The sequence below is a fragment of the Xenopus tropicalis genome, chromosome 3 (genome assembly GCF_000004195.4).
Source record: "Xenopus tropicalis strain Nigerian chromosome 3, UCB_Xtro_10.0, whole genome shotgun sequence".
Taxonomy (NCBI): Eukaryota; Metazoa; Chordata; class Amphibia; order Anura; family Pipidae; genus Xenopus; species Xenopus tropicalis.
Genome location: NC_030679.2, coordinates 90,538,916 through 90,683,094, shown reverse-complemented (window position 1 = coordinate 90,683,094; position 144,179 = coordinate 90,538,916). Strand labels below are relative to the sequence as shown.

At 39.3% G+C, this 144,179-nt stretch overlaps 5 protein-coding genes across 6 annotated transcripts; 2 read left to right on the top strand and 3 right to left on the bottom strand.

Annotated features, from left to right (window-relative positions):
- Nucleotides 1-8,147: 8,147 nt before the first annotated feature.
- Nucleotides 8,148-16,024, bottom strand: nmb (neuromedin B). 2 transcript variants are annotated; one of them, XM_004915976.4, is made up of 3 exons: nt 15,726-16,024; nt 11,753-11,913; nt 8,148-8,476 (listed from the first exon to the last, which is right to left on the bottom strand). In XM_004915976.4, the coding sequence occupies exons 1-3, from the start codon at nt 15,886-15,888 to the stop codon at nt 8,429-8,431; spliced, it is 372 nt and encodes a 123-aa protein (XP_004916033.2). In that variant the 5' UTR covers nt 15,889-16,024; the 3' UTR covers nt 8,148-8,428. The 2 variants fall into 2 exon arrangements, with proteins under 2 accessions (XP_004916033.2, XP_002934601.2); XM_002934555.5 differs by having other exon boundaries at nt 8,148-8,479; nt 15,726-16,020.
- A 26,526-nt stretch (nt 16,025-42,550) lies between these two features.
- sec11a (SEC11 homolog A, signal peptidase complex subunit) lies at nt 42,551-59,644 on the bottom strand. Its single transcript, NM_203804.1, has 6 exons — nt 59,548-59,644; nt 56,307-56,416; nt 53,815-53,964; nt 53,453-53,572; nt 46,523-46,580; nt 42,551-43,069 (listed from the first exon to the last, which is right to left on the bottom strand). The coding sequence occupies exons 1-6, from the start codon at nt 59,596-59,598 to the stop codon at nt 43,019-43,021; spliced, it is 540 nt and encodes a 179-aa protein (NP_989135.1). The 5' UTR covers nt 59,599-59,644; the 3' UTR covers nt 42,551-43,018.
- An 11,921-nt stretch (nt 59,645-71,565) lies between these two features.
- Nucleotides 71,566-95,773, bottom strand: znf592 (zinc finger protein 592). The gene is given in 9 exon segments (NM_001078692.1): nt 71,566-72,131; nt 72,213-72,366; nt 74,247-74,356; nt 76,342-76,605; nt 79,676-79,835; nt 80,690-80,866; nt 82,892-83,070; nt 86,560-88,840; nt 95,526-95,773. Coding segments are annotated over 8 exon segments (3,750 nt in total). The 5' UTR covers nt 88,807-88,840; nt 95,526-95,773; the 3' UTR covers nt 71,566-71,672.
- A 60-nt stretch (nt 95,774-95,833) lies between these two features.
- Nucleotides 95,834-130,782, top strand: LOC100145576. Its single transcript, XM_002934556.5, has 13 exons — nt 95,834-95,935; nt 99,166-99,836; nt 102,471-102,530; nt 106,193-106,245; nt 106,680-106,824; nt 115,566-115,927; nt 116,006-116,234; nt 116,548-116,665; nt 121,575-121,698; nt 122,324-122,435; nt 123,069-123,181; nt 125,492-125,588; nt 129,293-130,782. Exons 2-12 carry the CDS (start codon nt 99,171-99,173, stop codon nt 125,556-125,558), a joined length of 2,049 nt encoding a protein of 682 aa, XP_002934602.3. The 5' UTR covers nt 95,834-95,935; nt 99,166-99,170; the 3' UTR covers nt 125,559-125,588; nt 129,293-130,782.
- Nucleotides 130,783-136,293: 5,511 nt separating this feature from the next.
- Nucleotides 136,294-141,836, top strand: LOC100497262 (cholesterol 25-hydroxylase-like protein 1, member 1). The gene has a single exon (XM_012967353.3). The coding sequence runs from the start codon at nt 137,064-137,066 to the stop codon at nt 137,988-137,990; it is 927 nt and encodes a 308-aa protein (XP_012822807.1). The 5' UTR covers nt 136,294-137,063; the 3' UTR covers nt 137,991-141,836.
- Nucleotides 141,837-144,179: the final 2,343 nt, after the last annotated feature.

Here is a 144,179-nt window from a genome sequence, read left to right as displayed (position 1 = left end):
GGTGTTATGTTTTGCTCCCCCAACATCCTCCCCAACATACTTCAGCCCCCCCAACATCCTCCAGCTCCCCCCAACATCCTCCCCAATATCCTTCAGCTCCCCCCAACATCCTTCAGCCCCCCCAACATCCTCCCCAACATCCTTCAGCTCCCCCAACATCCTTCAGCTCCCCCAACATCCTCCCCAACATCCTTCAGCTCCCCCAACATCCTCCCCAACATCCTTCAGCTCCCCCAACATCGTCCCCAACATCCTTCAGCTCCCCCAACATCCTTCAGCTCCCCCAACATCCTTCAGCTCCCCCCAACATTCTTCAGCTCCCCCCAACATTCTTCAGCTCCCCCAACATCCTTCAGCTCCCCCAACATCCTTCAGTTTCCCCCAACATCCTTCAGTTTCCCCCAACATCCTTCAGTTTCCCCCAACATCCTTCAGCTCCCCCCAACATCCTTCAGCTTCCCCAACATCCTCCCCAACATCCTTCAGTTTCCCCAACATCCTTCAGTTTCCCCCAACATCCTCCCCAACATCCTTCAGCTCCCCCCAACATCCTTCAGCTCCCCCAACATCCTTCAGCTCCCCCAACATCCTTCAGTTTCCCCCAACATCCTTCAGTTTCCCCCAACATCCTTCAGCTCCCCCAACATCCTTCAGCTCCCCAACATCCTTCAGCTCCCCCAACATCCTTCAGTTTCCCCCAACATCCTTCAGTTTCCCCCAACATCCTTCAGCTCCCCCAACATCCTTCAGCCCCCCCAACATCCTCCAGCTCCCCCAACATCCTCCCCAATATCCTTCAGCTCCCCCAACATCCTTCAGCCCCCCCAACATCCTTCAGCTCCCCCAACATCCTCCCCAACATCCTTCAGTTTCCCCAACATCCTTCAGTTTCCCCAACATCCTTCAGTTTCCCCCAACATCCTTCAGTTTCCCCCAACATCCTTCAGCTCCCCCAACATCCTTCAGTTTCCCCCAACATCCTTCAGTTTCCCCCAACATCCTCCCCAACATCCTTCAGTTTCCCCAACATCCTTCAGTTTCCCCCAACATCCTTCAGCTTCCCCAACATCCTTCAGCTCCCCCAACATCCTTCAGTTTCCCCCAACATCCTTCAGTTTCCCCCAACATCCTTCAGTTTCCCCCAACATCCTTCAGCTCCCCCAACATCCTCCCCAACATACTTCAGCCCCCCTAACATCCTCCAGCTCCCCCCAACATCCTCCCCAATATCCTTCAGCTCCCCCAACATCCTTCAGCCCCCCCAACATCCTTCAGCCCCCCCAACATCCTCCCCAACATCCTCCAGCTGCCCTTACCTTCCTCCAGTGTCCTCCCCAGCGTCCCCCTGCTCCTACCACCACCAGCTTCCTCGGCCCCAGGGCTCTTCTTCTCATCCTCGTGACGTCACACGCACATCTCCCCTTAGCGCCGCAGCTTCTGCACTGTGAATGCCTTTATGTTAAAACTGAAGTGAGCGGCGCAGAAGCTGCGGCGCTAAGGGGAGACGTGCGTGTGACGTCACGGGAGCGGAGCCCTTTAAAAGCGGGACAGATCGGCGCCTATCCGGGACAGCGGGACAGGGTGGCAAAAGCGGGACTGTCCCGCGTAAAGCGGGACAGTTGGGAGGTATGGTATACACCTTTATTTTGCACAGCTCTGGAGCATATGCTGGGGCCTTATAAATACAAGATAATAATAACATCCACATGATATAAGTGTATGCTGTATAGGGGTTCCCCTTAAAAAGTGACAGCAACTGTGCAGGGCAGAATCCACTATGCGACGATTGATTGATCGATCCTAGCCTTCCTTCTGTATAGGAAGGAGTCAGGCTAGGCTCGATCAATCGATCGTGGCATAGTGATTCTGCTTCTACATCGCCGTATCGTCCTATTTCAAATGACCGGAAGCCAAGTTTTAGCAGGTATTTTCTAATAAAGCATTCAAAATAATAAATGGTGTGCAGGATAGGGCTATTATTGGGGCAAGGTAGAATAGATTTTTTACTTAAAAAATTTTAGTGTTACTTTTCCTTTAAAGTAAGGAGTAATATTTGGTTGGGAAAAGGCCTCAAGGAAAAGTAGCAGGGGAGCATGCTCACAAGATCAAATGGGCAAGAGGTATGTCAGAAGACTCTAGGGAAAGTGCTTTGTTTTAGTTATCTAGTTCTTACTAGATACTGTTTACATAGCAAATAATTCACTCTACCATTTTAAATTTTATTCTTGAACCAACAAATATATATTTTTTAGTTGTAATATTGGTGTGTAAGCAGCCATCTCAGTGCATTGTGTGAGTCTGAACTTTCAGAAGGGGCCAGCACTACACATTAGAACTGCTTTCAGATAGCTATTGTTTCTCTTACTCCTATGTAACTGGAGGAGTCCCAAGCTGGACTTGGATTTCTTAACTATTGAGTGTGATTCTGATATCTACTGGAAGCTGCTATCTTGCTACATTCCCATTGTTCTGCTGATGGGAGGGGGTAATATCATTTCCCAGGGGCTGTGGCAGGGCTGTGGAGTCGGTAGATAAATTCTACGACTCCGACTCCTCAGTTTCTGATACTTCCGACTCCACGACTCCGACTCCTCTGTTTTTAATATGCTAATGCATTGCTGTCCAACTGGCGGCCCGGCCCGCAACCCCCCTTCTGTGTGGCTGCTTTGATGGTTTACCCTTGTGTAAACTTTAAATGGTATCAGTACTGAGATTAACTGCATAATTCTCACCTCAGATTCAGGCTGTAATCCCTCTGTATTGTTTAAACATGTAATCCCCTGTACTGTTCACACATTTTAATCTATGCATTGTTCACCCCCTGCATTGTTCACACCTCCTATTCAGGCTGTAATCACCCACATTGTTCGTCTGTTCACACCTCAGACATTGTATGTACTGCCTGGCCTATGCTGCCTGTGTGTAGGCAGCATAGGGTAGGCAGAGTATGGCACATGGGCAGCATAGGGCAGGTAGGGTATGGCACAAACAGGCAGCATAGGACAGGGAGGGTATTGAACACACAGGCAGCATAGGGCAGGGAGAGTATATGGCACACACAGGCAGCATATGGCAGGCAGAGTATGGCGCACACACAGGCAGGGCAGGTAGAGTATGGCACACACAGGCAGCATATGGCAGGCAGAGTATGGCACACACAGGCAGGGCAGGCAGAGTATGGCACACACAGGCAGCATATGGCAGGGAGAGTATGGCACACACAGGCAGGGTAGGGCAGAGTATGGCACACAGAGGCAGCATATGGCAGGTAGAGTATGGCACACACAGGCAGAATATGGCAGGGAGAGTATGGCACACACAGGCAGGGTAGGGCAGAGTATGGTACACAGGCAGCATATGGCAGGGAGAGTATGGCACGCAGAGGCAGGGTAGGGCAGAGTATGGCACACACAGGCAGCATATGGCAGACAGGCATCATAGGGCAGGCAGAGTATGGCAGACACAGGCAGCATATGGCAGACACAGGCATCATAGGGCAGGCAGAGTATGGCACACACTGGTAGCATAGGGCAGGCATAGTGCTGCCTGTGTGTGCCATATACTGTTTCTACCCTATGCTGCCTGTGGGAGGTGAACCTGGCAGGGGTTTGTTCTGGGAGTTTGTTAGCAGTTGGAAATAGCCATTATATGGTCCCTAAGGTGTGTAATTATATGCTGGGGGTTGCTGTGCTATCCACAGGGGAGGAGGAGTCATATGGATTTTAGGGTGTGTCTTAATATGACATAATATAATTTTTTCACATATGAATGATGGTTGATATCCCTGCAGTGAGGACCAAGCCTTTGGGTTTTTGCTGCACTACCACCATTGTGATAAAATGGGTGTGGTTTAAAAGGGGGAGTGGTCAAAACTGGCTTCCATTAGCGGCCCTCCACCATGTATGCGCGAGAAATTCTGGCCCTCGGCACCGCAGAAGTTGGACAGCACTGTGCTAATGTATTTTATACATCCAGGAAGGGGCACATAAAACACAACTGAACTGATAATAAACTGATAGACAATTTTATCTATACTCCTACTTCTAATGATTTCCCTAGAATCCCATAGTCATGTTTAAAGTTTAAGCTAACATTACAGCTGAATTACAGTCTTTAACTATTGACTATCCATTCCCTTCACGTATACAAGTATTTCTAGTCCTGCAAATTTTTTTTACTTAATTAGTTATCAGTGAGAGTTAGGCTAGGTTCACAGTGGGCATTGGGTTCCCTGTAACAGAGGAACACGATGCAGTGGAGCTGCCACACCGTAACTGTGCGTTACGTCCCATTTAGTGAAGCATACAGTCAATGAAATGCATGCTTCATGGTCACTCAACGTGTTCGTTTATGCACTGCATGCATTGGGCTTTATTCTTATAGCAGAGAAGTAATTAATTATGACTGTTTGTGAATTGGGACATTTAAACTTGCTTTATTTTTTTTTTATTCCCATTTAAATTTAGTAGGAGTCGGAGTTGGTTCATTTTTTGCCAACTCCGACTCCAGGTACCCAAAATTGCCTCCGACTCCTCGACTCCAAATCCACAGCCCTGGGCTGTGGCACCCTGGGAAGTGAAGAATATGGCCAGCCCTATGTGACATTTTAAAATTAAATATAAAAATTTCTGTTTGCGCTTATAAAAAAAACATGTTTTCCAATGACAGTATTCCTTTAATACCAGCTCACTCAGGCCATTGTTAGCAGGATTTTCTGGTAAGGGTCCCATTTAGGGCTACTTTCAGATTTAACTGAATTCTGCTGGCTAAAACCATAAACAGACGTGTCAGTAGTAGACTAGTGCAGCAAGCTCTTGGAGTGCTTGGCAGTTGGAAAAATGACCAGTGAGATAATTCTGCCACTAGTGATGAGTAGGGATGGGTAAAATGAAAAATTTGCCGCTCATCACTTCTTTTGACACGGGGGTCGCTTTCTATGATGCGCGTGTCGGCTTTTGGCGCATGCATAGTTTTTTTTTTACGCGTGCGTCATTCTGTTGATGCGTCATTCTGTTTTACGTGTGCGTCATAGAAAGTGTCACCCACATCAAAAAAAGTGACGCGTGGCAAATTTTACTGTGAAGTGGCAACTTTTTTCGCCCATCCCTAGTGATGAGTGAATCAATTACTTCAGATTCATGCATTTTGAGAATGTACTGTACATCAGAAGAAAGCATTATTCTAGTATGCATAATAGTGTATGAGGAGAGATCTATTATGCTAAATTGAATTACTTTTTAGAGGAAACTGTTATCTTATACACTTGCAGATCTTGCCTTATATTTTCATTATTTTCTTTTATGAGATGTTAAAATCCTTTGCTTAAAGACCAGGATTACAATCCTGATATAAATGTCAGATATATTTGTTGCATTTGTAAACTGTACTTCTTTACCCTTTATCATCTAGCAGGATTTAATAACTGAATTATTACAATTTACTCAGTTGCAACTCTATTTGTTGTTTTTTCTGTTTTCCATAAAAACATTTGCAGTAATATCCCACTAATAATTAAGTAGCTATCGACAAGGCAAATAAAGTCAGTGAAAGGACATGTTGGAAGCGTAAGTGGTTATGTAATAAAACATGTAAAGTTTGCTACAGGCCTAGTCACCAACAGCAATCAATCACTAGATAGCGTTGATTTGTCAATAATTATAGTCTTATTGGTTTCTCTGGGTTACATAGTTACATAGGGTTGAAAAAAGACCAGTGTCCATCAAGTTCAACCCTTCCAAGTAAACCCAACACCTAACCCACACCTACCAATCTATACACTCACATACATAAACTATAAATACAACCACTAGTACTAACTGTAGATATTAGTATCACAATAGCCTTGGATATTCTGATTGTTCAAGAACTCATCTAGGCCCCTCTTAAAGGCATTAACAGAATCTGCCATTACCACATCACTAGGAAGGGCATTCCACAACCTCACTGCCCTCACCGTGAAAAACCACCTACACTGCTTCAAATGGAAGCTCCGTTCCTCTAATCTAAAGGGGTGACCTCTGGTGCGTTGATTGTTTTTATGGGAAAAAAGAACATCCCCCATCTGCCTATAATCCCCTCTAATGTACTTGTACAGAGTAATCATGTCCCCTCGCAAGCGACTCTTTTCCAGAGAAAACAACCTCGACAGTCTCACCTCATAGTTTAAATCTTCCATCCCCTTTACCAGTTTAGTTGCACGTCTCTGCACTCTCTCCAGCTCATTAATATCCCTCTTAAGGACTGGAGCCTAAAACTGCACCGCATACTCAAGGTGAGGCCTTACCAGGGACCTATAAAGGGGCAAAATTATGTTCTCATCCCTTGAGTCAATGCCCTTTTTTATACAAGACAGCACTTTGCTTTAGTAGCCACAGAATGACACTGCCTGGAATTAGACAACTTGTTATCAACAAAAACCCCTAGATCCTTCTCCATTAAGGATACCCCCAACACACTACCATTCAGTAGATAGTTCGCATTTATATTATTCCTACCAAAATGCATAACTTTGCACTTATCAACATTGAACCTCATTTTCCAGTTTGCTGCCCAGTTTTCCAATTTTGTCAAATCGCTCTGCAAAGCGGCAGCATCCTGCATGGAACTTATAGTTTTGCATAATTTTGTGTCATCAGCAAAAATAGAAACAGTACTCTCTATGCCCACCTCCAGGTCATTAATAAACAAGTTAAAAAGCAAAGGACCAAGGGTTATTGCAGCTTCTTGTGCTGTCAGTACAAATATACTTGTAAAAAAGCAGTCATATTGTGGTCACTCTTAATCAGCCAGTTCGGCCTTTTCAGACTGTTTTGGCAGCTTATCTGCCCGTGTATGGGGCCCTCTTACAGGCCTATCCGACGAAATTCGTCTAGATGTCCATAAGGCTGGTTTGATTTTTATGTTGGATGGAGGATCACAACAGATCATTGATGTGGTCCTCACTCTGAAGGCTTGTATTTCAGTTGTAATACGATATCACCCACCTTAGGTATATATATTGAGGGAGAGATCGGCTCATTTGGCTACCTTGCCAAACTAGCGGATCTTGTTGAGGCAGATTGACTAAAACTCAAATTTTTCTTATTTTTTTCATAAAAATTAAAAAAAATTGATGTATGACATTTATCACAACATCTGAACTGAAAAAGTATGCATGGAAAAAAGTCACAAAAACTGTGACTTTTTTAAATTGTCCCACAAAAACCAGCCTCCAAACTTCAAAAACTGACTTCTGGTGGGTGGGCCAAGAAGATGGCCCTATTTTAGCCAGGTTTCCTCCTAACTTATCCTACTTGCCAGCCATCAGTATGCAACAAACCATTTCTTAGGGCGACTGAAAACCTGCTCACCACAGTGCAGACTACAAACTCAAAGATGGTGCCCAAGTACACTATTAAACCACAGAAACCCATTGCATGCAAATATATTGTGTGAGCTACAAAGACTGGGGCTCACCATCTTCAGCCTGCTAATGTCTCTACACCACAAGTGAGTAGCCACCAACTCTAGGTGAAATGCTCAGCCGGCATGCTACAACAGCTCTGAGAAGTGAGGTATACGCATTCCTGACCCATCACATTCACAGTATTGAACCGACTTCCAAATAAAGAGAACAGGGCCCTAACCCGGTGGGAGGAGAGATATTGCAGCAACATACTTGACTACAGACTGCAGTTAGTATAACTCCCACACACAAAACAGAGAAAAGGAGCGTAAAAGCAGAAAGAAAGGGTAAAGGGGAAGTAAAGAGGATCATTGGGCCAGGTTAAGAAGTAAGGAACTACAGTCACTGCTAGGGTGCTAAACAGGGGCACTATCGAGGGGGTACTGCTGGCCTAGGCCTGGTAAAATCTTTCTTCTTAGGGGCCCAGGAGTGCTGGCACAGGGTAGAAAGCATATGAGTTCTTTAGTTTTCTTAAGATTTTTTTGTAACATTATAAAAAATAAATATAATTTTGTGTTTTGCCCACTCTGCAGGGCAGAGACCTTTCTTCCTTTTTCTTTGTCTGATATTTATGTTTTATATATATTTGTGTTTGTTTCCCCTCTCTGTACAATTAATGTATTGCAGAAATGTACCGAGCTGGTTATACAAGTAAATGCATACATTCATGAATACCATTCATACAGAAAGAGCAATCTTTCAATTTATGAGCAAAGAATGGCTTTTATTTACAGTTTTCTTAGAACACTAGGTCAAATGGCAGAAAAAATATTCAGAACATATTCTAGAGATGATGCTTTTTTACTTTAACAATTTTGTAAAAAAATGAATTCCAGAATCATTGTATGAACAGAAACACTCCGATCTTTATTAGCTTTTATGATTTTATTTGTAAACAACAGCCTTTGGAATGTGTGAAATAAGTTTTATGTCTCAGGCACAAATATATATCTCTTTGTACATACAGGAGAATCAATATCTTCGCTACTTCTGAGACGTTTTAATATAATGATCCATGATCTTCTTTAATAGCTGCTAGAAAAATAAACAAAACAAACAATTCATTCTGGGACACGTACAAGTCTATAGGTTTTATTGTTCTAACAGTGTAAGAATTCAGGTTCTACTGGCTTTCACTTAATTATGTACTTAGATGGTACTGATCTGATATTCTAACAAGTTACAGTCATGGCCCAAATTGTTGGCACCCCAGAAATTGTTCCAGAAAATCAAGTAGTGCAGTAACATGTTTTGCTATACACATGTTTATTCCCTTTGTGTGTATTGGAACAGAACAAAAAAGGGAGGAAAAAAGCATATTGGACATAATGTCACACAAAACTCCAAAAATGGGCTGGACAAAATTATTGGCACCCTTAACTTAATATTTGGTTGCACACCCTTTGGAAAAAATAACTGAAATCAGTGGCTTCCTATAACCATCAATAAGCTTCTTACACCTCTCACCGGGAATTTTGGACCACTCTTCCTTTGCAAACTGCTCCAGGTCTCTATTATTGGAAGGGCGCCTTTTCCCAACAGCAATTTTAAGATCTCTCCACAGATGTTCAATCGGATTTAGATCTGGACTCATTGCTGGCCACTTCAGAACTCTCCAGCTCTTTGTTGCCATCCATTTCTGGGTGCTTTTTGATGTTTGTTTGGGGTCATTTTCCTGCTGGAAGACCCAAGATCTCGGACACAAACCCAGCTTTCTGACACTGGGTTCTACAATCCGACCCAAAATCCTTTGGTAATCCTCAGATTTCATGATGCTTTGCACACATTTAAGGCACCCAGTGCCAGAGGCAGCAAAACAACCCCAAAACATCATTGAACCTCCATCATATTTCACTGTAGGTACTGTGTTCTTTTCTTTGTAGGCCTCATTCTGTTTTCAGTAAACAGTAGAATGATGTACTTTACCAAAAAGCTCTATCTTGGTCTCATCTGTCCACAAGACGTTTTCCCAGAAGGATTGTGGCTTACTCAAGTACATTTTGGTAAACTGTAGTCTTGCTTTTTTATGTCTCTGTGTCAGTAGTGGGGTCCTCCTGGTTCTCCTGCCATAGCGTTTCATTTCATTTAAATTTTGACAGATAGTTTGCTCTGACACTGATGCTCCCTGAGCCTGCAGGACAGCTTGAATTTCTTTGGAACTTGTTTGGGGCTGCTTATCCACCATCCGGACTATCCTGCGTTGCAACCTTTCATCAATTTTTCTCTTCCGTCCACGCCCAGGAAGATTAGCTACAGTGCCTTGGGTTGCAAACTTCTTGATAATGTTGCACACTGTGGACAAAGGCAAATCTAGATCTCTGGAGATGGACTTGTAACCTTGAGATTGTTGATAGTTTTCCACAATTTTGGTTCTCAATTCCTCAGACAAATCTCTTCTCTTTCTGTTGTCCATGCTTAGTGTGGCACACACATACACACAATGCAAAGACTAAGTGAACTTCTCTCCTTTTTATCTGCTTTCAGGTGTGATTTTTTATACTGCCCACACCTGTTACTTGCCCCAGGTGAGTTTAAAGGAGCATCACATGTTTGAAACAATCTTATTTATCCACAATTTTGAAAGGGTGCCAATAATTTTGTCCAGCCCATTTTTGGAGTTTTGTGTGACATGTCCAATTTGCTTTTTTTCCTCCCTTTTTTGTTTTGTTTCAATACACACAAAGGGAATAAACGTGTGTATAGCAAAACATGTGTTACTGCAATACTTTTCTGTGAGAAATACTTGATTTTCTGGAAAAAATTCTGGGGTGCCAACAATTTGGGCCTAATTATTACTGTACTGTTATGTATTATAGATATTCTAAAAATCCAGTTGCTAGGGAGGGATTTCAATATATGCTTGCATTTTTAAATGCAATCAAAATATCTCCTGTAGCTCTCTTGTTATAATCCTTTGCAAAACATCATAAGGTATGTGGCCTAGCAGACAAGGGGAGCTTGGTCATCCAAAATTTCCTGGTAATCTTAAACCCCCAGGCCCCGGGTTAGCAGTAGCAGGATGAAAACACAGTGCTTGTATAAGCTACCATAAGCCTTGCTACACAGGTCTTCCTATACACTATAAACTAGTTTAATCTCTCTAACCATATCTTATTAGTGCTTTCTTCTTAGTGCACTGTGACTGTGTGTCGAATAGAGAATAAAATGGAGAAAAGATAGTATCAAATGTTAAGGGGCAAAATGAGGGCAGTGATTTTTGATGTCAAGTTTTTTGTCTGGGGGAAACACAGGTGCTGTGGTTCAAGGTCTGTTCACACTTAAGGCTGATGTCAGACATGGTGTATGGCGTTTATTTTCGGAAAGCGTTTTTCCGCTTGCCAAAAATATCGCCATACGCCTCCTACCTGCGCCTGCACCCGAATGAATGAGATATGCTCGGATGCAGGCACATGCAGCCGAAATACGCATTAAAAATGCAAGACTTTGCATTCTCTCAAGCGTTCCACTTGCCGAAAATATACGTCATACGCCACGTCTGACATTAGCCTTATATAAATATATCATACTAAGATGAAATATAAACCCTCAAAACAAATTCATGTAAAATTCAGAGAACTCTACTTTTTTCAGCCAGTTGACTGACCATGAATTTGTTGAGAAAATGTCTTGTGATGTCCTGTGGTGTTGCTGTGCTTAACAAATTAAGTTAGAGAACAGAGAAGTCATTTGACATTTTTCTGGTTAGTTCTAACAAAGCTGCATTATATAACATGTTCCTTTTTCTCAGAAAATTAATTCTCTGCTGACTGTAGCCAGTTGGCCAAATTGACCAGCAGGTGTCGCTGTTTTTTCAAATTCATTATTGATGAAGTTCAAAAACTGCTAATGTCTTGGAAACTAATAGGAAAAATAATAACATTAGCAAAATTGTTTTGAAGAGAAACACATTTTACATGTATTTGTTTTTATTGTTTATATTTCCTTTAAAACTGAATGAACCACATGGGGGGGGGGGGGCAAAGAATAAATTACATAACATGTCAGGAGGTAATCAGGCACAGGGCCTCTATAAATAGGGTAAACATTTTACCACCAATTTTATGGTGACTTCAGTAGTTCTTTAAATTGCCTGATAATGCAGTTTGTATTACTGTTTGTATGTCTATAAGAATAACCAGACCATGCCATTTAGCATTTTAAAATAATGTTTCCTATAGATAGATATGTTGACATCCTACTTAAGTGTACAGTAGTGTGAACATATATACAGTGCTGCGTACATAAGTAGTGCTTTATAAATAAAGATATACATACATATATACTTTATAGGCAAGGTCAAATTTATACCTGTGCTTCCTCTCTCTGGCTGGGCAACAGTGATCTAAGTGGCTCTCGAAAGAAGGTGCCTCTCATACTTTCCATGGTCTTTGGATGAAAGTCTTCTGATTCCATGTCCTGTTTACCTAAATTGTATGTGTCTCGCAGGCTCTTTTTACCCATGAAATGCCCTATAGAAAATTATAATATTTCAGAATAAATGAAAACCACAGAACACAATTTTTTTAGCTGTAATATAGGTGTGTAGGCAGCCATCTCAGTGCATTGTGCCCGAGTCTGAGCTTTCAGAAGGAGCCAGCGCTACACATTAGAACTGCTTTCAGGTAACCTATTGTTTCTCCTACTCCAATGTAACCGGAAGAGTCCCAAGCTGGACTTGGATTTCTTACTATTAAGTGCAAAACTCTTGCAAAAAGTGCAATTACTTACTATTAAGTGCAGTATCTACTGGGAGCTGCTATCTCTCTACCTTTGTTCTGCTGATCGGCTGCTGGGTGGAGGGAAAGGGAGGGAGTGATATCACTCCAACTTGCAGCTCAGCAGTAAAGTGTGACTGAAGTTTATCAGCGCACAGGTCACCCTGGGAAATGAAAAATATGGGTATCCCCATATGAAATTCAATTTTAAAAAATGTATTTCAGTGCAGGATTCTGTTGGAGAAGCGATGTTAATGTATGCGTTTTGGAAAAACAAGACTGTATTCCTTCAATAAATCACTTGACATTCGTGGTTTTAAAAAAAATTGTTTTAGAAATGTCTAAAACAAAGAGATTTAGTACCTCTCCACCAATTCACATTATTGGCATTTAAAAATAGCAGTGATTTGCCCAAAACACGTAGACCCCAGCTTCTAACAGCAGACATGGATTGCTGCTGTTATTAGTATACTAGTGCTGCCCCCACCCAGTCATGCCAGAGATGGCTGGGTATAGGTATATAAGTGGGAAGTTCAGGTCAGGCTCTGGTTAGTTTTGTGTGGGGTTGTAGTGGGTGGAAGAAATTCAGCTTGTCCATCACTAATACATAGGGGCCTGGCTGCCTCCACAGGCTCAGCTACACATCTGCCAAACTTTGACTCTTTAGTTGATAATGAATTAGAATGAGCTAAAAGGTTTCTCTCCAGATATCTCTGTACCATGGACATTGAACATAACCACACATTTTCTTACTAACCTAATTTTCGGGACTTGTTTATAAAAATATGTTAAACTTTGAAGCATTCAAGATCATTCTGGAGCATTCTGAAGCTTTAACCAAAAATATTCGGTCAAAAGACAACTTTTTTCATTTATGTAGGATTTTATGTTTATAGTGTAACAGCAACCACATAATCTACAAACATCATTGCACTGGCATTCTGCCCCAGTGCACATCTATACACACAATCATACCAACCTGTCTATACACTCACATACATAACTATACTTCCGTCTGTTACCCAGTACTAGCTGCCTCCTTACTACCTACTGTCAGATCCCGACAGTCTTGCAGCCTTTACAAATAGGGGCCCTTTTACTAACCATACTTTTTTTTTAAGCTTGAATTGAATTTTTAGGGCAAAGTGTCAAAGAAAAAACATTGCGACTTTTACAAGATTTACTATGAGTCTAAACAGCTAAAAATCCGAATTTGACAATTCGCCAGAAAATTTTTATGACTTTTTTGCAGCCACTTTTCTTTGCAATTTTTTTTTTTAGTAAATATTAGACATTTGGGAGTTTAGTTGAATTTCAAAAAAAAAAAAAAAAAAGAAATTATAGAGTTTTAGTAAATCTGCCCCAAAGAGTTTGCTCTATTTTGATGAATATAACTCTTAGGCGCACATTATTTTTTTAGAGTTGTCGTTGCGAAAACTCAAATTTTTCACACAAAAAAATCCAAAACCAAAGTTTTGTGACAAAAGAAGGATCTTCAAAGAAATGGAAGGGACCTCTGACACTGACTTCTACATTGTCGCTAAATGCTACTAATACAACAGATTGTCATTGTGTTATTAACTGTTTAGAATGAGACGTGCTTTCAGGTTTTTACTTTTGTCACAGTACAAATGTCTACCAAAACGATCTAGGTATTCATTTATTCAAGTAAAACCTGAGAGAGTTTTCTTCTTGTGGAACCCAGATTAGGTTTGATTCACAACCCAAATGCAGTAATATCATTGTATTAAAAGATTATCAAGTGGACCCACCCTAAGCAGCATGGGAACCCATTTTGGGGACCAGAACTATAGGTCAAGAATCCCTGCCAATATGACGAGTGCAACATTTTATGGCAATATGTAAAAGAATATATTATTTGCCATCTGATTCTTGTTAGAGGGTTAAATGGTCCAAGTGCAGTGTCACTGAATTGCATTTTGCAGTAGATATTACCATTTTTAAGGTCAACTTACTTACTGTCCCCAGAAAGTGCAAATGATTGTGATATGCTTTTATGAATTATTAAGTTGATAACAAAAAATATCAATTTTCAAAGCTCCATTAAAGTATAAGAATAGGGAAGGCTCCAAAATATGAAAAATGATGTCAGGTAAATGGAGTTTATGAAGCACTGATCATAAACACACAAAGCAGAATAGCAAATCTTTGTAGTTAAATAACAAATCTTTTTTGGAAATTGAATCAGCTTTTGCCCCTACCACTGATTCTCAGCAATATTATTGTTTACTGTGAATGAGCATAAAAGAGTAGGGCATTCACTGATACTCCAAGTAAATCAAAGAAATGCTCAATTTCAATATTATTCTCTTTGGTTCATTTTTATACTTTGCATCAAAGGGATTGTTGATTACATTTTCAATTAAAAAAAAATTAAAAGCCACTTTTTGGTTTCATTTTCCAAATTTTCTGATAGGCAATATGAACTATTTATCAAGCTGTATGTATGATGACTATATGTGTAATTTAAAGGGGGTTTTGGTCAAAAGGTATTTTTTTCCCAGCGAGTATGTGATGAAATGAATTCACAGTATTCACAGCATTTACATGCACATAGTTTGACCCCTGAGAAGTGCAAAGAATTGCCAAAAAAGCAGTTCTGGTGCTGAGAGTTTTAGTCGGACAGCAGCTGTAGGTGCATAGGATGGGTACCCATGAGAATCTAGATGCAAAAGTAAAATGATGTGTTATGTACAGAAAGCATAGTTCTACTCCACAGTCAGACATAAGGACACCATTATACTGTAAAATAACCCACACTAATCAGGTAGATGTATCTTGTAGTGGTGCTGCTGGTTATTCATCATTGCATATGACCTCTGTAGCATGTCGCATCACTATTCGTTTTCAGTGTTTTATTATTTGACCCTTTGTAGAACATATGTTAGAATGTCTGTATTATGTCACAAATGTTATCACCTTGTAGGATAAAAAAATTAGTTTGCGGCATACTTTTATTAATGTGGTAAAATAATCAAATATATCTAGATAAAAGAGAAGTTATTACAGTGAAAACAATAAGTGGCTATATCAGTGTTTGTGGCTTTACCTAATGGCTTTCACCCGTCCTTCCCCTGATGATAAGGGTTAAATGTAAGGTTGATTGAATGTGTGAGGATTGTGTAATGGTGTTTCATTTTAAATGGACAAGCCTTATTATATTATTATATGCCTACTATTTGTTTTCTTGTTCCTGTTCTAAATCAGTATTTCTGACCTGCTGTGGTTCAGCTAGACATGCCACTTTGCCCTATGACTTTGCCACCCAGTAGCCATGTCTGCTGTTTCTGAGCAGGACCCAGAAAGGTCTCTGTCACTTGGTCACTTTTTTCACCTGTTGCTGATAATCCCATAACATATGAAAAGTACGTTTTTAGACCATGTGGCAAACCAAGGGATATAGTTTTGTCCATTTAACATTTACTTACCTCTTCCCTCTTAATGCTGTAACACAGTTATTGAGTATCTGACCCTTAACACGAGTAACAATTATACAAGTCTCCATCACTAAGAAGCTGTGCTCTTACTACTGAATTTCTACTTACCAATTGCCCACTGATTTCCTCTCCTGTGGAGCAGGCTGAATTTATCTAGTTTGCCAGTATCTTCAGAAAAATCCATGCAAAAAGAGAGTGGAATGAAGGAGAAAAGCAGCAGATGAGCGAGAAACCCGAGCGGCAGCATCCTAGTAAGAGGCACAGCCGACATATCTGTGCTGTTTGCACTGTGCAATGGGTGAGTCTGGGGATGTCTGTGTTAATATCTTCTTTCTGCCTGCAGTCACTTTATATAGTATGTGCACAGGGAGGGGGGATATATACGTGTCTGCACTGTGTGCAGGCTTTAACTCTACTGTGCCCATGCTTGCAGCAGGTTTAAGCTGTGCAGGTGGATTAAAAATGCTTGATATGCATGAAGGAGTAGGGATATTGTGCTACAGGTGCAGCTGGTGACCGCCACAGCACACATGAAAGTGGTGTAACCCTTGAACTACCAAGGTGCTTGGAAAAGATTAGAAATTCTGAGAGCAACAATTATCGAATTAAAATATGACACAGAGCAATATTACAGCCACAGATCAATATAAGTACCATGTACAAATATTGCCAAGTTTTATTTGCTGAGAGATATTTGTGCCACAGCATAGCACAAATTACATTTTTTAATTTACTTGGTACAGTTGTAAATCAATTTTTCACTGTACCTCATGCATGTCCAGTATATTTTCTTGTTGTTTTTTGATACCACATTGATATTGTTATATGAGTAAACTAACATGCTACCTGTGGCAGCTTTTTGGTGCAATTGTTTTTTATCACAGTTAAAAGGAAGGTAAATGGACCTTTCCATAATTTTGGGGGGGGGGTTATTGGTATTGGAGCCATTGGTCCTTCTGCTTGATGCTTAACATTGTAGTACACACTGTTTTCATGGTCACAGATGAAAATGTGGATGACGTTACTACAAAGCAAGCATACTATTTACATGTCATGTTGATCAACGTGACACTCTGAACATTCAGCAGGAGGGCTGACTCTATTATTTTAGTGTGAAAGGGTGGTGATATCTATTTCAGTACCATCACATACACTGTATATGTCTAGGAAGCCTTCCCACATATGCAATTAATAAGGAGAGGAATTGCTGGCACTGGTAAGCAGTAGGAACTGGTCAGGATAAAGTAGAGAGTACTGCTTCTGAAATGCAAAGACAATTTACATGTAAATCCTAAGGATAGTTCAGGTATAGCACCCATTATCTAGAATGCTCGGGACCAAGGGTATTCCGGATAAGGATTAATTATATCTTAGTTGGGATCAAGTACAAGGTACTGTTTTATTACTACAGAGAAAAAGGAAAGCAGTTTTCAAATTCTGAATTATTTGATTAAAATGGAGTCTATGGGAGATGGGCTTTCCGTAATTTCTGGATAACGGGTTTCCGGATAAGGGATCCCATACCTGTACTAAAACATTTAAAGGGGTTTGTATTAAATGTTTACTTTTTTGCTATTTGCTCTGCATTTTGATTAGCATACCCTTTAAGTAGTGCTCTCTTCCTTCTGTAATCAAGATTCCTATATGGTAATACCTCTCCAAAGTGACTCATCTTTACTGGTGTGTTTTTCCCCCATTCTATCATCAGGTCAGATTGTTGGTTTATTTTTGGGATTCTACTCCTAGTTTTTTAAATTTATACTTTGATCAAGTTTTTTTCTCATTAGTGGCAAGAAAAGTTAAGTGGGGGACTCCGGGATTAAATCCCAGAGTGGAGGCAAGTAGCAGTAGAGGCAGAAAAGGTTATGTTCTTTGTGCATGCCACAATTTGTTGTGTGCTCTGACCACAAAATATGTGTATGAGTGCACAGCTTAGAGGAAACATGGATGGTAAATTCTGGCCAATCCCACCACTTTTTGCAGAATTTGGAATTGGCCAAATCCAATGTGTTCAGTTAGACCATGTGCCTCTCAAAGCTCTAGACAACTCACTATGATCATTTTTTGTCAACAATTAATTATTTTTACTAATCTAAATATATAATTGAGAGCTCAGACTTTTTAGGGTTTGGTATTCCTTTAAATCCAAAATGTATGTATCCATTGCATCCGTATGAGCAATAATTATAATAGTAACATAATAATTTTACTATTAAGGTATTTTACAAGACACAAGCTACAAAAGTACAGTTTTTTAATAAAAGAAATGTTGCTCACTTCATAGATTCACCAGTTTAATGAAATATACATATTATGTGCATTGGGGCTATTGGCAGAAGAGCAGAGTTGGGCATTATAATAAATATTGTAGTACTGGGTTACTTTACGACAGTTCTGCTGTAGGAAAGTACAGGGACATCTTTCAGGACAAGGTGCCTAAAAGGAAGAGTATGATTTACAAGCAGATTTTGAGTTGGTGGCAGGAAAGCTCAAGAGAAGAGTATTGTCCCCAGACAGCTCTATATTCTGCTGCTTGCTTCTACTGTTTTTTTTTTTTTATAAATACATACTGGAGGAATGAGTGTTAATTATAGCAATGTAGAATATTCATAGCTAAATTTTAATGTTCCATTTTCTGTGGAACTGTGAACAGTTCTTTTGTAGTGGTAGACCTTTATGCAATTGGCATCTTTAAAGTAGGGCTAAAGGGCTATAGGCAAAGTATTTATTATCAAGCCCTCTGGACTATAGTCCCGCTCATTGGTAAACTAATCCTTTTGTATTTTCCCTCAACACAGGGAAGCAATATAACATGACATTTTTATTTCCATCTGCAGGCCCGGATTTGTGGCGAGACCACAAAGACCCGGGCCTAGGGCGGCATAAACATTTTCAAATTTTGCTCCCATAAGGAGCAATGGGGACCTCTCCCCACTGCTCTATATTGGAGTTTTAACTTTGGTGCATGTGCGTTCGTACGGCGGGGGGGGGGGTAGGTGGGCGCCCCCAGTAGAAATCCGGCGCTGGCCATCTGTGGTTGTCAGTCCCCCTAAGAGCTCCAATTTTAAGTCTTAACCACTATTAGCTCATAACAAGGTTACAAACGCAGGTATGGGACCTGTTATCCAGAATGCTTGGGACCTGGGGTTTTCCAGATAAGGGATTTTTCTGTTATTTGGATCTCCATTCTTTAAGTCTACTAAAAAATCATTGAAACATTAATTAAACTCAATAGGATGGTTTTGTCTCCAACAAGAATTAATAAGTACAAGGCACTGTTTTATTATTACAGAGAAAAAGGAAATCATTTTTAAAAATGAGTTTATGGGAGATAGCCTTCCTGTTACTTTCTGGATAATGGATTCCTGGATAATGGATGCCATATCTCTCTAGCAGGGCTGTCAAACTGGCCCCCCTCTGTGCTATCCACAGGGGAAGAGGAGGCATAGGGATTTAAGGTTGTGTCTTAATATGACAAAATATAATTCTTTCACATATGAATGAAGGATGATATCCCTACAGTGAGCACCAACCATTTGGGGTTTTGTTGCTCTACTAACATTAATGTGGGTATAGTCTTAAAAGCTCTTGTGATAACATGGGTGTCGTTTTAAGTGTGTGTGGTTTAAAAGGGGGAGTGGTCAAACTGGCTTCCATTATCGGCCCTCGGTACCACAGAAGTTGGACAGCGCTGCTCTATAGTGTGATGACCCTGTGCAGGGTGTAGCAGAACTGAAAGAATCTACACCTTTCTTTGTTAAATAACTGTATGCATACTTCATCTAATGCCGCATCCTACCACTGCCTTAGGTAAATTCCTTCTGTCATAAGACCATATCTCTATGCTCTATGCTTCCTGATGAGTATATTGATTCTGGACTTATTATCGTTAGAATAACTGTATGCATACTTCATCTAATGCTGCGTCCTGCCACTGCCTTAGGTAAATTCTTTCTGTCATAAGACCATATCTCTCTCCCATGCCACCACTGTAGTTTACTATGCTTCCTGATGAGTATATTGATTCTGGACTTATTCCAGAATTAGGCTGTCTTTCTGTTACAATACGGATTTATAAATCTGGGAGGTAGAATTAAGTATACACATAATCAGTGTTCCTTATAAAGTACAAGGAACACCCTAATACTACACTACCTGCTATAAAGGTTTGCTGTCCTATCTCTATCTTCCTATTCAATCTCATTGGCAGTGGTAAGAAATTAATGTATGTTTAAAGTTAGATTGTTTGGCGAAAGTGTTACAGGTAAAGAAGGCAGTATAGACTCAGACAAACTACTGCTGGTACCCAGGCTCCAGTAGGTTTGTGGGGAAGATTTAGTAAATTGGTTGGTCAACCACAAGAAAAATTGGTTGCACTGTCAAAAGCAGGAGCTGAGAAGAGGGTTTCTGATCCCCCTGGTCAAATCAGTAAGAGAGTTCAAGACCTAAAAATGGTAGAAAGTTTAAGGAAAAAGATTAGAGAACAATTTAATCTATATCCTAAACTGAAGCCACTAGTAAGCATGCAGACAGAGAAATATGATGCTGCAAGTGCAGAGACTAGGGCTCTCATGCAGAATGCTGTTAGAGCTAGTACTAAAGGAAGAAGGGATTATTTAAAATGGTATTACATTTACAAAAGGGTGTTGCAGAAATTTAAGTTGTATCAAAAGAAGGTGGGAGAGAATGTAGAAGTTACTTCACATGACCCAGTTAACACACACACAATGTGATCTACGACCCTCCCCCGTACACAGGGTAAGGATCACAGCCTTCTGCTCCATCTAAAAATGTAATTGGTACATATCCCTTACGGACACATGCTGTATTTAAGGCTAATAATCCAATTCCAAAATACAATGTAAGCTGGTATCAACCTTGGTCTCGGACTAAGCAAATGTATAAGGATACTTTGATAACTTCCAGACTTGAAGCAAAAACTATGAAGGAAGATGAACTTGTAATTGTCTGCATGGGGATTGATGATAAAATCAGGAAAAGTAAAGAGAATAAACCGCAGAAGGTAATGCTTGTGACAGAGAACAAAAGGTATGGGGACCTCAAAAGGAGTAGGACAAACAAGTTCAAGAAAAGGGCTCCTTTTGATCTGTCACAAGTAGAATGTTTCAATTGTCACAAAAAGAGACACATGTTCAGATAATGCCCACAGCCAAAGGTTGACCAATCTCCGAATTCAAAAGGAAGAAGGCACACAGAAGATTCTGAGACTGGGGAAAATTTAGCCTAGGAAATGAGCCAACCACCCAAGCCCCTTCAGAAGCCATTGTATCCCTTTGGCTTAAGGGGGCACCATACGCTACCTTAAAGTGTCTAGTGCAGTGCTGTCCAACTTCTGTTGTACCGAGGGCCGGAATTTTTTCGACCTACGTGGTGGAGGGCCGATAATGGAAGCCAGTTTTGACCACTCCCCTTTTTGAAACCGCACCCACTTGAAACCACACCCATGTTATCACAAGACCATACCCATATTAATGGTTGTAGTACAGCAAAAACCTGCCATACTCTGCCTGCCCTACCCTGCCTGTGTGTGTGCCATACTCTGCCTGCCCTACCCTGCCTTTGTATGTGCCATACTCTGCCTTCCCTACCCTGCCTGTGTGTGCCATACTCTGCCTGCCCTACCCTGCCTGCGTGCCATACTTTCACTGTGTGTGCCATTCTTGGCTGGTTTGTGCCATACTTGGCCTGTGTGTGTCATACTCTGCCTGCCCTACCCTGCCTGTGTGTGCCATACTCTACCTTCCCTACCCTGCCTGTGTGTGCCATACTCTGCCTTCCCTACCCTGCCTGCGTGTGCCATACTTTCACTGTGTGTGCCATTCTTGGCTGGTTTGTGCCAAACTTGGCCTGTGTGTGCCATACTCTGCCTTCCCTACCCTGCCTGTGTGTGCCTACAGTGATACAATGCTGGCACTGCTCCTACAGTCTGCACAATAACTATATATTAAAAAACTTTTTAATTGCAGTACCACCTCAGTATATGTTCTTTTTGTAGTGTGCAGGGATTATTTGTGGGTTTCTACTGCTCCTGAGGTGTGAACAGGGGAACAATGGGGGTGATTACAGCCTGAGCCTGAGGTGTGAACACTGCAGGGGGGGAACAATGCAGAGATTAAAAGGTGTGAACAACACAGGGGATTACATATTTAAACAATACAGCCTGATTACAGCCTGAATCTGAGGTGAGAACCATGCAGGGGGGGGGCAGTTAATCTCAGTACTGATACTATTTAAAGCTTACACAAGAGTAAGCCATCAAAGCAGCCAGACAGGTGGGGGGCCACACAGAGGGGCAGCTAAAACAGTACTCAAAGCTGACCAGGTGCCAAACCAATTGTTAAATGACAAAGAAGTAATTGGGATGGGATTGGGTGGTAAACAAATCAGAATGAATGAAATTAAACCAGTAACATCTTTATTGGTTTCTGACACAGTACCTTTTTCTGACCACAGTAAACCTTTTAGGAGCAGACATTTTATCACAAATAAATGCATGTAGTGCTGGGCGGTATGACCAAAAATTTATATCACGGTATTTTTCAAAATTATATCGGTATCACGGTATTTGACGGTATTTTTTTTTCCCCATGCATGATCAGGTGACCACCCCAAACACCCGCCACCCGCACCCCCCCCCCGCCACCCCAAACACCCCCCCATCCGCACGCAGCCCCCCCACCCCCCCATCCGCACGCACCCCCCCACCCCACCCCAAACACCCCCCCATCCGCACGCACCCCCCCCACCCCCCCATCCGCACGCACCCCACCCCAAACACCCCCCCATCCGCACACACCCACCCCACCCCACCCCAAACACCCCCCATCCGCACATACCCCCCCACCCCACCCCACCCCAAACACCCCCCCATCCCCTTCACATAAATATATATATCGGTTTTTACCGGTATACCGCCCAGCACTAAATGCATGTATAGAGTTTACTGAAAATAGAGTACAGTTGACTTGTCCTTTCACAGATAACGTTCTGAATGATATGGCTGCTGTTTTACTAATGACAACTCCTAAGCAGTCAATCGAGGATGTAAAACATGAAATAAAATAGGTGCCTGAATCACTATGGGCCAAAGGTAAATATGATGTAGGTACACTGTCTGCTCCACCTGTACAAATAAGAATCAAGGAGGGAGCAGTATTGCCAAAATTACACTAATACCCTCTGACTGCACAACAGGTCAAATGAATTAAAGTACAAATAAATGAATATGAAAAAGCAGGGGTAATTGTAAAAATTGGGTCACCAGTAAATGGCCCTTTATTTCCAGTTCGTAAATGTACAGCAAGTGGGCAACCCCCAACTTATCCAATAGTGCGTGATCTGAGATCTAATAAGATCATAGAAGTTGATGCACCAAAAGTGTCAAATCATCACGTATTCAAATACTGCCCTCTGCTGGTTACTTCTCGGTGGTAGACTTGGCCAATGCCTACTTTTTGATAAAAAACTGAGTCCTGACAGTTATTATCTGTTTGCTTTCACATTTCAACGGGCTCAAAGATGTTTTACCCAACTTGCACAAGGGGCAGTAAACTCGTTAACATTATACAATAAAATCACACAATAAAAACACAATTTGTTAAGCAGTTGGGCACCAAAATATAAGGACACTGTGCTATTAGAATGTGTAGATAACCTACTTTTGTTGTGAATCCAGAGAAAAATGTAACAAAGATACAATAGTATTACTGTGTTTTCTGGCTCAAACCGGTAACAAGGCCAATAAAGAAAAATTACAATATTGTAAAGAACAGATAATGTTTTTCGATCATTATATTACAAAGGGTCAAAGGCATTTAGCAAGTAAAAGGATGGATATTACTCAAAACTATCCTATACCAAAAAACATTAGACAGTTGCATGCCTTCCTAGGCCTAGTGACTTATTGCAGATAATGGATTCCCAATGCATTAGAGCTCATCGGACCACTATATGCTTTAACAACTAAAGAACAATTTAATTTTAAAACATAACAATTTGAGGTGATGGAAAGCTCTAGCTCTGCCAAACTACAACAAGCCTTTCCAGCTTTTCTGTCACAAGAACAATGGTCATGCTACAGGGGTATTATGCCAAAAATATGGTGGAAAGTCAAGACCCATAGCCTATTACTCATGTCAGTTGGATTCATGAGTAATAGGCTATGGGTCTTGACTTTCCACTATGTTTTTGGCATAATACCCCTGTAGCATGACCATTGTTGAGTAGGAATAGGAATAGGAGTAGGAATCACCAAGTTGTGTCAAAGCTGTAGCAGCCTGTGTACTGTTGTTGGATAAGGTGGCAGATGTAGTACTGGACCACAAGTTGGAACTATTGGTTCCTCATTGTGTAAATGAAATTCTAAACAGAGTTCAAACATAGCATCTATCAGCAGCTCGATTAACTAAATATGAAGTGGCTTTGCTTACACACAAAGAGGGGCCAGTTAATGTTACAAATCATAACTGCTATGAGTTATTGCAAAATGAAATGCAGGGATTTGATAAGGTAAAGGATGAACCATTACATAACCCAGATTTAGAATTGTTTGTAGCTGGTTCACGCTATTGTACGGATGATGGAAAATATCATACTGGATATGCCCAAGAAGCTGAATTACAAACTCTATTCTCAGCATGCACCCCGACGGAAGGAAAGAGAGTAAACATTTGGACAGATTCCAGGTATTGCCATAAAATTGCACACGACTGCCAACCCATTTGGAAGGCTAGAAATTTTATGACATCATCAGGTAAACCAATTAAGAATGCAAATTTAGTAAACAAGCTCTTGTTAGCATTACAGCTTCCAACCGAGGTAGCCATTCTAATAGTACAAGCGCATACTAAGTTCCAGACCCCAGAGGCGAAAGGAAATGCTAAAGCAGATGAAGGAGCCAAAGCTGCTGCCCTCTTGCCTACCGTGAAAGTAATCTGCAACCAAGGTGACCACAAGGGGGTTGTGGCTCTAAAGGTCCTGGGTACTATGCAGGACCAAGACCCTGAAGCAGAAAAAGGAAAGTGGTCAAAGTTGGGAGCCACCATAGATGAACAGTGTTTCTGGCAAAATGACCTAACTTACTGTCTGCCAAAGGCAGTGTTTTTGTTAATAGTAATAAATATTGGAAGGGTCTTATTTGTGATTACTTTTGCTTCTGGAACTGGTCTCCAGGCCTTTTCCTTTCCTGCAGTTATATTGTTATAAGTAATGTTATCAGTCATTGAAATAGGGAAAGCCACCATTGGAAGACTCGTGGAATCTGATGGCCTGATTCTACAAACCCAAAAATTAGTTCTGGTAGATTCCTTGGCTATTCACTCAGCCAGACTCCTTAACAAAAATGGAATGTTGGAATTTATTTAAAATTGAGTTAGCCATAGTTGGTGCAGGTATTAATAAGTCAATCTCTAGAACAATGTTAACTGATTGTTTAATAACATTAAAGCCACCACATTATTTTGTGTGTGGAACATGGGCCTATGCCTGTTTACCTGAAAATAGTTATGGTAGTTGTACAATTGCAATTTTGGCTGCTGGCATCGCAATTGTTGAAGACAATGATATGTCTGCAAAGAAATTCTTACTACCACACTACCATAACCTATTTAAGAGGGAACTATTTGCCACCAAAAGTGTAACAAATGTGTTTATTAGTAATTAATATTAATTATTTATTAATAATTAATAAACACCCATGTTACAGTCAGGGACTCACCAAGGTTTTTTTTGTTTTAAAAAATGGAGCAATAAGTAGAGCTTGTAGAGTAGTAGATAAAGGCACAGCAGCACCAGCAAAACTTTTGTGACCCACAGCCTGAACAACACCAGCACACACAACAAATAGAACCAACATTACCGAAAGCACCTCAAGGAGCTGGAAAGAGCTGAAAACAAACGTGCAGGAAAAATCCATGAAGATCCAAAGACAGCGGCGACAGATGGTGCAGAGAAAACCCAAAGGAAGCCTAGAAGACCTGAAATTGAACCAGACACTTCAAGGCACTGTGGGACATTTCGGTAAGTATCCGGGACAGCGGGATGGTGTGCAAAAACTTGACATATGGGGGTGTGGCCACATAGTGGGAGGGACAAAAAGAGTTTTGGGGATTTTTAATGCTTTTTTTGTGCAAGTTTTTTCAGAATTTTTTGGCATTCATAGTTTGATAGAAAATTAGTTTAGTTGTAGTTTCAAAAACCTCTAAAACCACTAAAATCAGAATATTAATAAATCTGGCCCTTTAGGTCAGTTTTTGGTTGAATTCCAGCAAAACTGAATTTGAACCATAAAATGTTGTTTGACTGATGGACTGAAGAATGGAAGGCTCCAATTTTTTTCAGATATTGCAATTTGTTTTTCATCATACTTGAATATGCAAATTAGGATTTGATTATAGTTCTTTATTTGAATGGATCTTGTGGAGTATTTAGTTAAGTCTCAAAAATATGGCTTTGGTGAATCACTAACAGTTCTGGGAAATAATGCTGTACTGAGGATAAAACACATGCTGACATATTCTAAATGTTTTTCTGTTGCACCAGGTTTGTACAAGAGCCCTGGGGTGTACTACATGTGTTTATACCTTGCCCTAGCAGCTGTCCCACACTTCACTGCTGTTGGGCTGTTTTTAGCTCTTCAGGCAAATGTCTCAATGTATTCCTACGTGTTTTAGCAAACTACCCTATATTGCAACTCGGCAACTATATAATCCTTTGTTGAAATATATATATAATATAACTTTTTCCTCTCTGTGAGTTTTAAAGAGAAAATATGGTCAAATAATTAAAGTGAAACTGCTGAGCTTTTAACATTAGGACTAGGAAACAAAAAGCAGTGTAGTGTGGGTAGCTTTGCTCCAGTGATGGCTATGCATTTTGCAAAGATCCAGTTACAATAAACATTCTGCACCATATAATTATACTTAGTATCTATACATTGATAATGAATGCTCCCATCTGAAGAACATTGCTGAGTATTTTTAACCTGACAATCAATGGTCATTTTGCACAGTGTAATGAATGTGAGTATCTTTAGACTGATGAACTCACAAAAGGGTGCACTGAACAATCAACACTGATAATAGGCATGATGCACTATATAATGATATCTAATATTTATACACAGATGTCAAGCAGTTTATTCCGCATGTTGATGATGAGTGTATACACGCAAAATATGATCTTGAGGGTCCAATGGTATTTAGTATTTATATTTGATCTTATAAGGTCTGATGTTCAATGATTTGAAATATCAGGAATGTCTGGAAAATATTGCACATGACAGTATAATTATGTATGTTATGTGCTTATACTGAAAAAAAAACAGTACAGATGCACCGAATACAGAATTCGGCCAAGATTCTGCCTTTTTCGTCAGGATTCGGATTAGGTCAAATCCATGCTCCTGGCAGAACCAAATCCGAATCCTAAAAAATCATGAGACTTTTTGTCACGTAAACATGGAAGTTGAACATTTTTCACAGCATTCTGCATATGCAAGTTAGGATTCAGTTCAGTTTTCGGGGTTTGGCCGAATCCAAAAAAGTGGATTGGGTGCATCCCTAATAAACAGGTATTAAACATGTTTTGTCTCATATTAAACTCACGTCTTTGGTTACAATTCTGTCTTGTTGTTGGATCTGGAAATGTGACCACTGAACATAACATACTGCTCTGTATAAGAAGGTTTTGCATGTTAGTAGTGGAATCCTGGATATAAATGTTATTTAGCGCTCTCAAAGTAAGTTTGCATGTTTTTGTACGAGGAATTGGTAAAGCATACATTTATGGAAACTTACTGTGCTGAAAGGGATAATGACCCCACACTACTGTAGATATCTGTAGATCTAGCCTACATTAATAATGAAAGTATGCTGTAGAAAAATATATTAGTGGTCATTTACCATACCCATGCCATTTTAACTTGAGCTATTCTAAAGAACTGGGGTTCGAGTGCCGAATACAAAAAAACAGGTATAATCCACCATGTTTGTGCCCATGAATACAGTTCTGCCTGCATTTGGCAGTGATATATTCATGAGGGGTGGTGGGGGAGGGAGGCATGTAGGCATTCCCCCATCATCCCCTAACTTGTATGTCATGCATAAATACAAGTAAGGTAGTGCTTAGTGGCGCAAGGTGCATAGTGAAGTCAGACCCCAGATGCATACTTTTGCACACCTTAGTGCTCGTGCACTTGCATTAATTAAATTACCTCATTAATTAAATTACCTCAGAAACATTTCTTGAATCATTCTGCCCACCCCCTGTTTTTGGGAGTTACATTTTTCTCATCACCAGTAGGGTGAAGTCACATGGAGCTACTAGTAGCAGCTACTTGTCATGGCTACTAAAATAGACAATGCTGATCATTTACTGGTAACAGTCTCTACATGTGCTGTAACAGAGGCAATTCTCATTACTGTCTATGGCAGGGTATTCTCTGGTGTTTAGTAGCCTTGACAAGTAGCTGCTACTAGTAGTTCCATGTGTCTTCACCCTTAATGTTGTATGCTGTATGTGGCTCTGTGACATACACATTGAGCAACGAGATGAGCAAACTATGATTTGTTTCACCACATTTGGCACCATATTAAAAAACAAATTAAATTTTTATTATTGAAAGCTCTTAAAGTAGCCATATAATGGGGTATGTGGCTGACTGAACAAAGCTCAAACCAAATTAAGGCTTAGAGTGAGGTAGCCTTGCAGTTCAGCTGAATATATTTTGCTACATGTAGTTTCAAACAAATTCAGTCACGACTTTTAATTATAGAGGGAAAATCTTTTGCCCAGAATTCTCATTCCAACCCATGATCCTAAGTGTAGGACCTATAATCATCAGCTTTGGTGATCTTATTAAAAGAGGGGATTATTAAATATATGGCCACAAACATGCTGATAGTTGCTGACCAGAAGCGTCTATACATCCTTAGGTTGAAATATGATGGCCAGATTTCCTGCTTTAGGAGGGACTTTAATTTGTCCTTCTTTTTGGGGCCTGTCTATAAATAAATATATAAATTATCTTACTTATACTAAAACACTGGAAACTGAAACTGGAGACAATGATGATTGCCATATTTGTGTTATTATGCGGTTGCTGTTGGCAACACTGTGTGATATTTGACATATAAATAAATTGCCTAAGTATATTTTGCATATACAGTGCTACCAGAATAACTTGCAACTGCTGCAAATGCTACCTGCAACATAGATAAAATATAATGCTGGAATTCTGGGGAAAAATTTGCTTTATGGGAATACAACATGGCAATTTGCATCTAAAAAAGGGAACTTTTGTGCACTAAATCATGTTCATAAATAATGCTTTATGTATGTTTCCAGGCAGACTAAAAAAAGGATTGAAAAGAAAGACGTGATTTGAAACTATTACTAACGTAATCTATCACGAGTTGCCATACTGCATACAGACACAGAGAGAGAGCTGGGTGTCACATCCTCTTTATTAGCTGATTCCCTTCTGATACTGGCGGTCTGTTTGATTCACTTGTTAGAGCGTTTTCTGTGGACCCTTTTCAAAGTCACTTTTCTCCCTTTGATGATGTGTAATTTACATGCTTTTAATCAACCAAAGAACAAATGGGGGTTCGTTCCCTGCATAGAATAAGATGTGGTCACATAGTGAGCTGAGAGCGAAAGAAAAATCTACTGACATCATATTCATCACATTCCACTAAAATGTGTTTGATTTCAACTGACAGAAGCCTGCATATTACTTCCTGAAACTAAAAAGCCATCAGTGACAGGGTTCAGGCCATGCATATAAACTTCTACTTTTAACTTTCTATAAAGCCAGATAATATGTTTGCCAAAAGAAAACAACAGTAAACAATACAATGTACGCTGAAAGTAACTGCCACAACATAGTGCGAGGTAAACAAGGAGTTAACATTCCATCAGAACCCCAGGTAGGTTTAGTTGCCCTACACATTGCCTGCCATGTCTAGTGCAAGAGACCCAAATGACAAAGTGTAAGCATTAATTGTTGTGTGTCAGATGGACAGTATTGGAGAAGACAGAATGGTATGAAAGCTAGCGGTTATATTGCACACAGTGGGGAGCATTGAGACACTGTACGATAGTCCTACATATTTTTGTGCTAATTCATTTCCCTTATACAAAATAACTGTGGCAACATACAGAATACAAAATCCTGGTCAAGACCAACTCTTGCCCTTGTGCCACCCTAAGGTGGATTTGCCTACTGCCCCGTCTCCCCACCACTTTTACCGTTTTAGGGTCATGGGAACATTGCTAGTGCAGAGAGTGCAATTGCAGTTTTTGCACTTGAAAAGACAGAATTTCTGGTTTATTACCTAGAAATTCAGCTCTAAAAGTTATCAGGAGCAGTATTTTGCCACCCCTGATAACTTGTGGGGTGCTGACCTCTCTGCATTTCACACTACATCCTCCTTAATAATAATGGTAGCAGAGAATTTTGGGCTGGTATTTGGGCAATGTATTATTCTGTCTGTGACTTTTGTTTAAAGGGATACTGTTATGATTTTTGTGGGGTACTTTTTATTTCTAAATTACACTTTTTACACAGCAAATAATTCACTCTACCATTTAAAATTTTATTCTTGAATCAACAATTTTTTTTTAGTTGTATTATTGGTGTGTAGGCAGCCATCTTGTGCCTGAGTCTGAGCTTTCAGAAGGAGCCAGCGCTACACATTACTCACATTTTCCTATGAGAGTATTCTTTTAACATCCAAAATGGCTAAATCTCCCAGGACAGCTGCTATTGCTATAACCTCACTGCTGAATGATCATTGTGGATCAAAAAGTATTTTCAGTCTAAACCCTTTACATAATGTAATCCATGAGAACCCAATTCATATCAGGAATAATGTGCTAAAGTGAATTGATTATGGCACAACTGTTTTATGACTACTTCTCTGTCTTACAGGATAGAATGCTCTAAATGCTAAGCACATTTTCTCTAGGATATAAACACATGGTTTATATTCATGATTTGCTAACAAACCCATTTGTGGTATATGGTAATACCCACACCATGCACAAAGTGACAGATCCATGCGTTAATTGGCCTAAAATCTGCATAACTTAATCCTTGGATTTTTATGGCTGATTTACCTAAAAAAATGCAGTAAGCAAAACAAACCAGCACGCCTTGTGTTACATGAATTATTCAAACCTTCAAAACCTGGCAATACATGTTTTTAGACCCCGCACCCCTTTCCTTTTTTCATAGGCAGTTGTATCCCAGTTATTAGACATTTGGGTTTCAGGCTTTTATCAGCACAGGAATTAGGAGCACCACATCTTCATCTTTAAAAAAATGACATTTGACACATAGATTTAGTCCCTTGGCAGCAAGTAGACAATATACAGGTATGGGATCCCTTATCCGGAAACCCGTTATCCAGAAAGTTCCAAAATACCGAAAGGCCATCTCCCATAGACTCCATTATAAGCAAATAATTCTAATTTTTAAAAATAGTTTCCTTTTTCTCTGTAATATTAAAACAGTACCTTGTACTTGATCCCAACTAAGATATAATTAATCCTTATTGGAGGCAAAACAAGCCTATTGGGTTTATTCAATATTTATATGATTTTTAGCAGACTTAAGTTATGGAGATCCAAATTACGGAAAGATCCCTTATCCGGAAAACTCCAGGTCCCGAGCATTCTGGATAAATTAGAGGGCCTTTACTGTGCTAGACGTGCAGCCATTATAGTAATATTGCCATGGCTCTACATACTGTAAATGTGCCAACAAGTACTTCCAGATTACAGAAGGGGAATATTTCCTCCATTCTCATTGTAAAGCTCCCATTAATCATCCTGCACCAGAAGCAACTAACTAGTCTGTTCTATAGGAACGATTGTGCCTGAATAAATGTGCACAGTTACACGTATAATTAAAAGAGCAATAAACAATACTAGTGTATAACAAATACAAACAAAATAATTCATACATGATTAGAAGCTATAAAATAAGTAGAAATTCCTGCAGTAGGAAAAATGTATGTTTTTAAATGAAATCTGTTATTTTAACAGATTAGAACATTTTGGTGAAACAACAGAAAAGTGGTTATATTAATGAAAAGCTATTTAAAAATGTATGCTTTGTGTTTGCAGGAGAAAGAAGAAAGTCTCAACATTCCCTTTACCTTGACGCAGAGCTTTTATTAGGCCACGGGCTCGATATTGTGGGGTTTGGAGCAGTGGTATGGGTGTCGCCCAGCTTGAAGGTCAATTATACAGTGAGACTCAGTGAATATGATGTCCTAAATATATTCAGGGTGAGGGGGTGGCAGAAGAGGGGGTCGGCATGGGATCTCCATGGGGTTCAGATGCAGGGCACTGACAAAAGCAGGATCTGGCCAAAGATCAGATCTTCAAGTGGGGGCCGGTATTTCGGGATGCAAGGAGTGGATTTTAATGCCGAAGAGTGTGAGTATGCTTATACGTAGGCCAAAAAAATGCCCCATGTAGCCTAAGGGGCACATTTACTAACCCACAAACAGGCCGAATGCGTCCGATTGCGTTTTTTTCGTAATGATCGGTATTTTGCGATTTTTTCGGAAAATTGTCGCAACTTTTTCATTACCAATACGATTTGCGCGAAAAAAACACGAGTTTTTCGTAGCCATTCCGAAAGTTGCGCAAAATCGCGATTTTTTTCGTAGCGTTACAACTTGCGTGAAACGTCGCGCCTTTTAAGTTAACGCTACGAAAAAAGGCGCGACTTTTTGCACAAGTTTTAATGCTATGAAAAAAGTGCGACTTTTCGCGCAAGTTTTAACGCAACAAAAAAATCGCCAGATTTTGCACAATTTTCGGATTCGAATTCATGTCTTAGTAAATCAGCCCCTAAGAGTCTGGGCAATTTTGAAGGCAGTCTTGCTAAGCTCCTTGCATGCGGATCTCATTAATTAAGCATGGAAAGCAATCTGCAGGGTAGAAAACTAAATAATAAAAAGTAAGGTTATTTACTGTCTTTTTATATATCACCATGTAAGGTAAAATGACACATTCTGTAGAAGGCCTGGCATAATATGTTTGGGTAATTATTAGCACTTCACATTTCATTAAAAACTTGTGAGCTTGATAATGATATGCATATAGTGAGTCACAGCACAGGGAATGCAACGAGATGAGAAAGACCTTCATTTTTGGGGGGTAGGGGATAACTAGCAATTCTGAAAGCACAATAACCAGTGTTTTTTTATACCTTTTTTTAAAGGTAAAATATTTTACATAAATACATTTTTTGCTACACTGAAGTGCTTTTTAATGTGCACTTTTCGATATGCTAACTACAGCTTAATACAGATATGGAAGGATATTTTGTAATTACATAAAATGTATTTCTGTGCTGGGATTTAGTTCCAACCAGAGCACTATATGTTTGTAGTTACCTGCAGATGCTCAGGGTAAAACTGATTTGGTGTGCTTATGTGTATAAACCATGTTAAAAGTCAATGAGACGTTCCATAAGCATATAAATACAGGTCATGGAACTCCAAGGTGACTTCTAATATCCTCATATTTTACTAGGGGAGTCCTTTTTTCAAAATAATACAAAAGATTCAGCTAGTCATGTGACGCACATTACATCCTTAAGCACAGTTTATAAGAATATCATTTACTGGATATTTGTGGCTCTTTATATTTTTAAATCTGTATGATAAATATATAAAAACAGCAGACTTACAGCAATCCATCCCTCTTGGCAAAGCTACATTAGTGATGCACAGATATATGTAGAAAGCAACATGCCCCTAATATTATGACACCGCGTTTCATTCTCGTAGGGTTTTTTATCAAAACAGATACAAACTGGCAGTAATAACTCTTGAAAGATGGAAATGAAAGCATATTGTAAGAAATAGATCAATCTGTTCAATAAGGTGGAAATGAAAAGGATATGAACAAGATAACAATAAGAGGATATAACAAGTAAATGACCTCTTAACCCTACATGTATGAATTTTCTATTTAGAATGATGGAGGACAGTATGTTAATATTCCCCCATGCTTCCATCTGTTCAAGTCTTTCTTTAGAATTCCCAATTTTGCCCTCCCTCTTCCATTCTATGACATCATCACACTGTGCCACCACTGTAGTGATATCATCAGGCTGCCCAGCACTGGTATTGATGTCTTTTTTTAGCATTTGATCTGCAGGCCTGTATTTTCCTGCCTTTCTTGTAGAACAGTAGTCCCCAGCCTGTGGAGCTGGCTGCCCTGGGTGAGCTATGAGTAGTGGTCAGACAGACTTAGCTAGGTTTGACTAAGAAGAAAGCTTATTTTCTATGCTAGATACTACTAAATTCAATTAGGGTGAGCTATGGTAACTTATTAACTAAATTTATTTTCTGACCAAGGTATTTTTAGAACTATGCCTGAACAACTGCTACACAATGTTAAACTTTATCTCTAACCTTGTATGAACAAAGGGGAAACCTGACTAGTCTTTAGTCTTGAACTAATTCCGACAACTGGTAAAACACTGTCCTGGTCCTGCGTTTTAAAGAAGCCTGCAACCGCAACTCATGCTCTTCCATTATTAATCTAACCGCAGACAATCTTTGTCCCCTTAAGTTTGTTTCTTAAGTTTGTATTAATATTCCCCCATATAACCTAAAGAACTTGCTAATGAAATGTGTCCCTATGCAAAGCACCCTATTTCATTTTCCTTGCAACAGATGTTTTATATGAATTGCAAATGGAAAAACTCCAATACCAAATGTAAAGTAAATACTCAAAAAAGCAATATTCTGTTCCTCTAATTAACATAAAGATGCAGGACTCATTTTTTTCTCTAACGAATAAGTAAAAAATGAAGTTGTAGATGCATCTGACATTAAAATGTACTTTTCCTAAAGGGTTTGAATATATTTTTGTGCATAATTTATATGCATAATTTACAAGAATTAAAGAGGCTTTGCTGCTTTGAAGAGGAGGATGATAAACACAGAGATGAAAACTTGTTTGTTTTTTATACAGTTCAGGAATAAATACTGTGAGTTTAGCGCCATAGCAAAGGTCTTACAATTCAAGCAAGAGTCATACTGGCCAGTAGAACCAAGACAAGGTCAGAAATTGCTGAGGTGGTTACTCAAATCTCAACAACCCAAAAAGTAATAGACCATTTAGAGGGTTATATAATAAAAGGTGCAAAGTTTGCAGCCTTATAAACCACAAAAAGTCATGGTTATCATGATTTATTAATTTAATTTTCCTGTCCATCTGGGTGCTCATGAGCACTATTTGTTGACCCACCAATGAGGAAAATATCTTTGGAGTTTTTTTTCTTAAAGTGCTACTGACACTAAAAAGTTACTCTTCAAAATATAAATATACATAAAAAGTTGCCTATAGGTCATATTATTGATCATTGTTTGCTGATAGGGCTGCTTTTGTAAGTAATTGTTACTTGGAGTTCCTAAACCTGACTGTTTTGCCAACCTGACTGTCCCTTCTCAGCCTATCAAGTTATAACTTCTAATTCTAACAGCCTACTGCTGCACAAATATGGCCGCCCCCTCACAGAAGAACATGGGGGATCAGATAGGTAATGTAAAAGCATCAGGAAATACTTTTATTGCAAAATTATAAATACTGCCGGCTAATCAGCAGAAAAGTAGATGAGGAGCTACTGGGGGCATCTTTGGAGGCACAAAACTTCACTGCTAAAGGGCTGTGGGTGCCAAGAGCTGGTACAGAAGAACATAATGTACAACATTTCTACCACACTACTTAAGTTAAGCTTTTGTTCTCCTTTAAGTAAACTGTAAAACCATGACAATCAGATGATTTATTTTGTTCTTTGCGTATCAACAGGAGATTTCAGCACCTCTCAAACTTATTGCTCAAACTTATTGCCACAGCAGTTGATCCAGAAATTCATGAAATAAAGAGGCCCTGCACATACCAAAAATGTATTTTTGGGGGAGTATACAGCCAATTAAGGATTATTTTAATAAAAGTACCTGAGAAATTTCTATCTTGTTGAAATTCTGTGTTGAAATGAGCTTCTAGCAGATGTTTTGTTGTAAGCCTTGTTAATTTTAGAAAATGTGGCTCTAGCAAATCTGCTTTCATAAATTCTTTTATATTTGTAGATTTATTTTTGTTGAGAAAGCACATTTAGAGGCTTTCAGATGCTGGCATCAAACTGCCAAGCATGAAAATTATAGTTTTTCTGACTTCTGGCAAATTCTTTAAAAAGCTATCTAAAACTCTTTGGCTATGCTCTGTTTGGCAAACACACACTGGAACTGAGCATCGGTCAGGGTCCCAATGTGCTCTCCATATTCCTGGGCCCCTAGTTACAGCAGTGTATTCTGTCCCTGTTGTGTTAGCGCAGCTGGGATTCTTTACAAGTCACAACTGTTGCAATAGACTGAATGCAAGAAATTACTGTGTATGATCATTTATTAAAAGAAAACTTAATATAAAATAACTACCAGAAAACTCACACCCCTGATTTATCAATGTTTTTTTTTCTATAAAGGTGGGGTGTATATTACTAGTTTAAAAACTATGTGTTTTTCCATCATTGGAACCATTCTTATTCCATTTGCTACACCTTTGCTCTGATTCAGTGCTGTCCAACTTTTGCGGTGCCGAGGGCCAGAATTTTTCTCGCATACATGGTGGAGGGCCGCTAATGGAAGCCAGTTTTCGCCACTCCCCCATTTTAAACCACACCCACTTCAAACCACACCCATTTTATCACAATGGTCGCTGCAGGGATATCAACCATCATTCATATGTTAAAGAATTATATGATGTCATATTAAGACATACCCTTAAATCCATATGCCTCCTCCCCTGTGGATAGCACAGCAACCCCCAGCATATAATTACACACCTTAGGGACCATTTAATGGCTATTTCCAACTGCTAACAAACTCCCAGAACAAACCCCTGCCAGGTTCACCTCCCACAGGCAGCATAGGGTAGGCAGAGTATGTCACACACAGGCAGCACTCTGCCTGTCCTATGCTGCATGTGTGTGCCATACTTTGCCTGTCCTATGCTCAGTGTGTTCCATACCCTCCCTGCCCTATACTGCCTATGTACCATACTCTGCCTACCCTATGCTGCCTGAGTGTGCCATACCCTCCCTGCCCTATGCTGCCTATGTGCTATACACAGGCAGCATAGGCCAGGCAATACATACAATGTCTGAGGTGTGAAGAGGTGAACAATGTGGGTGATTACAGCCTGAGCCTGAGGTGTGAACACTGCAGGGGGTGAACAATGCAGAGATTAAAAGGTGTGAACAACACAGGGGATTACGTTTTTAAACAATACAGGGAGATTACAGCCTGAATCTGAGGTGATAACCATGTGGGGGGCCAGTTAATCTCAGTACTGATACCATTTAAAGTTTACACAAAGTTAAGCCATCAAAGCAGCCAGACAGGTGGGGGGCCAACAGAGGGGGGTCAAGGGCTGCATGCCGCCCGCGGGCCGCCAGTTGGACAGCCCTGCTCTGATTGAACACAAATGAAATTAAGGAGGAAGTGATGGGGTTAACAGAGGGAGCTGAATCCTTATGGGTTGAGCTTCTCACAGATAGTAAAGAATCTACCAAACTAATTGTAGGGGTATGCTATAGACCCCCTAATGTAAGCGAAGAGGAGGAGGCCCAGCTCCTGTTGCAAATAGAAAAGGCTGCTAGTTTGGGGCAAGTGATAATAATGGGGGATTTTAATTACCCTGATATTGACTGGGGCAATAGTACTGCCAGGACAGTAAATGGGAACAAGTTTATAAATTTGTTGCATGACAACTTTATGTCACAGGTTGTTGAGGAGCCAACCAGGAACCATGCTATACTAGATCTAGTGATCTCTAATGACCCAGAACGTATAGCAAATGTGCAAGTGGTTGAACCCCTGGGTAATAGTGACCATAATGTTATTTCATTTGATGTTTGGTGCAGGAAACAAATTTACACGGGGGCAACAAAGACACTGAATTTTAGGAAGGCAAATTTTAGCTCCTTAAGGGCAGCGCTTCAGGGCATAGATTGGGGCATTATGTTTTCTGATAAAAACACAGAGCAGAAATGGTTGTCATTTAAAATGATATTAAATCATTACTGTTCTCAATTCATTCCATTAATAAGAAAAAGTAGAAGTGTTAAGAGTCACCCTATGTGGCTTAACTCTGAGGTAAAGAAGTTAATAGGGAGAAAAAGGAAAGCTTTTAAGAAATATAAGTTAGAGGGGACAGTAGCTGCGTTTAATGATTATAAACACTATAACAAGTGTTGTAAAACAGCAATCTGGAAGGCAAAGATAGAAAATGAGGAGCGCATCGCGGCCGAGGCCAAGACTAACCCCAAAAAGTTTTTTAAGTATATTAATAGTAAAAAGATGCAGGTTGAGGGTGTGGCCCCATTGAGTTATAGTAACAATATGGTTACAGCGGATACAGAAAAGGCAGATGTGCTTAACCAGTTCTTTTCTTCTGTGTATACAGTAGAGGAGCCAGTGGGCCAAGTCCCACCCAATAGCTTCACTGTTGCCTCAGCTCCAACTACACAGTGGCTGGCACAGGATATGGTGCTTAAAGGGTTACACACGATAAATGTAAACAAGGCACCTGGGCCAGATGGAATACACCCTCGGGTACTGAGAGAGCTAGGGGCAGAATTACAGTGGCCCTTGTTTCTGATATTCTCAGACTCTCTTTCATCAGGTATGGTACCTAGGGATTGGAAGAAGGCGAATGTCATTCCCATATTTAAAAAGGGAGTAAGATCTCAGCCTGGCAATTATAGGCCTGTAAGTTTGACATCCGTGGTGGGCAAGTTATTTGAAGGCTTGTTAAGGGATCACATTCAAAATTATGTAGTGGAGAATGGCATTATGAGCAGTAATCAGCATGGCTTTATGAAGGACAGGTCATGTCAGACCAATTTAATTGCTTTTTATGATGAGGTAAGTAAGAAGCTGGACAGTGGGGATGCAGTAGATATAATCTATTTGGATTTTGCCAAAGCATTTGATACCGTTCCCCACAAACGACTGCTTTCTAAGCTAAGGTCTATTGGTCTTAGTGAAGCCGTTTGCACATGGATAGAAAACTGGCTACAGGATCGGGTACAGAGGGTGGTTGTTAATGATACATTCTCTACTTGGAATAAGGTTCTCAGTGGGGTCCCTCAGGGTTCTGTACTGGGTCCACTTTTGTTTAATTTGTTCATAAATGACTTGGGGGAGGGTATTATGAGTAATGTATCAGTGTTTGCAGATGACACAAAACTCTGCAGACCAGTCAATTCTATCCAGGATGTGACATCCCTGCAGCAGGATCTTGACCAACTGGCAATCTGGGCAGCTAAGTGGCAGATGAGATTTAATGTGGATAAATGTAAGGTCATGCACCTGGGATGTAAAAATATGCAAGCCCCGTATACCCTTAATGGGACTGCACTAGGCAAATCCATAATGGAGAAGGACCTTGGAGTCCTTGTAGATAATAAACTTGGCTGTAGCAAGCAATGCCAGGCAGCAGCTGCAAGGGCAAACAAGGTTTTGAGCTGTATTAAAAGGGGTATAGATTCACGGGAGGAGGGGGTTATTCTTCCCCTTTACAGAGCGCTGGTAAGGCCCCATCTAGAATATGCTGTTCAGTTTTGGTCTCCAGTGCTCAAACGGGACATTATTGAGTTAGAGAGGGTCCAGAGAAAGGCAACTAAGCTGGTAAAGGGTATGGAAAGTCTCAGTTATGAAGAAAGACTGGCCAAGTTGGGTCTGTTTACACTGGAGAAGAGGCGCTTAAGAGGTGACATGATAACTATGTATAAATATATAAAGGGATCATATAATAACCTCTCTAATGTTTTATTTACCAGTAGGTCCTTCCAACGGACACGAGGGCACCCACTCCGTTTAGAAGAAGGGAGGTTCCATTTAAACATTCGGAAAGGATTTTTTACTGTGAGAGCTGTGAAGTTCTGGAATTCCCTCCCCGAATCAGTCGTGCTGGCTGATACATTATATAACTTTAAGAAGGGGCTGGATGGATTCTTAGCAAGTGAGGGAATACAGGGGTATGGGAGATAGCTCTCAGTACAAGTGAGGGAATACAGGGTTATGGGAGATAGCTCTTAGTACTAGTTGATCCAGGGACTGGTCCGATTGCCATCTTGGAGTCAGGAAGGAATTTTTTCCCCTCTGCGGCAAATTAGAGAGGCTTCAGATGGGGTTTTTTTGCCTTCCTCTGGATCAACTAGTAGTTAGGCAGGTTATATATAGGCATTATGGTTGAACTTGATGGACATATGTCTTTTTTCAACCCAACTTACTATGTTACTATGTATGTAAATGAAAGACAATGAAAAGCTACCCTCCTACTTTTTGTTGACTGGTATCTGCATTCAATAGTAACTTGTATGCATTGTCAATACCAAATTTGTGCTTGGCACATTATGGATACGTAATCTATCTATAAATCCGAGTGGCTTCTACAGTTCAAATAAGCGGTAGGGAATTCCCCGGCATTTAAACTTTATAGAAAATGATTGTGGTTGTCTTCTCAGCACAACTGCTGTAATTGTCTTTCAATGGCAGCAGTGGTGGCACTAGCAAGCTTAAACATTACTTTTAAAGAAACCTCTGAATCCAAATAGGTGGCAGTAGGATAGCAGGTGGCAGTATGACACCTGGGAAAAATTTCCCTGTCTATGGAAACTGTTGACTAGGAGACCATGGAGAGTTTATGCTCATGGCTGTGGTTCAATAACATAGCACTCACATTAGGTAGTAGAATTATTCTAAATACGCAAAAACGAGGGAAAAGAAAACGTGTGCTTAATCCATAAAGTTATTTCCAAATTTGGCATACACAAGGTGTTTTCCATCTAAATTCTGTTGCGATTTTAGAATTATTCTAGGCAGTGTAAGACACAGCATCTGCGTGTGGATATTGAGATTTCCAGTACTCTCTTTGCCAATTAAGAGATAGTTAAAAATTCCTTCCTCTTGTGATTTGTTTGTCGAGAGAACCTACACAATCATTACACTGTCATTACACTGTTGCAATATAGAAAACCTCAGTATAATTTAATTTTACCAAAGAGACCTTTTAACCACAAAGGTTACTGTTGGTGTTGTAAAGCCACTCATTTCCAGAGGAATTAGGTTGCTGCCTGTTGTTTCTTGTAGTGTACAAATGGAATCCATGTACAAAAGTGTTTGCCATACCTGAAACAATGCCACTTGTTTACACGGAAACAAATGTAGGGACCCATAGGGTTAAGCTCCCTATGGTGTTATCCCTTATCTTTTCCTTATCTGTGCTGTAATAGGGCAGAGCCCTCTACACTCAGATTACAGTTATTAAGCTACCCCTTATAGGTTTAGCCAGGTTGACCCCTCCCCTTGGCAGACTATATAGTGTCTTGCACAAGGAAGTGGCTTCCTCTTTGGCTGCTGATGTCTCAAGGCTTCACGTCATCGGGCCTGAGGCAATTAGGCCTCAGTAAAGAGAACCAGCCGTTTGTAAGTCGGGGACAGGGCCCCGTGAATGAGAACTAGCCAGCACAGTCAGTTATATATAATAGCACCCTCTAGGAGTGGTGAGCATAGTCAGCTTATTTAGCAAGGGCAGCATTAGCCCCATCAAAGGAGACTGTAAGGGTTTAGTCTAACCCAGGCTTTGTATGCCTTGCTGTAGGGACCACAGTTAAGACGCAGGATTCAGGCAGTTCCTTACCCTGAACCATAGTTGGCTGGAGGGCATCCGTTCCAGTAAAGGGCATCCATTCTTGGTATACAGCTAATACTTTGCATATCCTTTCAAGTGGGTTATACTGTGCCTTAAGGGTCACATTCTGCTGTTATCCTATGTGACCATCCACTACTGTGTCTGTGAGTATAACCCCTGTTGCACTATCACATTGTGCCTTTGTTCAATAAACTTGTACTATAGTTGATAAGCAAGAATCCTCTGGCGTCCATCATTTACTATCTGCACAACACACCTCAGCTAGTTGTAGTTCAACTACACCCTCGCTCCATCTAATTCTCCCATATAGCGGAGGCTCACCCCTTTGCATTAAGTGTAAATGTAACCCATGCTCTCTATTTACTACTAGCCTGGGTTTATTCCTAATTGGGTCAGAAAAGCGTTACACAAACTTCTCTAGTAAAGTATTGGCGACAAACCTAACAAATCCTGTAGCAAAAATTGTCTTTGGCATCAAAAATCATGGCTTGGTTGCCTAATGGAGCTGTTCAGGTGCTTAAAGACACACCGAATATTGTGCAAACCAAAAACAATGTACTTAAATGTAAATACAGTGTGTCATTTTGCTGAACTGCTTTCTAAAGAGGAATCACACTTAGTGATCATATGATGCACAAGGCATGAATGGATGCAGGCAGGCAGGCAGGAACTGTGAGGACATTTCTCTTGTTCACTCAAATACTATTTAAAAATTTAGGCTGAAAAAACAACCACATGGGCAAAATTAAAAACCACTGACATTTTTTACCAACCAGTTTTTCTAACTAAATGACACCATTAATAAAAGTGTCAGTTTTGAATCGTGGGCGACTAATCTTTCTGTGGGACATTACCCTAAAAAGTTATCAGGAATGAGTTGCCACAACAAGTAAGAAAACACAGCGACTAAATAAAGACATTTGGGAAATCTTCAGAGATAATGAGGGATTTCTATCACTGTGCAAATATTGATATTTGACATGTCTGTTATCAGTAGCCATAATTGTATGTATTTAGTTGATAATATTTGCAAATACATTGTGACTATGCATGTACGTATGTGTAACCCTCTGAAGCCAGCAGCAGACATGCAGTGTATCACAAAGGTTTAACTGTAGCCTTACACTTAAATAAATACTATTCTACTACTACTCACAAACAGGTCCAGATCACAGTTTATTCTGTGTGACTGCAAAAACACTGCACATACACAAATTCCAAGATAGGCACTTCCGAATAATGTGCACAGGCTTCAAAATACAAACACTGAAACTTTGGCATTTTGTTTTAATATTAAAAAAATGTCCATCCAAAGTACAAAATAATAAAGAAAAAAAAAGGAAAAGCAAACAGCAAAGCGGATACGAATGCATAACCTCTGCTAGCAGAAGCAGAGTACCAGTGCTAGAGAAGGTCAGGTTTCAACGCTCTATATCCACTCAGTCCATTCTGTAGCCAGGAGTGGCTACACGCATGTACAGATTGTTATGTGTAGAAAAGAAATACTGCTCTCCAAATGTAAAAGTTGAAACAGTCAGAAAAGGTTTGTCCTTTTACATTTCATATTCAGGCAAATGATAGATGATTTCCATGAATAGTCTCTCCGGTGCCTACTGTAACTGAAGGCACTCTCATTCCCGGTGTACTAGGACAAACAAGCCTAAGAGGAACAGAACAGCATACTGAAACAAAAAAAACAGAAATGTTAGTGTGATCATAGATAGTCACCTTAGAACAGTAATATCCAAATGTTCCCATGTGGGCAGGTTTATCCGATATGTATTTTGGTTTTAGTACTATGCAAAAGTTTTAGCTGTTGGCTGGATTGCAACTGGGCATTACCATGCAGAAGTACCAATTACACAAAAGCAACACCTTAAAAATATTTAGGATGTATAATCTATTTATTAACAGCAGGACTGTGACAAAAAAGCAATGTTTTGGGGAGTAGAGGTCTCCCTTTGTTAGTGCAACAGTTATTGTGACTAAATGAGGTTGCTACCCTCCCAAACATTGACCTTTGTAACCATCCTGACTGTTGTTTGCTACTTCTATTGTGCATCTGTTACAGTTGAGGAGATACAGTGGAGGAAATAATTATTTGACCCCTCACTGATTTTGTAAGTTTGTCCAATGACAAAGAAATGAAAAGTCTCAGAACAGTATCATTTCAATGGTAGGTTTATTTTAACAGTGGCAGATAGCACATCAAAAGGAAAATCGAAAAAATAACTTTAAATAAAAGATAGCAACTGATTTGCATTTCATTGAGTGAAATAAGTTTTTGAACCCTCTAACAAAAAAAGACTTAATACTTAGTGGAAAAACCCTTGTTTGCAAGCACAGAGGTCAAACGTTTCTTGTAATTGATGACCAAGTTTGCGCACATTTTAGGAGGAATGTTGGTCCACTCCTCTTTGCAGATCATCTCTAAATCCCTAAGGTTTCGAGGCTGTCTCTGTGCAACTCTGAGCTTGAGCTCCCTCCATAGGTTTTCTATTGGATTAAGGTCCGGAGACTGACTAGGCCACTCCATGACCTTAATGTGCTTCTTCTTGAGCCACTCTTTTGTTGCCTTTGCTGTATGTTTTGGGTCTTTGTCGTGCTGGAACACCCATCCACGACCCATTTTCAGTTTCCTGGCAGAGGGAAGGAGGTTGTCGTTCAGGATTTCACGATACATGGCTCCGTCCATTTTCCCGTTAATGCGAATAAGTTGTCCTGTGCCCTTAGCAGAAAAACACCCCCAAAGCAAAATGTTTCCACCCCCATGCTTGACGGTGGGGACGGTGTTTTGGGGGTCATAGGCAGCATTTTTCTTCCTCCAAACACAGCGAGTTGAGTTAATGCCAAAGAGCTCTATTTTGGTCTCATCAGACCACAGCACCTTCTCCCAGTCACTCACAGAATCATTCAGGTGTTCATTGGCAAACTTCAGACGGGCCTGCACATGTGCCTTCTTGAGCAGGGGGACCTTGCGAGCCCTGCAGGATTTTAATCCATTGCGGTGTAATGTGTTTCCAATGGTTTTCTTGGTGACTGTGGTCCCTGCTAATTTGAGGTCATTAACTAACTCCTCCCGTGTAGTTCTAGGATGCTTTTTCACCTTTCTCAGAATCATTGACACCCCACGAGGTGAGATCTTGCGTGGAGCCCCAGAGCGAGGTCGATTGATGGTCATTTTGTGCTCCTTCCATTTTCGAACAATCGCACCAACAGTTGTCACCTTGTCTCCCAGCTTCTTGCTAATGGTTTTGTAGCCCATTCCAGCCTTGTGCAGGTCTACAATTTTGTCTCTGACATCCTTGGACAGCTCTTTGGTCTTTCCCATGTTGGAGAGTTTGGAGTCTGCTTGATTGATTGATTCTGTGGACAGGTGTCTTTTATACAGGTGACTAGTTAAGACAGGTGTCCTTAATGAGGTTGACTAATTGAGTAGAAGTGTCTAACCACTCTGTGGGAGCCAGAACTCTTGATGGTTGGTAGGGGTTCAAAAACTTATTTCACTCAATGAAATGCAAATCAGTTGCTATCTTTTATTTAAAGTTATTTTTTCGATTTTCCTTTTGATGTGCTATCTGCCACTGTTAAAATAAACCTACCATTGAAATGATACTGTTCTGAGACTTTTCATTTCTTTGTCATTGGACAAACTTACAAAATCAGTGAGGGGTCAAATAATTATTTCCTCCACTGTATAACATATAGTTGTGGATCTGATAATATTGGAAGGTCTTGGGGGTCTTGAAAGGACACATCCAGCCACTGACATCCAATTGGATTGAGTTACATAAAATAAACCACTACAATAAGTGCAAATACATATGCTTAAGTTTCCATACCTAGGAAACTATGAAACTGGGCATTCATTCGTGGTCTATCAGGAGGCCGAGTGGAACATGAATGCTGTTAAGTGTTTGTGTACTAGGCCTTACAATATTAGAATACACATATGTGGACTTCACTGAGGAACAATCTTTTCTACAATAATTATATTTGCAAGGCGGCAGTTTTCATACTGAACAATCTGCCTTACGACCAAACTCATGGTATTTTGGGGTGATGGTTTAACTCAAAGATCACTGAGGCATTATTTATAACTACCAACATTTACATTTCTCAGCTCAGTATTGCCGAGAGCTGGGCAGAAATAGCTATGGAGCCAAGCTAACAAACACTGGTTTGGGAGCTTTTTGGCCTGAAATGGGGAATATAAGATGTTAAGCATCTGGGGTGTGTTAAAGAGTTGTGTGTGGGGAGGTTCTTAAGTATTGCACATTTAATTTAAAGCATTTATAATAAACACATAGCAATTGAAGTAGTACAAATGAAGTACAACACAGAGCATAAGAGTATACTTATGTATTTTTCAGTGCTTCTTCCCTTTAAGATAGCCAATCCCCATGCAGGTTTACTAGGACTAAACTTTAGACACAATTAGCATCCAGAAAGCTTTATAGTAGAAGGAAGGTGCGTGCACTTGAGCTCCTGTTCTCCCTTCTCAAGGTTGCAACTCACCAACAAGTGGGCCCCACGGCTGGGTCCCCCTGGAGACCCAGACCCACCGGCATTGAGATGACTTTTCCCCCTAATGGCAGCCCTGGTGTAGGGGGTCAGCAACTCCCTCAATGGAGCGGTTCCCCAAGGACAAAGGATTAGCAGTAGGCCATATTCTTAGGTAAATCACTTTAAAACAATAATTACTTTTTTAATCAATGCTAATTGGGAAAAAAAAAGTTTTACATGCCCAGAAAAATGTCTTTAAAAATGTTTAATCTGTGAGCAATTTTAATATCACAGGTTTTGCAACACATTTGTAAGATGGGTAATTTCATAGCTTTTATACATAAGAGAATGTCCCTGAGATCACTTTTAATGTTCCTGCCCCTAAGCCTCCAGCTATTTATTAAACTGAAAACTACCTAGAATCAATGGCTTATTAACTAATCAGCTAAATGTGGTTTTGCTCTGTATTTCTTCCATACAATAACCACTGCAACAATAATGACGCCTAAAGGGAAATGAATAGACCAGAAATGCTTCATGTTATTACTGAACAATAGAAAACAAGCATTCTTAAAATTAAATTAGCTTGTACCATACAACCATAATGAACAGCTTTATAATCAACTTACCTTAAATTTCGGATAGTCATTCATCAGGATAGTTACAATTCCAATATAAGGAACAAATCTGAAACATAAACACACACCTCTTTAATGGCTGACTGAATTTTAAACTTAGAGAGTTATTTGTATATATTCTCCAAACGCCCCTACTGTATAGCCCACCAGGATACCCGACAGACACTAGGACCTTAAATGAAAGTGGTTTCTGTAAGTGCTTATGGTTGTATTTACATAGACCTTTCTGATAAAGTTTACATAGTTTTTAGTTTTTTTCAGTTATTTGCTTTCTTCTTCGGACTCTTTCAAGCTTTCAAAGGGGAGTCACTGACCCTGGCAGGCCATAAACTATTGCTCTGTGACGCTACAATTTGATTATTATTGTCATTTATATTACTTGCTTTCTATCCAAGCCCCCTCCTATTTATATTTCAGTCTCTCTTTCAATCCACTGGCTGGTTGCTAGGGTTACTTAGACCAACAGCAACCTATAGCTGCTAAAATTCCAAAATGGAGAGCTGCTGAACAAAAAACACATGATTTGAAAACCATTAAAAAATGCAGATCAGTTGCAAATGGTTTTAGAATATTACCCTCTACATCATACTAAAAGTTAATTCAAAGGTGAACAACCCCTTTAAGAAACATTTAATTCTGCTGAACTCTCCAGAAACACTCTCTCACATTCCTATTGGGAAAGCTATTCCCAGGGCTACACAAGACTTCTCAAACTCTGATAAATCAAGTTTTAACAGCTGCCAGGCTAGCACTCACGATCCATTGGAAGTCAGCAACTCCACCCTCACTGGCCGAAGTAGCAATTAAATAGCAACAAAGTTTGAATCCAGAATAGCCTATACAGCCTATACATAATAAAACCACTCAATTTCTGGAGACATGGGCCATGTAGGAACTCATAGGTCCAAAACGACTGACCCAATGGAAACCTCATTCAGTGATATATGCAAGACAGAGAAATCCCAATGGGTTCTGCACCTCTTCTCTAGCCAAAAATCTACCATCATCACTAAAGTAAGACCATATATCACAGCTATGACCACACAAATAGTCCGCTGGACACCAAAAACAGACTCACCCAATACCCCACCCACGAACTCATGGAATACCTAACGAGGCTATGCATTCTGTTGATTACAATTTTTTTATGTTGCAGTAATTTGTATGTCATGTTTATGTTTACCATATTCTCTCTTTCTTCCATAATAAAAATTTAAGTAACAAAAAAAAGAGAAACATTTAATTGAACCAGGGGCCGTACTGAAAAGAATGATAATGTAATATAACACTTTTCATCATTGTATTGTTGTATGGGACAATGTGATTGGGACCTAGGGTTTTACAGATAAGGGATCTTTCCATAATATGGCTCTTCATACCTAAAGTCTATTAAAAAATGATTTAAATATTATATAAAGCCAACTGGATGTTCTACCTCCAATAAGGATTAATTATACCTTAGTTGGGATCAAGTACAAGGTACTGTTTTATTATTACAGAGAAAAAGGTAATCAATTTTAAAATATGGAATTATTTGGCCTTTCTGTAATTCAATGCTCTCTGGATAACAGATTCCCCTACCTGTACCCTGCTTATGGTACTCATTGGACTAAAATCTGTTGCCCAGATTGGTAATGTAAGAATTGAACTGCCCTTCAGACACTCTATTTACATAGAAATCCTCCAAAGATTTATCTTTATAAACCAGGATTTGCACTGCTCTACAATAACGGGTGCCATCTATTCTCTATTATTGGACAAATTATCTGGCAGAAGAAGCAGAAGACTGAGCATTGCCTTTAAGTAAAATGTCTTAAAAAATGTAATATAGTAACTAATACATCAGTTATATTTTGTCTTGAATGCACACAATCTAGTTTCAGTATATGTATTTTCTATATCAACAGGCATTCTACCCCATTTTTGACGTGAGTGCAATGAATACGGCTTACATGCTTTTCCCCAGACAATGGGTTGTTAGCATTCAGCCATAATACCCGTTCCCTTGACATTTCTAGTCAGAAAATGTATATTATTTTCATGAATATTTCTTAGATTTACACACCACTACATCAGAAACAGATGCCAAGGCCAAACTAGAATTAGAATAAAGGTAGACTGATGTGAAAAAAATAAAAGAATAACACAATATATAACTATCTACAGGCACATAAGTCAGGTGGCATTTCATATTGATGTGCTGACCTACAAACATAATGGGTGTAAGAAATGTTTCTTCATTTATGCAAAAAATATTCCTTGTGAGTTAATGAAGTGAGTCTGTGACAATGACCTATAGATGTGTCATTGCACAATGGCTAATAAATTCTGGGATTTTGCAATAGGAATCATCAGACTAAACCTGACATTTCCCCATGTAACACTTGACTGGATAACATTAGGGGGTTAAAAGACAGTAGAATGTGATCACTGGAGGCTGAGAGAAACCACCAGCTCTGCATATTACGCAGCTTAAATCGGCAGTGCTTCGGTTTGACATTAGGATTCATCATTATGATGTGACTTATAACGTAAAGGTTTAAAATCAGTGTGACAGAAATGGATGCATTAGTATGTATGGTGAATGTGTGGCTGAACTGCCTCTATTATTTGTCTGTAATAGTTCTACTATTATGTGTTAAAAAAAACTGTAACATAAAACACCCCAACGTGCACTAAGCAAGGAAAGGTACCCTAAACATTTATATAAACAACAGGACAAAGAGTTGATTGTTGTGTCTGAGAGCTACAGAAAACTAAAAGAGATAATGAAAAGGTTATCAAAGGAGAAGGAAAGTAATTTTGGCATTTTACTGCCAATAGATTTGCCACATTAGTGCCCCCTAGAACACTATATTCAGCAGAAAGCTTTGCTATACTCGAGTAAAGAGCCCTAGAAGCTCCCTCTGATAGTAGCTGCCATTTTAGCTTGGTCTTGGTAGCTTCCTGCTGCAAGTTATAGCTGTTAGAAGCTCAGATCACACAATCATAAGGGAGTGGAGGGGGCAGGAGAAGGGAGGGGGAGAGAACTGAGCAGACTCGTGCCCCAAACCTGAAGGAGCCCTAAAAGAGAGGAAGTCTGATACCGAAGAACATGTTCACAAAAAAGGAGACAAGAAATCCTGCATTTTTTTTTATAGAGAACTGCAGCATTTCTGTAAGTGCTTATGGCTGCATTTACATAGACCTTTCTGATAAAGCTTACTTAGTTTTTACCTTTCCTTCTCCTTTAAGAGGTAATAGAAAGAGAGGCTATTACTAATATTTATATGTTCTTCAGCAGATAATAAATATACCTTAAGCTGTTTCAGCCTATCTCACTGGCCAGTAAGAGACAAAGGGGGGGATTAAAAAGTGTTGGTAAGTACACAGTTCTCAGAGCGTTGGTCACCAAACTGTAAAAATGTCATAAGCACAACAAATTCACAGAAGGTCTCTTATAGTTTTATCAATTTGTCGTAATGCTGGCAAGTTTTAAAAAGTGTTGTATACGTGATAAAAAAAATTGTGCCAAAAAAATTTAATCATTTTGGTTTAAAAAGTGTCTTGTATGCAACTAATTCCTGAAAAGGTTCAACAAAGTATTAGTTTAAGGGTGTGCACACTTATGCAACCACATTATTTTAGTTTTCTTCCCTCCACCTAAAAGATTTCAGTTTGTTTTTCAACTGAGTGGTACAGTTTATAGGTCACATTAAAGGTGGAAAAAGTTCTGAAATGATTTATTTTTGTACAACACAGGAACCTGACATTTTACCAGGGGTGTGTAGACTTTTTATATCGACTGCATAGGACAGGAAAAAGGTGTTCACCCCAAAACCTTACTCTAATTCAACCTTGACTTCCAGTATCTAGGGATAAAACAGGATTCTTAATTTGATGAAATCTTAAAATAAGAAGGCACTCTTATATGGAAAAATACTAAAGCAAATAGGCTTCTTCCAAATTTACTTTTAAATGGCTTTTGCTCTGGACACCCAGGAAAGGCTCTGGTTCCCAGGCCTTGGCTACAGTAGCCAAGGGTGGAGAGGAGTCACTAGTAAACACAGGTAAGCAATGGAGAAGTTAGATTAACACATTATACTTGTTAGAAAACTTTTCAAAGTCATACTGACATACTGCTGTAGAAATCTGGAATACATTAGAATATATTTAATAAGCCCATCCTGTGAATAGTTTTAGTTCTAACAACTTGTAGAAGTACACAGGCACATGTTTAGTTAACTTACCATACATTAAATGTTCTCCTACTATTTAAACTACAGTTCCTACTAATGAACACTATTGCTGTGGTCTGTGTACTGACAAGATTAAAACCAAGGCCTAGTCAGAAAGTCAGCTACACTACAGTTACAGCCAGCTACAGAATCTTGACAAAGTTTGCTACAGAGCAGCATGCCTTTTCCCTGAAGTAAGCTACACTGTAGAACCATCTCAGGCAAAAGTGTGGCCTATCCTGGACTGCATTAATGTCAAGGCAACATTCTATGTTAATAACAAGGTAACATTCTAGTTTAGTTGACAGTAACTCCCATCCTCAAACTCAACATATCTTTGACAAAGCACAGATCTGGCTCAAAGGCTGGATACCAAAGCCAGTGTACATGTTATCTAATTTATTTTGCTATTCCTGGATGAACTTCTCACATCCAAAATCACCACAAACTCAGCAGTGCTGAGCTCCAGGCCTCTTTATTGGTGCATATTTTTTAGGCAGAGCAATCAGTTACCTATTTACCTGCATGGATTTTTCAAAATGTGCATTCCATGTAAAGATCTTACAAACTCATAGTTAGGGTCCATGTTTTACGCTCTTTAGACACTGCCTGAACCCTTCTACTTGCAAGTATCATAAATCTGCATAGAAAGTATTTTAAAATCTTTGATTTATTCACTCATGCATATTCTTGATTATGTATATATATATATATATAATGCTCCCCATATTGCTACAGTACTGCTAGTTTATCTCCCTTATTAAGCTTATGGCACACAGGGCATATTCTTTGACCCCACAGCTGTTATTTGCTTCAATGGAAACCATGATTTCGAGCCAAAAACACAAGTAACATGATCTATGAAATGCTTTTTGACAGTAAGTTAGCTTTAAGGTGTTACCTAAGTATTAAGCCATTTTTTTTATATGTGTCCTAAGATAAACTGCGCTCATACATTATGACTGTGTAATGTTTGGGGCTAAGAACCAATGGGGTGTCATGGGGTCCCAGTGAAAACTCTGATGTATGCCCCTGAGCTTTAATATATTCATTAATATGTTTATATCTTTGTAGCAGCTATTAAGAATGATATAAGATTTAGACTAGAAACTGGTCCATGCCGCTTATGTTGACTGGCCTACATGTCGGTGGCAAAGCGCACGCTCATTGTGCTTTGGCCTCTAGGTTCTTACCAGTTGATTGCTGATTGGTACATTTTGTGCATTCCCAGTATTGTCACCATGGAGAGTGTTGCATAGGGGGACAAATACTCACAGAGCAGATGGGCTTCAGGGGGTTGGGGTAAATTCTGAGGCATCAGGTTCAATGCATTATGTGGTTTCAGTTGCCCTTTAAACTTCACAATTACTTTTCTTTAGTAAAATTTTTGTTTTTCAGTGGACTGATTAACCTTATTCTAAGGTGAAAAATTACTAAGAGGCCAGGCATTATTGATATTGATCAAATATGTAAGTTGAGCTGCAATATATACATCCTTACAAACACAAAGATAAATACTCAGCAGCAGGTAAAATTAGCTGAAGAAAAGGAAGTTTAGTGGCAGTGTAAAATTCAGAAATCAAAATGTAAAAATAATTGGGTAGCACATTACATGTGCCTTTACCTTCTGCCTTGTTATTACCCTTTCATGGTCCTTATTATTTACTGTACAAACAGCCACAACAGTCTGGTTATTTGCAAGCAATTTTATTGTGCCATTACCACTTAACAAGAATCAATATAAGAGATTAATCTCTGGGTCATAATGTTCAAACATATTCAACAAATGGAAAAGATGTAGCTGTCAGTTGCTTGATAAGGAAGTGATTAAAAAACCCCTAACAGGAGATAAAGGTACCTTATCATTGCCTGTAAAACCTGTCTGTCATGGAACAAGTTCCTAACTGGTGATGCAAAACAATTATATACTGTATATACTCGAGTATAAGCCTAGTTTTTCAGCACCCAAAATGTGCTGAAAAAGTCACCCTCTGCTTATACTCGAGTCGGGTGCCATGGGTCCCTCTAGACTAGCACCCTCTCTTCCTTTGTGTGCAAATTAGGCCACCTGCAACCAGACCCTCCAGTGCCCTGGCCCGCTCCCACTAGAAATACTTATTTCCCCTTACATCTCCTCCGGGACTGGGTCTGCTGCCAGTTTGCCAATGTGCAATGAGTGTGGGGTAGTACTCATATTGTTTTTGTTGACCCTCTTCTCTGCTTACAGAGCTAGTTTAATGTTTTTCTTTGAAATAAATATTGAAAAACATATACCCAACTGATGCCTCAATTAATGTAATTTTATTGGTATTTATTTTGATTGTTAAAACTTAGCAGTAGCTGCTGCATTTCCCACCCTAGGCTTATACTCGAGTCAATAAGTTTTTCCAGTTTTCTTAGGTAAAATTAGGTACCTCGGCTTATATTCGGATCAGCTTATACTCGAGTATATACTGTACTTCAATGAAGGAAATACATATCTTGGTTAATAATACCCCATCTTGACCATATCAGCCTTTAAAGTTTGAATCTGCAATATATAGTCATATAGCTTTCCTAAGGGCTCTGGCACACAAGGGAGTTTAGTCGCCTGATATGACATCCCACCGGTGAAAATGTAAATCGCCGGTGGGATGGCATACGCGGCCAATGACTCAAATAAAATAAATGATTCTTGGCATCCACAAGTTATCTGTGTACTCACCCTCTGGCTCTTCCCACAACATCCTTTTTCTCTAGCCAGTTCTGCCCCTGTTTGTACAAGCCTCGATCATCCACTGCATTGTTGTCTCCCTTGGTCAGAAACTTAATATCTCCATTTTCCCTTAAAAGAAAGAAAAACTGATAATTGATCTGTGGATCCACTAAATATCAGAGATAAGGTCATTCCTTTCATGAACAGAATATCTGTGAATTCTCCCTGAAGAAAGGTGGACTATTACATATTGTGCCCGGTTTTGTGCAAACTACTACTTTAACGTCAGTTCCTTTATAATGTGTTTAAAGTAACTAGGTATTCCCATCCTACTATACTGTACCTTCTATGACATTAAAATCTCTACTCACTTTTCATGGATCTTTAGGACACGATGTACAATGGGTATCTCTCTTCCCTCTATCCTAAAGACCACAATTTCCCCAACTCTGATAGGGTCATCTACACGGTTGGTCAAGAAAAGCAGATCCCCACGATGGAATGCAGGCTCCATGCTGCCACTAAAATAAAGAAAAGTGAGAAAAAAGATAAATTATGTATGAAATATGTAAAGGCTTGTATTTATTTAGAATTATTTATTAAGTTCCCACACCCTCTAACTCATGATAAATTTCTAAAAAATAAAAATAAAAAAAATCCCAATTTAAACAATGCACTATATAACAAAAAAATAAAAACACATAGTAAAGTTATTATATCATTAGCTTATGCATGCAAAGATCTGTATCTGGTAAAATAGCTGATTTTCACTAATAAGCTGTATGAAGCTGCTTTTAGATCAGTACAAATACATTTGGGGGGCTCAAACATTGCTTTCTAAGTACTTCTGCTTTTAATAAATGATTCTTCAACTTTTACCATATATCTTGCCACTACCATAATTGTGTTTAGGAAATTCACAGCTGAAATGTAATATCTGGAAAAGAAAGCAAGTGGAAATAAAACAGATTCTACTATAGGTTTAACAAACACAAAAAGGAAATGATCTGGCTTGTGCTTAACAAGCCAACTTCCAGGCTGCTCTTTTAGATTTCACAAGCTGCTATCCCACAAACACATATCTTGATATTTACACACAGAAAGGTATGTTGTATGAAAACCAAGTCAACAGATCAGAGAAGTAAATGACCTTTAAAAGCAATCTCTATTAATTTGATAAGAGATGTCAGGTGCTGTAAGTATTTGCTTTATTAAGCCATCACTCAGAAATAGATATATACCCCTACTCTGAAAAATAAATAAATGAGCAAGTGTGATAAGCAAAAGGGTAAGGTTTTTATCAGCAAAACCTTTAGGGCAGGTCTTAGTGATATTAAAGCGAGAAAAATATTATCTGTGAAATTTGAATAACTGTCATTAGCTGACAGCTGAAGATGCCGAGTGTTTTTTATTAAGCTGAGGTCATTAACAGATGAGGTTGTGTTGATCAATTTTATTGTTCCAAAACCCCCAACTAAAACATTGTGTTTGATCATTCAAACACATACTGGGGTGAATTGTAAGGCATTATTACTACCACTCCATTAACCATCTCTCATAGAAGGAATCTAATAATTATTTCTATTTTATGCTTTAATATTTATTTGTCAAGTGACTCTGTGCTTGTTAATAAATCTATAAGGCAGCTATTGGGGGTAAAACTGTTGCAGTGTCCCTGAAAAAAAAAATCTATATTTTTTTCTATTTGTACAGGACCCCAGTGTTGTAATTCTAAAGGTCCCCTAGGTAAGAAGTGGCTAAGCCTTGCTATTGGACATCAAGAGTACTATGCGAAACGTCCTATTTATTTGTCATACTAATTCTATATTGTAACATAAATGTTTAAATATACTTAACTTTCAATTTAAAGGGTACAGGATTCCTTATCCTGGAACCTGATATCTTGAAAGCTCAGTATTATGGGAAGCCCATCTCCCATACATCCCATTTTAAGGAAATAAGTCTCATTTTTAAAAATGATTTCCTTTTTCTCTGTAAATCTAAAACTGTTCCTTGTACTTGACGGTAACTAAGCTGTATGAATCCATATTGGTGGGAAAAAAATTCCTACTGGGTACTACATGATTTACAGTAGACTTAAGGTAAGAAGTTATGGAAAACCTCCGGTCCCAAACATTCCACGTAATAGAAAGCTCTATTAAGCTAGAGGGCAAAAGAAATGCATACGTGTACCAGTTTTGAGTCTTGGATTAACCCCTCTAAAAGCAATTTAAAAGAATTTTTTATAAAATAGGTGACTGGTACACAGTAAGTTACCTGTCAGAAAGAAGCACAGAAAGAAGTTACATTTTCTACTAATATATTTTTAAACACATCAAATATATTACTATAACCTTTACATAGCTAAATTACCAATATTCAAAAGTCTATTTTACAATTCCAGCTGCAACCAACACATTCTGACTGGCTGTTTCCAGCAAGAGTCAGCAATCTGCACAGCTGATACACAACATGGCAGATTTGTTGGCAGTAGCAGAGAAATGTGAGGTTGATAAAGCGCACTAATAACCCATTTATCTCTCAAAAAACTGTAAGGAAAAACAATAAAACTCATATGAGAAATAGAATGTAGCATTCACTGCTATTAAATGGATTTTTCGGCAACAGTTCCCCTTCAGAAAATAAACGGATGAAAATTAAGGTAATAAGACTTGAAATTTGAGGCGTATTTATTATTATTCCTTATTTAGATAGTGCCAACATATTCTGCATCACTTCACATCTTTGCTCGTGTATAATCATTCAAGAAATTCATTTAACAAGCAAATAAAACAGACCCCGATTTACTTCAGAACAAGCGACACTCTGACAAACAACATAAAAGCCATAATACTGTGCATACCTCAAGACAACTACAATAGGGCTTTCACTACCAGTGATTACCATCAGACCCTTCCATATCATCAGAGCTGAAGACACGATCATACCAAAGTTTAAGACCTGGTAGTACAGCTGCAAAAAAAACAAGTAAACAATTTAGAGAAGAAGCCAAAAACCACAGAATGCATGAAGATATTATGTTCACCAGAGCTGGAGGAACCAGAAAAAGTCCTTACAATATAACATATGGGTATAAGGGTTGCAGGCAAGTCAGCCAAGTCATTTGGATCAATTCAGAGACAAAGGTTTTAGCTGTTAAAGGGGCTGTTCGCCCTCAAATTAACTTTCAGTATGATGTACAGAGTACTAGTCTGAGACAATTTGCAATTGGTCTTAATTTTTTATTATTTGCAGTTTTTGAATTATTTCATTTTTTGTTCAGCAGCTCTCCAGTTTGGAATTTCAGTGGCTATTTGGTTGTTAGGGTCCCAATTTAACCTAGCAACCAGACAGTGGTTTGAAAGAGAGACAGAAATATTAATAGAGAAGGTCCTAAAGAGTAATAAAAAGTATCAATAACAATAAAACTATAGTCTCACAGAGCTGCTGGGGTCAGTGACCCCCATATTAAAGTTGGAAAGAGACAGAAGAAGGCGGCAAATAATTCAAAAACTATAAAAGATCAAATATAAAGACCAGTTGAAAACTTGCAAAGAATAGGCCATTCTATAACATACTAAAAGTTAACCAGAAGGTGAACCACCTCTTTAAAAGTAGTACAAAATGCAGTTTAAAAGCAGACCGATTTTACACAATTTTCTAAAGAATTTTACACTTGCTATACTACACATCATGATAAAGCATGTGATTTTACCAGCCTTACTATGGCAGGAAAGTGGCAATGCATGGTGTATTTCAGTGTAATATTCCTTTTTTACACATCTTTACGGCAGATGCCCCAAGGAGGTCCATTGACATTACTATTTCAGGTTGCTCTGTTTTTTTTTTTTTTGTCTTTTAGCTATAGAAGATAGCAATTGACATAAGGAATACAAAGACTGATGGTTACAATTGAGATTGCCCATCTTAATTACTGGGGGTTTACAGAACTGATATGACAAACTTGTGGACAACAAATTAAGTCAAACAATCATACATGTATGATACAATATTATGGAGTAGTATCTTATGCCCAGTGCTTGCAGCAGCTGTCTCTGGCTTCATGTACTTCTGCCAGCCCTGCCTATCATCCTGTGCCTAGTAGTGCTGTCTCTTGGTCCCTTACTAACCTCTATGACATGTGGATATAGTTATTTTGCCCAGTCTCTCTGTCAGCACTACTTTTACCACAGCCTTGATAAGGAACTTGAATATCTACAGGGCTACAGGCTGCATTTGTTTTTACATTATAAGGAAGTTGTTTCAAGAAAATCTTCTTGTCATTGGAGTTAGGTCTTTTCCTGAGGCACAGTTGCAAGAGCTGTGGGGGTTTCCTTGCCTTTCTATGGATAAGTAATGCCAGGCAGTACACTGATGGATGAATGTCTATGTTTTATCTAAGTAAGTGCAACACAGCATTCTAAGCATAGGTTCTCTGTTGGCAACCTGGCTCACTGCATACATCTTTATTTTTCTACATATATATTTATTGTTTTTAACAAACATAGAAAAAACACAAACCAAAAGAAAAGCAGGATTGCCAGGTATCTTTTTTACATGAAAGATAGCCAGACAGTCTCCATTACGCATTGTTGCCATTATTACTTTGCTTTCAGTGTCCCCATACTTGTTCATATTTGTCTGGGCTTTTCCTGTGGATTTAAACTAGGTAGGCCACTGCTATGATAGCTAAGAATTGCTTTCCAGGTCTGTAGCTCAGAGATGTGCACACACATCTTTGACTTCCATGTAATCCATTTCCATCTCAGCTATCAGTACTGTACTTAATCCCTGTCAACTGTCTCAGTTATTATGAGCCCAATCCAGGTCAGAAATGTTTGGCCTCGTGTGGCTAACTCCCCTCCCAGCTTCTTTTAGCACAGTGCTGTCCAACTATAAATGCCTGTATTTTTTAAATATGTAATACTGTTCACACTTTTTAGTCCATGCATTGTTCACAACTCCATGCATTGTGTCACTGTATGTACTGCCTGCCCTATGCTGCCTGTGTGTATGGCGCACACAAAGGCAGCATAGGCCAGGCCGGGGCAGAGTATGGCACACACAGGCAGCATAGGGCAGGCAGAGTATGGCACACACAGGCAGCATAGGGCAGGCAGAGTATGGCACACACAGGCAGCATAGGGCAGGCAGAGTATGGCACACACAGGCAGCATAGGGCAGGCAGAGTATGGCACACACAGGCAGCATAGGGCAGGCAGAGTATGGCACACACAGGCAGCATAGGGCAGGTAGAGTATGGCGCACACACAGGCAGCATAGGACAGGCAGAGTATGGCACACACAGGCAGCATAGGGCAGGCAGAGTATGGCATACACAGGCATGATACACCATGCAGGGGGCCATTTCATCTCAATACTGATGCTATTTAAAGCTTCCACAAAGGTAAACATCAAAGCAGCCAGACAGTTGGGGGGCCACACAGAGGGTGGTCGTGAGCCGCCAGTTGGACAGCCCTGCTCTAGCCAATCAAAATGAATTATGACCTATAAGACCTCCTGACTTTATCCTCACCACTGTTTAGATTGTCTTTTTTGGACATGGCTTTGGTAGATCCCATCCTAACTGACATGGAGGGACTAAGAAGAAAATAAAAAATGTACTACTTGTCGTAAATTCCATACTGACATGTCAGGACTAGAAGAAATGGAATTTACGACAAGTAGGTAAGTTAAATTCTCGTTTTCAGGGAGGACCTCTTTCTCAGGTGTAGAGCATTAACATTTCAGGATGCCAGCTAGAAGTCCTGCTATAAGTAATGAAAACACCAATTGCCCAGGTCAGGCAGCTATTCTTGGCTCCTTAGACTCAGTGACTCTCTAGTATAATATATACTCCCTGTAACTCCCTGCGCCCAGTGTCTGTATAATGGCACTACTTCCACTACCCGCATCTGTTTCCCCTGCCTTCTCTATATCTCTGTACCCAGCCCCCTGTGCAGCTGCCTCTCTCTCCCCCTGTTCACGGTTCTCTAATGCGTCTTGCTTCCTGTCTGTGAAAATTGTTTCCTGTCGCAAATCTCTTCCTCTATCACGTCCATCAGACGTGTACACCGACCTGCCCGGATGGATGTGTTGCTCACCTGTCTTTTATTCATTCTCCTGACATCGTCTAAAAAATCCATAGATAACATGTTCGCTCCAAAGCGTGACCGGCGCCAAGAGAAGACAGCAAAGCACAGGAAGCAGAATCAGCCGCTAACATTCAGCCGCACTGAGCCTCGCCCGGAACAGAAGTTTCCATCAGTCCCATTTTAAATGAGGGCAGACCCCGTTGTCATGTGGGGGAAAAGCAGCCCTGCATGAATGTTTTAATCTTGTAGATAATTGGTTTGTTTGTGAATAAACATGTTATGATACCCATTAAACACACATGGCATTTGCATTCCTTTAGTTTAGTTAAATAATGTGATTGTTGATTATTCTTGCCCAAAATTAAAATGGCCGCAAAATGGCCTTTGCCTTGACAACTTTATTTATATGATCTGCAAATTGCAAACATGCATTGTACTAGCTACAAAATGGGAACATCACCATGATTTCTATTGCAGTAACAAGTCAAGCAGGATATTGTTTAAAATAAGATTTATCATCAACTGTACTATTTAAAAGGGAAATCTATAATAATACAGTAATTCTTTTCCAAAAACTTACAGACATAATTATACTCCACCAGGGCTGGAACTAGGGCTAGATAGGGTAGGTGCTTACCTAGGATGAGGCAGTGAGCCAGTAAGTGACTATGGGGCCTGGCGGCAAGGGCAGGGGAAGGGCTGAAGGGGCACTGGACAAGTTGTTATCCTAGCTCTGTACCTCTCCATACACAGAGCACACCTTTCTGATGGCACCCTCAGGAAAAACAGATCAACATGTTGATGTGGTCCAACCTTGACAGGATTGAAAAATACTTATTTGGCCAATTTTAGGCCATAAATGGGCTGAACAGGCCTCCTTGAGGGCCCCATAGACAGGTAAACTGCGGGTTGGGGCTCAGATTGGTAGCTTTTATTAGTTCCTGAAGTCCTTATCAGTACTTTTAAGGTGACCATAACTACAAACAGCCCTGGTGGGTTATTTAAAAGCATAGTTCAGCTCCTAAAACAAAATACCTCTCTATGGATATATGCCAGCAGCCATTCAGGCAGAAACACATGATCTTTCCTTAAAGAGTCGTTACACAAGGGCCACAAATTTGTAATGGTACCAGGGTCCTTTCAGTGGCATATTACTTTATGCTATTGTAGGGACCCATAGGGTTAAGCTCCCTATGGTGTTATCCCTTATCTATATCTTATCTGTGCTGTAATAGGGCAGAGCCCTCTACACTCAGATTACAGTTATTAGGCTACCCCCTATAGGTTTAGCCCAGGTTGACCACTCCCCTTGTGCAGACTATATAGTGTCTTGCACAAGGAAGTGTCTTCCTCTTTGGCTGTTGGTGTCTAAAGGCACCTGTCACTGAGCCTGAGGCATTGGCCCCAGTAAAGAGAACTGCTTAATTGTAAGTCGGGGACAGGGCCCCGTGAATGAGAACTAGCCAGCGCAGACAGTTTCACTTATAGCACCCTCTAGGAGAGGTGATTTGTAGTCAGCTTATCTAGCAAGGGCAGTCAATAGCCCCAACCAGGAGTTGTAAAAAGGGTTTAGTCCACCCCGGCTCTGTAGTCGTTCTTTAGGGACCGGTTTTATTAGACGCCAGGTACCAGTGTTAGGAGCTCTCCCCTGGACCACAGTCGGCCGGAACACTCCCTTCTGAAAGGTCTATATCTCAGGTGTCAACTAATCCTCTGTGCATCCTCCAAGTGGGTTATTCTGTGCCTAAGTGTCACCCTTGTATCTTTCACGGTGATCACACATTCTATACTGCTGTGTCTGTGAGTATACCCTGCTGCACTATCAAGTTGTGCCTTTGTCCAATAAATTGTACTATAGTTCATGAGCAAGAACCTTTCTGGCGTCCATTATTCCATCTGCACCACACAAGCTCTATCTAGTTGTAGTTCAACTACACCCTCAGCTCCATTACTACCTCCTGTGTATTAAGGTCGCATGTAACACATGCTCTATACCTATCACTAGCCTGGGTTTTGCCATATCATAGCCAAACAAGTGTTACACTATATTTAGGGGTTGGTTCCTGCCCCTGCCCTGTAAGATTGTTTGCTGTTGGTCTTCATGTTTTAACTGTAAAAGGGGGCTGTTGTTACTATACAGCAGACCCCACAGCCACAGGGTGGCCCAGACCACAGGGTTTGCTGTATTGTAGCCTCCTTCACCATTCCCCTAAAGTTCACTGCCCACTGCAATTAAGCGAGCAATGGGCAGCTAAACAAGGCTGGAGGCAAGGTATGCGCCAAAGAGATTTTTTTTTTTGCTTAAAGTGGCATAACTATATAACATGCATTAAATAAGTAACACACCTGTAATACCAGGGATATAAAGTAAACGAGACTCAAGACTAAATGTTACTGTAAAATGGCTTACCGCTTGAGCTCTCCTTCCACAGAAAGCCTGTACACGGTCCTAAGCAGGATCGTACCAACAGTTATTCATTTTTATTAGCTTTTTTTTTTTTTTTTTTTCCAGGTGACCTGCCTCTGCTGTACCCAGTCCACAGAAATTATAAGTAAACAATTACTTAAGTAGTTATAGTTCTTATCACAGTTTACAAAATTTTAGTTTAGTTTTTAATAAAAATGCCCAATGAGCACATAGCCTTGATACAAGGAGCACTTTTATAAAGAGCTGCTTTTCTGAAATAAATTAGAGGAATTAATACATTCCTAATTCGGAACATGACAACTCAGGGGTGCCAAAAATGTTAATCAATATCTATCAGTTGACCTTTAGTTGGTCATTAGTAGATCTCAAAACCATATTACTGTCAACAACCAAATTAACCTCCTGTTTGTTCTTGTGTTAAAAAACAAAAAAAAACCCCTATGTTCACAAAACAGACCTCTGCATTTGCATCTTAATGGGACAGAATCTGTGAGCACCCCTGTACTAACTACTGAGAAATGTATTACTGGTGTATTGGCAATAGAACAAGACTTGCAAAAAGTAGACGTCTAATGTTTACTCAGGCTGGTCACACATTGGTAGATAAAAGCTAACAACTTGGTAGCCTATTGACCCATGTTTGGGGGCCTTTCTGACAAAAAGACAGGTCTGTCAGAAAATAATCCAGATTAGGTAAACTAGAAAATACTTTCAGATGAGGACCACAAAGATTCATTGATGGGTCCTGATAAGCGAATGGTAAACGACAGACAACCTAAATGCCAATTAGGATAAGATTTGTGTTATTTCCCGTTATAGATACTCTATACCACTATATATCAACCTTTGCACAAAAAAATGCTAAAATATATTATAAACTCTCATAAGCAACAACATGAGAACATGTTTTGCTGCTAATATCTAATGCTGTGATGATGATGCATGCACACAGAACAATGGTATGTGTTAACAGATAAGATGCCACTTGGTTGGGAAGAAATATTTATTTCCTAGAAAAAAAAAAAAAAAGGCAATGCGCTTATAGGCATACACCAGACTGTCCCATATTTAAAAACTTTTATTTGAAATATCTGGAAGTAAACATACATACATTCCTCAGCAGTTAAATGTGAGGAAAAGATTTTCCATAACATAAAACCTACAAAGACGGTCTACTCTGTACATTCTTCTAAATTACACTGCACATTGTTAGAAAAGTGGGGACGAAATTTTCTGATTTGTTTGTATCAAAACAAAATGGGCCAAGAATAAAATTTCCAATCTTTAAATGCAATATGATAAATAGCAATTTCTCTTTTTATTAAATTATATAACCATTATGGAAAGCAAGTAAACGAAGAAATCCTGGCTCAGCACAACACAATCATTTTTCAGGTTAAACATATAAAAGGTGCAGTGCCACTTAGCAGCATGTTTGGGTTACATGAAAAGAGAACATGCAACCACGCAACATATATTTAAAGGTGGTTTATCTTATTAAACCCATTTAATTGCCAGAAAAGTCTTCTGAACTGGAAAGGCCCCACTGGCATAAAAAGTCTAAGATCGCTTAAATCTGCAGAGATAAAATCTTTTGCTATCCAATACGGAGTATGCGCTGCAGGATTTTAAAACAAACATGTTTTAAGAATAAAACAAAGGTAGTTTAAAATTATATATGTATAGCTAGTGCAAGAAAAAAATAGGAAAGCTCTTCTGAACCAAAAGATTTGGTAAATGCGAAGTTGTAAAGCAAGGCAGAGGGTGCCAAAGTTGGGTAGAATGCGGAGTTGTAAAGCAAGGCAGAGGGTGCCAAAGTTGGGTAGAATGCGGAGTTGTAAAGCAAGGCAGAGGGTGCCAAAGTTGGGTAGAATGCGGAGTTGTAAAGCAAGGCAGAGGGTGCCAAAGTTGGGTAGAATGCGGAGTTGTAAAGCAAGGCAGAGGGTGCCAAAGTTGGGTAGAATGCGGAGTTGTAAAGCAAGGCAGAGGGTGCCAAAGTTGGGTAGAATGCGGAGTTGTAAAGCAAGGCAGAGGGTGCCAAAGTTGGGTAGAATGCGGAGTTGTAAAGCAAGGCAGAGGGTGCCAAAGTTGGGTAGAATGCGGAGTTGTAAAGCAAGGCAGAGGGTACCAAAGTTGGGTAGAATGCGGAGTTGTAAAGCAAGGCAGAGGGTGCCAAAGTTGGGTAGAATGCGGAGTTGTAAAGCAAGGCAGAGGGTGCCAAAGTTGGGTAGAACGCGGAGTTGTAAAGCAAGGCAGAGGGTGCCAAAGTTGGGTAGAACGCGGAGTTGTAAAGCAAGGCAGAGGGTGCCAAAGTTGGGTAGAATGCAAAAAGGAGCACTAAAATCATAAAAATGGTTGGTCTACAATCAAATTTACACTTTGTAAAACATTTTATATATGGTTATAGAGAAAATACACTATAAACCCACAGTGTGTAATGCAGCTAACCGTGCCAACCACATTTGTTAACAGATGCAAAATAATTCTTTGCTCTATTTGCTGTAAGGGTTCAACCCCTAGTGTGGGCCAACAATTTTCTAGATTTCTTCCATGTGGCAAGTTAGGGGATCTACAAAGTTCATTATTAAACCACAGTTTTGTATCATTTATGGGAGAAGGAAAGGCTTAATCACAGGAACATTCCAATCTATTAAGCACCACCCCCCAGTAAATATAATTGCTACTCTTGAACTCCAGACCTGCCCCTTTTTACTCTACTTTGCATGCGCACAGCCCAGTGTGGGAGAAAGGATTCCAAAGACAGGAGACAATGATATGGTGCTCACTAGAAGAGTACCCAAGCTCACGTGTTTTTGGCAAAGGGGGTGCCTGCCCAGGGTCTAACATTAGTAATTAAATATCACTGGGGGGTAGAACTTATGTAGAAAAGGAATATAAACACTATCTGAACTTCCAGAAATACAATTTTTTTCCACAGACATATCCGATTCCACAGATTTAAAGAAACCATGATAGTCTCTGACAAACAATTAACTAATCCCCTTAGGCTCAAAGTGCCATGCTCCCCCACTCCATTAACATTTTCTATTTCGAATAATGGATTATGGGTAAAGTCCCTCTGCTTCCTAGAGAATTTGTGCAACACCCACTATGGAATGTTTCAAATTCAAGAATTTATCGCTTTACAATCGAACAAGATAATGGAGGTGTTTCATGACTCTATGAGCCTACAGAGGTTGAAAAATGGCTTGTATCATTCAGTCTGTAAAATGAGCTATGTCTGTGCAAAAATACATTCTTTTATGAAAGTTCTTTTTATATAATGAGATCATGTCAAAAAGGGAAAACGTTTTCTCTTCCAAGCTTTTCCTTGTCCTTCCTTTGGCTTTACAGACACCCACCTGTGATTATCCAACCCTTTTTGATTATGTAATAACTTATAAAAGCCAGAAACCGGTAAAACACACTTAAATTACTTCATAGCCTTCAGCGTGTGCATAAACCTGAAGTACTTGATACTCCCTCATGACTATGGGGCTGATTTACTAACCCACGAATCCGACCCGAATTGGAAAAGTTCCGATTTGAAAACGAATATTTTGCGACTTTTTCGTATGTTTTGCGATTTTTTCGGATTCTGTACGAATTTTCGGATCCAATACGATTTTTGCGTAAAAACGCGAGTTTTTCGTATCCATTACGAAAGTTGCGTAAAAAGTTGCGCATTTTGCGTAGCGTTAAAACTTACGCGAAAAATGCGCAACTTTTCGCGTAAGTTTTAACGCTACGCAAAATGCGCAACTTTTTACGCAACTTTCGTAATGGATAGGAAAACTCGCGTTTTTACGCAAAAATCGTATTGGATCCGAAAAATTCGTAAAGAATCCGAAAAAATCGCAAAGTACCGATCATTACGAAAAAAACGCAATCGGACTCCATTCGACCCGTTCGTGGGTAAGTAAATCAGCCCCTATATGTGTGAAAATGTATGCATGTGTGAGAATATTTACACAGACAGGCATTATTTATATATATATATAAATGTTTTTATCTAAACACACATTGAAACAAATGGAAAAACAGAACGCATAGAAGTGTGGGGAAAAGAGATATATATTGCAAAGTAGAGATAGCAAGTGGGACAGCACCTTTAAGAAAACCGATGTGACCGTATATATTTCTTATATATTTATATTATATATTTATATGCATATAAGCTATACATAGTCAATATGACTACATTTAAATAAAACAATCTCCAGTGAGAAATTTATAAAATTGCAAAATGGGAGGAGATGTTTGACATTACAGTCCCCAGAACACCACTTGTTTCCCCCATCCCCCATTAAGTGCAAATGGAGGATGCAACACATTGTAAAATGGGACCCATTACAAAAGGTTTATGTCCTATAAACATAGTATTCAATATTTTTCATATATTTTTGACAGATTATGACAATTAAATGATGCAGCCTAAAGTAAAAAAAAAAAAAAAAAAAAAAAAAGATATAAGGATAATCTTCAGAAATACAAACTCTACATTTTTCTCTTTCAAGCCAGGCCTCATCCATGCTCCTTCATACTTGGACCTACCTACTTTTACTTTTATGAAAGTCACATTTTGCATACATTTCAGCTTTTTTTTCTCCAATCTATATGTCGTGTTAACAGAAAAGTCAAGGAAAGTTGGAAGGTTAAAGGCATGAGGTAGAAACTGCTATCATTAGTGCTAGACCAGGGGTTCCCAACCTTTTACTCGCGAGCCACAGTCAAATGTAAAAAGACTTGGAGAGCAACACAAACATCACAAAGATGCAAGTAAGGGCTAAGATTGGCTATTAGGTAGCCTCTATGCACAATATCCGCTTACAGGAGGCTTTATTTAGTAGTAAATCTTGTTTTTATTCAACCAAAACTTGCCACCAAGTCAGGAATTCAAAAATAACTACCTGGTTTGGGGCACCGAGAGCAACATCCAAGGGGTTGGTTGCTCATGAGCCACTGGTTGGGGATCACTGTGCTAGATCAATGGAATTTATACTCTCAAAATACTTATGGGCTTAACGAGTCTCACACATTAAAGGAAAATGTATTTCTTTACATAAAGAGGAGTCTTGATGGTAGCACTAAATATTGAACAGTGGAAAGCTAAAGGGAGGAAAGAAGTGAGAGGAAGTACCACATGTGAATAGAAGAGGAAGCAAGGTGGTGAGCCTGAATACTGTATAAAACCTTCACAGAACGTGTTTTTTTTAATCATACATTTAAAGGGGGTGTCCACCCAAACACTTTTACCCCAATATACATTAACATTTTTATATTTATGAAAACACAGGGGCATAATGACACAAGATAAGCCCACACCTAATACCTGACTCCCTACATCTGTTGACCCTTACCCATTTCACATCATAGTTAAACCACTGCTTTAAAGTTATTTGTCAATGTCATTGCAATGAAGTATCTGTCTTTGTATTTCTGTTCTATGCACTCACTCCTGCTTTTACATTGTACCAGTCAGTTCTCCAGGCCAGTTAGTAACCAGGTGTCTGCTACAAGCAGCAGGGGAGAGAATATAAGCAGCCAAATATATACTGGTGCACATTTCCAGTAAAGAGTTACAAAAATGAACAGTAAAAATTGTTGGTGTATGTTTTACTAACCGAGAGCTAGCCATAATTGGGCAACTAAATCTTCTTTGCTTCATTTAATGAAGATCCTGCATTAACGAATAATATAAACCGATCCTGCTTTGACAATGTGACTATTATATAATTTACAGTATTATGTAAAAAGGTCTTACTTGTTTCTAATGGTCTTGGCATTAACAAAATAATTGCCTATTTCTATTTCACAAGCAGAAAAAAAGGTCATATAAAGAGAATAGTATGGTATGCACTAAAGATAAAAGAACATAAAACAATGGATGCCAGGAAAGTAATCACAGAGCCATTTGCTCTGCTAAAGTAAAGCAGAATAATGTCATGAGAGCGTGTATGTTTATACATTCTCATAGGCAAGAGCATCGTAAGAAAGCCTGCATACAGTTACAGAAAATGAATCCGTTATGTCCTGGAATCAAACTGGATATGCCCTGGAATCAAACTGGATATGCCCTGTGTTGTGAACCCCAAAGCAAGGCTTTAAACCAGGGGTGGGCAAACTTTTTGGCTCACGGGCCACATTTACTTACCCCCGGGCCAGGCCAGCGTTACGCCAATGACACCAAGTCTCGCGTGATGAGACTTGGTGTCGTCGGCGGGCCGGATGTGGCCTGCGGGCCGTAGTTTGCCCACCCCTGCTTTAAACTAAGGCCACAGGTATGTGACCATTATGATTAAAAGTCTCACAGGGAAATTATATACTGAAATGAGATCCCTTATGCGGAAACCTGTTATCCAGAAAGCTCAGAATTATGGGAAGGCAATCTTCCATAGACTCTATTTTAACCAAATAATTCTAATTTTTAAAAATTTCCTTTTTCTCTGCAATAATGACAGTACCATGTACTTGATCCCAACTTTGATATAATTAATCCTTATTGGAAATAAAAAAAAAAAAAATCCTATTTGGTTTATTTGATGTTCTAATGATTTGTAGTAGACTTAAAGTATAATCCAAATTATGGAAAGATCCCTTATTTGGAAAACTCCAGGACCCAAGCATTCTGGATATTAGATCCCATACAGGTATTTGGAAAAATATGCCAGAGAATATTAAATAAGGTGCAATTAGCAAAGCATCCAAAGACTGCTTAGCAATTGAGCTAATATAGAACAGCTGCAGGAAAAAATAAGCTCAAAACATTATTTATGGCAAACATAGGTGCAAATGGTGGCGTAACAGATAAATATGTGACTTGGTGCTTTACCAGAGAATTCATTCCAGCATCTTGCTACAGATAAGAAGACATGGGAGAAAAAATATCATAGGACGTGCTTAAATTACAAGCAGCAAAATACCACTGGGGAACACAGCTGGCACACAGGAGCAGATCAGCAAGGGACAGGCATACTTACACTTTTATGTTTGGCTGGCACACTGACTGCTAAAGGCCTCCCTCCCCTCTGGGCAAGGACTGAGTTTGCCATGCCCCCTCCTGGAGAAGAGCAGCAAGTGAACACATACAGCTGTACAATCTATTTATTTACAGAATAAAAAGGCTTGCCTGTCTGCAATTTGCAAAAACACAAAATTTTCTTTAAAAAAAATTGCAGTAAATGCTCCTTAACCGGTTTTGTAGCGTCCTGCGTTTTACTGGGCACTTGGCTGCAAGTATGAACCACTTTTTGATTAGACCATACTGTTTAATTGGAAAGCAACCGACAGGACATAATGAGAGGACACAATTGGGCAGATTTATCAAAATGTGAATTTAGAGCTTAATAGATATAAACTCACCCACTTCCTATTCATTCCAAGGGATTTTTAGAAGTTTATTTATCAAATGGCAAACTCGAACTTTCACCCATTGATAAATATGGTCCTAAAAATCCCATAGGACTGAATAGGATGTGGGTGAGTTTTATTAAGCTCTAAGCTAACATTTTGATAAATCTGCCCCAATGTCTTATGAATAGAAAATTTAAAAAGCTAAACCAATTCAACTTATTAAAACTGCCCTGGCCTTGCAAACCCAATAGTAAAGTGGGGTCAATAAACAGACAGGCAGGAAGTCAGGTGGCTGAGGGAGTGATTAGCACATTTCTGCCCAGTTCCCCCCTATTTAAGTAATGATATTATTTCTAATTCAGAAATCACTGATGTAGTCTATTGTGATATAAAAACTTTTTTTTTTTTTACTTAGACCCATCGAGTGGGTATGGTCCAACTGCAAGTTATGAGATGTTGCACCTCCTAATGCCATGGACTAAACAAAAAAATAAAAAATCATAAAGTTGGCGACTTAACATCCTTGTTACAGGAGCATAACTCCTGTGGAGAGGCTGCTCAGCTGAAATATTTGTATGTAAGTATTTAGTGCTCTGTGGTCTGACTGCAGTGTTAAGCTAGTAGAGCGAGCAGCATCTGTGCATGTTACAAAATATATTTATTACACATTTGCCTCTAAAGGTAGCAGGCTGCAATGATCAACCTCATTCTCAGTGTTAAACTGAGGCAGAGCACTCTAGTTGTTATGTAAAGCCTGGCTGTGAGTAATGTGGCCAGGCAGCATTTACGAACCTTCTTCCAAATGTTTACCTGATAATATGTTTAAAAAAAGGTGTTGACTGTGTGGTTAAAAATAAACACTAGCTGACTACACTGCTCCTTCAAAAGCATAAAGGAGACGGTCTGCAAAACAGTCAGAAGCTTTGCAAGCAGTCTATGGAGGTCCTGTAAAGGTAAGTAACTTTAGTTTGATATTTAGACAAGTCATAAATACTGCCATACATAAAGATCCCCAATTCTGGACCCCACATTGTTTTATTCCTAAATTCTACTGGCCTCAATAGCATACAGCTGTCCAGATGCTTTCTGGATATATTTGCCAGCGATCAGACCAACGAGAACTCTATGCTCTGCCAGTCAAGGAGACCTAACTCATCTGCAGGTAAACCTAGTAAAAGGTATGCAGAAGTTTGCAAAAACACTACAATACAGAACACTGAGTTTTGTTATTAAGGGCAATGGCACACAAGATTTGTCATTGGTGGGAAATGTGTGTGTGTAGTATCTTTACTACATTTAGATCATCTCATGTAATATACATGTATGTGGCAGTCCAGCTTCATCATGAAAAAATGTGTTAGAAGCCATTTTTCCCATGATCAAGCCAAATTCAAACATGATAATGAGTCTTACATGTGGTAATCAGTATTCTAGTGAAAGAAACTGCATTTTCAGATTTGTCACGCACAGTAGTGCATATTTCCCTCGGGGGGAAGTCACCTTTGTGTGCCATAACCTTAAACCATTGCAGAATTTTTAAACTGATGTTTTTTAGTTTTAATACACTTCAATGCAGGGTTTTTATATCTGGATAGTTCTTTAATTTTGTGGAGACTTTTTTTTTTTATACTTTTTAATCCTTGGATGAGGAATATAGAAATGCATGCTTACTATGTGCAAATAAGGAGTAAGCATAGACATTCTACTGTATGTCATCTTAACTGGCTTTTAAATGGGTAGGGAAAATGCCCTCTGACAGCTGTAAACTGGAACTTCCATCACCTGTAGTCAGGAAAGGGCTGGCTGATGATGACTAGAGTTTTATTCATTAAAGGCTTTTTTAAACGTTAATATTAAAAGAAAATACCTATTATATAGACTAGGAGAACAGAACTGCATCATTTACCTGAAAAATCTGGTCGCTCTTATTAAACACTAGTAAATCCTCTATAACACTTACTTCCCCAACTGTTACATATCCCTGGGACAGTTAAGGAAAATAATGGCTGTGTGTACAGGGAGAGTACTAGTAACAGTGAGTTTGTACAGAACTGGAAATAGAAAGTATTTCTCTCTTTCCCTTTTTAAATATATGTGAATTATTTCAAATTAGATGGCCGTGTAAGCCTCTGAGTAAAATTCAGTTATGCTTCTTTAAAGAGTGTTTGATGGTCTGTATATACAAACACAGTACCTTAATTTTTTTTCCTTTTTTCACTTTAATTTAAATCAACAAACCTCCTGGGTTTATAGTAAAAATAGTTTTTATATTCTCTTTTTAAAAAGTTTTTTAAACATTTGTTTTATCTTGGTTTCCAAATGGAAATTTTTTTATACCAGAATACGTCTGAAGCTACTCGGAATCCTGCTTCTGTTTGTTAGAGAGACTTTCGCCATGAGTTCGGAGATGAGCAGAATACGCACTCTCAAGTTCAAATGTTACATTGCACTGGGCACATTGCCATGGTTCTCTGGGTTCTTGCTTTACACTCTGAGCATCCACATCTGATGGAGGCTTTGTTTCTGGGCTTACATGTCTCTGCTCTTCCTCTTCATCCTTTACCTTGTGCACAATAAAAAGATGCCTGTTGAGGGATATTTGAGAAGTATAACACAAGCCACAGTGCACACACTGGCATGTAGAGTTGTCAGTTTTGTGCTGGGGTATATGTTCCAGGAATTCTGTGCTGCTGTCTGCAGTGAAGCCACATTTTGCACACTTATACAGAGTTTTCAGTTTCTTGCCTTCGGGACTCAAAGTCTTATTTTCTTGTTCTAGTGCATCTTTAGCTGTTCTCTTGGGGCGAGATGCCTAGAAACCACAGAGAAAATAAATATGTAATAAAGCACTGGAATGTGTAGAATGTGACAAACAAGATAGGATTAGTGGTACCTGTTCATGGCCCCCACTCTGGGCTGGTGTGTCTCCAACTGATTTGGAATTTGTGGGAAGCTGGGGAAGTTCAGGATTTTTGATGCCGTGCATTAGAATGATGTGATTGGCCAACATGGAAGGCTTGACAAATGTTGGCTTATCTGTGCAGTAGCTGAAAGACAGGATAATACTTACAAGGAAACATACTCCATGCATTTTTTTTTTTTTTTTTTGCATTTTCTGCTGTGAGGTTACAAGTAATTCAAACTATTTTTTCAGCCTGGAATATATGAGATGGAGAAAATCAGCTAAGATATTGATTTGAATGGAAAACAACCAGAAGCACAGGTGTAAGCAGTTTTAAGCTGCATATCCAGGTATTATCAAATCAAGTGACTGGGACCTGTGGGAGCCCACACATGCACTTCATCTTTAATTTCACTACAGGTTAATAATAAAATGTAGTGTTATAGACACAATAAAGTCGGAAACTGGCACACCTAATTAAGTTAAAATATAACTTTTACTTTTTAATAGTTAAAAACCTGTTAAAACTAAGTAGAAAAGACAAGAAGAAGAAATACTGTGCACCCTAAATTAACTGTAGTGCGAGGTTCCTTTATATCAGTGCTGTCCAACTGGCGACCCCCCTCTGTGTGGCCCCCCACCTGTCTGGCTGCTTTGATGGCTTACTCTTGTGTAAGCTTTAAATGGTATCAGTACTGTGATTAACTGCCCCCCCCTGCATGGTTCTCACCTCAGATTCAGGCTGTAATCAGGCTGTATTGTTTAAATATGTAATCCCCTGTACTGTTCACACCATTTAATCTCTGCATTGTTCACCCCCTGCAGTGTTCACACCTCAGGCTCAGGCTGTAATCACCCACATTGTTCCCGTGTTCACACCTCAGGAGCAGTAGAAACCCCCAAATAATCCCTGCACACTACAAAAAGAACATATACTGAGGTGGTACTGCAATTAAAAGGTTTTTTAATATATAGTTATTGTGCAGACTGTAGGAGCAGTGCCAGCATTGTGTCACTGTATGCTGCCTGTGTGTGCCATACAGGCAGCATAGGGCAAGCAGAGTATGGCACACACAGGCAGGGTAGGGAAGGCAGAGTATGGCACACACAGGCAGAGTAGGGCAGGCAGAGTATGGCACACACAGACCAAGTTTGGCACAAACCAGCCAAGAATGGCACACACAGTGAAAGTATGGCACACGCAGGCAGGGTAGGGAAAGCAGAGTATGGCACACACAGGCAGAGTAGGGCAAGCAGAGTATGGCACACACAGGCCAAGTTTGGCACAAACCAGCCAAGAATGGCACACACAGTGAAAGTATGGCACACACAGGCAGGGTAGGGAAGGCAGAGTATGGCACACACAGGCAGGGTATGGCAGGCAGAGTATGGCGCACACACAGGCCAAGTATGGCACAAACCAGCCAAGAATGGCACACACAGTGAAAGTATGGCACACAGGCAGGGTAGGGCAGGCAGAGTATGGCACACTCAGGCAGGGTAGGGAAGGCAGAGTATGGCACACACAAAGGCAGAGTAGGACAGGCAGAGTATGGCACACACAAAGGCAGGGTAGGGTAGGCAGAGTATGGCACACAGGCAGGGTAGGGCAGGCAGAGTATGGAAGGTTTTTGCCGTACTACAACCATTAATATGGGTATGGTCATGTGATAACATGGGTGTGGTTTCAAGTGGGTGCGGTTTCAAAAAGGGGAGTGGTCAAAACTGGCTTCCATTATCGGCCCTCCACCACGTAGGTCGGAAAAATTCCGGCCCTCGGTACAACAGAAGTTGGACAGCACTGCTTTATATTATCAGATACAGGTTAATAATACACTTGGTACTTATCAGCCCCATATATTTGAATTGCAGAAAGTGTCCTATGTGACAGTAGCCTCTAGTGAGAAGAAACATGAAGTGCATATGTATGGAAAGTTATCTAAATATTTCCAATAAACAAATACTAAAAGCGAGAAAACAGAAAGGATAAACAGAAAAAGGGAAAATATGCAAATGGCCTCTTACCAGCATGTGTAATCTTTTTTTGTATCATGGTTATTTCTCATGTGTCTTTTTAAGCTGGCAGAAGAATTGAAGGAGCGTTCACACAGTCTGCATGGGTACCTCTTCATACACTAAATATAAAATAAGGATTATTACATCTGGTATATGCCAGGTAGGTGAATTAAAATGACCACTATGAGCTAGGCCTCACTGCCCAGCATCAGTAAGCAAGCCCACTAATGCTCCTGTGGGTGACTGGAAGCAAACTGCACAAACAATGCTCTGAAGTCTAGTGAAGAGACTTCCCAGAGGAGTAGAGGCTGTTATAAAAGCAAGCTGAGGACCAATTTCCAATTAATTTGTATTGGAATGATATTGGATGGGCAGGTGTCTGGATAGTTTTGACAATACTGTATAGTGCATCTTGCCGTGTTCTGATTTAAATTACTCAGCAACTAGTTACACTGCTCTTTGGCTTCTAATGATCAACAACATTTCTCTGCATCCAGATACATCACTCTTGGCTAGTTACATCATTTTTGCTGCTGATTGTTACCTCGGCTGCATTAAAGGACTTGTAACATCAACCAATAAAATGTATATTGTACTGTTACTTTGTAGTGGTAAGTTCTTTTAGAAATTCTACTACAGGTGTAATAAAAAACTGCTGTTTACCCATGAGGCAGCCATTCAATTTGAAATGGGCAATAAGGCATGTTTTCATAGCAGATAAAAAATAAGCTGGATAGGATACAAAGGTTTGTCTCTTAAAGGAAAAGTAACACTAACATTTTTTAAGTAAAAAAAAAAGCTATTCTACCCTGCACCAATAACTGCCCTATCCTGCAAACCACTTAGTATTTTAAATGCTTTAATAGAAAATACCTGCTAAAACTTGGCTTCCTGTCAATTGAAATAAGGCGAAGGAAGGAGCAGCATCCACTATGCGAAGATCGATTGATCGAGCCTAGCCTGACTCCTTCCTATACAGAAGGAAGGCTAGGGTCGATCAATCGATCGTCGCATAGTGGATGCTGCTCCTTCCTTCGCCGTATCGCCGTATTTCAATTGACAGGAAGCCAAGTTTTAGCAGTTATTTTCTATTAAAGCATTCAAAATACTAAGTGGTTTGCAGGATAGGGCAGTTATTGGTGCATGGTAGAATAGCTTTTTTACTTAAAATTTTAGTGTTACTTTTCCTTTAAAGGGGATGTTCTCCCTCGTTGCCTTATGCAGGGAAAATGTGCATTGTGCCCATGTGCAAAGTCCCAGTAGGGGGCTGAACCAGCAGCTGCTACTTTACATGCAAACAATATAATACTGCATTATGTCGAGAAAAAAAACATTGTGGGATAACAAACCAAACTGTATTATATTTGTATAATTAAAATTTGTGAAAATTTGTATTAACTGGCAAAACTATTTTTTATGATAAAAAATCAACACCTTTTATCACCCAATTTACATTTAAAAACATTACAGTGCTAAAATCCAATTTGGCTAAACACTTAAGTCAGCCAATATCATTAAAGGAGCAGTTCAGTGTAAAAATGAAAATGGACAAAATAGATAGACTGCACAAAATAAGAAATGTTTTCAATTTAGTTAGGCAAAAATGTAATCTATAAAGGCTGGAGCAGGCAGATGCCAAAAATAATGGCCAGAACACTACTTCTTCCTTTACAGCTCTCTAAGCTGTTAGCAGTCAGTAACCAATCAGTAACTTGAGGAGGGCCATAACTGTTCACTTAGTTTGCATTAGAATCTGACCTGTGTGCTCACAAACTAACTGAACAGTTATGTGACCTCCCCCTAAAGTCACTGACTAAGAGGTTAAAAAGCTGGAAGTAGTGTTCTGGCTATTATGTTAGACATCTGCTCACTACAGCCTTTATAGATTACATTTTTGCCTAACTATTTTAGAAATATTTTTTGTACAGTCTATTTTACCTAGTTTCATTTTTACACTGAACTTTTCCTTTAAATGAGTACTTGGAATTTTAGATTCATAACATCTGTAAAACAGGATTACAAGAGGCCAACAATACAGCAACAAGTATTTTCTGGATTATAGCACAAAATTGAAAATAAAACAGCACATCCCATAAACACATACCTTCCCATGACTTTTCTTCATATGGAACACATAAGTCTCTCTATCCAAGATCCACTCTGAGCATTCTCCACAGGTCCAACCTGCAAGTTTCATTTTGTGCTGTGATTCAGAGGATTCAGACTCTTTCTTGGCTGCAGGAGGAGGCAATACACTCTTGACTTGAGCCTTTGCTGCTGATGTGTCCTCACTTTTGTTTACTGCAGAGTCTGGCTTCTTCACGGGAGCTGCTGGCTCCTCAGGGGCTTTAGGAAGGCCATGCACAGCCTACAGTGGGGCCCAGATATAAAATACACCAGAGTCACAACATACACGTACAGAATCCAAGTGGCAATTTATACCTACAGTCTGGCACACAATCTTACCAAGGTTTTTAAACTATACTAAAAAAAAATTTTTTTAGCCATCATCTCTTCCCTTTCATCGACAAGACTTTGAAAATAGAACCATACATGCACCAAAATTACAGTACAAAAGTTTCATACAATGTTCGGTGCATGTATGGCAGGAGATGAGGCGACCAATATTGGCAAAAGCCTTGGATATCGGTTGTCTTGTCAATCAAGCGGGATGGAAAATTTTGATCGTAAGGCAAGCGTTTACCACTACAGACAAGGGTGGAATTCTTTTGTTCTAACTCCATATCTGATGATTCAGCTCTGAATGTTAGTGGAGGGTTCGAACGATCTTTCCTGCAACCACGGCCACTGTTGTAAATACAAATGTTTGTTGTACACTTGTAGCATATACCTATACAACGAAGAGTTCTGTCCATTTGGAACTAGTAGCAATAGCGCTATCCATAATAAAACTTATTTATCTATGGCAGTGCTGTCCAACTGGCGGCCCACGACCCCCCTCTGTGTGGCCCCCCACCTGTCTGGCTGCTTTGATGTATTACCATTGTATAACTTTTAAATGGTATCAATACTGAGATTAACTGCCCCCCCTGCATGGCTCTCACCTCAGATTCAGGCTGTAAGCCCTCTGTATTGTTTAAACATGTAATCCCCAGTGTTGTTCACACTTTTTAATCTATGCATTGTTTACCCCCTGCAGTGTTCACACCTCAGGCTCAGGCTGTAATCACCCACATTGTTCAACTGTTCACACCTCAGATCTGTGTGTAGGCAGAGTATGGCACATAGGCAGCATGGGGCAGGGAGGGTATGGCACAAACAGTCAGCATAGGACAGGGAGGGTATTAAACACACAGGCAGGGTAGGGCAGAGTATGGCACACACAGGCAGCATATGGCAGGTAGAGTATGGCACACAGGCAGGGTAGGGCAGAGTATGGCACACACAGGCAGCATATGGCAGGAAGAGTATGGCACACACAGGCAGGGTAGGGCAGGCAGAGTATGGCACACACAGGCAGGTTAGGGCAGAGTATGGCACACACAGGCAGCATATGGCAGACACAGGCATCATAGGGCAGGCAGAGTATGGCACACATAGGCAGCATATGGCAGACACAGGCATCATGGGGCAGGCAGAGTATAGCACACACAGGTAGCGTAGGGCAGGCAGAGTGCTACCCTATGCTGCCTGTGGGAGGTGAACCTGGCACAGGTTTGTTCTGGGAGTTTCCAGTTGGAAATAGCCAGTAAATGGTCCCTAAGGTGTGTAATTATGTACTGGGGGTTGCTGTGCTATCCACAGGGGAAGAGTCATATGGATTTTAGGGTGTGTGTTAATATGACATAATATAATACTTTCACATATGAATGATGGTTGATATCCCTGCAGTGAGGACCAAGCATTTGGGTTTTTGCTGCACTACCACCATTGTGATAAAATGGATGTGGTTTGAAGTGGGTGTGGTTTAAAAGGGGGGCCCTCCACCATGTATGCGCGAGAAATTTCGGCCCTCGGCATCGCAGAAGTTGGACAGCACTGATCTATGGGATTCTCTAATAAATTATAAAATCTGTAAAACAAGGGACAAGATCCATACCTAAAGACCCAAATGCATAAAAATGGAACCATTTATCTCTAACGCTACTGACATAGCATGAAGTGGTACCATGTGGGGGCAGTAACCATGGAAAAGCAAGCTGCTGTTAAAACTCCCTAATCAAATGCAAACAAAGTGCTGTCTTGTATAAAAAAAAAAAAAGGCATTGATTCAAGGGAAGAAAATATAATTTTGCCTCTTTATAGGTCTCTGGTAGAATGTAGAAGTTTTTAGAGTATGGTTTGGGCTATTATTGGCTTGGTTGCTTGATTTCTATCTGTTTCTTTTGAGTACATATAATGGGTGCCGAATACTTTATAGGTCTCTGGTAAGGCCTCATGCAGTTTTGGGGTCCAGTCCTTAAGAAGGATATTAATGAGCTGGAGAGAGTACAGAGATGTGCAACTAAACTGGTAAAGGAGATGGAAGGGTTAAACTATGCGGTTAGACAGTCAAGGTTGCACCAGAGGCCACCCCTTTAGATTAGGGGAACGGAACTTTCATTTGAAGCAGTGTAGGGGGTTTTTCACGGTGAGGGCAGTGATGTTGTGGAATGTCCTTTCTAGTGATGTTGTAATGGCAGATTCTGTTAATGCCATTTAGAGGGGCTTGGATGATTTCTTGAACAAGCATAGTATCCAAGGCTATTGTGATACTAAAGTCTACAGTTAATATTGATGTTGGTATATATAGTTTATGTATGTGAGTGTATAGATAGGTCAGTATAGGTTTGTGTGTGCTGGGTTTACTTGGAAGGGTTGAACTTGATGGACTCGGGTCTTTTTTCAACCCTATGTAACTATGCAATAGATCAATGCTACCGCGGGCAACTAACTGCTCTGCAATGCCTTTCCAATGGCAACAATAGGAGTCGTTGGTGAAAAGGCCTAGACATCACTTCAGCTTTCCAAAATCACTCAAAGTTTCCTCCCTCAGGCAACTTCACGCGACTTTGGAAAGCCGAAGCAATGCTTAACCCTTTCCAATGGCAACTCCTATTGTTGCCATTGGAAAGGCATTTTGGAGTATGTATGTATATCTTTATTTATAAAGCGCTACATATAATAGAATACATTAATACAAACGGGGTTAAAGATAATGGATAAATACAAAGTACAACAATAAATACAAATAAATACAAGGTACAGTTGCAATAAGAGTCAGAAACAAGATGAACGAGGTCCCTGCCCCGTAGAGCTTACAATCTATATGGTAGGGGTAACTAACAGAGTGGTTAAATAGATCTCTCCTACCGCAGGCGACTTCCTTGCTCCATAGGCCATCAGCCTTAAACTTATCAGAAGAAGCCCTTATTGCACCATCATAGCTGGCTTAACCCAACTCTAGCAGAAGAGATCCACTAAAGCCCATGTCTCACCTTGAGATGCTGCACTAGTAGCTGTTTTTGCATGTATGCAAGCTGGCACTCAGGGCACTTGAAAACGCTCACAAGTAGCGTGTTTGTGTTCTGGTAGAAGTGTTGGTGAAGGAGTCTCTTCTTATTGAAGACTGTCTCACAAGAGCACTTATAGATAATTCTACAAAATAAACAAAAAGAAATCAGCAATATCCACAAATTACAAGACTAGGTCATTCTAAATATAAAAATGTAAATTAGTTAGCCGAGAGAATTGTTATCTAATAAACCAAATAAATGCCGAGTCAGATGAAGCTTATATGAAAAAAACGGATATACTCATTAAAGGAATACTGTCATGGGAAAACAGTTAATAGAGCTTCTCCAGCAAAATCTTGTATTGAAATCAGTTTTTCAAAAACGCAAACAGATTTTTTTTTTTTTTTTAATATTTAATTTTGAAATTTCACATGGGACTACTAATATTAATCATTTTCCAGGGTGCCACAGTCATGTGACTTGTGCTCTGATAAACTTCAGTCATACTTTACTGCTGAGCTGCAAGTTGGAGTGATATCACCCCCCTCCTAGAAGCCGATCAGCACAACAATGGGAAGGTAGCAAGATAGCAGCTCCCAGTTGATATCAGAATAGCACTCAATAGTAAGCAATACAAGTCCAACTTGGGACTCTTCCAGTTACATGGGAGTAGAAGAAACAATAGATTATCTGAAAACAGTTCTAATGTGTAGCGCTGACTCCTTCTGAAAGCTCAGACTCAGGCACAATGAACTGAGATGGCTGCCTACACACCAATATTAAACCTTAAAAAAATTACGTTTGTTGGTTCAAGAATAAAACTTTAAATGGTAGAGTGAATTATTTGCTACGTAAACAGTGTAATTTGGAAATAAAAAGTATACAATAAAAATCATGACAGAATCCCTTTAACAAGAAATCTAGGAAGCATACAAACTGAATAAGCATCCTAGTGAAAGGGGAAAAATGGAATTACGAGAAATGCATTCCACTTACTGTGAGTTCTTGTGGTTTGCAGTAGGATGCTGGGCTGTGATATGGGCAGATGTACTCTCTGCATTCTTAAAAGCCATGGGGCAGAATGAGCACTTGTGGAACACTTCACAGTGCTTCTCCTGGATATGAGCTTTCAGCATTCCCAAAGACATAAACACCACACCACAGTGTATGCACCTATTAAAATGTTTCAAAAGACAAGCTAATTACAAGCTAATTACCAAGTCTTATTATATACTTGTGTACAGTGTTCAACAAAGGGGTGAACTAGTTCACCTATATCTGATGTTCAAGGCTACTTCCACATTTTATATAGGTTATATGCACACATTTACAAAATACACAAGAATATCCTGTGAATTATGTCATTAAAGTGGACCTGTCACCCAGTCATAAAAAGCTGTATAATAAAAGCCCTTTTCAAATTAAACAAGAAACCCCAAATCATTTTTATTAACACATCCATACCCATTATAAATGCATTTAAAAATCCCAGCTGTCAATCATATATTGCCTGCCCCACCTATATGCCTTAGGCATAGAGGTGGGGCAGTGAGTTACTTTCACTTTCAATTCAGAACTTCTTAGACGTTGCTGTCCTCCTCACATCCCCCCTCCCTCCTCACCATGTAATTGTGTAACCAATGCATGGATATGGGCATCAGGTCCCCCCATACTGGCACAGAAACAAGATTTTGGCAGGATGCAATGCCTGCTTTGATAACAGTGTCCACAAAATGGAACCTGCCTGCTTTCTGCAATTGTGAATTCCAAGGCTGAAGAAAATAAGATTAAAATCATTTATAGGGCTCTGGCACACGGGGGAGATTAGTCGCCCGCGATAAAACTCCCTGTTCGCGGGCGACTAATCTCCCCGAGTTGCTTACCCCTGCCATCCCACCGGCGAACATGTAAGTCGCCGGCGGGATGGCAGACGCGGCGGGGCGATTTCCTGGAAATCGCCGAAAAAGACTCGCGAGTCTTTTTCGGCGATTTGCGCGAAATCGCGCCGCCGCGTCTGCCATCCCGCCGGCGACTTACATGTTCGCCGGTGGGATGGCAGGGGTAGGCAACTCGGGGAGATTAGTCGCCCGCGAACAGGGAGTTAATCGCGGGCGACTAATCTCCCCCGTGTGCCAGAGCCCATATAGTGTAAGTAAAGTTTATTTTGCTTGACAAACACAACAGAAAACAATTTGGATTAAGGTGACAAGTCCACTTTAATGGTGCATAGTCATGTCATCACAATTTGTATTATAAAAAATAACATACGCCCTATTAGATATTAGCAGCCACCTTGTGCCTTTATATTGCTATGGAATATGTAATATCCTAATATTGTTAGAATTTACAATAGGAGGTACATTATTTCATAATTACACACACGTGCCAGTGCCTTGTACTTTTCTCAGGAAAATTACAGCACGTCGGTGCCTTTTTTAAAGAAAATGAGCAGTGACCCAGGTTAGGAAGTAAGCAACTATAATCACTAGGAAGTGCCTAAAACAGAAACCCCAGTGATACTACCTTTCATTCTCCTTTACATTTTTATATAAAATGTTACTTTATATTATGATGCTAGATATCACTCAATTAAAAAAATAAAGTTTGTTTTTTTTATAGAGTCACACAGGAATATGCAAACACACACAACATACTTTTTGCCTATTGCTTAAATAAAGTAAAAAAAAATATATGGTTTTTTTTTTTATTATTTCTTGTGCTAAAAAGTGCAGAAATTGAAGCTACACTTTTCTGGCTCTTGAAATGTAGCTAATGTACAGATAAGACCCCTGAGCTCATTATTTGTAGATTAACTAAGGCTAATGAAAAATGATATACTATCTCTGATAATGGAGAAACAGCAGATACACAACTACCCCATTTGTGCAGTAACTGCATTGAATTGCATTTGTCTGTCAATGTGCACAAAGGGCCACACTGTGCACCACTGGCCACACACGGTAAAACTGTAATCTTTTCAAAGATGTACGGTCATGGGAAAGATCATTGGGTAAAAAAGGAAAAGCAACTTTATTAAAAGTATAGGCAGGAAGTATTTGCAGCATAAGTTGTACTTATTTTGCTGATGTTAAAAAAAAAAAAAAAAAATAGATTGTGCATAGGTGTATACTGCCCCTTTAAATTAGAGAAGGTATCAACAGGTTTCATTTCTATTCAATATGGAAAGACTGTACCCACCGAAATGCCACCTTGCGTGTGTAGTGCAGACAGTTTCCCTTAACATGAGTCTGGAAATAGGCAGATCTACAGAGCACCCCGCACTCTGGGCAACAGTATGGAGATTTGTGTGTGTGAATGCGTTGGTGTGCTCCATAACTGCACTTATTAGGGAGCATCATCTGGCATACCTGGCAAGTCTGTTGGAAAGAAAAAGGAAAGACTTAGGGACAAGGTGATGGGTAAGAAAAAAAACATTTCTTGTCACTATTACTGAGTATGTTAGCCAAAGAACAATACAAACCTGGGAAGAGCACATTTATGGGCTGTGACAGACGGGGAGATTAGTCGCCGCGCAACAAATCTTCCTTGTCGCAGGCGACTAATCTCCCCGAAATGCCATCCCACTGGCGAGAATGTAAATCGCTGGTGGGATGGCATACACAGCGGTGCAATTTGCCAAAGTCGCAGAAGTTGCCTTGAGAGGAAACTTCTGTCACTTTGGCAAATCGCATCGCCACGTATGCCCTCCCACTGGCTACTTACATTCTTGCCGCTAGGATTGCATTACGGGGAGATTAGTCACCCACGACAAGGGAGATTTGTCGCACGGTGACTAAATCACCAAGCGAGCGGATCTTATAGTGTATGGGGACCTTTAGACACTTAAAGGGGAACTATCATGAATGGGAATCTGCTTATCTTGGCTCAATTCTGACAGGCAGATTGTGTTCTGAGCAGAGAAGAGTGGAGTGGTCCAACCATTCTTGACTGACATCTAAAGCTCAACCCCCACCGGCCCGTCTTTTTTTTCGGATAGAAAACCTGGAAAAGACTTTGAAGAACATCTAAAAATTCAACCCAATTCACCCTTACATTGTCTGACACTTTCCATCTCACTTATCTAAGTTACTAACAAACACACAGAAATTTATTTCTTGGTAATTTATGAGAAAAACATGAAAGAAGCCACATATCACTTGCTTTTAGTTTTTTTTTTGCTGAGCAGCAGCAATCGAGTTATTTGACACTAAGGCTCAGCAATTTGAAATGTACATGTCAAGTGAGCTGGCAGGTGGTGCTGGGAGCTGTAGTTAAACAATAACTTTAGGGCATCCATTTGCACATTCCCATAAAACTACAATTTGCCTTTTGTATAACTCAAACAAATGTTGTAGAAACAATAACTTGCATTATGGTTTGTGCAATAACATTGTAGTCACTCTTTATTTGTATGCAAGCTAATCAGAAAATATGGCTATTTTTTAAGAATACATAGACTGGCTTCAGGCAGGGTTTTAAATCATTATCATTCACTAGAAATGTTTTCTTTTTTACTGTTTCCAAACTGGGAACCACAAATTCAAGAGACATTACTCAGAAGGCAGATCAGCCAGGTCAGGGGAAAACTAAAATCCATCAGAAATATAAACAGTGGTGTAACTTATATGCCGCTGGGCCCCCCTGCAGAAAATCTTTAGAGGGGCCCAGTGTCTACTGAAGCCTAACCCACCCCATTTGCTGCAGTCAGACACATGCAAGTGAGTGCGCGTGCACCTTTGCTAGCACTGGATGCACAAGCTTTCAGTGGCTATAGAGGAAGCAGACCCCCATCCTGTGACTTAAGGGTCTGCTTTCTCTATAGTTAGGCCACTGAATTATAGTGTTTATACAAAGGTTTCCCTTGTTTTGCCTATACACTGTCTGGCACAGTTCAGCCTCTCCCCATGGTACATGTGCTGGCCACAAATTCCTGTAGCAGAGTAAATGCTACAGACTGGCCAATCAAGAAGCCTGAAAGCCTGGCTGGTCAGTCTACAGGAGAGCTCTGACTGAGAGACAGAGAGGTGTCTGTAAATCGAACATACAGAAATCTATGTGCCTGTACTCACACAGTTGCCTGTGCAGAGGTCTGTAATATTGCTGTAATTGACTTTGTTGTTATACCTGTATCTGGCTACTGAGGATTTGCCACAGCAAATCAGCTTTTTACTCTGCTCTGTCACTCACACATTTCTGCGTCACTGATGCAGACCAGGGAGCCAGAGATTTTGGAGAGTGGAGATCGGACACTGCTTCAATAATTAGCCATAACTTGGTAACGGTGCAAAATTTTTAAAAACTATAAATTGCTAAAATGTTTGTCTAGACTTTATATTTTCAATATAATAATAATATTTTTCATGGCTGTTCCCATTTAATTTTATTTATAGGGTAAGGAGGTAGCAATACCCCCCCCCACAAAAAAATGAATAAAATCTAATTCTATAAGCATGCCATTGGTGCACATAAAAAATAAATCTTTTAACATCTAGACATATTAAAGAACAAGGAAAGTACAAAATACGGTGCCAACGGTCAACTATTAGATTCAATGGGCGATACCTAACAAATTGGCAATTCCCTACTTTTCCTTAAGGAATAAGCCATACAGAACGGACTATCTTTTTTCCACTTTGTGTGTGTGTTTTTTTTTTTAAAGGTTACAACTTTTGCGTATTTTCTTTTTTGTACTTTGCGACAAAAAGCGCAACAAAATCGTATTGTCACGTCGAGTACTAAAGTTTCGGATTCATTCAAGCTTCGGTATTGTGAATTTCCTTGGGCCAGGTTGGAGCTGCAGAGTGCCATTGAGTCCACACACATATCATATACTACACACTATTTGTGCCCAGTCCACTTTAGGAAGTTCAGATAATAAATGTTCACAGGATTTCAGCAACATGTATTTGTAAATTTTCATTCATCCTACAACCCTAAAGCTGGCCATACACGTTAAGATTATTATAAGACTTTTATAGTTAACATAGGATTAAGCTTACCCTGAACCGATCGTTTAAAAGTACGATTTGTCCATCAACGAAAATGACCATTTTAAGCAATATCGTCAGTTGCAGCTAGGAAAACTGCCCATTTTCCAATTGTTTGCAGGACCAAGCAGGTAAATTTCATTGTTAATTACGAAAATTTTAAAACCTGCCCGAAGAATTTTATGACCAATGTCGAATGAAAAATCACTAGATGTGCAATCGTTCGGTGCCCACTAACCTTAGGATAATTTGACAGATTTGTTGGATCGCACTGAAATTGGTCATTAGGGGGAGAAAAATCTTAATGTGTATGGCCACCTTAATTCCAAGGGCAAAGAAAAATTCCAACATGTCACTCACAAACAAGGGATTCTCATCAAGCAGGGCCTTATTATTCCATTTAAAAGAGAAATGCTAATGGTGCCTAAGCCTCTTCTAAAAACAAAAGGAAACTTATTTATTAGCTGTAAGGCCAAGTAAAATGGAATGGGTTGGTGTTGTACCATGACCATGCCATTTGCTGGTTTGTATACCAATATTAGTCAGAAGTGGTGTCAAAGTAACTCTTGCAGCTGGATTTCTTCTCTCTGAACACAGAACAGTACACATTTCCTGTGCAGCCACAGCAAAGCTGCACTAGGAATGATAGATACACCAGTAAGTCCATGCTTACAGTGCTGTGTGACACAAAGCAGTCACAAGAAATACAACTAGATGGGTCATGGTGTAACAACAAAGCAGATATCACTGAAGAAAATTGAGCCAAAGAAATTAGCCCTAAGAAGACTGCTAAAGCAAAATAGCTGTTTTTTTCTTTATATTTTTTCACCAGTGGTAAATATGAAAACATATTGCGACTGAAATTCAAACCTCACTCACCAGTCCATCTTTTTCCTCAGCTACTCTCTGATAATGTCCTGCTAAACTAGTATAATCCTCCACTTGTTTCGAGCACTCCAGACACTTGAACCCATGGCGTATTAGTCCATATGGGTCTGCAAAAAGAGGCATAGCAGGTGGAGCACAGGAAGAAGTCCCAGACCACACTCCCAGTGGAGCACCTTGAGATAATGTCCGCTGGTTGGAGGAGGAAGTTTGAGAGGTAAGTGCTGTGGTAAGTAAAGATGTAGCTGACATCATCTGATCTGAGGAGATTGGCTTCATCATGAGCTGGGAACACTGCATGATCAGTCCTTTGCTCTTGTGTTCTCTGGCATGGCTCAGTAAGCTACATTTATTGTAGAACTGAACCATTTTTGAGCACTGGGTGCACATCACTTCAATATGAATGCTCCGTCTGTTATGATGTTGTAAAAGACTCTTTTCCAGGGCAAATGAGTCACCACACTCCAGGCAATTATAGCCAGAAGCTGGAAGCTTGATATTGGAGTCAGGTGGTGGGTTCAGATTAGGTGTATATGTTGGAACTGGGTTGGTGCTGTGTAGAAGCTTATTAAATGCCTCCACAATAACGGGAGCAGCTACTTTTACTTGGTGCACTAAAGGCACAGTCATAGGTGTGGCTTGCACATGGGTCGATTTTAGGACAGGCGTCTTTGTGGCTACACAAGTTGTAACACTATTAGGGACCAAATTGAGATTAGCAAGGTGAACTGCTTTAGGAAGCAATGTGGTTTGGTTAGATGTTGTCTTAGAGGAAGTTTGTGACTGTTTTTTGCACAGTGATGAATTAGAGAGCTTTACAGAACCATTGCCAGGATTTTGAAAACTAGAAGTAGGCATTCCTTTCTTTTTTTCGCCATTGGCATTAGCTACCTGGGGATTTACCACACTAGAACCATGGAGGGTGCTCCTGCCAGTGTTCTTTGTTTTATCTGGTTCACTTTCAAGCTGATCAGACTGTTTGATATCATCATGTGATGAGCTTTGAGCCAAAAGGCTTTCTGTAGACTTTACAAGATCATCTGATTCAATATCTGGTAAGATTCTGGTCACAGTTCTTTTTATCTCTCCAGATGACATCTTTATCGTCTTTATCCTCACTTTGGGGATAGCAGGTGGGGAGCCAGCACCAACTGATGGAGAGCCTCTGCTACTTGTATCACTACAGACACTCATAGGACTGTCTGGGGGTTTAGTGATCTTTTTAACCCCCTCCATAGGACTTTTGGGACTCTTGGGTGACTTTGGCATTTTAGGACTTCCCTTAACACAGTCTTTTAGTGGGGCTCCAGTATCTTTAGTGATATTAGAGACATCATCTTTAGTAGAAACAGCAACTTTCTTTGCCTGCAGTGCTACAAGAGCAGCCACACAGGAAGACAGCTTTGAATGAGCAGGTTTAATACGCTGGCGAGGAGGTATGGCAGAGGAGCCCATTGCTTCTGAAAATTCTTTCTCCTCTTTAACACTATTGTTCTCAGTATCTTTAAATGGAAGTGACCCTCCAATTAAGCTGTTAACATTCTCTAAGTCCTTTGTTTGCTCCTCAGTTTTTCCCTTCTCTGCTTCCTTGCAGTCTGTCCTTTGCTCTTTTTTGCAGTATTCATCGAACATACTGAGTTCTGTTTCTGGTGGCTTTCTCAAAAAATCCACCATACAGCCCTCAGAAGGAACATACATGGATGGTTGTGGGAAGTATGGAGACTCTGCTGGTTTTTGCTTACTGGGGATTCCATTATCTTTACATGAGTCCTCCGGTTCAGGGCTGGAAATTGGGCTGAATTGTGAAAATGTAGGTAAAGGCTCTGATTTGTGTGTCTCCAGCTTTTCTGTGTAGCCTCTACAACTATCCCCATTGATAAAACTGGCTTCAAATTTCCCATACCCTTGCCCCAAACTATTTGACTCTGCTCCAACCTCTGGGCTCCGAAACCCATTTTGAAGAAGAGTTGGTCCAATGTGGTTCCCTTCTTTTTCAGATGCCTCAAAAGACTCCTGGCGGCTGGTGTTCTTCACGATCACACTGACAGCAGGAACATCAGAAGCTTGCATTGACTGGGACAAGGATAAATTTTCATCCATGCACATTTCTGCTGCTTTAAGATGGTTTTCTGCTTCATCACTTGTAGATTGAATTGCTTCCTTTGCATCAAGGCTTGTGGCATCAGGGATATCAAATGCAGCCAGAAGATCATCAAAGTCTGGAGTCTTCATGTCCCCCATGACTGACAGTAGTACTATTGACACAGTATATAATCTGCAAAAGAAGAAAAGTCGCTAAAAGTTTCATGTTACAGAGATCATAAAGACACAAATTGAAAATTCACAAATTATGACTAGTCACTGAATAAAAAAGTCTCAACACATGCAGAAGATTTATTTTGATAATGCAAACTATGCAAAATATGATATATAGCTATTACATGTGATATAAGTAGTTCAATGTAAAAAATAAGTGAATTTATGAATGCTTAATATAATGCAGATCCATATCTAAGATGGTTAAATCTGAAATCTAATATACATTAGAAAAAAAGCCAAAAACATTGTGTAAATTATATAAATCCTGTTCATTACTATAACTTTACTGTAAAATTTATTTTGTAATAAAAAATGACACAATATTTAAGAAGGTAGTAAGGTATGTGTATTTTATTTGAACAGAGTTCAAAGTTTTTAATCCCAGTATACCGACCTATATAAATCAATATAACTATACTGTTGTGCATATTTTGGGGCACAAAACTACAAAGACTTGAGATATCATGGATCAGCAAACTAAACACATAGGGTAATATAAGGACAATATAACTGTAAATATAATTATTAATATAAATATAAAGTACTGTAAATAGTTTTTTAAATTTGCTTAAAATGCTCCCATATAGGTAAAGATACAACAAATGGACTTTGTAGAGCAGTATTTAAATGGCTATACATTTGCCTTGGTGCCCTAGGTGCTGACTATTGTTATTAATAAAAGGACAGAATGCCGCACACACAAGGGACTTCAAGAAAAAACAAAAAGTTTATTAATCCCAGGCTTTTTCCCAGAAGAAGAACACATTTAGTGTTCAAAAGGTTGGATTAATAAACATTCTGTCCATATATATATATATATATATATATATATATATATATATATATATATATATATATATATATATATATACACACATACATACAAGGAAGAGTGGAGCACACCCTATAGAGATGCAAATGCCTTGGGTGCTGGCTAAAAAGAGGAAATATATGGACAGAGAGCAGCACACACAAGGACTTTGGCAATAAAGTGAAAAAGTGTATTGAAAAAAATCCAACGTGGTTTGTCCCTGAAGAAGAGTACAGTCGGTACTCGAAATGTTGGATTTTTTTCAATACATTTTTTCACTTTATTGCCAAAGTCCTTGTGTGTATATGTATATGTATATATATATATATATATAAAACGGAAAAAAAAGGCTGCTGTCGCAGCCGAAACGTCACATGCATTTTTGCTAATAAATTTTTCCTTTATTTCTCATAAGACCTGTGAGTGCGGAACCTTGTATTTTCGTTACATTACTTTAAACCATTGTACTGCACCCAGGCATTTTTTTCAGATCTCTTAAGTGAGTGCCTGTTGAGACTTTGATATATATATATATATATATATTTTTTTTTTTTTTTTTTTCACACACAAAAAAAACCCCACAGACAAAAAAAAAAAAATCCCATGATCACACAATTTCTAACATCCCTTAGGTGTGCGACTTATCCCGCACTGCAAATTTCACACGTAACGTTACGTTAGTCATCACTGTGACTGTGTTTTTAACAATCACGGCAACTAATCGCCCTGTCTGTCTTTGCCCTTAGACACACAATGTATTGCTATCCCACACTTATCTTCTTTCATTGTGAAGTTATGGATTTTCGGACTTGAAGCCTCACTGCTTTTCAGAGGAACACTGCCACACTCACTATGGAAAGCAGAGACATCATTATCCCAGAATCCATCCCTTCACAATGAAACATAGTAAAGGGTGGGATTGCATTATTGTCTAAGATTAATGGGGATGGGGGACTAGTACCCATTAACATAGAAAGAATATCATAGGTTCCTTTCAAATTGAGGAATCAAGTATGTTTGTGTAGAAAAAAAATGCATTTATATTTGTAACTGGAAGTGCATGCAGTGTTTATGCCATTTTACATAAGCCAAACTGAATGAGCTCATGGCAAAACGGTGTATATTCTCTCATTAGAAACATTATGCAGTTCAGTGTCAAAAATATGTGTATGTGGCTAAATTAAATAATACTTTTACTGAAGATCAGGAATAATAAAAGAGAAATAATTATACAGTCACCTTTAAATAATTCCATTAGACTAGTGCTGTCTAACTTCTGTGGTACTAAGGGCTAAGGAATTTTTCTGACCTACATGGTGGAGAGCCAATAATGGAAGCCAGTTTTGACCACTCCCCTTTCTTAAACTGTACCTACTTCAAACCACACCTATGTTATTACAAGAGCTTTAAAGTCCATACTCACATTAATGGTGATAGTGCAGCAAAAACTCAAATGGTTAGTGCTCATTGTAGGGATATCCCTCTTCGTTCATATGTGAAAGAAGTTTATCATGTCATATTAAGACTTACCTCCCCTGTGAATAACGCAGCAACCCCCAGCACATAATTACACACCTTAGGGACCATATAACAACTATTTTCAAATGCTATTCAAATTACTATTTTCAAACAAACTCCCAGAACTAACCCCTGCCAAGGTCACCTTCCACAGGCAGCATAGGGAAGAGTATGGCACACAGAGGCAGCATAGGGCAGGCAGAGTATGGCACACACAAGCAGCACAGGGCAGGCAGGGTATGGCACACACAGGCAGCAAAGGACAGGCAGAGTGTGGCACACACAGGCAGCATAAGGCAGGCAGAGTGTGGCACACACATGCAGCAAAGGACAGGCAGAGTGTGGCACACACAGGCAGGGTAAGGCAGGCAGAGTATAGCACACACAGGCAGCATAGGGCAGGCAAAGTGTAGCACACACAGGCAGCAAAGGGCAGGCAGAGTATGGCACATACAGGCAGCAAAGGGCAGGCAGAGTATGGCACACATAGGCAGCATAGAGCAGGCAGAGTATGGCACACACAGGCAGCATAGAGCAGGCAGAGTATGGCACACATAGGCAGCAAAGGGCAGGCAGAGTATGGCACACACAGGCAGCATAGGGCAGGCAGAGTATGGCACACACAGGCAGGGTAGGACAGGCAGTACCTAGATTGACACAATTCTGGCACTGCCCCTACAGTCAGTCTGAGGTGTGAACAGGTGAACAATTTGGGAGCTTACAGTCTAAACCTAGGTGTGAAAAATGCAGGGACTAAAAGGTGTAAATAATACAGGATCATAAAGGTGTGAAAAATACATGGGATTACAGGTATGAATAATACAGGGGTTCACAGCCTGAATCTGAGATGTGAGAAATGCAGGGGGCCACTTAACATCTCAGTACTGATACCATTTACCACTGACACAAAGGTAAGCAGTCACAGAAGCCAGACAGGTGGGAGGCCACACTTGGGTGTGGGCCGCCAGTTGGACAGCACTGCATTAGACAATTACACTAGGAAAATCAATATGAACATATAGGGGATATTAAATTTAACTTGAAATTTATATAAAAACTAAAATAATAGCTGACTTTGGAAATTTTAAGTGCATTCCGTAGCAGGGCTGTGTATCAGAAACTGAGGAGTTGGAGAATTTATCTACCGACTCCGACTCCTCAGTTTCTGATACTTTCTACTCCGACTCTACGACTCCTCTGTTTTTAATATGCTAATGTATTTAGTGAAGCATACAGTCAATGAAAAGCATGCTTCATGATCACTCAACACATTCGTTTATGCACTGCGTGCATTGGGCTTTATTCCTATAGCAGAGAAGTAATTATGACTGTTTGTGAATTGGGACATTTAAACTTGCTTTATTTTTTTTTTTATTCCCATTTAAATTTAGTAGGAGTCGGTTCATTTTTTGCCGACTCCGACTCCAGGTACCCAAAATTGCCTCCGACTCAGACTCCACAGCCCTGTTCCGTAGACCAGGACTGTAAAACTGGAGGCCTGTGGACTAAATGATGCCCGCATTTTTGTGGTCCTCATTCAACCAATAAACTTTACAGATTATCATCATTTTATAAGAATTTGTCCCTCAAACATGTCTTCAGTTAACAGCTGCAAGTCCACAATATGAAAGAAGTTGGCACTGCCTTAGGCTACCTTTGAGATATCCAGAATGTGACTTTAAGGGCAGTGGCACACAGGAAGATTAGTAGCCTGCGACAAATCTCCCTTGCCGCAAACGACTAATCTCCCTGCAATTCCATCCCACCGGCAAGAATGTAAATCGGCGGTGGGATGGCATACATGTCGCTATGATTTCCCGAAGTTGCCTCTCAAGGAAACTTCGGGCGACTTCAGGAAATCGTAGCTCCATGTGTCTTCAAAAGATACACATAGATACTAGTAGCAGCGACTTGTTGTGGCTAATAAAATAGACAATGCTGATCTTTTACTGATAACCGTCTCTACATGTGTTTTAGCAGAGGCAAATCTCAGTATTGTCTATGGCAAGTTATTTTCTGGTGTCTAGTAGCTGTGGCAAGTAGCTGCTACTAAGTAGCTGTATGTGTCTTCACCCTAAGGGTAGTAGTAGCTCACCCTTAATGCCCTTATGTACACAGCCTTAAATAGATTTCACAGAATGCAATCATGAAACTCTGACTGTTACAACATATTGGATGTTTTTGTGTTGCATATTACTTTTTGAGTCATTATTGGTCATCACAAAAGGTAAGCATCTGCAGCTGACAGCAATCCGTTCAGACATTCAAGTCTGCATACTTCTACAGTCAACCATATCCAATTACATGAACTTATTACAAATCCAAATATGATTAACTTCAGAACTAAAAAAAAAAAAACATCCACTGATAAATAAAAAAAGATACAGACAATAAACATCTCAAGTACAGTCTCAGATGCAAGCCAATATCTAGCCATCCCATAGCTGGTACAGTATCTATCATCTATGTGCACTCAGCTAGCTTAGACTAGCCTGGGCGTTGGGCCAAATTATCAAATTAAAGTGGCGGGTATTTAGGCAGTCGGACAAAGGACCGCATTAATTTGATCATTTGGCCCAAGGGCGAAATTATAGGGTTAGCCCGATATTGCCTTTACCTTTAAAGGTAGTAGTAAAGGGACAAGGAAAGAAATGTTATTTTAATGAATACTGGACCACAGATCAAATGTGTCCATAACCACAAGAACTTTGAAGTTCCAGAACTGTGCCCCCCCCCCCCCTCCAAAAACCCTTAATTTCTGGGTTCCTTATATGAAGCCCTCTGCAGCCTTACAATAAATTTTTAAAAAAAAGTAATGCTTAGCCACTTTTTTATTGTATTACACAAAAAGTTTTGGAGTAGAAAGTCTTCTTAACTATATACTTCTTAAAAGACACATCACATAACATTATTTGGGGTGGGAGAGCAAATATGTTCCCACCAGAGCAGGGTAGTATACCTTGAGCACTGTGCCACCATATATGCCATTGATCCTACAATCCTCTTTGCTGCTCTTGATAGACCACATGCGCAGTATGTATTGTGTATGTGCAGAGGATTGCTGGGACATTGGCAGAGACAGTGGCATGGTTCTCAAAGATTAGTATCCGGTGCAATTTTCAGAAAACAGGAGCCTAGGGTCTAAGGTTAAGTGATTATATTCACTAGCAGGTTGTCTAACATATTGGCAACCCCCACTTGAATTTAACTTTTGGTAGACTGAAGGGTTAAGCTCACTTATGCACAAACTTTCTAGATGGACAAATCCACTCTAGCAGATGACAGCCTCAATGGCTGCTCTGCCATAAAGTTTAAAGGACCAATAACCTAATAAAATATGTTGTTTTATATTTACAGTTTGCATCTAGTTTATTTGCAAGTGCAGGAATAACATTTACTTGAAAACAAATGTGCTTTTTAATGTGAGGAAAGTTTCCATGCTACAGGTTTGTAGGGACAGATGAATGGCATTTCTCTCCTGTTTACCTTCTAGTGTAATTGTATTCTATACAGCTTATCTTGCATGTAAACATGTGCCCCATAGACCAGTTTCAACTTGAACTGCTGCCCCATTGCTACACAGCAGCTTATTTATATAAACTATAGCTGTACTTCTGAAGCAAACCCACAATTTTTACATTATAGTATAAAAGCATAGTTACATTATAGTTGAATGCACACAAACCCCCTTTGATTTATTTTGGTGTTACTGGCTCTTTAAAAACCCATATGCAATGAATAACATTAGGTGGTGCACATATATACAAAAAATATCCAAAACATGTTAAATTTTGTTAAAAGAACTGAGCCACGCAATGCTTCTGGTTCACTGTATATAGCGCCCAGTAAGTGTGTACAAGCCTGGCATACTTGTGGCACCCAACGTTTATATAACTACAGTTTCCAACTCGTGTGGCAGGGATGCTTCTGTAAAATATACAGCTTCTTATTATGGTTAAGAGGTAAACAATTCAAACGGTGAGGAAGAAATGCCTTTTATTGGAACATGTACATTATCTGCAGCTTGCTTGTATTTACTAGCTTGTTAAAGTTGTGTCATACTGCATGCAAGGATGCATTTGCAACATTACATATGAGAGCTCTCGGCATAGACTGTATGCCATGCCCTGCCCCCACAATATATTAGTCCCGATCTGTATATCTGCTCACATGCTCACCTCTATATTTGTATCATATGCCTTGCACCCTGGCACCTGTATTGGATCTATACACCCCCTCCCCATGTTACCAGCTATGGTAAAGTCCATATTCCGCCATGAGCGACAGGCCTACCCACCCCATTCATACTCACCCTGCCTCAAACAGTTCATCGATCACACGACAGCGCCCCAAGGGGCAGCTGGGCCCGGAGCCTATCGGGGGACCCGGGAATCAGCCAGACCAGTAGGCCGGAACCGGAGGAAACTAACATGGCGGAGAGGGACTGGGCCTTGGGAAGAGGAGGAGCGCTGGGTAGAAAGGGAGGGGAGGTGGGCCTGCGTGAGTAGAATGGTGGTTTAGGCTGAGGAAGGAGGAAGGGCCAAACTCTGAAGGCAGAGCTAGGGGTTTCCGGAAGGAGGCAATCTTTGGGAGGGGGGGAGAAAAGAGAGAGCTAGATTAGGTCACGTGATAGTGACGTGACGAAAGTGCAGTTCCCACTGTGTTCTAGTAGCAGCCTGCCTTAACTGGGGGCAGATAGAGCTGCGAAGGCCGGATTAGCAGGTGAGACAGTGTGTGAGAGGGCGCTGGGAGTTCAGCTTTGTGAATATTCTCTCACCATTCCTTGCACTGGTACCTGGCAAGACTAATAACTGGAGTGCCAGTCTACAGGGCCGACACGCCCGCTTTCTGTGGCTTGCTGTACGGGTGCCAGCTTTAGCCTGGCCTCAGATTAGTCTGCATGTCACTGGGAGAATTATTTGCCTGCAATCTCACACCGGAGACCCCTGATTATTTGGCTATACAGGGTGCTTCAGCCTGGGCTTTTTGCGTACGGTCTGTCTCAGTCGCAGAACTTTGGCCACCATGTATTAGTTCCTTCATTTAGCTGCAAGCTGTATATTTGGTGTTTAAACTGGCCGGGTGGTGGGCAGCTTGGTTATATGGTACTCATGTCTCCTCATCCAAGCTGTCAGCAAGGATCTCTCGGCCCACCTTACTAATTAGACTTATTTCAACTACTTCATTTATTTTTGTTTTAATATTATACAGACGCCGGGCATTTAAACTATTTTGCACCTGTGCCCAGACTAAAGTTGCCAACGACTACATCATTGTGTGCCTTCATTACAGAATATCAATGGCTTTACAGTTATTTGTATATGTCATTGCTGTTAAAATCATTATCTTTCTCCCTGTTTACATTCTTTGCCTCTGATATGTGAAACAATGTTGCAAGCCAGCTGACTGAAAGACCCAGAGGAGATCTGACTCCTGCTATTTTGTTTTAAGAGTGATTAACAAAATAGTTTTGGAAGAAGTTGTGAATGATTCCCCTGCAGGTTTTCAGCAGAGTGACATCTGAGTGCAGTAACCATGTAGTTAGTGCCTGTGGCTGTAATTACATGCAATAAAAATGCTGTTTGATAGTTACCGCTTCTTCCCTGGCCAAATACACACCCATTTATGCCTGTGTTGCCTAACCTTTGGCCATTTATTTTCTTGCAGAATTGGGAGTTGTAGGTGGGCAATAGCTGAAAGTTCATAGGTCAAAAACCTTATAGAATTAAAGGTCCACCACAGAGACTGCTTTGTGATACCACACTGGCCAGGAATCCCTGACCTGTTCAGAACAGAGTAAGGCCCAACTATTGAAACTACATGTCCTGCTAAAATATATAAAATAATATATATATATTATATATATAATATAGTTCCAGTACTGGAAGCACACCACATACCAAGTGGTAATTTCCCGGGTGCTTATGCAAAAAAATACAAATAAAAGAGCAATGTAGGCCAGCACTCACGGGTCTTTGAGAAATAACACATCAGTAGAAATAAAAATTAAACAAAAAAATTTGTGACTACATGGTTTTTTATTAATCCGACGTTTCAGTTCCTAACAGGAACTTTCATCAGGGAAAAATAGCACTGTGAATGTATACACACATTTTAAAGGCACCAGGTGGCGCCAAAAACGCGTTGCTAGGCAACCACCGAATCAAGTAGAACATATGAAAATGCAAACAAAAATCGAAAATAACCTAAGAGTGATCTAAAATAAAATAGGAAATATAGCACAGCCGGTTGTAGAGGGAATACTAGTGTGGACCAGATAGCTACCTGTCCCCCTGCTCGTGCCCACACTCACTCGTGTCACTGAAGGAAACCGCCAGTCAGTGCCATGCCTCACGCCCCCTTCCTAGATAGGACTGGCACTGACTGGCGGTTTCCTTCAGTGACTCGAGTGAGTGTGGGCACGAGCAGGGGGACAGGTGGGGGGCAGGTAACTTTCTGGTCCACACTAGTATTCCCTCTAAAACCGGCTGTGCTATATTTTCTATTTTATTTTAGATCACTCTTAGGTTATTTTCACCTGGTGCCTTTAAAATGTGTGTATACATTCACAGTGCTATTTTTCCCTGATGAAAGTTCCTGTTAGGAACTGAAACGTCGGATTAATAAAAAACCATGTAGTCACAAATTTTTTTGTTTAATTTTTATTTCTACTGATGTGTTATTTCTCAAAGACCCGTGAGTGCTGGCCTACATTGCTCTTTTATATATATATATATATAATATATATACAGTATATATAAATATAGAGTCCAAAATAGGGAGCACACCACACGATAGTCCAAAACCTTGGTGCCAAAGCTAAAAAATTCTACAAGCAGGTAAGAATGTGCCAACATTTCAGTACCAATGTTTCAGTCCTTTCTTAGGACTTTCGTCAGGGAATACAAAAGTCCTAAGAAAGGACTGAAACGTTGGTAACAATAAATCTCACCGCTTGCATCCTGAAAAGCCTGTGAAAATTAAAAATTTTTTTTTGCTGTATTGTAGAAATCCTAAGAGTGCCGACATTCTTACCTGCTTATATATATATATATATATATATATATATATATATATATATATATATATATATATATATATATATATATATATATATATATATATATATATGACCACAAATTTTCATCTGCAAGGTTTCGCCAAAGTCAAATTAAAGTTTCATTAAGTGAACAGTATGTTTGCTCTCACACATATCATTAATGTAAGTATTTGATAATAGAGGTTTTCTGGGCAGAATACACTATGAACATATGTCCTTTTCAGAATCTCTATGAAAAATGAAATCAGCAGCTTCTTAAAGGGGAACTAAATCATCATATAATTATTAAAAGGAACTTATTGGGTTAAGCTGCCCAGCCTAACTGTTAAGCTGGCCATACACACACCGATATTCTTGTACAAAAGCTTGTTTCCTACGATATTCAGTGTGTGTATGGTGGATCAATGAGACAACCAATATTGCAAAAGCTTTGGATATTGGTTGTCTCATCGATTGGGCGGGACAAAAGATTTGGGCCCAAGCAAAATCTGCGTTTAGGGCTGGTGGAGGTAGAATTCCTATTGTTTCTACCTCCATATCTGCCGATTCAGCCCTAAATGTCAGTGGAGGGAACGAATGATCTTTCCTGTAACCAGTGGTCTCTGGAAAGATTGTAATTGGTACATGTATGGCCTCCTTAAGTCATACGGTAGTATGAGTAGATAAGTAGATTGTACTTTATATAGGACACTGTTTTACTTCACATTTTGTTTCCAACTTAAGGCTTGTTCAATAAGTTCAGTATATAAAATATGGTATTTCTAGCTATATTCATATTTAGGGTTTAGTTCTCCTTTAAGACTGCGGGTCTGACATTCCTGGCCTAGAAAATCTCTGGTCTGATATCATGGCCTAGAGCTCCTGAAGTTAGGACTTTTCTTTTTTTTTCTAGGAACAATGGCTGAAGGTCAAGTGCAATCTGTAAAAGTTCCCCCTGTAAATGAAGATGGTGTTACTTGTAGCCAAGAAAAATTTCATCGCCAACAGCCTCAACACTTATGCAAGTTTTTCTCCCAGGGGAGATACTGCCGGTTTGGGAATAGGTGTCGATTTCTTCATCAACTTGCAGAATGCCAAAATTCTGAGAAGAATCGGAAGCAAAATGTTTCATGTAAGCTTACTGAGAAGAGTAATGCCACTGCAATATCCTGTTCACCAAACAATTCTTTTTCTGATCCAGTTAAAAAAGGTCTTGGATCTCATCAAAGAAAATATCAACCCCGAAAACTATGTCGCTATTTTGCTTCTGGATTTTGTGCCATGGAGAACCACTGTAAGTTCTGGCACCCTGACAACCATCCACCAATAAATGATGGCCATCCTCAGGACAAAAAGGCAGCAGCTACCAGTACAGTGGTTAGGATGCCAGTAGAGAGGCCTCAAGCACTCCCAGAGAGTCTTAGATTTGGAGATGTAACCCTAGATATGGCTAAAAAACTTAGAGAAACAGAAATTTCCCAGTTGTTGAAGAGGTTTCCAAAAGATAAAGTTATTGTTCAGGAAAGAGAGGATGGAGAGGTAACATATTACAGAGTTACAGTGGAACCTACAGATCCAGACTGGGTGAGTAATAAAAAGACCAAAGACACAAATGGATGTACTTAGAACTGTAGGGTTGGCTTTTGTAAATAATTGCCTTGAAGGCATCATATTAAAAGTTAATTTAAAGGTGAACTACTCCTTTAAGAAACTATCTAAAATATTCTTGGTTTAACTGAGGTGCTTACATAGTTAGATTTAATTTACCTTCTGGGTTTGTGGCAGTGGTTTCTATTTTACATATAATTGGGATCAGTGTTGATCCAACACTAGGTCAGTATTTAGCCCAAATTTAAAGCGGGGGGGGGGGGGGGGGGATTTCTGAACAGCTGTTGAGAAGCTAATTTGTCGTAGAAGCTTGGGGTCCTTGGTGTAAATTGGAGGGTTACACACCCAAATGCACTTCATGGCTGCTGAACTGGAGCCTCCCCCCACTTGACATGATTTGAGTACCTAGCTCAGTTTGTAGATTGACCTGTCACTCTTGAACTGCTACCAGATTTAAAATTCACAATGCCATAGCTATCGTTGTGTAATTTGACCTGGAAACAAGCTACAGGTATAGGACCTGTTATCCAGAATGCTCGGGACCAAGGGTATTCCGGATATGGGGTCTTTCTGTAATTTGGATCTTCATACCTTGTCGACTAAGAAATCAATAAAACATTAATTAAACCCAATAGGATTATTTTACATCCAGTAATGATTAATTATAGCTTAGTTGGGATCAAATACAAAGCACTGTTTTATTTTTACAGAGAAAAAGTAAGTCAATTTTCAAAATCTGAATTATTTGATTAAAATGGAGTCTATGGGAGACAGGCTTTCTGTAATTCAGAGCTTTCTCGAGATCGGGTTTCCGGATAAGGGATCCCATACCTGTACTTACGTTTTATCCTAATGTTTTATTAGATGTTTTGCTTTATGTTTTATGTTATGTATAAAACAATAAAATACATCTTTCAAAAAAAAAAAAAGTCTTAAAAATCAGACTTAAGGACTGATTTTCACATTATGATGTTAATTGCTCTGGTTTCTGGGCTGCCATGTAGTAATTACTAATCAGCCTTATATTGTGACATTTATATCCTATAAATACAGTATATTGTGAATCAGTCCCAAAGCTTTCGTAAGTGACAGCAGCACAGAGCATGTACTTTAAATCCGTAGAAAAGAAAATGGGGAGCTACCATAGGCATCTTAAGAGGCACAGATCTTCATTGCTAAAAGGCTGTTGTAGGCTGGTACAGAAGCCCAAAACACAGCATGTGCAGCTTTTGTAGCCTACTTTTAGTTCTCTATGTAAGCACCTCAGTTAAGTATGTTTAGCATACCTTGTATTTGAATCAATGTCCAAGTTTGCAGAGTGGGTGGGCCATATATATAATCAGATTTAGATGTTGGAGATCTAAATAAAGCAGGGGAAGTTTCTGCAGCATGGCCAAGGCCCCTTCATAGACTGTACCTGGCTTACTTATGCCACACGTACACACGTTTTTTTTAAGGAAAAAGAAGGCCTGTTTCACTGGGGATGAAATAAATTGCTAAACTGCAATGGGTCATGCAAAGTGCTGCTCCTGCTTTTTACTTACCTTGTCCAAGGCCTCCCAGGTGTCCCCAATGCAGATTCATATTCATGTATGTAGAGCTGGGCGGTATGACCAAAAATTTATATCACGGTATTTTTCAAAATTATATCGGTGTCACGGTATTTGACGGTATTTTTTTTTTCCATGCATGATTAGGTGTTAACCCCATTTCCTAATAAATTAGAGAATAATTACTGCAGTATTGAAAATCAGAGTCAGGCAAGCGAAGGATCGGCAACAGAAAGTCGTAAGGTAAATCAGGCAGGCTTAGTTTCCCAGGCAAGGCTGCAGACAACATAGCACAGGAGGAGGCATTTGATAGCTTTAAATACCCCCCACGCATGCGCAGAACCGGCGCCGTCAGCGCGTCGCGGACGTGCACGCTTTGACATGTACGTGCGCTTTGATGCACGCGCGCGAGACCGGGCCGCACGGGTGAGTACCCTGACACCCCGGTATTGCGGTATCTGAAAAATTAATATAGTTTTTAAAAAAAAAACACCGGTATTCGGTATATCGCCCAGCCCTACATGTATGCATAGTTGAGTAATAGTAGAGTTTTACTCTACTGTGCATTAGTGAATGCCCAAACGCAGACAAATAGAAGGTAAGTAAATGCTGATGCAGAATTTTTTCCACTGCCTGGTGCAGTTTTCTCCGGCCTATAAGGCAAGTCTTACATAAATAACTATTATGTAACTGAGACAGATTTTCCCATGTGCCATTGCCATGATGGTGCTGGAACACAAGGAATTTTGTCAGCCAAAGTAAATCTACGCTGCTGTCAGTAACATCTCCTGTAAAAGTCTTGCCTAACCTTTGAATTGCTGCAAGTAGAACACACAACGTGTGGCAATCCATCTTAATAACAGGAAAATATAGGGAACCTTTAACACTATCAGTTTTAATGCAAGAGGGAAAATTTTCCTGTAGGACACCTGCAAAGTGTTAATTGGTACTATTCTATGGTTTGTCTGGATAGAGCAAAGTTCAGAGTCAGTGCACCACCTGTATCCTTTATCCCACTTTCTAATCACCATGATCATAATCCTTTTTTTTTCCCTTTTAGCCTTTTGACCTGAAGGAAATGGAGATTATGTTGGAGTTCCCTGATGATTATCCCTTAAAGGTATTAAGCAGTAACACGCATGTAGCAGCTATTTCCAATACTCTGTTCTAGTCACCTAGGGATGAGCCTTCAGGCTGTGAAACATAAGTAATGCTTTATGTACAGATACAAAGAGGAGCAATAGCACATTCCAATTACTAAGAATTGGAATTGATTGTTACCTGTATGCTTTACGATTCCTAACGGTACTGGCACACGGGGATATTTGTCACCCACAGTAAATCTGTACTACTGAAGGTGAAATACCTCCTGAACATTCCTTCCCATTCACTTACTTTTGGACCTCCACAGGTAAAACACATTACTCATGACGATCCAGAGTAATCATGGAAAGTTACCTTTTTTTACATTTACCTGGGAATTTCAAGTTCCCCTCCCATGTTTGGGTAGCTACTGACAGTAGATGTAACACCTCTTAGGGGGAAATTTTTTCACGCTTGCGCAACTTTTTCGTACACTTGCGTGAAAAATTTGGAAAGGTTCTGCTGCTTTTTACAATCGGACTTTTGGATCGCCAATACGATATTATCGTCACTAATACGATTTTTTCGTAAGCATTTTCGTGATATTTGCAATCTTCAAAAAATTATTGTAGCCAATCCAAATTTTTCCATTCGGGATTCAAACTCGTGTTTTAATGAAGCGGCCCCTTAGTGTTACCTGCTCTTTGACAGCTGTGTTAAATGCTGTCCTGTACTGCCAGTTTCTTTTTGGCAACTACACCATTTAGTGGTTACATTTTACTATATAGGATAATGATTTTTTTGTTTTTGCGATGCACTATTATTCAAGAGTTTTTTTTTTTTTAGAGTTATAATGTCTGTTAAAACTGAAAAACAAGAAGATAGAATGAAAATTGTCTTAGTGTACCACTGAGTACATTACACTGTAGGGCACATTTATCAAAAATCTCAGTGTTGCAATAATAAAAAGTTAACTGCGACTTTCTGCAAATTCCCACAATTTTTCACATAATTATCAAAAATCACAAATAAGTTAGTCATTATCAGTTTTCCTTCTGTTTTCAATCAGTGCAGTTGTGATTTGCGATTTTTTCTCTGCTACATTGTGTTAAAGAGTTAACGAATTATCACATATTATTAAGAAAATATATAAATATGTGTGTAGTTCTAAAGATGAGTGTCAGTGAATGTTCAGAGGGGGGCCAAGTAAGCAGTTTCTCCCCACTGCTAAGGAGCATCCATGATAAATATAAGCAGATTTCCTATTTATGCAACAGTGTTTGAGTTTTTTTGTTTTTTTTTTAATACCCCTCTTAGGTCTAAATGTTATGTGAATGCCATGAGTAGCATTTTAATGATTCTTATTGTAAGTAGTGCCCAAAACTCCTGTTGAAAACAGCCATTGTCTTTACTGATATTTTATTGTACAACTGTTTTTACATGTGAAAATCTATAATTTCTATCATCTATAAAATCTACAATTCATTCAGCCTTATTTGAAATTTCGTTCTTTTCCATTTACTCTCCATTTCCATTTCCATTTACTCTTCCATTTCGCTAATGCTGCAACTGGGATTATTCTAACAACTTGATTCAAGTCATTTAATTCCTCTTCCCTACCCTCCCTGTCATTTGACAAGATTATATTCAGGAGATTAAAGCTGTCCCAATGCTGTCTCCCAAGGAGGCTTCGATACGATCATGGCTGCCTTTGAATTTACATTTGATGTGTTCTCAGTACTTTCTGCTTTCTCACTGTTATAAATATCTATGTTTGATAACATAATCTTGCATTTGTATTCTTCCAGATGGTAAGTGTAACTCCAGAAACATAAACGTGAAAAAGGTAGCTGAATAAAGCTATTGGTTAAAACATACTGAGATGGTTTTGAGTTGGTATAGGCAGTATTTCAGTTTTCTACTTTATTTGGTAGATGGTCATGAGTTTAAAGTGTATATATTGCATAGTGCATTCCATTTTGGGAAAATGGTTAATTGAACAATGAGAGGACTATTTATGTAGTCTTTGATTTCATAGTGGGAAAAAAATAGTTCCATAATTTCTAGATCTATGTTTGAATCATAAAAAGTAAAATTTTTATATCAGGGATCAATTTCCATCTGAATCATGACTTACAGCAGCAAATGGAAAGTTAGAAAATAAAGGTGAGTGATCAGTAGTTTAAAGGGACATAAAAAGCTGTATAATAAAAGTCATGATCAAATTAAACATGAAATCCAAACTTTTTTTTTTTTTTATTAACACATCCGTACCTATTATAAAGTAATTTAAAAATCCCTGCTATTCAGTCATGGATTGCCAGCCCCAGCTCTATGCCTTAGGTATAGAGGCAGGGCAGACAATTACTTTCACTTTCTTTTCAGCACTTTGTGTAGATGTCGCTGCCCGCCTCACTTCCCCCCTCCCTCTTATTATGTAGCCTGTGCAGGGCATCAGGTCCATTATAGCACATAAACAAGATTTTGGTATGATGCAAAGTTTTCCTTACTAACAATGGCTCCTACCTGCTTGCTATAGTTGTGTAATTCCAAGACTGAAGAAAACAAGAATTAAATAATTTATAGTGTAAGTGAAGTTTATTATGCTTGACTAATCCAATAGAAAAGAATTTGGAATTATTTCTTAGGGTGACAGGTCCCCTTTAAAAAATGCTGCCTTCCTAGGTATTATACATTCTATATTTTATACATTTATTTATTTTCCCTTTGGTCATGCAAGGTTGGCTGCTTGCTAAGCACAGTCTACATATTTTGTTGAAAGAGCAATGGGTGACCTTTTATAACTGTAAACATTCTGACAGCAGAAAATATTTAATGCAGACTGGTTTGTTGTCCTCATTATGAGTAAAAAATGTGGCAATACAAGGACAAGCAATAAAAGCATACAAGGATATTTTAGGATGGAACACTACTGTTTGGCTGTTAACTGATACCTGTTTTTGAGAGGCACAGCAGAGTGACTTACTGATACTGATAACTTACATTGGGAGTGGGTTTGGTACACCTGCACACACCAGTAAAGTGGAAGTAAACCTTGTATTGGTTTGTCTGGCTTTGGCTCTCTTATTTTTTTTTTCTTAAACACATGCTGCTGCCACTTTTTTTTATTCATTCTGCTTGCCTTCCAGCCTACAAGAACTGTTTGGCATCAGGCTCTGTGACCAAGCTTTTGTATTCTGTCCCTCTTGTTATTTACCTTAATTTGATTCTGCTTTATTGTGTAAAGCTCAGTAAACATGAGCTTTTGTTGATTTGGCTCATATTTTATGTGGCCCTTTTCCCAACTCCTCCCCTCCCAAATCACCTCATGTGCTGTTTTGGACAAGAGGGAGAAAAGTTTTCTGTAAACATTTTTTTTTTCTTTTCTTTATAGCCACCAACAGCCTGTGAGTATATAGGGGTGTTTTGAGAAATATTGTTGTGTTATTGCAGCATATAGTCAATAAACCCACGGCTGGTTTGTTACTGTTGAGCCTTTTCTGCCATATTCTTGCCCACTCTGCCATAGTACCCAACTCCTTATAAAGGTTGGAGTAAGGATTTTGGGTTTAGTAGCACGAGCAACAAAAGCTAGTTTTGTGGGTCAGAATGTCACAACTCATATCATATAGCTGTATACATCAGTGTTGTCTGTTCACTATGACCATGGAAATTCCAGCATTTGTTTGTTATTTTCAGGTTTTTACAGTTCAGATTCCTGAGGATCAAGATTTACCACCTGTTATGTGCAGGTAAAGCAATAGACTAATAGATATAAACCAATCTACTAACACTGAAAAACATTCAACATTCCATCATCTGATTTTTAGGACATTTTAGAAATATACACCTCTGTGTGGTTGATCAAACAAAAAAATCAGTTGTTACTTCTAAAGAATGCACCAATAAATTGTTGCTACAGATAAAGATCTTGTTTCCTCCAGATACACTAATATTAATATTATGCACACATAGTGATTTGCTGCCTATGTCTAGTCCTTTAACAAGAGATTTTATGTTTATGATTTCCACTAAAATGATAATTCTGCACTGATGCATCCCTGGCCTTTTGAAGTAATTTAGTGGAACTGTAGTTATAGTAATATCATTGAATTAGTGACTGAATTGTCCAGGCGAAGTTTCATAGCTAATTCATGCTTGCAATTTTTCACTTTCCATATGTTAGACATGTGCGTGAAGCATCTTTAACATGGCTGGAAGCCAAACATGCAACCAATCAGCTGATTGGTAAAGTGGAGCTTTTGTTCCGGCCTTATCTACATTGGCTTGATCGCAACATGGAAAGGCTTTTCACAGAAGGAGCCCGACTGGTAATGGGTTTTTTTTTATTAGTTTGAAAAAGAACAGGTGTAAAATGTAAAATCACTTGCATAGCCCCCTCCCAGAAAGTCTGCAGGCATGAACACCTTCACAGAGCAGTGTTTTACCTCACTCCCCCTTAGAACAGGAAAAGGTAGGTGTTGGGTGCTCAAAAGAACTACAAATAGGCCAAGCCTTCATCTCTTGAGTCTTATGCTTTGTGTGTCCTAGAGGCTAATAGCCTATTTGTCTAAGCTTGAGCTTGGATCATTATTGGTCTAAGCTTGAGAGATGATGGTATAAATAAAGATTTTATTTTTTTTATATATGCTTTAACCCTTTTAGTGCCATGGGACGTAGATTCTACGTCCTGGGTAGCAAAGGACCAAAGTGCCACAGGACGTAGAATCTACGTCCTACAGCACTATCAGGTTTACAAGCGCTGCGCTCGCTTTTAAAGCAGCGCAGCGCTTGTAAACCCTTCACAACCCCCTAGGCAACGAGCAGAGACAGTCATACTCACCGATCCGGTCCCACGATCGCGTCGCCAGCCAATGACAGCAGTGGACACGCGATGATGACGTGTCCACTGCTGTCCCTTTAAATAGCGCCGCCTACTGTCGGCTCCTCATTCCTGCTGCGCACTTCGGACCTGATGGAGCTCCCCTGCTGCCTTCCTGCTGCCTTCCTGCCAGATTGGTCGCCCCTGATCGCCTGCCTGCCTTGGGTAAGCTGAACTACAACTCTCTACCACTGTTTATTTTGCTTATTTCGATCTCAACTGTCTAAAAATTTTTTTTTTTTTTTTTTTCAATTTTTTCTTCTATCTTTGTCATTATTACACTTTTGTACACATACACACTTATTTACAACTTTCCCAAGCACACACAGACACTCACACACACACTTACACTTACACTTTTTTTTTTTTTTTTTTTTCTATCTTTCTTTTCTTTTCTTTCTTTCTTTGCTTTCTTTGGCAGTCTTTTTTTTTACTAAAACTTTATTTCTGATCTTGCTCTATAATTATCTGATTTATTTGGTTGCATTTTAGTGTTTTTTTGGCATTTTCATAATTGATTTCTGTTTTTTATTATTCTATTGCACTGTAACTTTTTTTATTGCTATTGGGTGCTGAATTTGCAGTGACGTTGGTGGATCCAGGGCTCTGACCACCAATTTCATTGCAATTATTGTTCTTCTGTTGGTTTAGGTGGTTTTATTGGATTTTACTGATTTTATGGTGTTTTATCTTTGCATTGTTCTTTATTGTGTGTTTAGTGCCCCCAAAAAGGTTGCTTTTGCAGTGACATTGGTGGATCCAGGGCTCTGACCACCGATTTCATTGCAATTATTGTTCTTTGATTGCTTTTAGTGGTTTTATTCCATTTTAACTTCATTTGATTTCAGTTGTTCTAGAAAGGCTAAGATTGTTCTGGTAGTTTCTATTGCCAAGGGTTAGGCTGATGCCACACATGGCGTAGGGCTGATTTTTTTCAGCAAGTGGAAAAACGCTTGCCGAAAATTCAGCCCTACGCCTGCTACTTGTGCCTGCACCCGAATGAATGGAATACGCTCGGGTGCAGGCACATGTAGCCGATATACGCATGAAAACGCGAGACTTTGCATTCTCACGCGTTTTCATGCGTATATCGGCTACATGTGCCTGCACCCGAGCGTATTCCATTCATTCGGGTGCAGGCAAAAAAAAAAGGGGTGCATAGAGTGCAGCCCCAATATTATGCATTTTCAGGTTTGGCGGCCATGTACTTATGTGCAACCAGACATAGGTATCGTTTTATTCAGGGGAACTTGCAGATTGATGTTTAGTAAGTTTTTGGTAGTTGCCATGGAAATTTTGGAGAGAAATCTAGGTTTGTATCTGGTTTTTCCTTGATTTCTGACCAAAGCGCTGACTTCTGCAAGGGACTGCGGCCACAATTTTCCATGTAGAAAGAGAAGAGTGGTGTCTCTGAATAGCTGAAGGTGTGCACTTTTCGTAAATATATAGTTTGCGGGGGTTATTTCACAGGTATGGGGGTGTTTAGACTAAATAACTGCAGGTAGAGCACATAGAGCACATACCCCCCTTATGCATTGCCCCTGTTTGGGGGCATTTGGTGGCCACGTCTTTATGTGCACCCATACATATGGGGTATCGTTTTATTCAGGGGAACTTGCAAATTGAGGTTTAGTAAGTTTTTGGTAGTTGCCATGGAGATTTTGGGGAGAAATCTAGGTTTTTATCTGGTTCTTCCTTGATTTCTGACCAAAATCTAGGTTTGTATCTGGTTTTTCCTTGATTTCTGACCAAAGCGCTGACTTCTGCGATGGACTGCAGCCACAATTTTCCATGTAGAAAGAGAAGAGTGGCGTCTCTGAATAGCAGAAGGTGTGCACTTTTCGTAAATATATTGATTGTGGGGGTTATCTCACAGGTAGGGGGGGTTAACACTGAAAAGCTGCAGGTAGTGCACATAGAGCGCAGCCCCCAAAATTTCAACTGAAATTGCCCTTATACATTGCCCCTGTTTTGGGGCATTTGGTGGCCACGTCTTTATGTGCACCCCTACATATGGGGTATTGTTTTATTCAGGGGAACTTGCAGATTGATGGTTAGTAAGTTTTTGGTAGTTGCCATGGAGATTTTGGGGAGAAATCTAGGTTTGTATCTGGTTTTTCCTTGATTTCTGACCAAAGCGCTGACTTCTGCAAGGGACTGCGGCCACAATTTTCCATGTAGAAAGAGAAGAGTGGTGTCTCTGAATAGCTGAAGGTGTGCACTTTTCGTAAATATATAGATTGTGGGGGTTATCTCACAGGTAGGGGGGGTTAACACTGAAAAACTGCAGGTAGTGCACATAGAGCGCAGCCCCCAAAATTTCAACTGAAATTGCCCTTATGCATTGCCCCTGTTTTGGGGCATTTGGTGGCCACGTCTTTATGTGCTCCCATACATATGGGGTATCGTTTTATTCAGGGGAACTTGCAGATTGATGGTTAGTAAGTTTTTGGTAGTTGCCATGGAGATTTTGGGGAGAAATCTAGGTTTTTTATCTGGTTTTTCCTTGATTTCTGACCAAAATCTAGGTTTGTATCTGGTTTTTCCTTGATTTCTGACCAAAGCGCTGACTTCTGCAAGGGACTGCAGCCACAATTTTCCATGTAGAAAGAGAAGAGTGGTGTCTCTGAATAGCTGAAGGTGTGCACTTTTTGTAAATATATAGTTTGCGGGGGTTATTTCACAGGTATGGGGGTGTTTAGACTATATAACTGCAGGTAGAGCACATAGAGCACAGCCCCCCCTTATGTATTGCCCCTGTTTGGGGGCATTTGGTGGCCACGTCTTTATGTGCACCCATACATATGGGGTATCGTTTTATTCAGGGGAACTTGCAGATTGATGTTTAGTAAGTTTTTAGTAGTTGCCATGGAGATTTTGGGGAGAAATATAGGTTTGTATCTGGTTTTTCCTTGATTTCTGACCAAAGCGCTGACTACTGCAAGGGACTGCGGCCACAATTTGTCATGTAGAAAGAGAAGAGTGGTGTCTCTGAATAGCTGAAGGTGTGCACTTTTTGTAAATATATAGTTTGCGGGGGTTATTTCACAGGTATGGGGGTGTTTAGACTATATAACTGCAGGTAGAGCACATAGAGCACAGCCCCCCCTTATGTATTGCCCCTGTTTGGGGGCATTTGGTGGCCACGTCTTTATGTGCACCCATACATATGGGGTATCGTTTTATTCAGGGGAACTTGCAGATTGATGGTTAGTAAGTTTTTGGTAGTTGCCATGGAGATTTTGGGGAGAAATCTAGGTTTTTTATCTGGTTTTTCCTTGATTTCTGACCAAAATCTAGGTTTGTATCTGGTTTTTCCTTGATTTCTGACCAAAGCGCTGACTTCTGCAAGGGACTGCAGCCACAATTTTCCATGTAGAAAGAGAAGAGTGGTGTCTCTGAATAGCTGAAGGTGTGCACTTTTTGTAAATATATAGTTTGCGGGGGTTATTTCACAGGTATGGGGGTGTTTAGACTATATAACTGCAGGTAGAGCACATAGAGCACAGCCCCCCCTTATGTATTGCCCCTGTTTGGGGGCATTTGGTGGCCACGTCTTTATGTGCACCCATACATATGGGGTATCGTTTTATTCAGGGGAACTTGCAGATTGATGTTTAGTAAGTTTTTAGTAGTTGCCATGGAGATTTTGGGGAGAAATATAGGTTTGTATCTGGTTTTTCCTTGATTTCTGACCAAAGCGCTGACTACTGCAAGGGACTGCGGCCACAATTTGTCATGTAGAAAGAGAAGAGTGGTGTCTCTGAATAGCTGAAGGTGTGCACTTTTTGTAAATATATAGTTTGCGGGGGTTATTTCACAGGTATGGGGGTGTTTAGACTATATAACTGCAGGTAGAGCACATAGAGCACAGCCCCCCCTTATGTATTGCCCCTGTTTGGGGGCATTTGGTGGCCACGTCTTTATGTGCACCCATACATATGGGGTATCGTTTTATTCAGGGGAACTTGCAGATTGATGGTTAGTAAGTTTTTGGTAGTTGCCATGGAGATTTTGGGGAGAAATCTAGGTTTTTTATCTGGTTTTTCCTTGATTTCTGACCAAAATCTAGGTTTGTATCTGGTTTTTCCTTGATTTCTGACCAAAGCGCTGACTTCTGCAAGGGACTGCGGCCACAATTTGTCATGTAGAAAGAGAAGAGTGGTGTCTCTGAATAGCTGAAGGTGTGCACTTTTTGTAAATATATAGTTTGCGGGGGTTATTTCACAGGTATGGGGGTGTTTAGACTATATAACTGCAGGTAGAGCACATAGAGCACAGCCCCCCCTTATGCATTGCCCCTGTTTGGTGGCCACGTCTTTATGTGCACCCATACATATGGGGTATCGTTTTATTCAGGGGAACTTGCAGATTGATGTTTAGTAAGTTTTTGGTAGTTGCCATGGAGATTTTGGGGAGAAATCTAGGTTTGTATCTGGTTTTTCCTTGATTTCTGACCAAAGCGCTGACTTCTGCAAGGGACTGCGGCCACAATTTTCCATGTAGAAAGAGAAGAGTGGTGTCTCTGAATAGCTGAAGGTGTGCACTTTTTGGAAATATATAGTTTGCGGGGGTTATTTCACAGGTATGGGGGTGTTTAGACTATATAACTGCAGGTAGATCACATAGAGCACAGCCCCCCCTTATGCATTGCCCCTGTTTGGGGGCATTTGGTGGCCACGTCTTTATGTGCACCCATACATATGGGGTATCGTTTTATTCAGGGGAACTTGCAGATTGATGTTTAGTAAGTTTTTGGTAGTTGCCATGGAGATTTTGGGGAGAAATCTAGGTTTGTATCTGGTTTTTCCTTGATTTCTGACCAAAGCGCTGACTTCTGCAAGGGACTGCGGCCACAATTTTCCATGTAGAAAGAGAAGAGTGGTGTCTCTGAATAGCTGAAGGTGTGCACTTTTCGTAAATATATAGATTTTGGGGGTTATTTCACAGGTAGGGGGGGTTAACACTGAAAAACTGCAGGTAGTGCACATAGAGCGTAGCCCCCAAAATTTCAACTGAAATTGCCCTTATGCATTGCCCCTGTTTTGGGGCATTTGGTGGCCACGTCTTTATGTGCTCCCATACATATGGGGTATCGTTTTACTCAGGGGAACTTGCAGATTGATTGTTAGTAAGATTTTGGTAGTTGCCATGGAGATTTTGGGGAGAAATCTAGGTTTGTATCTGGTTTTTCCTTGATTTCTGACCAAAGCGCTGACTTCTGCAAGGGACTGCGGCCACAATTTTCCATGTAGAAAGAGAAGAGTGGTGTCTCTGAATAGCTGAAGGTGTGCACTTTTCGTAAATATATAGATTTTGGGGGTTATTTCACAGGTAGGGGGGGTTAACACTGAAAAACTGCAGGTAGTGCACATAGAGCGCAGCCCCCAAAATTTCAACTGAAATTGCCCTTATGCATTGCCCCTGTTTTGGGGCATTTGGTGGCCACGTCTTTATGTGCACCCATACATATGGGGTATCGTTTTATTCAGGGGAACTTGCAGATTGATGGTTAGTAAGATTTCGGTAGTTGCCATGGGGATTTTGGGGAGAAATCTAGGTTTGTATCTGGTTTTTCCTTGATTTCTGACCAAAGCGCTGACTTCTGCAAGGGACTGCGGCCACAATTTTCCATGTAGAAAGAGAAGAGTGGTGTCTCTGAATAGCTGAAGGTGTGCACTTTTCGTAAATATATAGATTGTGGGGGTTATCTCACAGGTAGGGGGGGTTAACACTGAAAAACTGCAGGTAGTGCACATAGAGCGCAGCCCCCAAAATTTTAGCTGTAATTGCCCTTATGCATTGCCCCTGTTTTGGGGCATTTGGTGGCCACGTCTTTATGTGCACCCATACATATGGGGTATCGTTTTATTCAGGGGAACTTGCAAATTGAGGTTTAGTAAGTTTTTGGTAGTTGCCATGGAGATTTTGGGGAGAAATCTAGGTTTTTTATCTGGTTTTTCCTTGATTTCTGACCAAAATCTAGGTTTGTATCTGGTTTTTCCTTGATTTCTGACCAAAGCGCTGACTTCTGCAAGGGACTGCAGCCACAATTTTCCATGTAGAAAGAGAAGAGTGGTGTCTCTGAATAGCTGAAGGTGTGCACTTTTCGTAAATATATAGATTTTGGGGGTTATTTCACAGGTAGGGGGGGTTAACACTGAAAAACTGCAGGTAGTGCACATAGAGCGCAGCCCCCAAAATTTCAACTGAAATTGCCCTTATGCATTGCCCCTGTTTTGGGGCATTTGGTGGCCACGTCTTTATGTGCACCCATACATATGGGGTATCGTTTTATTCAGGGGAACTTGCAGATTGATGGTTAGTAAGATTTCGGTAGTTGCCATGGGGATTTTGGGGAGAAATCTAGGTTTGTATCTGGTTTTTCCTTGATTTCTGACCAAAGCGCTGACTTCTGCAAGGGACTGCGGCCACAATTTTCCATGTAGAAAGAGAAGAGTGGTGTCTCTGAATAGCTGAAGGTGTGCACTTTTCGTAAATATATAGATTGTGGGGGTTATCTCACAGGTAGGGGGGGTTAACACTGAAATACTGCAGGTAGTGCACATAGAGCGCAGCCCCCAAAATTTCAACTGAAATTGCCCTTATGCATTGCCCCTGTTTGGGGGCATTTGGTGGCCACGTCTTTATGTGCACCCATACATATGGGGTATCGTTTTATTCAGGGGAACTTGCAGATTGATGTTTAGTAAGTTTTTGGTAGTTGCCATGGAGATTTTGGGGAGAAATCTAGGTTTGTATCTGTTTTTTTCCTTGATTTCTGACCAAAGCGCTGACTTCTGCAAGGGACTGCATCCACAATTTTCCATGTAGAAAGAGAAGAGTGGTGTCTCTGAATAGCTGAAGGTGTGCACTTTTCAGAAATATATAGTTTGTGGGGGTTATTTCACAGGTAGGGGGGGTTAACACTGAAAAACTGCAGGTAGTGCACATAGAGCGCAGCCCCCAAATTTTTAGCTGTAATTGCCTTTATGCATTGCCCCTGCTTTGGAGTGTTTGGTGCCCATGTCTTTATGTGCACCCATACATATGGGGCATCATTTTATTCAGGAGAAGTTTGTCTTTCAAATTTGCCTTTGTTAGAAAATTTTTATGAGATTTTTTTTTGTCAAATCCACATTTGATCATGCGTCCAAGTTTACGTTTTAGAAAAAAAAAAAAATGTCAAAAAAAGCTCCAAATTGCACAATGCACTGACAAAAAGTATTTGGCTTTTGAGAGAAAACTACATTGCACCTAGAAACCTGAAGGTCTGTAGTTTCTAAAGATACCGAACATGAGGGGATATTTTAGATTTACATATAAGTTATGCTGCATCAACTGTTACAAGCGCTTTTCCGCTTTGTTCTGGTGTGATATTGTACTAAGTATTGCTTTAGTTTGGGGGTTACTTCTGGACAGGAACTGTGGGGTACCACCACATATTTGGTATCGTTGGACTTGGGAGTATCAGGGCTTTTACAAACGACAAAAAAAAGTGTGTAAAATTAACTTTTCTATGGAAAAAAACCTCAAAATATACAGAAATTTTTCATAATTTTTTTTTTTTTTTTACATATTTCACCCAAAATACACATCATATCTCCAGAAAAGTTATAAAATTTGATATGTATGTCGAAGCCCAATTAGTGACGAAAAAAACGATATATAATTTCCCTAGTTTCATGGAGGTTTTCCTACCAAAAAACATTGTTAAAGTGAATGAGTACAAAATGCTTAAAAAACGTCTGGCACTGGGGGGAACCGAAATGACGAATTCGGCTGGCACTTAAAGGGTTAATACATTTTTGCTGGTCTGTTTGTGTTTCTTTTGCGTGCCCAACACCTACTTTTCCTGTTTCCTGTTTACGGTTTGTCTGCTCTTTAAACTTAGGTTCTGGGGCTGGAGCACCTGGACCTCTGTTACATGTTGGCGAGTTTTCAACTTTAAAAAGTGCATTTAGTGTACATATAATTTCTCCTCTCTCCCTCATTAGATTAAAACAGTTACAGATATAACTAAACTTTAGTGTATCAGTGATAAGCTGTTCAGATTATCTAACTATCTATTATCTATTTTTTCTGAAATGTATGCATTTCATTCAGTTGAGTGAACTGAACCTTTCATTGCAAGTGAATCAGAATAGGTTAACACACTGAGCAAAAACCCTCTCTCGCCTCTTTATCTAGTTAAAGAGGGATGTTGATGCTGAAAAGGCTGGTATAGAGTTTGTACCTTATCAACAATTGCAAGCCTTAGTCATCGAGTCATCTTGTGATAAAAGTGCCAGAGAGACTGTAACACAAAATAACCCAGAAGATCCTCCAGATGAAAGCCTGGAAGAAGATTCAGACGATTGGACAAGCTGTGATGATGATGATGATGATGATGAGTTGGAACCTGGTCCTGATGATAGGATGAAGAGCATAGAGGGAGGAGGGACAGAAGCTCCAAAGAAAGGAACAGAAATCCGGTTTTTGGGCTTAAAGCTAGGAGAGGATGTAGGCACTCTTATGGCTCATTGCATATCTGTTTCCCTGCAATGCAATAGGTAAGGATAAAACCTTATTCATATGCGGAACCTATAAATGTAAACAGGTACCATGAAACCGGGTTCTCTTTGTTTTAGGTGTCAAACAATTGCAGACCTGTCTGTCTCTGGGAGGCAGCCATGCACAGCACAGTGTGACCGATGCAACAGTCGTATCTCTGGGGCATTCCACCCTCGTGTAATCCATCAGTTTTCTGCTGTGTTGGGTTATGTGGACATACAAGGAGCCTCCCCAAAAGATCTTATTCTTCAGGACTGTGATTTTATATTCAGCTGTTTATCTTGTTCCCAAGAAGGCCAAGTCCAGGTACCACTAATTTCTTAACTGTTATAAAATTGTGTATAGTTTCAGACTAGTTGGGGCAGCAGTGATCAAATGCAGGTTGGAATGAAGAGGTATAAATAAAGAAGGTATTGGGGTGGCACAGAGACTAGAATATTAGATTCTATATTTATAGTTACTAAGTCAAGAGGAAAGTGTGAAATAATATAAGAAAGAACTGTTGAGAACGCCAAAGCAGGCTTTTTGGGGGGAATGTGGACCAAATGAGGGTGAAAACAGAGGGACCTTACACCCTTCTTTTATATGAAATACAATTCACACATGCTTTCTTTCTTAGAGTCTCTCATATGGCATCCCTAAAGATTTGAATTGCCTCCATTGTCACTGTAAGCTCAGTATATCAGTTGAAGCTACAAAATTCCAGAAAGTTGAACGTTGCCCTGCAAAAATCATTGGTATGCATCTTTTAAACTTACTAATGGCCATAATGAGAAATAAAGTACTAAAAGTGCTGGTTGATTATACATTAGCTTATTCAAGTGATAAGATATAGATCTGTAAGCTGAGCAGTTCCCACTGGGAAGTCATCATTAGCCAACATGCTATACATTGCATTGAATTAGGAAGGAACACTTCAGTTATCTAGTTCTCTATGCTTCTCTTAAAGGGGTGGTTTGCCTTTAGCTAAAGCTTAACTTTTAGCATATTATAGCAGGGCTGTGGAGTCGGAGTCGGAGGCAATTTTGGGTACCTGGAGTCGGAGGCAATTTTGGGTACCTGGAGTCGGAGTCGGAATCGGCAAAAAATGAATCGACTCCGACACCTACTAAATTTAAATGGGAATAAAAAAAAAAAAAATAAAGCAAGTTTAACCCTTTTACTGCCAGCCATTTTGGTCAAAGCGGAACTTGTATTGCCAGACAGTTTTTGAACATTTTGCACTGTTTCACTTTAGGGGCCTTTCCTCGGGGGGACTTTTAGTTTACCAAGGAAAACAATATATCGTTTTTTTCAGAACAACCTAAGCTTTCAAAATATGGTAGAATTTTTGTGTAATTCCAATTCTGTAACAAGATATAGGCTTCTAAATGTCTAAAAATGCAAAAAAAATCAAATTTTCCATAATATAATCACACATACTAGAAACAAAAATTATTTTATGCACGAATATACAACTGATTTGGAAAGTCCCATGTCTCCTGAACGTGCCAATACCAAATATATATAGTTTTATGGAGATTTCTCACTTGTATAGGTCAAAAACTCCCAGCAGTACACTACCAAATTCCCAAAGCACTGCTCCAAAAAAACTGCATACTTTGGATTTCAAGGCCAAAATTCCACTAACAGAAGGTTTATCCCAGAAAATTGTACATTTTTGGAAAGAACAGATTCTGGGGAATACAGAATAGGCACAACTGTCTGTCTACTCCAAACTATCAAGTCGCAATGCTTTCCTAAAGTTATTGGTTTTTATCAAAATTTGTGATTTTTTTAAAAAATCGCTTCAAAGCTTCCAGTCTATAGTATCTTATCTCCTACAGGTCATAAAGTAACCAAATAAAACACCCTAAATATGAATGCCTGGGGTCCACTGAACAGTTTGATGCCCAATATGTATAGGTTTACCTAAGTATGTGGCATGTAGGGGCCCCAATGTGAACATACCCCCATATGAACTGTCATTTCTGTCATTTCAGCTTCTGCAAAATCAACACATTTACATCATTATATGTGGGATAAAGCTAGTAAAAAGTATGCTCACCCCAGAAAGTCATATATTTTTGGAAAGTACACATTCCCCCGAATCTAAAATGGGTACCCATGTCTTTCTACTCCAAAGTACCAAGCCGCACAGCTTTTCTAAAGTTAGCAATTTTGATGACATTTCCAAAAATCTCGTCAAAGCTTCCATTTTGAAGCATCTTATCTCCCACATAGCATTAGGTACCAAGATAAAACACCCTGAATTTGAACGCCAGGGGTCCACTGAACAGTTTGATGCCCAATATGTATAGGTTTACCTAAGTATGTGGCATGTAGGGGCCCCAATGTGAACATACCCCCATATATACTGTCATTTCTGTCATTTCAGCTCCTGCAAAATCAACACATTTACATCATTATATGTGAGATAAAGCTACAAAAAAGTACGCTCACCCCAGAAAGCCATATATTTTTGGAAAGTACACATTCCCCCGAATCTAAAATGGGTACCCATGTCTTTCTACTCCAAAGTACCAAGCCGCACAGCTTTTCTAAAGTTAGCAATTTTGATGACATTTCCAAAAATCCCCTCAAAGCTTCCATTTTGAAGCATCTTATATCCCACATAGCATTAGGTACCAAGATAAAACACCCTGAATTTGAACGCCAGGGGTCCACTGAACAGTTTGATGCCCAATATGTATAGGTTTACCTAAGTATGTGGCATGTAGGGGCCCCAATGGGAACATACCCCCATATGATCTATCATTTCAGCTCCTGCAAAATCAACACATTTACATCCTTTATGTGGGATAATGCTACAAAAAAGTACATTCACCCCAGAAAGCCATATATTTTTGGAAAATACACATCCCCCCGAATCTATAATGGGTAAATATTTCTTATTGCTACAAAGTACCAAGCTGTAAAGCTTTCCTAAGTTTGCAGATTTATATGACATTTAGAAAATCGCATAAAAATGTTGCAATTTGCCGCATTTATCTCTCACAATTTCTTGATAAAGATCAGATAAAGACAAATCACCCCAAAAAGGAACACCAGAGGTCTACTGAACAGTTTGATGCCCAATATGCATAGATATACCAAAGTCTGCGGTATGTACTGAACCCAAAATGAAAATAGCGCATAAGGATTTCTCGCCTGCCAGCTCAGCTTTTGCACACAGAGCCCCCTGTCAGTGTATTATGTGCCAAAACTTCCCCTAACCATACAGTGACCCCCACAAAACCATATATTTTTGGAAAGTACACATTCTGACAAATCCAACAAGGGTAAAGAGTCCTTTCTACACCAAAGTACCAATCTGCAGAGCTTTCCTAAAGTTATTGGTTTTTATGACATTTCAGAAAATCGCCTAAAAATGTTGCAATTTGCCGCATTTATCTCACACAATTTCTTGCGTACAAAGGCAAGTCACCCCAAATAGGAACACCAGAGGCCTACTGAACAGTTTGATGCCCAATATGCATAGATATACCAAAGTCTGCGGTATGTACTGAACCCAAAATGAAAATAGCGCATAAGGATTTCTCGCCTGCCAGCTCAGCTTTTGCACACAGAGCCCCCTGTCAGTGTATTATGTGCAGTAACCCCCCCTAACTATACAGTGACCCCCAGAAAACCATATATTTTTGGAAAGTACACATTCTGATGAATTCAAAATAGGTAAAGTTATTTTTGTACACCAAAGTTACACCTGGCAAAGCTACGCTAAAAACAGATCAGGAACACTTATATAGGGATAAAATGTGATAAAACCACAAAAATTGTGCAAATCAGTGAAACAACAAAATAAGTCACATGACAGTGTAATTAGTGGCCAGAATATCTGATCCAATAGTTACGCTGTCAAAATAAACAGTTTTTAGGTAAAAGAAAATAAAAACAAAGTGGTAAAATGAAAAAAAAAAAAAAAAAAAGCAAAACAAAAAAAACCCAAAGTGTTTGTGTATACATGTGTGTACATGTGTAAAAGTTGTGTGATAGTGTGTAAGTGTGTATATGAGTGTAAATAAGTGTATAAAAGTGTGAAAAATGAAAAAAAAAAAAAAAAATGCTAAAATGTGTGCTGTAAGTGTGTGTAAATGTATGTAAGTGTGTATAAATGTATGTAAAAGTGGCGCCGGCGCTGGGGGAGAGAGAGGAAGCAGGAAGCAGCAGACGCGATGCGATCGCGTCTGCTGCTTCCTGGAGGGTCCTGCGAGCGATCGGCTCGCAGGACCCTGATGACAGCCCCCCTGGCACATTGCCCAGGGGGGCTGTCATTGTTAGAAGCCCTCTGCAGAGGGCAGCGCTTAAACGCCAACGACGTATGAGACACGTCGTTGGCGTTTAAGCCCTTTTACTGCCAGCACGTATGCCATATGTGCTTGGCAGTAAAAGAGTTAAATGTCCCAATTCACAAACAGTCATAATTAATTACTTCTCTGCTATAAGAATAAAGCCCAATGCATGCAGTGCATAAACGAACACGTTGAGTGACCATAAAGCATGCTTTTCATTGACTGTATGAATGTATAAAATACATTAGCATATTAAAAACAGAGGAGTCGGAGAATCTACCGACTCCACAGCCCTGTATTATAGAATAGCTAGTTCCAAGCAACTTTTCAGTTGGTCTTCATTTATTTTCGATATGTTTTTAATTATTTGTTGCCTTCTGACTCTTTCTAGCTATCAAATGGGGGTCACTGACCCCAGCAGCCAAAAAACTTGCTGTTTGAGGCCACAATTTTATTGTTAGTTTTACTTTTTATTAATTATATTTTTATTCAGGTCCTCTCCTATCATATGCCAGTCTCTCATTCAAACCACTTCCTGGTTGCTAAGGTACTAGCCAATGGAGTCTATAGCAGCAGAATGTAGACAGTGTTTTTGCAAGGGTTCCCCTCTGTTTATTAAATGTAAAATGACTTGACAGCCCTGTATTTCAACTCCCAGTTATTGCTATACAAACAAGATAGTTGTAAAGGCCAGCAGAATGTTGAACATAGGATCAGTGTGTCTGAAACATACATAGTGCTGGGCGGTATACTGGTTTACTGGGGTGGGGTGGGGGGGCCACCAATATTTATTATTTATTTTTTATTTATATACCGTCAAATACCGTGATACCGATATAATTTTGAAAAATACCGTGATATAAATTTTTGGTCATACCGCCCAGCTCTAAACATACATATTCTGAGTTGGGGAGAAAGCACAGAGTGGTGGTCTTAAAGAATTCTTGACCAAGCCCTGTATCTAGAAAGTAACCTTGTTTTAGGAAGAAAGAAAAGGAGCAATGTGTGCTGGACTTTGAATGAACAAAATAAAACATTAAAATTAATCTAGTGTTGTACAGGAAGGAGCAAGGCTGAATTGCAGAATCAATCCTACATGGGATTACATATACAGTACTATGTACAAGACTACCCTGAGCATAACAAAAGACAAAAAATGCATTTTGTAATAGGTCAATCTCATGGGTAATTGAACTGTTAATTGCTCCACTTTTTCTTTACTGTTTATGTATTCTGAAGTCAAAATGCAGTTGAGGGTGTTTTAAATCAAAGCTCTTCCGTTACTCCTACAATACACCTACAATAACATATATTTGTTTTATGAGAGTTTAGTTTAATTCAGTAAATCTTCCAGGTAGCAAAGGTTTGCTGAACCAGGGCAGGAAAAGGGCAGTAAAAGATCCATCTATCCAGCCTGGTAAACCTCTTCCAGATCACGGAACCTGCAGACATTACAGAAAAAGCTGCCGCTGGCTGAGGTTTGTCTTGAGTGAAAGAATTGTTAATAGTGATCAGTACTAAATGACAGAGCAGGGGTAATATGAAGAATGAAACAAAGATAAAGCAACAAAGAAAGCATGCATTTAATTATGTAATGATTTTATAAGGGTCATATGGAGGTTGTTTTAGTTATTAAGTAATGCAATAAAAGTAGTTTAAATTTAAAAAGAATATACTGCTGTCACCTAACCTTTTGTGCTTTGGTCTGTACTATCCCATAGTTGTGTTCAGAAGAGTGAGAATAGCCACCATACTATTTTTTAACTATTCCAACACTTTGCAAGCCTTCCTTGCTCTTTGATGGCTCCAATACACCTCTGCTAACTCCATTGTATCTTTGTTTTTATACACTGAAGTTTGAATTTCCCCATACTTAAATGGTTCATAAAATAAGATGGCACCTAGTCAGCATTGCCTCAAAATTTCTGTTGTCTCTGTACTTTTCTAAGATAGCTTTGTGTTAAATTTGGTGTGTGTCTGTAGTGGTACCTTATGTTTGATGGTTTCTCAGTAAGTTGTTTTGTATTGCTCTAACTTCACTTTTGTATAGCTTATATACATTTCTTCACTGTGCATAGATTTATTGATTTTAACTGGGTATAGGTTCCCATGCTGTGGAAAAGCCTATCCATGTGATGTTTGCCATGATGATGCTGAGGATCATGAGATGGAGCTTGCCTCTCGCATGATATGTGGATATTGTGCTAAAGAGCAGGTAAGGCATCCAGCATGAATATATGAAAAAGATTTTGTTGTTCTAGAGCAGGGATCCCCAACCTTTTTTACCCGAGAGTCACCAAGAAAGGGATGTGATTGGCTATTTGGTAGCCCCTATGTGGACTGGCAGCCTACTGAGGGGTTTTGTTTGTCAGTACACATGGACTTTATGCCTTCAAAACCTCCAAGCCTAGAATTTAAAAATAAGCATCTACTTTTAGGCCAATGGGAGGAAGAGGTTGGTGAGCAACTGGTTGGGGGTTTGCTGTTCCAAAGCTTTTAGGGTTTTGGCACATGACTCTCCTATATCTCCATTAAGCATTAAAAAAAGAAGAAATAACAGGGGAAGCGCACTCTTGGTTATCTAAAAACAGGCCATTCCAATGGTTAAAAAGAGAAAAACTTATATACTCATCTTAAAAGCCTGACTTGTTTAATCATAGGCTTCTTCTTCTTGTTTTAATGCTTAACGGTTTGTCTGCTCCCTAGAGCTGAGAGTTTGGGGTTGGAGCAGCTGGACTATTCTATTTACCTTGGTAAGCTTCTTTACAAGCTTAGGGTGCTATTTTGCTAAATATATACTTGGTTTTCTCCTATATCTCCACACAATGAACTAAGATTTTCTTAATAGGCCTATACTAACGGTAAACCTTGCACCTCCTGTGGGAACATGATGAGCAAAGGTCTGCACTCTGGACACTGGGAAGGAGGACGAGGCTGCAGGAACAAAGTAAAAATGTCCAGGTACATCTATGTGTAACTCATAAGGTTAGAGAGGTGCTACTTACCACTGTGCGCCTACATTGTGTTCCTGCAAAAGTAGCCTCTACAGAATTAATGTACAGTGGATTAAAATGATTGATATAAACCAATGCAGAATCCTGCATTGAATTCTGTTTTTTTATATTTAATTTTGAAATTTTACATGGTGCTTGCCATATTCTTCATTTCCCAGGGTGCTATGGCCATGTGACCAGTGCTCTGATAAACTTCAGTCATACTTTACTACTCCACTGCAAGTTGGAGTGATATCACCCTCCCCCCAGCAGCTGATCAGCAGAACAATGAGAATGTAGGAAGATAGCAGCCCCAAGTAGATATCAGAATAGTAATGGTAAATAGTCCAAATCCATCTTGGAACTCCTTCAGTTACATGGGAGTAGGAGAAACAATAGAATACCTGAAAGAAGTTCTAATGTGTAGTTCCTGAAAGCACAGAATTAGGCACAATGCAAGGTGGCTGTCTACAAACCTATATTACAGCTAAAAAAATACATTTCTTGGTTCATTAAATGGTAGAGTAAATTATTTGCTATATAAACAGAAATTAAAAGTACACCATAAAATCATGACAGAATTCCTTTATTAAATGGTAGAGTGAATTATTTGCTATGTTAACAGAAATAAAAAGTACACGATAAAATCATGACAGAATTTCTTTAAATACCTGCCACGCCTATTGTTCAAAGGATAATTATTAGGCTGCAGCATCCCCTTAATCACTACGGATTCCTTCCTTTTTCCTCCTCTACCACACTCCTCCCCCTCCCTTGGAAATCTGCTTTGGCTGTTGGCTACCGAAGAGATGGCATCGCTGGATTCCATAGAAATCTGCTATAGCTATGCACTCTGCCAGAAAAACATGTTAATGTGTCAGAAGGAAAATGGCTGTTATTTGTTTTAGAAAAATGTGATTGTACCATCAAATGGTGTGGATATTTGCAGTACAAATGATGGCCATTTTGGTGGGGGAGATGTGTCCTAATTTTATACATGGTAGGCAAATATAGGGTTTACATGTTCTTTAATGGTTTCTGAGATATTAGCAGATTTAGGTTTAGTTTTTAGATTCATTTTAAACTTTCTGTACACGGGTAGCTGTAAGCTGCCAATTCAGCCCCTTCAAATTGAGTGGGCAAATTATAGTATACAACCATGCAAATTCTAATAAAAGAGGGGATGATACAGGTGCCACATTTACTAACAGGGTCATCTGAATAAATGTTCTCAAAGGGAAAATAAGGTGTATTCAGTGGTTAATTAATAACAATTAACGTGTGCACTTTCTAATGTTTGTTTCTTTAAATAATGCCCCACTCTCATTTTTTGTTGGTATTTGGGGGAAAAGCTGCTAATATGCTATATCCCATGGCTAGCTGCTCCCTGTAAAGTGCTCTGTGTGGTGTTTGGCTTTTTTGGTAAGTCGCAAGAAAAGATTCACTAAACTGTAGGAAAAGGACTTGCGTATTCTTTAAAATTTTCGTTCTGATTTGTGGCCATAAGATGGCGATATTTGTCTGTTTTACTATAGTCCGATATATTTTTAGAGTCCACATGTTCCTTTCATTTGTTTCTATTTGAGGGAAGTACCTTATTTATACAGAAACATCACACAATTAAAACATCTCACATTACACATTAAAGCATTAATGTAAAGGCACTGACATGCCGACATGCATTGATACATAATCTGCACTTAGCCTGCACTGAAACTTCTGCCTCATTAGTAAAAAGCATAGTGAAGGAGTAGTTTACTTTTAATTTGCTCTTGCATCACTCTTAATATGATATATATGTATATATGTATATATATATATATATATATATATATATATATATATATATATATATATATATATATATATATATATATATATATATATATATATATATATATATATATATAAATGTACTATTTTCAGTTTGTCATATTTTTTATTATTTATTGTTTTGTTTTTTAATTATTTTATTTTTAATTATTTTTATTTATATATTAATTATTTACCCTATTTTATTTTGCTTATTTCCAACTTTCATTGGAGGTCACTGACTTTGGCAGCCAAAAAAAAAAATTTGCTCTGTGGGGCTACAATTTTGTTTATATTAAGTCCCTCTCCTATTTCCATTCCCTCATCGGACCACTGCCTGATGTTTGCTGGGGTAAATTGGACCCTATAAACCAAATAGCTGCTGGGCAAAAAGTTAAATCACCCATTCTTCCCAGAACCTGGTGTAGTTTACCTGATAAACATCTCTCTCATTTGTCTCCTACAGGAAGGATAAACAGAAATATGCAAATAGCTCAAAGACTGTGTCACGGAGGAGCGTGAGCAAATTTTGATGTGCATTTGAAACACAAACCAAACAAAGGGTATGTATACTGTATCTACTCTGTATAGCAATGCTTTTGTCCAGCTGGAAGTTACCAAAAATCTACCATAAACTACTACTAAATCTAGTTTGTGACAACAACAATCATTGTCTTGATCCACTCAGAAGGTAATCTAGTAAACCTCGTGGGACCGGTAAGGGCAGTGACAGATGGTAAGATTAGTCATGCCGCAACAAATCTCCATTGTCGCGTGCGACTAATTTCCTTGCAATGCCATCCTACCGGCTAGAATGTTCATCGCCGGTGGGATGGCATACGCGGTGCCACGATTTGCTGAGGTCACCGAAGTTGCCTTGAGGGGTGACTTTGGTAAATCGTGGTGCCGCGTATTCCATCCCACCGGCGATTCACATTCATCCGGTGTGATGGCATTGCGGGGAGATTAGCGACTAATTTTCCCGTGTGTCAGGGCCCTAAGGTGGAGGCGCTACTAAATAAAACTTACAGAGGCTCATTTATCAACATCAACAACAAGCAGATTTGGGATGTAACCCATGGCAACCAATCAAACTTTTCATTGTTCTATGTGACTGTGGCTGAAAAAACTATTCTGTTATTGGTTGCTTTGGATTACCCAGGCTGTGATGTTAAGTTCAATCAGATAAAGTTGTATGGAGTGTTTTGTCCCTGCATCTACATCTGAAATTAAATGGTTTTCAAAGAGAAAAAAAAGAGAGGTAGCAATCCTCTCATGTAGTTTACACATCAGATTTGTGTATCGGTTCCATTGCAAATCCATCTGACTTGTAGGATGCATTTTGTGACGCCAACATACAACCTACGCCAACCGTAGAGTTTAGCCCATAGGGTCTGGAGCTGGGTGTATAAAATGACTGCAGCTTGTTTATTTTTTAAAAACAGAACACTTTTAAGTAAAGTGTAACTGTAAACCTAACAACCCAGTGTTAAATCCTCAGCCACCTATAATTTCCATTGGCTTCCTGCCATGCAAGCTATACCAAAAGAACCATATCTGCTGACCTATAAACATTGCAACTGATATGCCAATCTATATAAATAGAGGAAAATTTTGCCAGCTGCTGTCCCTGACAGCTGTGATTTAACCCTTCCTTGACTGTTTCCTATAATAGACTAATATATAGCCACATTTTCAGCCTTCATCTGAAAGAATCTACTGTGCTTGTAGTCAAGCACTTGACAGCCAGTGCCATAGAATTTATGAGATATGACTGCAGGTAAGCAGCTAAACTTGCAATTTCTCCCTGTTTCCATTGCCAGTGACAGTAACTGAAAGCACTTGTCTAGCTTGTCCTGATCCACAATTATCACCAGAGAGCCGGTACCTGTGCATAATGTTGGGTGCAGGACATCACTGAGTAATTGGATAAACTGTAATCTTGTAAACAGAGACTGCATAGATTAATATGCTCCTGCCAATTCAATTGAAAGTTAATGAGTCATTACCCAATATCGATCCTTGTATGGGCACATTAAACGGAAACTAGCTTCACTTGCAGTGCAGATATAATGTCCACATTATTTTGTTGATTTATAGCACATACCATGGGCTGCTGTAAGTTACTTTCATGGCAGCATGGAAACCCATGCACTCAGCATCACAATTTGTAATATTACTTAAAGTTAAAGGGGACCTGTCACCCACACATAAAAAGCTGTATAATAAAAGTCATTTAAAAATAAAACATGAATCCCAAATTCTTTTTCTTTTTAATTAAATCATTCATACCTGATATAAATGTATTTAAATATCTGAGCTGACAATCATATATTGCCTTGCTATGTCCATATAGCAAGGCAATATATGATTGTCAGCTCAGATATTTACAATTACTTTAACTTTCCCTTCAGCACTACCTAGATATCACCTAGATGGCAAATGCATAAGATTTTAGGGTGATACAAAGCTTTGCCCTAATAATAGTGCCAGCCTGCTGGCTGTGACTGTAAATTCCAAGACTGAAGGGGAAAAAAACGAAATTGTTTATATAGTGTAAATAAAGTTTATGTAGTTTAACTACCATGATAGAAAAAGGATTTGGAATTATTTTTTAGGGTGTCAGGTCCTAGTCTTCGCCTCTCAATAGTAGCCACACACTGAGTTTGATACTTATCTGGTAGTTTAAGACCAGACTAGGCATCCTGATTAGCAGGATATTGAGCTGCCACTGTGTCTCTAACATAACTGAGGATTTTCCCTATACAGTTTTCAACACAATCAAGACTTGAGGGCAGGTGCAATTCAGGCATCTAAATGAGGGCTGGCTATAATTGGGCATTAGCTAAAATTTGTCCATGATAATAGATATTCCCCAAGACCAATAATTTTATGGCACAAGACTAGACACAGGTAAGGTTATTTAGGTGATAAGCACAGTTTATAGCATATTACTCTGCAACCCTCGGAGCTAGTATCCTATACCTCACCTTTCCGTGTCTTTAGCTCCTTTTTGATGTTTTTTTTATTTAAGGTTATATTTTAAAGGAGAAAGAAAGGTAAAAACTAAGTAAGCTTTATCAGAAAGGTCTATGTAAATACAGCCATAAGCACTCACAGAAACGCACTGACTTCTCTGTCAAAAGATTTGTTGTGTCTGTAATTCATGTGCCAGAGACATGCAGCTCTCTGCTCTATCCCCTCTCATGCTCCCCCTTCCCTCAAGAATGCTAAGAACTCACTCCCCCCCTTAGGAATGTGGATCTGAGCCAATCAGCAGGAAGCTGACTCATAGTCTAACTAACTGAGCATGTACATTTGGTCTCGGTCTTGGTGCAGGAGTTAGGCATTATGGGAACTTTTTTTACACAGCTCAGCGTTTTTTCTTCCTGTTTGGCTTCTGATCATCTGAACAGGAGAAATATGGGGAGACTACTGAGAGAACTGATGGTATGCCTGCAGCTTGAGAGTAACTCTTTATTAGCCTTTCCTTCTCCTTTAAAGGGATGATTCACCTTTAAGTTAACTTTTTATACATTATAGAATTGCCTATTCTAAGCAACTTTTCATTTGGCCTTCATTATTTATTTCTTATAGGTTTTTTTTTTATCTATTTTCCTTTTTCTTCTAACTCCTTGCAGCTTGCAAATGGGGGTCACTGATCCCAGCAGCCAAAAAACTATTGCTCTGTGAAGCTACAGATTTATTGTTATTGTTACTTTTTATAACTTCAGGTCCTCTCATATTCATTTACCATCCTCTCATTCAAACTACTCTGTGGTCGCTAAGGTAATTTGAATCCTAGCAACCACATGGCTGTTGAAATTCCAAACTGCAGAGCTTCTGAACAAAAATTGAATTAACTAAAAAAAAACCTACAATTAATAAAAAATGAAGACCAATTGTCTCAGAATATTACTCTCCACAGCATACTAAAAGTTAATTTAAAGGTAAACCGCTCCTTTAATTATAATCCTCTCCTCGTGCATCAACATCTCTAGTTGAGAATTGGTGGTGTGGCATAAAGTGTAGTCTGTAGACTGCCAGTGTGGACTTTGGAAAGGAAGAGCCCCATCATACAAAAAAAGAATTTGTTCACATTGATAACAAAATCCTCTTACATTATGTTCCCACCATTAATATAGGTATCTGTAAATGGGAATAGCGTATTCTGTCACTTACCATTTCATTCTTGTATTCTTACATTTAATTTACTAAATAAGGATCTTATCACTCTAATCATTATTTTCCTTTTTTTCCCATCCAGAGTCATGTGGTATCTAAATTATAACAGGATCTTGCTTCAGAGGAGGGAACACAAACAATTAACCAGGAAGTGCAAATGTTGCCTCTCGTTCCTGCCCCTTCACGGGCCGATAAGCTGACGAATCGGTCCATGATTTTTCTTATTTCTTTTTAATAGAGCATGCATCATTTGCATATTAAAATGAATGGTAAAAATGCAAATTGTTCAAGATGTATTTTAAAGTGCTACTGACACTACAAAACTACTCATCAAAATAGTACAGGAATAATGTCATGGGAAAACAAAACACATTAGTTAATAGAGCTTCTCCAGCAGAATCCTGCATTGAAATCTGTTTTTTTGGGTTTTGTTTTTTAAAGCACAAACAGATTTTTTTTATATTTAATTAATTTTAGTATTTAATAAATTAGGTTTCACATGGGGCTAGACTACTGCCACAGCCATGTGACTTGTGCTCTGATATACTTCATTCACACTTCACTGCTGATCTGCAAGTTGGAGTGATATCACCCCCCTCCCAGCAGCCGATCAGCAGAACAATGGGAAGGGAGAAAGACAGCAGCTCCTTGTAGATACCAGAATAGCACTTATGGGCTCTGGCACATGGGGAGATTAGTCGGTCGTGACAAATCTCTGACTTGTCGCTGGCGACTAATCTCCCTGAAATGCCATCCCACCGGCGAGAATGTAAATCACCAGTGAGATGGCATACGCAGCGCTGCAATTTCCCAGAAATCGCGGAAGTTTCCTCTCAAGCCAGAGGAAATTAGTCACCCGCGACAAGGGAGATTTGTCGCAGGCGACTAGTCTCCCTGTGTGCCAGAGCCCTTATAGTAAGAAATCCAAGACCGGCTCATGACTCCTTCAGTTACATAGGAGAAACAATAGATTATCTGAAAGCAGTTCTACTGTGTAGTGCTGGATTCTTCTGAAAGCTCAGACTCGGGCACAATGCACTAAGATGGCTGCTTACACAGCTGTATATTACAGCTAAAAAAAAAAATACTAAATGTATTGGTTCAAGAATAACATTTTAAATTTGAGTTTTTTTGTATGCTATGTAGAAATTGTAATTTTGAAATAAAAAGTCAGTCCTGTCAGTTATAGCTTCTAATGCTAACAGACTCCTGCTGCACAAATATGGCAGCCCCCTCATAGAAGAACATATGGGATCAAATAGGTAATGTAAAAGCATCGGGCAGATACCTTTAAGGCAAAATTTTAAATATTATGCAAAGACAATGTTATGATAGATGAAAAAGGGGTTTAATTTCTGGTGTCAGTATTTCTGTAATTTCTTTAATATTAGCTTTGAACACAAGATGGGGCTATATATTCTTGTTAAGATCGTACATGTCTTCAGTTTAGCAAGTAAGTTTGGTTTAATATTTAAATATCACATTTTCCTTATTCAGAGGCTGAACAATTATGTACAATATAATGCATTGATGCATTTTAATTTTTAATAAAATCTGCATAATTGAGATGAATTGCAATAAACATATATATGTGTTAAGCGTTAAAGTGGACCTGTCACCCAGACATAAAAAGCTGTATAATAAAAGTCCTTTTCAAGTTAAACATGAAACCCAAATTCATTTTTTTAAATAACACATCCATACCCTTTATAAAGACATTTAAAAATCCCCGCTGTCAATCATATATTGCCTGCCCCGCCTCTATGCCTTAGGCACTTCACACTTTTCCCCTCCCTCCCCATCACCTAATTATGTAGCCAGTGCATGGGTATGGGCATCGTGTCCTCCAACAAGATTTTGGTGTGATGCAAAGCTTGCCTTACTAACAGGTTCCACAAAATGGCAGCTGCCTGCTTGCTGTGATTGAATAGTTCCAAGACTGAAGGCAACAAGATTTATATTTTCTGTATAGTGTAAATAAGGTTTACTTTGTTCGACTAGCATGATAGAAAAGAATTTGGAGTTTTTTCTTAGGGTGACAGGTCGCCTTTAAATTACACTCTGTTGGTCAGGAAACCTCAGACCTACAAGGAATGAATGGCAGGTAGATAATGTGCTCCTGATTCTTTCAGTGGGTACCATACACATGCAGCTGTACTGTAAAGACAGAGCACTTCTACAGGTTCTTAGCCTGTAACTAGGGACTATAGGCCAGCCCCCCCCCCAACATAGGGCTGTGTTTATTTGATATATGAGATCGTTTTATGGGGTGTGTGTATATATATAAAGTGTAAAATAAAGGTGATGTTTATTTTTACTGGTTTTATAGTGTCCATGGCTATTGCTAAGAAAAGCAGAAAAAAACTAATACAGAGTTAACAGTGATATAATTTTATAAAAGTGTGTAATTGTGATTTACTACAGAGAGTTCACGATTCAATTACATACGCCAAATCAAAACTGCTGAAAGCACCTGCAGTGGTTATTATTTACGTGATCTCTTTGCATAACTCATAACACACATGAAGTTGTGCCGAAATTACTAATACAGCATCATTCCATAAGCTTCTTATGAGCTATGGGGTACCCTGAGCAAATTTTAGGTCTCAAAGAGTGGCTTGAATATAAAAAAAAAAAAGTACAAAAACTACTAGATCAGTGCTGTCCAACTGGTGGCCCATGACTCCCCTCTGTGTGGCCCCCCACCTGTCTGGCTGCTTTGATGGCTTATCTTTGTGTAAACTTTAAATGGTATCAGTATTGAAATTAACTGGCGCCCTGCATAGTTCACACCTGAGATTCAGGCTATAATTTCCCTGTATTGTTTAAACATGTAATTCCCTGTACTGTTCATGCCTTTTAATCTCTGCATTCTTCATCCCATGCATTTTCAACACTCAGGCTGTAATCACCCACATTGTTCACGTCTTCACACCTCAGACTGTAGGAACAGTGCCAGCATTGTGTCACTATGTAATGCATGTGGCACACACAGGCAGCATAGGGCAGCCAGAGCATAGCACACACAGGCAGCTAAGGGCAGGCATAGAATGGCATACACAGGTGGGGTAGGGCAGGCAAAGTATGGCACACAAAGGCAGCATAGGGCAGCCAGAGCATGGCACACACAGGCAGCTAACGGCAGGCAGAGTATGGCATACACAGGTGGGGTAGGGCAGGCAGAGTATGGCACACACAGGCAGCATAGGACAGGCAGAGTATGGCACACACACGGGCAACATAGGGCAGGCAGAGTATGGCACGCACAGGCAGATTAGGGCAGGTTGTGTGTGCCATACTCTGGCTGTCCTATGCTGCCTGTGGGAGGTGAACCTGGCAGGGGTCTGTTATTGTTGTAAATAGCCATTAAATGGTCCCTAAGGTGTGGAATTATGTGCTGGGAGTTGCTGTGCTATCCACAGGGGAGGAAGAGGCAGCGGCAGCATATGGATTTGAGGGTATGTCTTAATATGACATAATATAATTCTTTCACATATGAATGATGATTGATATCCCTGCAGTGAGCACCACGCATTTGGCTTTTTGCTGTGCTACCACCATTAATGTGGCCATGGTCCTGTGATAACATGGGTGTGGTTTGAACTGGGTGCAGTTTAAAAAAAAATTAAGGAGTGGTCAAAACTGGCTTCCATATAACGGCCACTGTATATGCTGGAGAAATTCCAGCCCTCGGCACCACAGAAGTGGGACAGCACTGTACTTTATGATAAAAACTAAATCTACCTTTACCAGACTCTCTGTTCTACATGCTAACACTGGAAGGCAGGACAGATTTATGCGCAATAAAGGATATTTTGAGTGTTTTGGTGCATTATTATTATTAAAATGTATTTATAAAGTGCCAACATGTTTTATAGTGCTGTATAATAAATGGGTGTATATATTAAACATACAGACTACATACCAAAAACAAATAATACAAGAGGTAAAGATGGCCCTGTCCATAACAGCTAACCATCTAAAAGGAAAATAAGACTGCTGCAATATCTGTGCCCACAGCATGCTTAGGAATGGTGGAAAAAAGAGTCAATTCCTATTATATCCCTTCTTTGACCAAATAAATCAACACTTGTCCTCAACAAGCACTATAGTGAAATTCTTAGCACTGCTTAGCACCTCCATTCCCTGTTTCTTACTGCTAGAAAGCTGCAGCTCAAATATCTTTGCTTCAGGGTTGGCCAAAACTGCCCAATATGTGGTCACATGTGCCTAGATATAATTTGAATGTTTGGCCAATTCTGACTATACTGCCCAACCACCTACACGTGTATGGCAGGTAAAGGGTGGGTTTCAACAACCAATTGTGCAGTTCTGTTGGATTGCAAATGATCTGTGCTGTTTGAAAATTCTGTGCGCCAGTACACCATTGGCAGGTACACGGTGCATTATTAGATGGAGTGAAGAGGAGCTGCAGGTTTTCTTTCCTTCCTCCCTTCCCGTAGTTCTGATTATTCAAGCTGTTGACCCAGATAAATTTGTCATACAAGTTTACATGCAATTGTATGGTATCCATCTGTTCGGCACATGGAAAGGTCAGACCATGGGGGTTGATTTATCAAAGTCCAAATTTTTGACCTAAAAAGTACGAGTGGGAAAAAATTGTATTAGATTCGAAAATTTCGGATAGCATCGTGGTCTTACGAAAATATTGTAGTACGATCCGAAAGTTCCAAAATTTTCGTATCTGAATGATCGTGAACGGCATGCAAAACTTTCTGACTTTGATCCTTTTGTGCATGATTTTGGAAGCCTCCCATAGGACTCAATGGCACTCTGCAGCTCCAACCTGGCCCAAGGAAAGTCACCATACCGAAGCTTGGATGAATCCCAAAACTTTCGTACTCGTTGCAACAAATACGATTTTGTCTCACAGATTGTCACAAAATATGAAAAAGTTGTGTAAATTAACAAAAATATCTTAGAAAATATGCACACTTCTGAAACTTCGAAAAAATACTAAATTTTTAGTATTCGGACTCAATCGTACATCGATGAATGGGCCCCCATGTATTGCGACCATTAGTCGTTCTCAAAAGAGATTCCATGCAGGGTAAAGTTCCTGTCAGACAGACAGCGTAAGCAAATATTACGGATATATTAATATTAAGGCTTCACCCTGAGACCTGAAACTGCACTGTAGGATAGGAACCAATCAGCAGCTAGGCTGACCTGATAGGGAACTGATGCCTGTCTTTGCTTGTGTGACTGGCTATCCCCCTCCTACTGTGCTTCTGGCAGGGCCTGTTAGTGTTAGGACATGCCCACCACTCATTTTAAACAGGGACAGGGAGCTGAGTGGATTTATAGGAAACTCCAATAAAGGGGCCATTTTTACAGACAATATAAAATTTTAGCCCAAAGTAAAACCAGTACCATATATTATTCATAATTGTCCACAAGATTAGTTTTTTTTAATTTATCCAATATGTTTCCTTTAATGGTTTCACTGGGTCAAATATTTTACTAATATCAGATTTTGTCTGCAGTGAAAAATGCCAATTTATCATACTCCCTCCTACTGTTTTCATATGTGTGAATGCTTTATATTAAGAAGACACATTATTGGCACCTTTTGTGTATTTGGATACATGGCTGGTCAAAAAGCAAGTTGATGATATTTGAAAAGCTGCCTTATTACCTAGGAGTCCATAATATATTAGAAGTAGTAGTAGTATGTAATACTATTAGTATTAATCCTCATGGTTAATTTTAACTGAATCATAAATATATTGCAAAGATAATATATTTTATAGTGTCTTAGAGCGAGATTTATTTTTGTTATCTAATAAACAAATTGCTGTTGCAGGGACTAGAAAACTTACATATGGTTTTTAGATTGGCTTACAAAAATCTCCACAGTAATACAGATGAAAGAGGGAAGGTGGGGGTGTACTGCCATACACAATCACAGCATTATAAATCATACAGCAGTGCTGCCATAGGTAAGATGTGTGTGCAGGGAGATAGCCACAGACAGAGCAGTAGTAGGAAAGTAACATTAAAGGAGAACTAAGCCCCCAAACAATATAGATCTCTAAAAATATATTGCATAAAACAGCTCAAATGTTAAAACATTTCCATAAAAATATACTTTTCTAGTAGTATGCCTTTTTAAGTACTAAGGGCTGTCCCTGGCATCATACGATTCACAGTGCACACAAACATGTTAGCATACCTCCCTGGCTACCAATGTCTGTCATGAGTCTTTCATGATATTCAGGTGCCACAGAGCATAATGAAATCCTTAGGTCCACAATATGTCATTAAATGATTGGGGCTACCGTGTCTGTCTTCTGGTGCGCTTTGTGTATGTTATGCTTTTGAGGTGTGGTTTTGTAAAATGGGCCTGTTTGGGGAGGGGGGGCGTGGCCATAAAGTGCGCATGGTCTAAAAAATTTTGCCGTGCTACGCACGCCAGATATTTTTGTCCCTCTTTCTGCTTTTCAAATGTTGGGAGGTATGTGTTAGGTCACATCAGCCAATAACTGTTTATTTTGTCTTTTACTCCCACATTACTTCCTGTTACAGTTAAAGCTGCATTTTTTCTGGTCATGTGATCTCTGAGGGAGCACACAGCCCATCACTAAATGGTGGCTCAAGGGAAAAAAAAGTAATAGAGCAATATTTACTGACCTATATTGCAGTCTGCTAAGATTCTTTAATAGGCTACTTAAAGGAACAGTAACACGAAAAAATTAAAGTGTATAAAAGTAATTACAATATAATGTACTGTTGCCCTGCATTGCTACAGAAAGACTACTATAGTTTATATAAGTAAGCTGCTGTGTAGCCATGGGGGCAGCCATTCAAAGGAGAAAAGTCACAGGTTACTTAGCAGATAATATGGGGCTTATCTACTAGTTATTTGCTATGTAACCTGTGCCTTTTCTCCTTTTTTCCAGCTTGAATGGCTGCCCCCGGGGCTACACAGCAGCTTATTTATATAGTAGCTTTTCTGTAGCAAAAACACCAGTTTTTTGCAGTGCAACAGCACATTATATTTTAATTACTTTAAAACACTTTAATTTTTTGATGTTACTGTTCCTTTAATATGATATAAACTATATGTTGGTTAAATGTTCATTCTGGAGGTATAGTTTTCTTTTAAGGATTGTTTAGTGCAGAAAATGGATTCGCATGGGAATGACAAAGAAAATCTTGATGTTCATGGAATCCATATATTTTTAAACACAAGATGCCTCGTACATGCAAGGAATTGGCTCCATGAACCCATCAGTGCTATGCAAGTTTGTATGGTTAAAGCACAAGCTTATTGCTTCCTTTGCGTGTAGGTTGAACTGTAATAACCTTTTCATTAAACAGAGCTGAGAGTGAAAACACATTTTCATATGATTATACTTATAATGATTTTAACCCTATGTCGACCTTACAAAATGTTGGGGTGCCTAGTATATTCCAAAGAATGCGAGAAGCAGCAATTTGCTAAAGCAGAACACAGGGTTAACAACAGGAAAAATTGTATTTATCCCTCTTACTCTTTTGTTCAATAAATAGAACACTTATTAATAATATTACAATATTAGGCTTTGTTTAGTATAAGAGGATTTTCATCTTATATCAGTCAGTAGACTTTGAAACAATGAATGTTACTGACAGACATTCAGCTTAATCATTTAATTTTAGATTATATAATCTGGGTCTCCACCCTGAAGCAAGTTGCCTCAGGATTCCTCCTCAAATAAATTGGAGCATTACCACAACCTGAAAATCTCTTCAACTAGTTAGAGGTGTCTTCGGGACATGCTGTGTGTTTTTTGCTGTTAAGGGTTACATTGAGATAAAAGAGCTTGGGGGTGCATGCACAGGACAGGATGAATTGCTCTACTTGCCCACATCAGTCCCTGTTTCTACAGCCATTCTGGGGTCATGTCCTTGTAGAGTTTGGAGACCTTCTGTGCTCCCCATTTTTCCCAGTTTTGCTGGCTTTTACTGGTTTTCTCTGTTTTAGTGTTCCATTTACTGTAGTAGATTTATTGGGAGAACATTGTCATTTCTTGTATCAATACAAGATACAGAAAAACAAGCACCCAACTCTAGAGATGATGGGGCTTTGTTTATGGAGAGCTGTATTTAACCATCTCTTCTATGTCATTCCAGGGATACTTCTGAATTGGTTCTGGATGCCATCAACAGTGCTGCCGGCCACAGCACCAACTGTATGTACTTTGTTTGTGGAGATGTTAGGGTGCCTGCTCTTATTTGACTTCCAGTACTATATATGGCATTTTCTACATCATAAGAACCTATGGCTTTACAAGAAAGTCCATGCTATTCATCACAAGTACTCGGCCCCCTTTTCATGGTCCAGTCAGAACCTGGGAGGCTATGAGCTGATGACTCTTGGTTTCTGGAGCAGCACTAACCCTTTAATATTAGGATGCCATCCTCTAGCATCATGGGCTTGCAGTCTGCTAAGTATCTGGATGTCAGTGGATGACCACTCGGGCTACAATTTCCCTTGGTCTCTTAGCCAGATTTTATCTGGGTTATATGGAGGTTCATTTGCCCATGATTTGCACCATCAAAGGCCAGATACAAATTTTGCTCCATTTTTTCAACACTGGGACATTATTTTTGGCACTGCCAATTCTATATATAAAGAGTCAAGAGGGCAGGATAAAAGCAATGCTTTTTGTGAAAAGAGCCAGACCACAATCAAAACCCAAGAAATAACCACAAAAGAGCTATCTACCTTTAGAATTTTCAAATCTCACAGAAGAAATGTGAAGTTCAGTTAGAAATTGTAGAATCTAGAAAAATATTGGTGCTTTAATGAATTATAAGTACAATATCCATATAGCTGCTAATCATATTTGCTTTCTCCAAAAATACAAAATTCATTTAACAGAGTAGGTTAGTCAATTTTCCATATTCTCTTTCTTATAGTATGTCCTAGTACAGATATGATTTGATTCCATGGTGAATTTTATTTAAAGCAACTTAGATGCAGGTTTTCAGAGAGGTAGCAGCCACTTATCTACAAGCTAGAGCAACCTTATATAAATAATGTGGTGTTAGAAACAGAACTATGTGATTCATAGAAATCTTTTAGAGTTTATTAGATATTTAGCCAACTGAAGAATTCACTGTATGAATATGTGGCAAAAGAAACAAAGTTTTTGTTTATTTTTACAAAGGATAATGTACTTCCCTAGTATGATCATTAGCCTTTAGATTGCATGTGCTAAATCCCCAGCATTAATACTTTCCATTAATCCACATCTCAGTAAACAATGATCTAATTAATATCCTGAGTAGCCATGATACTATAGTTAGAGTCTGACTGAAATCGTTTATCTGTGATTTCCTACACACTTAAAATAAAAACATCCTTATAAACTCTCATAATTATATTCATCCACAATTATGGTGGGCTTGAATCAGGTCCTGTACTTGTGATCTAAACATCTGCTCTCGGTAAGTATGTTTTTTTTTATATTAGAATAATGTAATCACTCCATTGAGAATTGCCTTGGAAATAATGTTCTGTTTATTTAGGAGGCACAAAAATGTATATTTTTTTTAAGCCTTCCTTATGTATATTTTTGTTTTAGTACATTCTGTATTATAATGTAGAAGTTTAAATAGTTTTAAATAGTTTTAAATAGTTTAAATAGTTGCTAAAATATAAAGGTCCTATTAAAAGGACAGATAGTGGAGAGAGTTTATTTAATTTACTATTATTGATGTTGACAATGACATGACAAAAAGGGAACATTTTATGAATATAAATGAGGTTGAATTTCTTTTAATTAATAGACTCTCTTCAGTTTATCATAAGCACAGAAACGAAACAGAGCCCAAACTTACACTTAAATAAGTATTTATATGCCTCCTATTTTTATAAAAAGTCTAAGTCAAGGCCTTTTCATTAAATCCTCCCACATACAGTATATGAATGTGTATTTGCTGGATTAAGTTCTGTTTTTTTCGGCAACAAGCTTTATCCTCTGCAATTCCCTATGTTATCCTTCTCTGTTACAAGGACACTCTCAATAGCATCACAGTACAAAAGTGCAAGGTACAGATTTATTATTATTATTGACTTAGGGCACATGTGAAATGTTGAGCCCACTATCACCACAGGGCTACCAGAGGGGAAATAAACACTAAGCTAACTGAATGCAGAAGGTCTATGTATGTTGCATATGAATCCCGCTATGAAGGTCACAGCATGAACCTCTTTTCTATGGCTGGCAGAGGTACCACGTTTGCTTTCCATCTATTCCAGATAATTGTAATAATCCCTGTAGCAGCCTTGCAGTGATAACCCACAGAATCTTAGGGTCACAAATGGCATATTATTTGTTATACAGTGTGAGATTTGTTTTCAGAACTTTTTATTTAACATTACCCTCAGGGAGGAAACATGATATTAAAATGGTGATATTGTTAACTAATAGTGATATTTGAAATGATGTGTCTTTCTAATATTTGTTTTATTTTGGCAGATTTTCAATTCATTATGATGGGACCAGGAAAAAATGTAATATATAACTCATGGTCACAGATATTTGCAGAAAGTTCTTGTGTCTCTCTATACAGAGATCAGACATTTTTAAAAGTCTGCCTAGTTACTTAGTTTTCTACCTGGTATATTTTAACTTTGCATTATAATTGTATATATATGTAATATCCTGTGTTATAATTTTATAACACAGAAAATAGTATTAACAGATATTTCTTATTTTTATATGTGATGGATAAATAAATGTTGTCCTCTTCACTTGAAATCCTTCATGTTCTGGAGAATAGGTGTCATCTTGCATTTCTGGGTACATCAGCCACTTGCCTCAGTTTTTAAGAGTTTCATAGAGGTTAGTGTGGGTGACTGGCACAACAAGGAGTATACCTTCATTAGAAAACTGCAGGGCAGATGGAGCAAAATAGTGCAAGTAGCATATCTTTTGGTCATGAATTTGATTGATTAGCTTAATCCTATTAATTTAGTGTGGATTTATACTTTTATATATCACCCTGGATATGCCTGTGTGTATATATTGTGCAAGCCTGTAGGTGACCATATTGTGCTGGGCGTGTATGTGTTATGGTTATGAGATTGCAGCAATTTCGGATCTTTTCCAAAACATTTTTCTAATTCATGTTTAATTATTTTAAAATTACATGGTGGTGTGATGTCTTTGATGCTGTTATTACTGCAGCCCACAACAGGGAAATATTGTTTAGTTATATGACTCTTGAAATTGCTTAAATCTCTAATGTTATTCAGATACGTTGGCTGATCATACAGTAGCATAACTATAGAGGAAGCAGATCCCATCGTTGGGAGAGGCCCAGGGAACAGAGGGGCCCAACCCTGGGGACCTTTATAGCCACTGAAATCATGAACACAGTGTGGCAGGCTTGCACGTCTGCTCACAGTGGGGGGCAGGCTTCAGTGTGCACCAGGCCCATCCAAAGACTTTTTTGCAGAGGGGCCTGGTGGCATATCGTTATGCCACTGTGATTTCATATTATATCATACCACATGTTTCAGGACTAGATTCTAGTGAAAGCATGTTGTCATAGGCAAGGGGAGCTATAAAACCCCTTGGAGGGGCCACTTGGCTTCCACTTGGATACCCTTGTTCTAAATAGGTATGCATGTATATTTTTATTTATATAGTGCTACTTACATGCCCAAAACTGTACAGCAGAACTATAAATGAATACAACAAATGGGTCATTACAATAATAAATAAATACAAAGTATAATAATAAATACAAATAAATACAAAGTACGGATGCATTAAAGATTGCCCAGAGTTAAGTGTCAAAGAGACAAGAGCTTGCAATCTAAATAAATGGTCCCAGGGAATACCTTAAATCTTCTTCAATTTATACTAAGGGTTTAAGGTTCAAGATATACGTTGTTTTTTTAATTATCTCATATTTTGGTTTAGACACATCTCCCTGCTTCCCACCCGCTCTACTACCTACCTGTTTGCTGCCGTAGTGGAAATTTAGATGCAAAATTAAGGAAGCAGACCCCATGGTCTGGGCCATCACGCAACCTCTTCTGCAATACAAATGATTTCAGCCAAACTACCCAACCTGCTCTGTGTGTTGCTTATTCTGATCACTGAATATCTGTTAGAAACTTTAGGTATATGTGTGTGCCATCAGCAGACCCTGCTGCCTTAGGCCCCATGTGACGTAGTGTTCAGCCTGGGGCTGTTGGATGAAATGTGCAATAGATAAGATGTCTGATTTAGGCTAAGAAATGTATTAGTCATTTTTCCATTGATCTGTTTATTTAGTGACTGGGTTAAATTACGTTTACAGCAATGGCACACACAGCAGAGTTACGGTGCAATTCATAACACATGTAAGTCTCTTGGACTTGAAAGGATAATACCATATAATAGGCCAATTTCAATTCACCTAAAAAATATTATTTAAATCGGTTACAAATTGCTTGTGTTTTCTTAAGAATAAACATGAGATATATGAAAAAACACTCATAATCTTTTCTAATTGGACTGAATCTGTGATTTACAGCTGCTATGTTGCTAAGTAATGTTTCACTATTTTTAATTTAATTGTGACAGTGGGTTTATATGACTGAATTTTATTTATATATATATATATATATATATATATATATATATATATAGATAGATAGATAGATAGATGGATATAAGGTATTAGATGTACATTTGGACAAGTTTGCAATATGTTCTGTTTGTAATTAATTGTGACCAGATTGTATTTAAACCATGAGCAAAAATATTCATACTTCTAATATGTTATGAGGTGTATAATACTATTTGCTTAGATTATATAGCTTCTTTCATATGGTATTTACCATCATTGCACAACATGATCCTACAGTAACTTCTTGAGTACATCTTATCTTCTTTTCAGTATAGAAATACACATGTAAAAGTTACAATACATGTGCCACTTTTTGCTTGATGACCTTTAATCTAGTTTCTGCAAGTGTAAATCACTCTGAACTGACAACTCTGCAAATGCTAGTTAAAAGGACTTTGTATGCCAATTCTTCAAAATGTTTCTACAGAGTTTATTATCTTTTATTTTTATAGCACTGATATGTTTATTCTTCACTTTTAAAAGAAGTGGCACATGGGGCGTTCTCTCATCCTTCCATAGGCAAGAACTGTAAAAGCCATATCACAATAGGGTGAAAATGAAGCGATAAGATTTGTTTGCTTTTACTCAAATGCATTTGCTGATCACAATAATATGCTACGCAGAGTATTTTTGGGTGTGTGCCATTGCTTTAAAGCTGGGGAAAGTCTAAAGATTATAGCAGAGATTATCTTAACAAACATAAAACTCATTTGCCTAGTTTAATAAAAAAAAAGTTTTCTACCATTTAATGATTTAAGGGCAAAGTCAGACCTGGTATATGTTCCGTTACTTTCAGTGCAGCTACATGGAGTTGCTGATGAAAGTGGAGCCGCTTCTCCTCACCTGCCTACAAAATGCAATCATAAAAAAGTGAACCATACACCAGGTCTGATTTTTCCCTAAACGTCTGTGCCTCTATATACCTATATCACCTCTGACCATTCTGATTCAATATATCAATATCTGCCACATACTATCTTAATTTACCATATTATTTTGTTTCTTTGCACAGTCCCTTACTTTCTTTTATTCTTGGTTGAATCCTCATGCTTGGCACATTTTATAGCATAGTATACCAGACATTTACTACTAATGAAAGGCCAGTTGCAGTTTATGATGGCTATATAAAGCCCTGTTTTTAATTGTGGTGAAGAGCACAGTTGCAATTTTTTCGGAATTACCTAAAAGACTAAAGACTTGGATCTTTATTTCATATAACAGATGCAGGTCAATTACATCATCTAACATGGACAATATCTTGGTAACCTTCTACAATTCTGTTCTTTGTGGACATCACACTTATTATGCTCTAAACCAGATTATGCATAAGGCTGCTACATCGGGCCCCATTTGTGCCTGGGGTCCCCACCAGTGATATATGTTGTATATCATGGCCATGGTAGCAACGAAGTGGTCTGGAGCCCGCTGTCGGCTTGCAGCTTCAGTACTGGTGTAAAGCAGTGAAATAAAAGTGTGACTGATTAGCTTGTCTGGGCCCTCTTTGGTCATAATACATCTTTGGTCATGCTCTTCCCTGAGTTTGCTCCATCCTGTACTGGGCTTGATCATCTGGACAGAAGATGGACTGTGGTTTTTGCTCTTGTTTTCATCATTGAACTGAGTTATATTTTATGATAACCGAATGTAATTGTTTCTATGCATCATCAACGGTATTTTGTGCATGAAGTCCACTAATATCACAGAACAGTATTTGTCTGGTGGAGCAAGTTTTTGTTCAGCCTGTAGTGCCACATTTAGATTCAACCTTGTCTACAGGAAAGAAGTTTCAAAGTGTGTATAGTTATAAATGAAGTACTGGTTTAATTATGGGGTTACCCCTTAAATAAACACAAAGAATGTTTAAGAAAAAAAAAGATTTAAAATTAAAGATAATATGCAGCATAGGGGCACTGACACCACTTGCAGATATGATCAGTTAATCAGTTAGATAGAATTAGTTACAGCAACTGCCACCTTAGTTCTCTTCACCAACACAGTGCCAGAATTGTACTCTTTCAACACTCTCTGTATATACATATTTAGGAAAGTCTATATATTTACGATAATTTATGAAAGGTTGATATTGTAGTAATACAAAATTGTATGCAAAAAAAAGTCTCTACTAGAGACTGAGAGTTTTAGGATTCATTTTCTTGCATTTTTTTTTACTAAAGTTTTTGCACCTAAAACACAAGGTGCCAAGATCAGTTGGGGGGTAAACCAGCAATTTTCCTAATGAAAGAATTCTGTCACAGATTTAACTTGAGAATTAATCTTTGCACTCGAGAAAATCAGTGCAAGAAATAAAAAATGTGAGACGTGCAAGCAAC

Bases quoted from the DNA above. Each gene is read 5' to 3' on its own strand.
- nmb (XM_002934555.5), bottom strand. From the start codon at position 15,888: ATGTCGGCTGTGCCTCTTACTAGGATGCTGCCGCTCGGGTTTCTCGCT. The intron at 11,914-15,725 runs GTAAGTAGAAAT...AATTTTCTATAG, and splicing joins AGGAAATCAGTGGGCAATTG to GGCATTTCATGGGTAAAAAG. The intron at 8,480-11,752 runs GTATAAATTTGA...TTATTTTTCTAG, and splicing joins GCCAGAGAGAGGAAGCACAG to CAGCTATTAAAGAAGATCAT.
- sec11a (NM_203804.1), bottom strand. From the start codon at position 59,598: ATGTTATCTATGGATTTTTTAGACGATGTCAGGAGAATGAATAAAAGA. The intron at 53,965-56,306 runs GTATGCACAGTA...TCTTTATTTTAG, and splicing joins CCTATTGTAGTTGTCTTGAG to TGGCAGCATGGAGCCTGCAT. The intron at 53,573-53,814 runs GTGAGTAGAGAT...CTTTCTTTTAAG, and splicing joins GTCCTAAAGATCCATGAAAA to GGAAAATGGAGATATTAAGT.
- LOC100145576 (XM_002934556.5), top strand. From the start codon at position 99,171: ATGGCTGAAGGTCAAGTGCAATCTGTAAAAGTTCCCCCTGTAAATGAA. The intron at 106,246-106,679 runs GTAAAGCAATAG...TCCATATGTTAG, and splicing joins TTACCACCTGTTATGTGCAG to ACATGTGCGTGAAGCATCTT. The intron at 116,666-121,574 runs GTATGCATCTTT...TAAATCTTCCAG, and splicing joins TTGCCCTGCAAAAATCATTG to GTAGCAAAGGTTTGCTGAAC.
- LOC100497262 (XM_012967353.3), top strand. From the start codon at position 137,064: ATGAATTGCTCTACTTGCCCACATCAGTCCCTGTTTCTACAGCCATTC.